Source organism: Dermacentor albipictus, unplaced genomic scaffold (genome assembly GCF_038994185.2).
Source record: "Dermacentor albipictus isolate Rhodes 1998 colony unplaced genomic scaffold, USDA_Dalb.pri_finalv2 scaffold_52, whole genome shotgun sequence".
Classification (NCBI taxonomy): Eukaryota; Metazoa; Arthropoda; class Arachnida; order Ixodida; family Ixodidae; genus Dermacentor; species Dermacentor albipictus.
Genome location: NW_027225606.1, coordinates 623404 through 767582, shown reverse-complemented (window position 1 = coordinate 767582; position 144179 = coordinate 623404). Strand labels below are relative to the sequence as shown.

The 144179-nt window shown below is 47.9% G+C and overlaps 1 non-coding gene across 1 annotated transcript; it reads right to left on the bottom strand.

The window, feature by feature from the left end:
* Positions 1-914: 914 nt before the first annotated feature.
* Positions 915-986, bottom strand: TRNAE-CUC (transfer RNA glutamic acid (anticodon CUC)). The gene has a single exon. It is a non-coding gene; the product is annotated as a tRNA-Glu (tRNA).
* Between the last annotated feature and the right edge of the window lie 143193 nt (positions 987-144179).

Sequence of the window (144179 nt, the reverse complement as noted above, 5' to 3'; positions counted from 1 at the left end):
CACGTGGTAGAAATTGATGCCGAAGATTGTACGAATTCGTGGGTACTCCGTTACAGCAGAAACGTCCGATGGAAGGGGATTTTCGGGTTTATTTGCTCCACCTTGTTATTCCCTCTCTGGTGAACAGTCATTTGTTGGTGTTGCTACGGTTTTCGATTTCAAGTGCAATAAGCGTTTATCGCCAGCGGATGAAAGAAATCAGCACATGTTTAGGAAGCTAGAGCCATGCGAACGAACTGCGTGAACTTTGTGTTTGAAACAAATTTATTGGCGTCAGCCAAATCGTGGCAAAAACGAGTATTTATCTGCTGGGATCGAAACTCATTCTAGTATTGCTTTACTGCAAGCGTTCAACCAAAATTAGAATTTTTCACACCGTCAGTAAGCGCAGATCCTAATTTCCCGCTGTCCCCCGTGGTCATGGCGCGCCTTTACGCGTTCCGAATGAAATATCGCGACGCAACTAGACGTGTCACTACCCTCTCCGCAAGCGTCGCATCGAGGCGGGAGAGGTTTTCTCCACCTTATCTGGCCTAACGGCCATCCCATCACCTCGGGTTTCCTGATCGGCCACTACTTCGCTTCCATCTCTACGACCCTTTGCCTTTCTCCTTCCTACCCTCTCTCTCTTTTAACCCCATCCCCACCACACTGCTGGCGCTGAGCCGTGCTCCCGCATGGGTTGCAGAAAATAGCGCTAGCCTTTTCTCTTTCCCCACAAGAACCACTTCTCTCTCTCACCCTCCCCCAACTGCTATCTGCGCATGCGCCGCGTTGTTATAGCGACAGAGGCGCGAGGTTACTGGCGGAAGGGAGAACGGCGAGAGCGACAGGTTCGCTCACTGTCCTAGCACACCGTCGATGCGTACTAAAGAAAGTAATAAAAAGCAATAGAAACAAGCGCAAAAAATACATTCCGACACCGGGAATCGAACCCGGGCCTCCTGGGTGAGAGCCAGGTATCCTAACCACTAGACCATGCCGGAGATTGACTGCGCTGTTTTATAGACCCTTCAGATAGGGTAATGGCGCCGCAAGGGCGAGATCAGGTACGAAAAAACTCCTTCGTTATGCAAAAAAGGAGCGAGGCATGCAGACAGGACACAAGAGTAGAGAAGTGGACAACACGAACGTCGACTATCAGATAGTCGCGACACGAACGCCGGATAGTCGGCGTTTGTGTTGTCCACTTCTCTACTCTTGCGTCCTGTCTGCACGCCTCACTTCTTTTTTGTATTACGAATCCTTACCAACTCAGCTTTCTGTCGTTCTAAACTTCTTCGTTCTGTTCCCATAGAATAAAGACCCGTGTTCCTGTTAGAGGGTCGTAGACAATCGTCGAGTGGACCGAACGGCGCTCTCCCGCTTGGTGCCACGTGTGGAAAAATTGTGCGAGGGCGCTGCGAGCGAACTGGATTTGGGCGGATACGCGCTTCGCGGCACATTCAACGTAATTTCGCAGCGGGCGCATGCAGAGACCGATTGCGCGCACGCTATTGTAATGGTGCTTTATTTCAACTGCAAATTTAAAATTACACATTTCCGCTACCTATACATATATGAGACATGGGTTATACAACATGGCGCCTTCAATTTTGCTGCCCTCAAATGCGTCGTCTGCTAGCGAGCGCACGTTCGTTGCGCGGACGTCCAGTTTTTCTCGCAGAAAGTCTGTGCAGTAGCTTTTTTATGGTTTATTTGCTTTGGTAAGCCTCGAACTCTAGTCGGCTGGTAGCAAATAGTTAACTACTATTTTTTGTACTGTTTTCTAAAAGTAACACTGAACTTTTGGCACAGAAGGCAAGCTACTAAAGAAAATTTCATTGATATCGTGTCACTTTACGCCCTCTTGTCAGTGGAATATCTATAAGGGACGATGATCGAAGAGATCATTACAGTGAAATAAACGAGGTTTACCAACTGCGTGGCGCGCAGAGATGCAGATGACCAATGCACTTCTAGGTAAATGTAAGGGTACATATATATCCACGACATATATGCAAGAGAAAAATTATCAAATATTCTAAATCCACTGATTGAAAAGGTGAAAACTACCGACCGGAATAAGCATTTCCTTTAAAAGCTGCACCAGCCTCAAGTGAACCAGTCGACCTTCCGAAAAAAGGAGTCAAGGCAATTATTGAACGTTAATATCAACAGTTAGGGAAAAGATATTGCGTATGTACTCGAACTGAATCGTGGAGACCAGGAAGTTTTTACCGATCTCCTTCAAAGTTCCAGCAGGCGAAATTAAGTATAGAAACAGTCTAATCGAATGGTATTTGTTAATCAGAGTGTATTCGACTTCAGAATTCATTATCCGAAATTCTTGAATAGCCGTTTCCATTCGAATGTAACGCATAACAGCACTTTTGAAGTCTCGAAGGTTAAGGGCCAATGCAAGTGAGGACTCTTACTCCGTTTGAATGTGCTTCTGGGCGGTCGTGGCTGTTGGACACCAGTTGCCGAGAGAAAAACCGCATGGGTGCTAATCGGTTCTGTTGAATAAGCTCCTGCAGCTTACTTGATTCAGACAAGGAAAACATTTTTCTTTTAGTTTCGCCATGTCTGCAGCCCATTAAAGCTGGGTGCAAAATGTGGTACCACCCTTAATTTATTGAACGAACACAGCTAGGAGAGCTACAATGTATGTGAGGCGTGCCGTTCCTTTAAATGCTTCATTATTGTCGTTATGGTAGTGCACTGGATAATTGAAGGCAGCCGTTTATAATACAGAAGCTGCTTAGTTGACGTACAGCTGGGAACAGCATTACATTTAGCTAATATAAGACAAGCGTAACATCTTTAATAATTTTTTTACAGAGGAGCTGTTAAGGGCTACTTCACCCGCAGGATCATGTCCTTGTGCAGACACAAAACTCGAGCCTCCTCCTCCATCGTCCGCGACAGACGCCTCTGCGTTTTCGTATCCAGTTTATCGTGAATGCTCTACAGCTCTCAATGTAATCTAGGTATCTCGAAAAAAAACATACTGAAATTGGCCGCGAAGACGACTATCATTATGCCGGGTTTCATTCACTTGTCACAATTAGGCGTTCACAGTGAAGTTGTGAACATTACAGAATTCCTGTATTCTGTCGATGCATGGCCGTCTGCGGAGGAAGTAAGTCTACAAAAAACGGCTAGCTGTAACTCTTCTTTTATCGAAACTATCCCAAAACAAATTAAATGACCAGTAGCCGTTGTTAGGAATGGCCGTGCGGGGTGACAACGTGCCAGCTATTTCAGCCCGCTGCACGTGTTCCAATCCAACCGGACGGGGCGCACTTCAGAGAACTGCGAATAACCGGCAGCCGCGTGGCGCGGGGTCAGCTCAGGAATGCGCTACCCGGCGTGCCACCCGGGACGGAGCGGAGTTCTACGAAGCCCCTCTGACGTCGCCTCCGGACCTTTACACCTGTGTGTGTGTGTGCGGCGCTGTAAACTGTGCAACACGTGTATGCGAGCCCGCCTCCTCCAAAAGGGCGGGTCATCTTCAATGACGTCGAACTATGACTTCGAGCGGAGAGGACATAAGCAGCAATTGTCGGCTGCTAGTATGTGCTCGTTGTCGTGCTCGAGATGTACTAGTGAGCTGAGTGCTCGTTGTCATGCTCTAAATGTACTAGTGAGCTGTGTGCTCGTAATCTGTTTGCTGCATGTTAGTCTTGCGGGCTCCATATGGGAGTCACGCTAGACTGTCGATGTATGTCTTGTCTAAGATGTAAATAATGTAAATAAATCCTGTCCATTGAGTTCATCTCTACGACCTTCAACTCCTAACAAATGGTGGCAGCGGCGAGATCGTCCGACGACCCCTACACCTGCTTGACAGCGGCGGTGGGATCGTCCGACGAATCTAATACCGCCAAGATGACTCTCACATTACGCCAAGTTTCATACATATGCTTTTCATAATTACGTAGTTCACAGCTGAACTTGTAAATATTGTCTAATACTTGTCTGCCATGCGGCGGTACTTGCGCACGTAACTATTTCATAAAAGAATAAATCACTCTACAGTCAAAATAGGCATGTGTTGTCCGTCCTTCAATAATAATAACGCATAGATTGAGCTAAAACACACCACAGCTTTGTTGCTCCTCCTTCACAGGGTGTACGTAAGGGCTTTTTTCACCAGATCCGAAAATAATTTCTTTCGTTTGCACCCCTCAGAAAAAGAAAAACCGAAGGACGCCGCTACCTTTTTTCCTTCTTTTATTTCAAGAAATCCGGGCGTTTCAAATGTGGCGGTACGATTATGAAGCAAACTGTTCAGTTCTCACTAACTGGGGTTCTTTAACGTGCACCAAAACAGAAGTGCACGCATATCTTTGCCATTTCGTTCCCATCGAATTACGCGACCGGTTGGTTTGAACCCGTGAGCTCGAGTTTATCAGTGCAATGCCATATCCACTATGCATGCCACTAATTACGCTACCGCACCGTTTTCTTTAAAGGTTGGACTGGACAAAAATTTTACGTCTTACGGGCGAAAAATTAATTAGCACATATATAGAGGCTAGCTAAAACTGTTTTCGCCGCCCGAGGTCCGACCGCAGTAAAACAACCCGCACCAACGTTCTGTTACGGGAGGAAGACGGAAACAATGTATTGTTGCACTGCATGCAGTTTTTTTTCCTATAAGAATAAGTCCCATAAATCTGAGTAAAGGGCGCCGGATGGGGCAGATATGTTTTATTTGAAGCGGCCAGCAGGATTTTGCGTGTGCGTTTCACAAGACCTGCTGATGCTGATATGCGCAAAAATGCGATACATACATGATGCTTGTATTCTTCATAGGTAACCGGAAATAACAGGACAGCCGGCTCTGCGGCAGTAATGCACGCGTAGTCACCGAGCGTCATTAAAAAAATGAAATGCAGAAAAGAAAGCATCTATACCTAAGACATACATATACGCATTTATAAATTTTATTTTGTTATAGCGCAAGCTTGACACGGACAAAAGGAAGGCACATCAGACACACACAGCGCTACTTTCAACAACAGGTTTATTTCTCGTTCTCTTCGCTATATATACACCCTCGACCCGTCATACACCGGTCTTCGCGTATATATAGCGAAGAGAACGAGAAATAAACCTGTTGTTGAAAGTAGCGCTGTGTGTGTCTGATGTGCCTTCCTTTTGTCCGTGTCAAGCTTGCGCTATAACAAAATAAGATATGCCGTACCAACAAGCCCCTATTGCTATCCTCATCGACTGCATTTATAAACACATTCTCAGGGGTCTGAACGCATATACCAGCGCGCGAAGTAGTACGAATGACCCTCGGAGAAGTATCGCAAGCAGTTTCCAACGGCGCGACCCCCATGCGACCCAATGCACTTCGATCGTAGCACCGCCACAGTATTTTTCGTTGTCGCACGTCTCAGAGCCAAGCATACGCCACCCACGCACCTGCTACTTTGCTATTGTGCACCCACTCGCCCCACCAACCGTATCAGTTGCGCATCGCCTCTGCGGTGTCGCTCGCACCGCTATTCGCCGTGAGCTATCACGTGGCACAGAATGACGTCAAATATCCAACTGCGCCGCTGCGAAGACAGCTTCACAGGGGCTCCAGCCGCCCGATTCAAATGGACCAGCCCAGGCACGTACCCAGGATTTTTTTTCGGGGGGGGGGGCCCACCACCTCCATCATCATCATAATCATCATCATCATCATCATCATCATGTTTTATGTTCACTGCAGGACGAAGGCCTCTCCCTGCAATGCGATCTCCAATTACCCCTGTCCTGCGCCAACCGATTTCAACTAGCGCCCGCGAATTTCCTAACTTCATCGCTCCGTCTATAGTCTTTTGTCGTCCTCGATTGCCTTTTCCTTCTCTTGGTAACCATTCTGTAACCCTAATGGTGCAATGGTTATCTAACCGGCGCATTACATGACCTGCCTAGCTACATTTTTTCCTCTTGATGTCAATTAGAATATCGTCTATATCCGTTCGCTCTCTGATCCAAAGCGCTCTTTCTCTCTCTTAACGTTATGCCTAGCAATCTTCGTTCGATCGCTCTTTGCGCGGTCCTTAACTTGCTCTCAAGTCTCTGCCCCATATGTCAGCACTGGCAAAATGCACTGATTGCACACCTTACTTTTCAATAATAATGGTAAGCTTCCAGTCAGGAGATGGCAATGTCTGCCGTATGCGATCCAACCTATTTTTATTCTTCTGTGAATTTCCTTCTGATGAACAGGGTTGCCTGTAATTAATTGACCTAGGTAAACGTGCTCCTTCACAGTCTCTAGTGGCCGACTGGCGATCCTGATCTCTTGTTCCTTTGTTGTTGTTCTAGCCTGTGGCACGTGTGGCTCCTACCCACGATGGGTGATTCGCCAAGAAATGGGTGGATTATTCCAAAATAATATAGAGCATAAATTTCCTAATATCTATTCGAATAGGATTGAATATATTCAATCCTAGCCGGTAATTCAACCCTATAGGGTTGAATTACCGGTTAAAACAAAATCAGGAAGGTGCTGTTGAATGAGGAATAATTAATTTAAAAGTAATAAAAAATAGAATTTAGCAGGGCATTCGTTTAGATTCTGTAAGGAATGTTTGGACGGCGAAGCATGTATCCCTGTGGCTGAATCGGAAAGTGGACGCCCCGAACGAAAGAATTGCAGGTTCTGTCAAGTCCAGGCCAATTCTTCGAAAAGGTATCTCCAACAATCTTTTTCTTAACGCAGCAAAGCGGCGGCAAGATAGAAGAAAGTGCTGTATCGTCTCCTCCTCCTCACAAAAAGAACAAAGGGAAGAGGGAACCAAACCCGACCTGTATACATAGAAATTTAGGGAGGGAATGCGGCAGCGTAATTTGGTGAGGCAGACCTCAAGCATCTTTGTGTAACAAGATTCGCTATGCCAGGGAAATGCCAGGTGTTTATATTCTGGAGAAGCTGTCAAATGTGGGTTTCTGGGTTTCTGTGGGTTTCAAATGTGGTTTCTGTCAAATAGGACTTTCTGCATCCTGTTCATTACTGTTTCTGAGTGAGGTAGCGTGACTCCTCTTGGTACTGTATACAGGTCAGCTTAGAATTTTTCCGCTGCTTTTACTATATCCTCGAGATTGCTGATGATATTCCCCTTTTTATCTTTTAGTGCATACATCATGATTTGTCATATGCCAGGTTTATTTTATACTGATTTCAGGCTGCGTTCATTTTTTACGGCTTCTTCAGTGTTTCTCATGTTATAGTTTCGAATATCAGTTATTTTCGCCTTGTTGATCAGTTTTGACAGTTCCGCGAATTGCGTAACGCTGTACGGCCGCCAGTCCCATACAACCGCGTAGAGCGCAGGACTCTGCGATTCTAGACGTACTGCGCTCACCGCGAAAGGTTAGAAAAACACCCACATAAGCACTGCAGAGAAGTGGCTACGTGAGGCGGTTCGACCGATAACTGTAGAAGCGTCATTCAAAACAAGTAATTATTCTCCACTTCCGGCGGCGTTTTCTCTACTTCCTTTTTCAGTAAAAAGATGTTGATCCATAAATAGTCTCATAAACAACGCTTAACTTTCTTATTATTCGCTTTTGCTTGCAGTTTCGTTGTTGCCTTGGCTCTCTCCCTTAGTATATCGCTTAATTTCTCAACTCCTTGCGATTTTTGATTCCAGTTGCCAATTTTGCACGAAAAGTGCTATACAGTTACGGAAAAACAGACGAGGTAACGGGCGACAGTCATCTTGCTTATGAGTTAAAGGCTTGTGGCAGGGTTTCATGATGGACGCTCTTTCACATTATTTTATTTCCCACCTTATCTACACAATATCACGTGTATATGGTTCCGGGCATCTGCCAGCGTCGCGGCGAGCCGTAACTCAAGAAAATAATGAAGCAAAGGGAAAAGTTAAACGCAATTGGCGTTTTCTCCGGCCGCAACTCGTTCCATGAGAGTACAGACCAGCTGAGTAACAGCCGCATCCCTCTCCTGGTCCCAGGATCAGCCTAAACAAAGAAGGTTCAACTAACAAAAGCAACAGCTATGAGCGTGACGGTTGAATAGATGGTGACAACTGAACGCATCTCGAGTTAATCGCACGGGTGCGGAATCTATCCTTCACATTACAAGAGGTGCCGATAACTACCGCCGTCTAAAAGGAGTGAAAAAGGCAGCATAATGCTGACCGATGAACAGCTGTCAAGTCTCAACGTTGATCTTGTAGCACTTTAGGAATGTGTGAGAAGTGGTGGCGTGGGTAGGGAGGGGGGGGGGGGGGGGGTATGCCACTTGATTTCGGGGGGGGGGGGGGGGCCCGGGCCCCTCCGGGCCCCCCCCTGGGTACGTGCCTGGACCAGCCGCATGCCATCACCACGGCAGCAAGATTAGACTTTCGCTACTTTAAGAAGATCCCAGGCAAATTTAGGCACTTTAGGGCTTTAGGTAACTGACGTTGAGCCGTACTCCCTCTAAAGCTGCAGAAGACAGTGCAGAACATTCCCTTCTTCATACAGAACCACGTTTCTCAGTAAAGTTTTGCATTCGGAGCGGCTCATTCGCTGGTGCTTCGCGACTTCTGACCGATTTATATTTTAGCACCGCTCGTGGTTGCTCGCTCACGTTCAAGACTTGACCAGCGCCAGCAGATACAGTGCAGTTCCTCACGGTACGTATACTCGTTTACCTGCTTTCTAGGCAGCCACCATCCATTGTTAGTGTCAGTCACAACACCAATGTAGGAGTCCATTTGTCAGAACTATTCTAGGTCACTCTAGTCAGAACTAACCTCAACAGCTGCACAGTGCGCAGACTCATTTGTACATTTTGCTAATGTCAGATGCGCTGAACAGTCTTGTATTGAACTCGTAAGGTGTGTGTACAATGTTCAGGATTGATGGGTATTGCAGCTTTTGTGCTGGCATACTTGAAAAATTAGCGCAGTAAAATAAAATGAGTGTTAGTAAAAATTACGCATGATCACCGCAGAAACTACCGTATTTACTCGCGTAATGAACGCACCCCCAACTTCGCTACCATGCATTCTCACGACCGAACGGTCTTGCCGTAGTCTTTCGGAAAGACTATGATCTTTGACTTTCGTGCATCTGCAAGCGCACTTAATGCTGCGCATTCTTTCCTCCAGTGCCGACACAAAGGCATGTCGTACATTAGAGGGAGAAAAAACGCAACTCGCTCTCTGCAACATACGAACCTTACACGGTCTACTTTACGCTGGAGTAATAAGAGTGCGCGCATGAGATATGCGCGGCAGAGTTGGTCGGATGCGGTGCATGGGAAGTCCTCACTTGATCAGCGTAGTGACCGCAGGCGAGCGTAGTGTCGAATTCGCGCGTCTGTAAAGCTCGCGTTTCTGCATGCCTTGGGTTTCGATGTGTGTGATAGGCCTTAAGTCGAGTTGTGTACACCTGCTGCCTGACAGAGTTTATCTGCTCACAAAACGGAAACGCGCTGATCAGACACCGATAAACTTTGACACGCCGACGAGCTGGACGTTCGAAGAGGTACGCCGTAATGATGCGATAACGGTGGGAGCTCGGGCACGATCGGAGATCGCTGTTGGGAGCGCGCGTTTAGTTTTGCCGTGACGCGTCGCTTCTTTATTCTATGGTGCAGCCACGATGCGGATGAAGCGGCCAGCGACCAGAGCGGCAAGTCTGGTGGTTGCGATGCGGAGCGAGTTTACGGTTTGCATGCAAATGGCCCACGTGTATTTTTTGCTGCAAGGATAAGTTATCGTACGCATGTTCCAAATTATTACCGTCGTATCGTGGTACTTTTCGACTTTTTTTTGCTGTTTCGAAAATGTCTCCATAAAATTTACCCGGCGTAATGATCGTGAACGCCAACGTTGCTTCGGCATGTTGTGAAAAAAGTACGTGCATTATGCGGGCATATACGGTATATAGTCTGTAGACAAAAGTGGCTGTGCGGGGTATTTTTAATGCATCAGCAGAGTTAGGAATGTAGGGCTAATCTATAGGCTTGAAAGAAATTTCTTTAATTATTTCACAATCAGTCTATTATACATGATTTGATGTAGGAAGCAAGCAGTGAAAGATGGAAAAGACCTATCCTTGTTCTTTTGACTTTTTTCTTGTTTGATGTGTTTTACCTCAAACAAATCATACATTTAATTGGGGAGTATTACATGGAGATAAGCTGGTGTTCAAGAGGCTTCAGAACTTTCTCAAAATGAAATTCTGATTCTAATAATGCCTGCAGATGTTTTTACAGCTGCAGTTTCCAGGCAATTATTCACAAAGTTTAAGAAAATGTGTACAATGTTTTCTGTTACAGGTGAAATACCAAGCCATTCTCAGAGTTATTTCTAAATTGAAGGCATTGCAGAAGAGTTAGAACGTAGCCACAAAACTTTTTAAGATAATATAAAACCGTCTGCTGTGTAAATTTTGCAAGCACACCTTAAAATCTTGTACATTTGTGTCCAATTTGCAGAATAAACTGGTGAAGGTATCCTCACTTCAACCGGGAAGATTGCACATCTTGGTACATTTTATTTTAGTTTGCTTATCAATAATGGTAACACAGGTAATGCACTTAAGGAACTGTTATAACCAACTTGGTAAATGAGAAATTTGGTATTTTCCACCTTTTTACAAACTAATAATTGCATCACTGCTTAAGTGTTAAAAACAATTGTGCATGCCACAGTCCTTGCAATGCATGTGTTCAAAAATAATAGTTTTTTCTAGTTAAGTAATTTATTTTCATTTATTAAGATGTTGCCAAAATTTAATCGCATCCATCAAAAACCTTTGTGGCAGTGGAAAAGCTTTTTTTTTAATGATCAAGAAATTGAAAATCATTATATAGAACTTTGATGTGCACATATCAGTGGCCACACACAGTTTTGAAAGACAATGCTCTTAAAATTGCAAAATGAGGCTATCTTGAACCTCTTGGGTAGTAACCCCGGTAACCATACTTGGGTAGTAACTGCGAGTGCAAAATACAGGAGCTGCCTGTATAGACGTACCCGCTCTCGAAGACAGTTGAAGTTGACCAATTGGAAGGTAATATGAAAAGCTCAAGCAGCACCCACAGGCAATTGATAAACATTCAACTTACTTTCATAAGTAAAATTAATTTGCTGTTCTTCAACAGTGCAAAGCCCTAGGTCACACTGGTGGCAACACAGAACGCACAGCCCCAAATGTTCTGAAATATTTGCTGTATATTACTCCATTGCTGTTATGTAGCTTTCAGACTAAAAGGAGGAAGAGCCTTGGCTGACATGGAGTTGTGCCACATAATTCTGAGCAAGCAGTGAAACTACCTGTAATAAGTCACAGCATTAGCGTGCTTTAAGTACACATTTAGTCATCATGTGTAATTTTGCAATCTGTTGAGTGTAACAAAACAATTGCATTACTGAGGGCTTTTTACAGTCTGTACAAAAAATGCAGTAACAGCATCTGCTTCAGGTGCAGAAGTATCATGCACCAGCTTGTCTTGATTCATTAAGCCGTAATCTGACTCCTTATTCAAAAAAAAATTCACATGCCTGACTTCCTCAGTGTAGGCTTGTCCACGTCAAATTGTTTCTATATGTTAGCCCACGGTCACTCCTGCTTCCAATTTCATATTGAGCATTCACGAAATGTAGGCTGGCATACACACGTGAAAAATAAACGAAACAGTCTACAGTGTAGTTTCTAAATCCCTGAATGTGTATTATTGTGCAGTCATGAATCGAAAGAGCATTTCCGTTCTGAAATTTATGCAATAAATTACATGCTTCGTAATCCATCTATTGTGTGTCCAGAGCAGATATATGCTCCATAGCGTCACAATTTTGTGCAGTTAAAAATTGTACTGCCTCTTTTACACGTCAAATAAACATGAGGCTGCAACTTTAGACTGCTCAGCATTTCTTAAAGTGTGAAGTCATGAAATGCAATATTCTTACATTCTTGTTACCTATACATACTTGTCAAGGTCTATATGCTGCTATACATTTGTTTTTTATCTTCTTGTAGGGCACATGCGACAGAAGAGTGAATCAATGAACAGGGGCAAAGCAGCCACACATTTTGCTTTCATGGAAATGCAACGCCATCTGGCTGCCATTTTTTCTAGTTGAGGTAAGCCGCATGGTTCCAAGCCATTGCTTGACCATTCTGTTGCCTTTTTCCTATTACATCAAATGCGTGGGTACAGTGAACCCTCACTGCGCGTGGTCACTGGGATGCAGCACAGTCGCTCAAACGAGCTGCTTATGTGATAGGTCGGCAATCGCCGACGGCCAATTATGTGAAGTACGTTCTTATAATGGGCTGTGCGTCGAGCAAAATGGAACCTAACAGAAGGAAGCCTCAATGGAGCGATCACACTGGTTGATGGTGACCAACTGCGCATCTGAAGGCATGTCTGAGCACAATGTTTTGCTTTCGCTGTGAGCGCTTCTTTGCACTGTGACGTGAGCATTAGGCTGCAGAACATGAGCATTTGACAGTGCACAAGCAACCATTGTTGCGTGGACGCTATCAGTGATGTTCAAAAATAATTTCGTGGTAACTAGGAACCCTGACACCTATGGCGACTTCAGCTGTTGCGACAATTCGGTCTTCTAAATTTGTGGAAATTTCAATATTTCTCAAATTGTATCGCACCGTATGTTTATCGGTCTTCTCAACGAGACATTTTCCCCCGCTTCTTTTTTATTTTCTTTGGTGCTAACAAATATGAGCAAATGCCATGATCATTTTAATGTGCTTCTTACCATTCCTTTTCCATCCCAGTGAACTTGCCAATGTCTAGCATCAACAAGTTCATAGACCAAATCTTCATGACATCGGCCAGGCAGCGCGCGCAGGCGAGCGTCTCAGTGCATGCTTTCTACTACTCACCGCGAACATCGCAGCCCCAATGCCGTAGCAGAAATCTTCCTCGTGGAAGTGCTTGCTGTACACCAGAGTTGGAGCCGATAGCTGCTTGCGTGTTTTAAGTTTGGTGCTCCAAGCTTCACGCAGCTTGTCATGTTATTGGTGAGGCTGACACCTGGCACCATTCCTTACATCCAGCAGTGCTGAACACTTTCAAAGGCAACCACTACCTATTATAGCGCTTGCAAGTGTTGCCAAGTAGACACCGGAAGTGGGAAAAAACCTCCCCAGTTGATTACAGCTGCACCGCTGCTCCGACTTGGAACTTTGGTTTTCAACTCGGTTTGATCGGTGCTTCTGAAGCAGCCGATGCAGCCCTCGTGCCACGTCTTGCCGACAGCAGTGCCAGCATTTCCAGTGGCGGAGCTCGCCCCCAATGTCTATTATTCTGCATTTTTAAAATGAGTATTACATAATAATGCTGCACACTCATTTTAAAGAAACGGGCACTGCACTTTTCGCCATTAAATGTGCCGTTAAACAAGCAATTCCGTTAAGAGGAAGTGTTACTCCTCTATTGAATAATAGAACTTGCTCGTGCACCAGCGTGATCATTTAAGACTGCATATCAATTATCCAAACTACTACATGAGACGCTCTTTTTGTGGCCGTATGCAATGTACTGAGATAAAAGGGATGCTCTTCTGCAGAATGTGAACATAGTGGGGAACATTGCAGATCTATTGTAGAAGCTGCAGCGAACATGTGACCCAAACGTTGCAGCACGGCATGCAGCAGTGAACTTACAATTCTGTGTCAAGCGGAATGAAAAATTGCTTCTCCAATGTCACGATTGAAAGCAGATGGCCTACCCATGCTATTTCTTGATTACATACCTAATTTTGAGTTAATATGAAAAATGTCCCCCCCCCCCATCTCAGACAGAACAATTTAATCCTTGCTGTGGATGTAGTTGCATCAGCTATGTGTGGCCTCCAAGATGGCAGCATGGTGCTGCATAGTGCAGTCTGTTGCGGGCCACCACAACGAACCACGACACGTATTTCCTCGGGGGCTTTGCTGTGTAGCTTCCAGTGCGCTTATATTGCAAGAACTAGTTGCAGGATTTGAAATATTTTTTTTGGTATGTGACGACACCGTTTCATAGTGAAGGCCATTGTGTTAGAAAAGCATTAGAAATGGTTTTATGAAGATCTGGTACAATACAGCAGTAATATTTTCTTTTATTATAGGTTTCTTCAGAAACTATCACCACTGCTAACAATCTACTGTGCCTCTGTTGTGGATTAAACCACTTTCCAGTTTAATCACCCTACACTAGCTTTGTCGTATCTGCAAAATACTTCGGATCATATAGCATAGTATTTATAGAGAAATGAGTGCTTAAATTTATAAAATGTGACCAAAGCAAGGCAATGGCACATATTTTTTATTTGAAATATCGAATTCCACATCTTCATCATAAATAAATTGTGGCTTACTTGCTCTTCTCTTTACTGCTGTATTACAGGGAAAACCTTCACGTGAGGCCTCCAGCAGTCCAAACATATGTGGGCAGCCAGTGCTACCCTATAGGGAAGACCTGGATTACTGTGGCTACCACAGCTTCATCTTCATTTCATGCGGTCACCTTTTCTATCGTATTTTCAGTCTGTAATGTACATTATAAGTCGGTAAAGCTATTTTTGCGCAAGGTCGGACAGTAACTTTTTGCTGCACATTATGGACATTTCCTTTCGGCGAGCCATTGCACAAAAAGCCAATTTATTACAAAAAAAATTATGCAGGGTATTGCCGGGTAATACATCCAACGCTTCAATTTATTTTTGAGTTCTATATGTTAACGTGCCGTGTACAATGAAGCTTACATTAATTTGGTTGCTGAAGTGGCCAGAAATATTGCTTCTTGTCATACCACTGCAGGATGACATGACAGGATGACAGCTATAAAAACTTGCATCTTCTTTCCGAAGCCATTCTAACAGAATTCTGGGAACTTTTAGTGAAATTCTAATTATTTTCTTGTCAAAACGTTTATAAAAGCCAGAATGTTTTTCCTAAGCGTTACTAAACAATTCTGGGAACGTGCAATATTCATTGGCCAACTTTTAACATATCAGCAAGGCCTACTAAAGTACCTGTAGATTTCCACAGCCAGAAAGGGTCTTGAGCAGGACAGACTTTAGAATTAGCCGTTCAAGACATCTTTTAGACATCAAATCACTGCTTCCATATTTTGTGGGATGGAGCTTCATTTTTTGTCCATTATGATTGCTCACATGAGCATTCTTGAATGTGGCAGATCAGCTCACAAATAGAATGGAGTCCTTGCATTGCAGAATCATTGTTACTAGAAGCTGGAAATCTTGTAAGGATCACTGATTAAGTTACAGCTCTTTCTGTGTACGGGTACAGATGGACCCATTTTTGACAAAAGTAGGGCCCTGAGTAGTAAAACAATTCTATCTGAATGCCAATATCTTTAGAACTTCGCAAGTTCAGGCTGCATTCCACCCGCCCTATCACCGGTATTGGCGTTTGGAAGGGTGTAGAGATGAAAATAACGAAATCAACAGAAAAAAAACTTCACCTATGAATGAGTGCAGCTGTAAACACGTTTTCATTTCAAGTGAAATGAAAACAATTCGATTGCACAGAGAATCTGCCTTGTGCTGTACATTGCGAAGGTCGTGAATTGTGGCACGACCGACTCATTAATCGGGAGATTGCGAGAGGCGGTGTGTGGATGATGTGCAGGCGCAATTCGCAGCAGCCGCTACAGACAGACTTTGCTCATGCAGTGCTTTGTTTCCACAAATGTTATCGGTGGACGAGCTCACTGCATGCTATCCGTCAACAAAGAACTGGCACACTCTTGTAGCACTCGTAACCGCAGAGTTCATCTCACGCGGCAGAAGACGTTGCTCACGCTGTTGCAACATCCTCCTCCTCCACTTACCTCATCGCACTCTCCGCTATCGCCCTTTCATCCCCAGCGAGGTCCACATTTGCTCTTTAAACTTCGCTGTGCTCATTCGCTTGGTCACGTCGAGGGACACCAAACGCAAGTACAGGCGATCAACCGGGCTCTCAAAAATCGTTCCATCATAGCTGCATTCATCCTCCATGGCCCAAATTGTAGTCGTAATTAGATAGTTTCACTCAACCTAGGGCTACATATTTGCTACATATGGCCTTAAATTCCAAAGCTGTCCTCAATATGTGGCATATGCATTTTTATCTTCATTAACTACAAGTTCTGGACCAGATCATTGTTCTAACTTCAGGGCTGTTTGCTGAGGTAAATATTTTTTTGCTGCTGGTTTCTATCAAATCTACGTGACCTACCAGTTTACACCTCAACAATCATAAGTAGATTTTTGCAGTCACCACTTTTTTACTCACATCAACTTGCAACATAAGATAGTAAAATTCAAATTCAGTGTTGCATCAGGTGAATACTTGTATCTTGTTGGCTTCCGTACTTGCTTGTATCTAGAGTTTGTGCTACAAGAGAAAGAAAGGAGGCTAACCAAAAGGCATGTATAAGAATTAGACGGCTGTAAGTCTTGTTCACAACACAAACAGCTCGAAATGGTAGCATCCTGCATGCGCAGGTGGAAGAATCCGATCGTTGCCATCCAGCGCCGAGTCCGATACTGCCTTTAAACCTTGGTAACGATGGAAGCGTTGTCTTGGTGAATGGCACATTCAGGCTGCCACATGCTCTGCAAGTGCATTTGGAATGACAAATATTTTCTTTACTCTCACTTCTTTTTCATATCCCAACTTCTCCATCTTCATATCTACCAGTTCATGGAGCAACTATTGGGATGAAACATGGGCTACATAGACATCATAGGTTTTCAGGTTATGTGCCAAGACCTCACTCACTCAAGGAATACAGAGAAGGGGGGCATTAGCTCGAGGGTGCATGGCTTGCGATAAGGCAGGACTCTATATTCCACTGAACAAACGAAAATTTCAGGATATTCTTACTAGGATGTAATCTGTGCAGGTCACTGTCGGAGATCTAGTCAGGCAGGCCAGTGACCTCGCCTGGCCGTGTCTCTGGGTTAGTGCTGCCATTCAACATGTCCCAACAATGATGCCTTGGCACGTTCTGAAGACCTATGAAGTAACACAGCACTGGCCACAAGTTGCAGCATGAACTGGTGCTATTGAAGGACACATTGTAGAAGGGTTTTTGGTGTGGCAAAGGCATACCCTGGAATAACTACGACTATGTTTACATCAACAGAATGTTCAATTTAGGAAATTGCTTGCCTTGGCACGTGTATCATGCGAAAACAAAAAATGATGCAACATTCTTGCGAATGTGGCAGCTTCCAAACTTCCAGCCTTCTTGGACACAGCTGTCATAATGAAAAATCGATTTCGCAGCAGTGCGTCGGGTGCTTGCTATCCAGACTACAGAAAAGGCTGAATCGCCGCAATGACATCATTCCATCTGCGCACGAAAAATCACTGAGTAGCAGTTCCAACACTTACAGTTGGGAAACAAGGCTTCTGTACAAATGAGTGGGAGCTGTTACCAGTCATTTGCAATAAAGCCTATAACAAAGTTGCAGCTGAAATCAAATTTCATTACTTCCCTACACTGCAATATATGTGCAATGTTGCACACAAATTTGAACTGTCATAGAAAAAGAGAACCTTGGAGCCTGCACAACTGCTACATGGCCACAAGCTCGCCGTTGGCCGTGAAATTGTACTTTAAGCAACATTTATTAGTCCGTTTGAATCAATAATTAACGAGTGTGCACATCAAACTAAACATGGAATGTGTTTATACCTGCATCATTAACACGCATTCACTCTGTTGTTGCAGTGTCAAGCCATTCACGTTGCAGCCCTATGCTCTGCAGAGCTCCGAGGTCGCCCCAGCGGTGCCGGCGCGGGTGTTGAACTGCAGCCTGCCCCACACTGTGGCATGAGGCCTTCACGGGAGGGCCTGCTTCATCGCCATGCACAAGTTGTGCCTCATCGAGTTCTCCGGCTTCATACATACGGTAACCACACATACGGTAGCCACTGTGCCCTTATGTCCTTAGCTTAACTGCAAGGAACATGCCACAGCACCGTAAATCGCCTTGTTCATCCCACTGCAATGCAGCAAAGAGCTCCAATTGAACACACAGTAAATGGAAAAACACGTTTATAAAGGAAACTAGCAGTGCTTATACATCTGAGACTCATCTGAAAAACGTCTGAAACAATGACTTACCCTCTCTAGAGTGGAGCCCTCTTAATGGCTTGAGCAATGCTCACAAACTATTTCCCTGCTTTTTCATATCGAAGCCAACATCACTGTTATCTCATGACGTTCCGGCTCAATCCTATTGTCACACTTCATTATAGTGTGGCGCATTTCCAAACATAGCCACGCCTGCTGCATGTCATGTGATAGTTAACGCACTTTGTGCTGCTGTATTCTATTCTTAGACTGTTGGCTCCAGTTGCACGTGATGGCACATTAGTGGGAAAAGTTTACTCTGAAAAAAAGGCTCACGGGGTTTTGTTTGCATATTCTGTGGTTATGGTGTAATAATACTTGGGAGACACGATTATCTTGGCTACCTACACACTGAACAGTGAGAGGGCCCTTTAACATAGCCCGAACTTCAAGCATACCTTTTGGGCACAGTGTCATCTCACCCATGCATGCGCATTGATGGAATATTAATAGCGTCATGGATTATGAATGGTGGAAAAAGCCCTGCAGGGATCACAATCCATTTACTGGGGTGTGCAGATGTCTACAAGCTGGTCAAGTGGCACTTGAGTGCACGTAACGTGATAGCGATTGCATGATCACGTCTCAGGATAACCATCTTTGTGGGCACTTTTTGGCTTCCCCGTTTACCAGACACATTAGAAACCACAGACCCAGACATTAGCATCTCCTTGCGTTGAAAGGCTAGCTGCAATTAAAAGGATAACATACTCTCTTGGTACGGCAGTTGCATCTATATTTTTAAAGCAAAGCTTGGTTAGTGAACCCTCCTTTCGTTTCCTAAGCATGGCTGTTGTTGTCTTGCCCATAACATGTTATGTTTTCAACCTGCTGAACCTAGAGTGATCCAGCAAGGCGCAATCTCGCAAAGCAGTTGCGGCACAAGATGGCTTTTGTCATGCACAAACAATAAGCACACACTTCGACGGATGTCATTGCTGCGAATCAGCCTGTTCTGCAGTCTGGATGGCAAGGACCCGTACTACTGCCATGAAATCCAGATTCCTCCTTGGCAATAATGAAACCTTGCTCAAGGCCAGTAAGAAGCAGCCACTTCCTCAGCAAGCGCTTTACAAGTATTTATTGTCACATCATACAAATGCTGCTACAAGCACTTTTTGAAATTACACTTTGTTTACACAGTTGTGGAGTTACAGCACTCATTGATCCAAAACTTCCCATTAATGAGGACACAATATTACAAATGCCACAGAGTGGACGCACTTAGAATCTTATAGGTTAAGGGGCAGCAGGAACAATGGGACATTATACATGTGTATTGTTCTGAAGGCCAACGTCTTGTACTGGCTGTATTGAGGCCACAATGATGTATTTACCACCTGTCAATCTTCGTCTCAATAGTAAGCTCAATCTACTTAGCCATAGGTTCACGTTGCCGGTAACAACAAAGTCGATTAACTTGGGACTAAACGTGGACAAGCGCAATCAGCCGCTCATCACTGCTTCTAATGATTATGTTATTGAAGTTCCTTCTGTGTCCACTGGTGGAAACGGTGAAGAGCTTTGGAGCAGATTTTGTTGCAGTCAACATAAATGTGAATTGCAACACACTATTCCTACGCATAAGAAATCGTTGCAAAGTACCGGTGCACGTTGCTATTATTCTGGAGGAACATGTTCCACATGTGGGACCACTCGAACAAATTAGGACCATCACGCAACCACACCGAGTCAACCAGCGCACTTGAAGAAGCACTGCCAATGCATCCCAAACAGATGGAAAGCCAGCAAAGCTGAAAAATGCGGCCTTGATCTTTATCGCTGGGTTAATTCCGATGATTTATTGAACTATTTAGCAAATATTGCTTAAGTCTGTTTCTTAATGAGATTACGCACATGTTTGGCGTGGGTTTATCAGTGTTTACTTGAAATGTTGTACATTGGACTTTGCATAATCACAATGTAGAGGTGTAATTTGCAGTTCATTGTGTTAATACAGAGGGTTCGTCAAAGCCTTTCTGAATCACAAGTCCATTAATTGCACCTTTCGTAGACTAATGCCTGCTAGCCGAGGTGCTAGCCACAAAACATGGGGATGGGCGCACGACAAATCGCGGAACTCCGACTCACTGCGCCCGGGTAACGAGCGAATATGTTCGCCCCATGCTGGACACCAACAACTGGTCGTTCACGCGTGCAGCCACGATGATGGTGGTGCGTTCAAACGATCGTGTTCGTCCATTCCGGGGTAGGCCTCGCGAGACGGTCTCGCAGAAGCATGGATTGGCGCATGCGCAGAACGTCCGTACCACTTGCCAGTCCCGAGCCAAAGAGAAAGAGCCTTCACCTTTTGGCGCCTAAGTAACCGCGCCGTTAGGTGGCGTTAGCAGAGCAACACTCGTGCCATCTCTCGTACTACCCTGCAAGCATACAGACTGTTGCATAAAGCCACACGGTCAAGCCGGATCACAGGAGCAATGCGAGAAAACAACATATCAGGGGACGCGTGAGTCGTGCATCCCCACATCCCCCAAACTTTAAATCACTACATACTACGGCAAAACATGTCACACGGTCTAACAGCAACGTCTGCTTCACAAACAAGGTAGTAAATGCAACAGTGGCTGTGTTGAGGAAATGTCCACAAGCTGTCCATAACATGTGAGCTGACATTGTCCTTGGGTACACCGCTAGCATCTGCTGGTCACAGCCACAGCTCTGCAGACTTGACGGCAGAGTTACAATCTAGGACTCCGGAAACGGTGACGCAGTAGTCGGTAAGAGCAGGCGTTGCTCGCGCTGTCGTGTAGCTGGCGAGGGCCGCAGTAGCTGTTGGTGACCAGCCGCTCTTTTCTCTGCCGCCGAGGGTTGTGAGCCGGATACAGGCAGCCGCCAAAGTCGCGACGCCGAACTGGCCACAGCATCACCATTGCCTGGGGTGGCTCGATCGTAGTCCGGGGCAGCAGGGCAGACAATGTGCAGGTGACAGCAAACCAGGGGCGACTCCACTCATGCTGCAAGACACTCAAGTCAGAAAACCCAGAATATGGTCTGGTTTCATCGAGTACGTGGCCAAACACACAATAAATATCTTACCCCACAAGATGCAACAATACTCCACAGACTTGTAAGGTCCGTTTGAACCATGTGAATTTACAACTATAAGAAAAAGCAGCAGACTCAGTAAGGAGTCTTTAAGTCGATTACATTTGGAGCATAAAGCTAAAGGCTGCACAGCTTCGCGTTTCATAACGGCAGTGGTTAACACGGTACGCTTTAAAGGAAACGCCACGATACGTGCATATAATTATCACTTACCACAAAACTTTCATCCAGGCAGGCGCGAAAATCTGCGCGAGCAGAGTTCCCGACATCGTTGCAGCGAGAGGTCAAGAAATCTCGCGAAATATTCATGAAAAGGTGCGCTGCGGTACGTCAGCGGTTAGAAAGTGGCACTATATTCCTAATAAATGTGCAGATCTGGATAACGTGCCGATGCAGTTCCACTGTCAAAACATTGTGCCAGAAGCCACCTTTTCAATCTTGCAGCGCTCCCTTTTCTTCGGCGGTCATTTTAGTAGGAGCGAGCCAGCAGCCAAGCTGATCCGAGATTTCTGAAATTGAACAAAACACAGGTTAGTGACAGGAGGGTGCAGGTGTTTCAGTCACCTCAGCCAACCATGTCAATACTTAGCAAGAACCGAGCACAATCATGGCTGCCGTTGATTTGATGCAGTGTTGCATGCAAGGGAAAGTTTTATTTTACGTGCGGACGACTAGTAAATGAGCACGTTCGCAAACATGAGAGCTAGGACACAGCTCTTGCGCGGAGGTAGGACACAGACAAGACGTCTGCCGTAATCCAAACGACTAACTATGTGACAACTGCGGAGAACACAACGCTGATCCAAACCACCAATGCGAGCAGAAATGAAAGCTCTGCGGAATGCCCCATGAAACGGCGAGTGGAGACTGTCGAAGGAAGCCGAAACCGGTCCCGCCACCGTTGATAGTCGGGGAGCGGTCAAGATCGAGACAGAGAAGATTCTGGTACCAGGCCAGCGTAGTAACTACCAACGACAACGAGCACATGATGACCCTGTCACCATCGCCACAGTCAACGAATGAGACGGAACAGATAAAAAGATTCAGATCCAAGTCGGGATCGAGATCGAGGGAAAGAGAACAGAGCAACCCCCGGATACCAGCAACAGGCGTGGAACACGACAACACCCAGCGCAAGGTAAGCTGGGCCAACGCCGTCACAGGGCGCAATCAAACGTCGAGGGAAAATAATGGCGTTCAAACCACAATACGCTCGAGGTACGAGGACACGATAATGATTCTGCGAAGACAGAACGATGAATTGAAGCGAGAGCTATACCAGCAAAAGAAGAAGACACAAGAGAAGGAAGCTAGCACTGAAAAACAGCTCGAATACCTCGGTCAAGATCGAGACAGAGAAGATTCTGGTACCAGGCCAACGTAGTAACTACCAACGACAACGAGCACATGATGACCATGTCACCATCCCCAGTCACCGAATGAGACGGAACAAATAAAAAGATTCAGATCCAAGTCGGGATCGAGATCGAGGGAAAGAGAACAGAGCATCCCCTGGATACCGGCAACGGGCATGGAACACGACAACACCCAGCGCGAGGTAAGCTGGGCCAACATCATCGCAGGGCACAATCAATCGTCGAGGGAAAAAAATGGCGTTCAAACCACAATACGCTCGAGTTACGAGGACACGATAATGATTCTGCAAAGGCAGAACGATGAATTGAAGCGAGAGCTATACCAGCAAAAGAAGAAGACACAAGAGAAGGAAGCTAGCACTGAAAAACAGATCGAATACCTCGGTCAAGATCGAGACAAGATCGTGATGGAGAAGATTCTGGTACCAGGCCAACGTAGTAACTACCAACGACAACGAGCACATGATGACCATGTCACCATCGCCACAGTCACCGAATGAGACGGAACAAATCAAAAGATTCAGATCCAAGTCGGGATCGAGATCGAGGGAAAGAGAACAGAGTATCCCCAGGATACCGGCAACGGGTGTGGAAGACGACAACACCCAGCGCAATTTAAGGTGGGCCAACGCCATCGGAGGGCACAATCAAACGTCGAGGGAAAATAATGGCGTTCAAACCACAATACGCTGGAGGTACGAGGTCACGATAATGATTCTGCGAAGAGAGAACGATGAATTGAAGCGAGAGCTATGCCAGCAAAAGAAGAAGACACAAGAGAAGGAAGCTAGCACTGAAAAACAGCTCGAATACCTCGGTCAAGATCGAGACAAGATCGAGACAGAGAAGATTCTGGTACCAGGCCAACGTAGTAACTACCAACGACAACGACCACATGATGACCATGTCACCATCGCCACAGTCACCGAATGAGACGGAACAAATAAAAAGATTCAGATCCAAGTCGGGATCGAGATCGAGGGAAAGAGAACAAAGTATCCCATGGATACCGGCAACGGGCGTGGAACACAACACGCAGCGCAAGGTAAGCTGGGCCAACGCCATCACAGGGCACAATCAAACGTCGAGGGAAAATAATGGCGTTCATACCACAATACGCTCGAGGTACGAGGACACGATAATGATTCTACAAAGACAGAACGATGGATTGAAGCGAGAGCTATACCAGCAAAAGAAGAAGACACAAGAGAAGGAAGCTAGCACTGAAGAACAGCTCAAATACCTCGGTCAAGATTGAGACAAGATCGAGACAGGGAAGATTCTGGCACCAGGCCAACCTAGTAACTACCAACGACAACGAGCACATGATGAACATGTCACCGTCGCCACAGTCACCGAACGAGACTGAACAAATAAAAAGATTCAGATCCAAGTCGGGTTCGAGATGGAGGGAAAGAGAACAGAGCAACCCCCGGATACCAGCAACAGGCGTGGAACACGACAACACCCAGCGCAAGGTAAGCTGAGCCAACGCCATCACAGGGCACAATCAAACGTCGAGGGAAAATAATGGCGTTCAAACCACAATACGCTCGAGGTACGCGGACACGATAATGATTCTACAAAGACAGAACGATGAATTGAAGCGAGAGCTATACCAGCAAAAGAAGAAGACACAAGAGAAGGAAGCTAGCACTGAAAAACAGCTCGAATACCTCGGTCAAGATCGAGACAGAGAAGATTCTGGTACCAGGCCAACGTAGTAACTACCAACGACAACGAGCACATCATGACCATGTCACCATCGCCACAGTCACCGAATGAGACGGAACAGACAAAAAGATCCAGATCCAAGCCGGGATCGAGATCGAGGGAAAGAGAACAGAGCAACCCCCGGATACCAGCAACAGGCGTGGAACACGACAACACCCATCGCAAGGTAAGGTGGGCCAACGCCATCACAGGGCACAATCAAACGTCGAGGGAAAATAATGGCGTTCAAACCACAATACGCTCGAGGTACGAGGTCACAATAATGATTCTACAAAGACAGAACGATGAATTGAAGCGAGAGCTATACCAGCAAAAAAAGAAGGCCCAAGAGAAGGAAGCTAGCACTGAAAAATAGCTCGAATACCTCGGTCAAGATCGAGACAAGATCGAGACAGAGAAGATTCTGGTACCAGGCCAACCTAGTAACTACCAACGACAACGAGCACATGATGACCATGTCACCGTCGCCACAGTCACCGAATGAGACGGAACAAATGAAAAGATTCAGATCCAAGTCGGGTTGGAGATCGAGGGAAAGAGAACAGAGCAACCCCCGGATACCAGCAACAGGCGTGGAACACGACAACACCCAGCGCAAGATAAGCTGAGCCAACGCCATCACAGGGCACAATCAAACGTCGAGGGAAAATAATGGCGTTCAAACCACAATACGCTCGAGGTACGAGGACACGATAATGATTCTACAAAGACAGAACGATGAATTGAAGCGAGAGCTATACAAGCAAAAGAAGAAGACAAGAGAAGGAAGCTAGCACTGAAAAACAGCTCGAATACCTCGGTCAAGATTGAGACAGAGAAGAGTCTGGTACCAGGCCAACGTAGTAACTACCAACGACAACGAGCACATGATGACCATGGCACCATCGCCACAGTCACCGAATGAGACGGAACAGACAAAAAGATCCAGATCCAAGCCGGGATCGAGATCGAGGGAAAGAGAACAGAGCATCCCCCGGATACCGGCAACGGGCGTGGAACACGACAACACCCAGCGCAAGGTAAGGTGGGCCAACGCCATCGCAGGGCACAATCAAACGTCGAGGGAAAATAATGGCATTCAAACCACAATACGGTCGAGGTACGAGGACACGATAATGATTCTACAAAGACAGAACGATGAATTGAAGCGAGAGCTATACCAGCAAAAGAAGAAGACACAAGAGAAGGAACCTAGCACTGAAAAACAGCTCGAATACCTCGGTCAAGATCGAGACAGAGAAGATTCTGGTACCAAGCCAACGTAGTAACTACCAACGACAACGAGCACATGATGACCATGTCACCATCGCCACAGTCACCGAATGAGACGGAACAGACAAAAAGATCCAGATCCAAGCTGGGATCGAGATCGAGGGAAAGAGAACAGAGCATCCCCGGATACCGGCAACGGGCGTGGAACACGACAACACCCATCGCAAGGTAAGCTGAGCCAACGCCATCACAGGGCACAATCAAACGTCGAGGGAAAATAATGGCGTTCAAACCACAATACGCTCGAGGTACGAGGACACGATAATGATTCTACAAAGACAGATCGATGAATTGAAGCGAGAGCTATACCAGCAAAAGAAGAAGACACAAGAGAAGGAACCTAGCACTGAAAAACAGCTCGAATACCTCGGTCAAGATCGAGACAAGATCGAGACAAGATCGAGACAGAGAAGATTCTGGTAGCAGGCCAACGTAGTAACTACCAACGACAACGAGCACATGATGACCATGACACCATCGCCAGTCACCGAATGAGACGGAACAAATAAAAAGATTCAGATCCAAGTCGGGATCGAGATCGAGGGAAAGAGAACGGAGCATCCCCCGGATACCGGCAACGGGCATGGAACACGACAACACCCAGCGCGTGGTAAGCTGGGCCAACATCATCGCAGGGCACAATCAAACGTCGAGGGAAAATAATGGCGTTCAAACCACAATACGCTCGAGTTACGAGGACACGATAATGATTCTGCAAAGGCAGAACGATGAATTGAAGCGAGAGCTATACCAGCAAAAGAAGAAGACACAAGAGAAGGAAGCTAGCACTGAAAAACAGATCGAATACCTCGGTCAAGATCGAGACAAGATCGTGATGGAGAAGATTCTGGTACCAGGCCAACGTAGTAACTACCAACGACAACGAGCACATGATGAGCATGTCACCATCGCCACAGTCACCGAATGAGACGGAACAAATCAAAAGATTCAGATCCAAGTCGGGATCGAGATCGAGGGAAAGAGAACAGAGTATCCCCCGGATACCGGCAACGGGTGTGGAACACAACAACACCCAGCGCAATTTAAGGTGGGCCAACGCCATCGCAGGGCACAATCAAACGTCGAGGGAAAATAATGGCGTTCAAACCACAATACGCTGGAGGTACGAGGTCACGATAATGATTGTGCGAAGAGAGAACGATGAATTGAAGCGAGAGCTATGCCAGCAAAAGAAGAAGACACAAGAGAAGGAAGCTAGCACTGAAAAACAGCTCGAATACCTCGGTCAAGACCGAGACAAGATCGAGACAGAGAAGATTCTGGTACCAGGCCAACGTAGCAACTACCAACGACAACGAGCACATGATGACCATGTCACCACCGCCACAGTCACCGAATGAGACGGAACAAATAAAAAGATTCAGATCCAAGTCGGGATCGAGATCGAGGGAAAGAGAACAAAGTATCCCATGGATACCGGCAACGGGCGTGGAACACGACAACACCCAGCGCAAGGTAAGCTGGGCCAACGCCATCACAGGGCACAATCAAACGTCGAGGGAAAATAATGGCGTTCATACCACAATACGCTCGAGGTACGAGGACACAATAATGATTCTACAAAGACAGAACGATGAATTGAAGCGAGAGCTATACCAGCAAAAGAAGAAGACACAAGAGAAGGAAGCTAGCACTGAAGAACAGCTCGAATACCTCGGTCAAGATTGAGACAGAGAAGAGTCTGGTACCAGGCCAACGTAGTAACTACCAACGACAACGAGCACATGATGACCATGGCACCATCGCCACAGTCACCGAATGAGACGGAACAGACAAAAAGATCCAGATCCAAGCCGGGATCGAGATCGAGGGAAAGAGAACAGAGCATCCCCCGGATACCGGCAACGGGCGTGGAACACGACAACACCCAGCGCAAGGTAAGGTGGGCCAACGCCATCGCAGGGCACAATCAAACGTCGAGGGAAAATAATGGCATTCAAACCACAATACGGTCGAGGTACGAGGACACGATAATGATTCTACAAAGACAGAACGATGAATTGAAGCGAGAGCTATACCAGCAAAAAAAGAAGACACAAGAGAAGGAAGCTAGCACTGAAAAACAGCTGGAATACCTCGGTCAAGATCGAGACAAGATGAGACAGAGAAGATTCTGGTACCAGGCCAACCTAGTAACTACCAACGACAACGAGCACATGATGACCATGTCACCGTCGCCACAGTCACCGAACGAGACGGAACAAATAAAAAGATTCAGATCCAAGTCGGGTTCGAGATCGAGGGAAAGAGAACAGAGCAACCCCCGGATACCAGCAACAGGCGTGGAACACGACAACACCCAGCGCAAGGTAAGCTGAGCCAACGCCATCACAGGGCACAATCAAACGTCGAGGGAAAATAATGGCGTTCAAACCACAATACGCTCGAGGTACGAGGACACGATAATGATTCTACAAAGACAGAACGATGAATTGAAGCGAGAGCTATACCAGCAAAAGAAGAAGACACAAGAGAAGGAACCTAGCACTGAAAAACAGCTCGAATACCTCGGTCAAGATCGAGACAGAGAAGATTCTGGTACCAAGCCAACGTAGTAACTACCAACGACAACGAGCACATGATGACCATGTCACCATCGCCACAGTCACCGAATGAGACGGAACAGACAAAAAGATCCAGATCCAAGCTGGGATCGAGATCGAGGGAAAGAGAACAGAGCATCCCCGGATACCGGCAACGGGCGTGGAACACGACAACACCCATCGCAAGGTAAGCTGAGCCAACGCCATCACAGGGCACAATCAAACGTCGAGGGAAAATAATGGCGTTCAAACCACAATACGCTCGAGGTACGAGGACACGATAATGATTCTACAAAGACAGAACGATGAATTGAAGCGAGAGCTATACCAGCAAAAGAAGAAGACACAAGAGAAGGAACCTAGCACTGAAAAACAGCTCGAATACCTCGGTCAAGATCGAGACAAGATCGAGACAGAGAAGATTCTGGTAGCAGGCCAACGTAGTAACTACCAACGACAACGAGCACATGATGACCATGACACCATCGCCAGTCACCGAATGAGACGGAACAAATAAAAAGATTCAGATCCAAGTCGGGATCGAGATCGAGGGAAAGAGAACAGAGCATCCCCCGGATACCGGCAACGGGCATGGAACACGACAACACCCAGCGCGAGGTAAGCTGGGCCAACATCATCGCAGGGCACAATCAAACGTCGAGGGAAAATAATGGCGTTCAAACCACAATACGCTCGAGTTACGAGGACACGATAATGATTCTGCAAAGGCAGAACGATGAATTGAAGCGAGAGCTATACCAGCAAAAGAAGAAGACACAAGAGAAGGAAGCTAGCACTGAAAAACAGATCGAATACCTCGGTCAAGATCGAGACAAGATCGTGATGGAGAAGATTCTGGTACCAGGCCAACGTAGTAACTACCAACGACAACGAGCACATGATGAGCATGTCACCATCGCCACAGTCACCGAATGAGACGGAACAAATCAAAAGATTCAGATCCAAGTCGGGATTGAGATCGAGGGAAAGAGAACAGAGTATCCCCCGGATACCGGCAACGGGTGTGGAACACAACAACACCCAGCGCAATTTAAGGTGGGCCAACGCCATCGCAGGGCACAATCAAACGTCGAGGGAAAATAATGGCGTTCAAACCACAATACGCTGGAGGTACGAGGTCACGATAATGATTCTGCGAAGAGAGAACGATGAATTGAAGCGAGAGCTATGCCAGCAAAAGAAGAAGACACAAGAGAAGGAAGCTAGCACTGAAAAACAGCTCGAATACCTCGGTCAAGATCGAGACAAGATCGAGACAGAGAAGATTCTGGTACCAGGCCAACGTAGTAACTACCAACGACAACGAGCACATGATGACCATGTCACCACCGCCATAGTCACCGAATGAGACGGAACAAATAAAAAGATTCAGATCCAAGTCGGGATCGAGATCGAGGGAAAGAGAACAAAGTATCCCATGGATACCGGCAACGGGCGTGGAACACGACAACACCCAGCGCAAGGTAAGCTGGGCCAACGCCATCACAGGGCACAATCAAACGTCGAGGGAAAATAATGGCGTTCATACCACAATACGCTCGAGGTACGAGGACACAATAATGATTCTACAAGGACAGAACGATGAATTGAAGCGAGAGCTATACCAGCAAAAGAAGAAGACACAAGAGAAGGAAGCTAGCACTGAAGAACAGCTCGAATACCTCGGTAAAATCGAGACAAGATCGAGACAGAGAAGATTCTGGCACCAGGCCAACCTAGTAACTACCAACGACAACGAGCACATGATGAACATGTCACCGTCGCCACAGTCACCGAACGAGACGGAACAAATAAAAAGATTCAGATCCAAGTCGGGTTCGAGATGGAGGGAAAGAGAACAGGGCAACCCCTGGATACCAGCAACAGGCGTGGAACACGACAACACCCAGCGCAAGGTAAGCTGAGCCAACGCCATCACAGGGCACAATCAAACGTCGAGGGAAAATAATGGCGTTCAAACCACAATACGCTCGAGGTACGAGGACACGATAATGATTCTACAAAGACAGAACGATGAATTGAAGCGAGAGCTATACCAGCAAAAGAAGAAGACACAAGAAAAGGAAGCTAGCACTGAAGAACAGCTCGAATACCTCGGTCAAGATCGAGACAGAGAAGATTCTGGTACCAGGCCAACGTAGTAACTACCAACGACAACGAGCACATGATGACCATGTCACCATCGCCACAGTCACCGAATGAGACGGAACAGACAAAAAGATCCAGATCCAAGCCGGGATCGAGATCGAGGGAAAGAGAACAGAGCATCCCCGGATACCGGCAACGGGCGTGGAACACGACAACACCCATCGCAAGGTAAGGTGGGCCAACGCCATCACAGGGCACAATCAAACGTCGAGGGAAAATAATGGCGTTCAAACCACAATACGCTCGAGGTACGAGGTCACAATAATGATTCTACAAAGACAGAACGATGAATTGAAGCGAGAGCTATACCAGCAAAAAAAGAAGACCCAAGAGAAGGAAGCTAGCACTGAAAAATAGCTCGAATACCTCGGTCAAGATCGAGACAAGATCGAGACAGAGAAGATTCTGGTACCAGGCCAACCTAGTAACTACCAACGACAACGAGCACATGATGACCATGTCACCGTCGCCACAGTCACCGAACGAGACGGAACAAATAAAAAGATTCAGATCCAAGTCGGGTTCGAGATGGAGGGAAAGAGAACAGGGCAACCCCTGGATACCAGCAACAGGCGTGGAACACGACAACACCCAGCACAAGATAAGCTGAGCCAACGCCATCACAGGGCACAATCAAACGTCGAGGGAAAATAATGGCGTTCAAACCACAATACGCTCGAGGTACGAGGTCACAATAATGATTCTACAAAGACAGAACGATGAATTGAAGCGAGAGCTATACCAGCAAAAAAAGAAGACCCAAGAGAAGGAAGCTAGCACTGAAAAATAGCTCGAATACCTCGGTCAAGATCGAGACAAGATCGAGACAGAGAAGATTCTGGTACCAGGCCAACCTAGTAACTACCAACGACAACGAGCACATGATGAACATGTCACCGTCGCCACAGTCACCGAACGAGACGGAACAAATAAAAAGATTCAGATCCAAGTCGGGTTCGAGATGGAGGGAAAGAGAACAGGGCAACCCCTGGATACCAGCAACAGGCGTGGAACTCGACAACACCCAGCACAAGATAAGCTGAGCCAACGCCATCACAGGGCACAATCAAACGTCGAGGGAAAATAATGGCGTTCAAACCACAATACGCTCGAGGTACGAGGACACGATAATGATTCTACAAAGACAGAACGATGAATTGAAGCGAGAGCTATACCAGCAAAAGAAGAAGACACAAGAGAAGGAAGCTAGCACTGAAAAACAGCTCGAATACCTCGGTAAAGATCGAGACAGAGAAGATTCTGGTACCAGGCCAACGTAGTAACTACCAACGACAACGAGCACATGATGACCATGTCACCATCGCCACAGTCACCGAATGAGACGGAACAGACAAAAAGATCCAGATCCAAGCCGGGATCGAGATCGAGGGAAAGAGAACAGAGCATCCCCCGGATACCGGCAACGGGCGTGGAACACGACAACACCCAGCGCAAGGTAAGGTGGGCCAACGCCATCGCAGGGCACAATCAAACGTCGAGGGAAAATAATGGCATTCAAACCACAATACGGTCGAGGTACGAGGACACGATAATGATTCTACAAAGACAGAACGATGAATTGAAGCGAGAGCTATACCAGCAAAAAAAGAAGACACAAGAGAAGGAAGCTAGCACTGGAAAACAGCTGGAATACCTCGGTCAAGATCGAGACAAGATCGAGACAGAGAAGATTCTGGTACCAGGCCAACCTAGTAACTACCAACGACAACGAGCACATGATGACCATGTCACCGTCGCCACAGTCACCGAACGAGACGGAACAAATAAAAAGATTCAGATCCAAGTCGGGTTCGAGATCGAGGGAAAGAGAACAGAGCAACCCCCGGATACCAGCAACAGGCGTGGAACACGACAACACCCAGCGCAAGGTAAGCTGAGCCAACGCCATCACAGGGCACAATCAAACGTCGAGGGAAAATAATGGCGTTCAAACCACAATACGCTCGAGGTACGAGGACACGATAATGATTCTACAAAGACAGAACGATGAATTGAAGCGAGAGCTATACCAGCAAAAGAAGAAGACACAAGAGAAGGAACCTAGCACTGAAAAACAGCTCGAATACCTCGGTCAAGATCGAGACAAGATCGAGACAGAGAAGATTCTGGTACCAGGCCAACCTAGTAACTACCAACGACAACACGCACATGATGACCATGTCACCGTCGCCACAGTCACCGAACGAGACGGAACAAATAAAAAGATTCAGATCCAAGTCGGGTTCGAGATCGAGGGAAAGAGAACAGAGCAACCCCCGGATACCGGCAACGGGCGTGGAACACGACAACACCCAGCGCAAGGTAAGCTGAGCCAACGCCATCACAGGGCACAATCAAACGTCGAGGGAAAATAATGGCGTTCAAACCACAATACGCTCGAGGTACGAGGACACGATAATGATTCTACAAAGACAGAACGATGAATTGAAGCGAGAGCTATACCAGCAAAAGAAGAAGACACAAGAGAAGGAAGCTAGCACTAAAGAACAGCTCGAATACCTCGGTCAAGATCGAGACAGAGAAGATTCTGGTACCAGGCCAACGTAGTAACTACCAACGACAACGAGCACATGATGACCATGTCACCATCGCCACAGTCACCGAATAAGACGGAACAGACAAAAAGATCCAGATCCAAGCCGGGATCGAGATCGAGGGAAAGAGAACAGAGCATCCCCGGATACCGGCAACGGGCGTGGAACACGACAACACCCATCGCAAGGTAAGGTGGGCCAACGCCATCACAGGGCACAATCAAACGTCGAGGGAAAATAATGGCGTTCAAACCACAATACGCTCGAGGTACGAGGTCACAATAATGATTCTACAAAGACAGAACGATGAATTGAAGCGAGAGCTATACCAGCAAAAAAAGAAGACCCAAGAGAAGGAAGCTAGCACTGAAAAATAGCTCGAATACCTCGGTCAAGATCGAGACAAGATCGAGACAGAGAAGATTCTGGTACCAGGCCAACCTAGTAACTACCAACGACAACGAGCACATGATGACCATGTCACCGTCGCCACAGTCACCGAATGAGACGGAACAAATAAAAAGATTCAGATCCAAGTCGGGTTCGAGATCGAGGGAAAGAGAACAGGGCAACCCCCGGATACCAGCAACAGGCGTGGAACACGACAACACCCAGCGCAAGATAAGCTGAGCCAACGCCATCACAGGGCGCAATCAAACGTCGAGGGAAAATAATGGCGTTCAAACTACAATACGCTCGAGGTACGAGGACACGATAATGATTCTACAAAGACAGAACGATGAATTGAAGCGAGAGCTATACCAGCAAAAGAAGAAGACACAAGAGAAGGAAGCTAGCACTGAAAAACAGCTCGAATACCTCGGTCAAGATCGAGACAGAGAAGATTCTGGTACCAGGCCAACGTAGTAACTACCAACGACAACGAGCACATGATGACCATGTCACCATCGCCACAGTCACCGAATGAGACGGAACAGACAAAAAGATCCAGATCCAAGCCGGGATCGAGATCGAGGGAAAGAGAACAGAGCATCCCCCGGATACCGGCAACGGGCGTGGAACACGACAACACCCATCGCAAGGTAAGGTGGGCCAACGCCATCACAGGGCACAATCAAACGTCGAGGGAAAATAATGGCGTTCAAACCACAATACGCTCGAGGTACGAGGTCACGATAATGATTCTACAAAGACAGAACGATGAATTGAAGCGAGAGCTATACCAGCAAAAGAAGAAGACACAAGAGAAGGAAGCTAGCACTGAAGAACAGCTCGAATACCTCGGTCAAGATCGAGACAAGATCGAGACAGAGAAGATTCTGGTACCAGGCCAACCTAGTAACTACCAACGACAACAAGCACATGATGACCATGTCACCGTCGCCACAGTCACCGAATGAGACGGAACAAATAAAAAGATTCAGATCCAAGTCGGGTTCGAGATCGAGGGAAAGAGAACAGAGCAACCCCCGGATACCAGCAACAGGCGTGGAACACGACAACACCCAGCGCAAGGTAAGCTGAGCCAACGCCATCACAGGGCACAAACAAACGTCGAGGGAAAATAATGGCGTTCAAACCATAATACGCTCGAGGTACGAGGACACGATAATGATTCTACAAAGACAGAACGATGAATTGAAGCGAGAGCTATACCAGCAAAAGAAGAAGACACAAAAGAAGGAAGCTAGCACTGAAAAACAGCTCGAATACCTCGGTCAAGATCGAGACAAGATCGAGACAGAGAAGATTCTGGTACCAGGCCAACCTAGTAACTACCAACGACAACGAGCACATGATGACCATGTCACCGTCGCCACAGTCACCGAATGAGACGGAACAAATAAAAAGATTCAGATCCAAGTCGGGTTCGAGATCGAGGGAAAGAGAACAGGGCAACCCCCGGATACCAGCAACAGGCGTGGAACACGACAACACCCAGCGCAACGTAAGCTGAGCCAACGCCATCACAGGGCACAATCAAACGTCGAGGGAAAATAATGGCGTTCAAACCACAATACGCTCGAGGTACGAGGACACGATAATGATTCTACAAAGACAGAACGATGAATTGAAGCGAGAGCTATACCAGCAAAAGAAGAAGACACAAGAGAAGGAAGCTAGCACTGAAAAACAGCTCGAATACCTCGGTCAAGATCGAGACAAGATCGAGACAAGATCGAGACAGAGAAGATTCTGGTACCAGGCCAACGTAGTAACTACCAACGACAACGAGCACATGATGACCATGTCACCATCGCCAGTCACCGAATGAGACGGAACAAATAAAAAGATTCAGATCCAAGTCGGGATCGAGATCGAGGGAAAGAGAACAGAGCATCCCCCGGGTACCGGCAACGGGTGTGGAACACGACAACACCCAGCGCAATTTAAGGTGGGCCAACGCCATCGCAGGGCACAATCAAACGTCGAGGGAAAATAATGGCGTTCAAACCACAATACGCTCGAGGTACGAGGTCACGATAATGATTCTGCGAAGAGAGAACGATGAATTGAAGCGAGAGCTATGCCAGCAAAAGAAGAAGACACAAGAGAAGGAAGCTAGCACTGAAAAACAGCTCGAATACCTCGGTCAAGATCGAGACAAGATCGAGACAGAGAAGATTCTGGTACCAGGCCAACGTAGTAACTACCAACGACAACGAGCACATGATGACCATGTCACCATCGCCACAGTCACCGAATGAGACGGAACAAATAAAAAGATTCAGATCCAAGTCGGGATCGAGATCGAGGGAAAGAGAACAAAGTATCCCATGGATACCGGCAACGGGCGTGGAACACGACAACACCCAGCGCAACGTAAGCTGGGCCAACGCCATCACAGGGCACAATCAAACGTCGAGGGAAAATAATGGCGTTCATACCACAATACGCTCGAGGTACGAGGTCACGATAATGATTCTGCGAAGAGAGAACGATGAATTGAAGCGAGAGCTATGCCAGCAAAAGAAGAAGACACAAGAGAAGGAAGCTAGCACTGAAAAACAGCTCGAACACCCCGTGCGAGACATAGAACAACTACCGAGAGAAAAGGGCCAGCAATCGCAAGCACCACTACCGCAACCTTCATCCCCACCACCACCATCCTTAGCAACACAACCAAAGCCAGCAACACTGTCGAACCAAGCAGTGATAACCCAGAACGACATGAAGACACTTGAAGACCGCATCACCGCCAGCGTGACCGCCATTATGGAAACCACAATGTCCACGGTAACACAGAATATGCAAAACACGGTAACCCAGATGATACAGACTGGGTTTCAATCTCAAGAGCGAAATGGACAACCAGATTCAGGCCCTGCAGAACAATATGACTCAATCGGGAGAAAGATTCAGTCATTGCATCCACATGCTAGAAGAAAGAGATAATACTCGCAAGAAGCCTAAGTACCCTGCGAGAGAAGGCAAGATCACGCAGACCCCAGGCGAACAACTTGGCGAAGCTAAGTAAAGAGAAAAATGGCTACAAGCAACACCCACGGCGCAATGGAACTGTCATTGTATCCGAATTAAGAGAAGCAACCTCTGTGCCGAAACACACAAGAAATATTTTACCCCACAAGATGCAACAATACTCTACAGACTTGTAAGGTCCGTTTTAAGAATGTGAATGTACAACTATAAGAAAAAGCAGCAGACTCAGTAAGGAGTATTTAAGTCGATTACATTTGCAGCATAAAGCTAAAGGCTGCAGAGCTTCGCCTTTCATAACACTAGCTGTTAACACGGTACGCTTTAAAGGAAACGCCAAGATATGTGCATATAATTCTCACTTACCACAAAACTTTCATCCAGGCAGGCGCGAAAATCTGCGCGAGCAGAGTTCCCGACATCGTTGCAGCGGGAGGTCAAGAAATGCCAAATTATGCCGATCTCGCGAAATATTCATAAAAAGGTGCGCTGCGGTACTTCAGCGGTTACAAACTGCCACTATATTCCTAAATAATGTGCAGATCTGGATAACGTGCCGATGCAGTTCCACTGTCAAACCGTTGTGCCAGAAGCCACCTTTTCAGTCTCGCAGCGCTCCCTTTTCTTTGGCGGTCATTTTAGTAGGATAGAGCCAGCAGCCAAGCTGATCCGAAAGATTTCTGAAATTGAACAAAACACAGGTTAGTGAAAACAGGGTGCAGGTGTTTCAGCCACCTCAGCTAGCCATGTCAATATTTAGCAAGAGCAACCGAGCACAATTATGCCTGCCGTTGATTTGATGCAATGTTGCATGCAAGGGAAATTTTTAATTTTACGTGAGAACCACTACAAACGAGCACGTTCGCAAACATGAGTGCTATCTCACGACTCTGCGGCTGATTATCGTTTGAAAGTTCTGGCACGAGAAATCCCAGAATCTGCTCTGGTTTCATAGAGTACGTGCCAAACAGTCACGCCTACTGCACTATGCGATGCTTCGTTATCGAATGGCAGTTTCGGCACGAGAAAACCCAGAATATGGTCTGGTTTCATCGAGTACGTGCCAAAACACACAAGAAATATTTTACTCCTCAAGATGCAACAATACTCTAAACACTTGTAAGGTCCATTTGAACAATGTATATTTACAACTATAAGAAAAAGCAGCAAACACAGTAATCAGTATTTAAGTCGATTAAATTTGCAGCATAAATCTAAAGGCTGCACAGCTTCGCCTTTCATAACACTAGCTGTTAACACGGTACGCTTTAAAGGAAACCCCAACATATGTGCATATAATTCTCACTTACCACAAAACTTTCATCCAGGCAGGCGCGAAAATCTGCGCGAGCAGAGTTCCCGACATCGTTGCAGCGAGAGGTCAAGAAATGCCAAATTATGCCGATCTCGCGAAATATTCATAAAAAGGTGCGCTGCGGTACGTCAGCGGTTAGAAAGTGCCACTATATTCCTAATAAATGTGCAGATCTGGATAACGTGCCGATGCAGTTCCACTGTCAAATCGTTGTGCCAGAAGCCACCTTTTCAATCTTGCAGCGCTCCCTTTTCTTTGGCAGTCATTTTAGTAGGATAGAGCCAGCAGCCAAGCTGAGCCGAGAGATTTCTGAAATTGAACAAAACACAGGTTAGTGACAGGAGGGTGCAGGTGTTTCAGTCACCTCAGCCAACCATGTCAATACTTAGCAAGAACCGAGCACAATCATGGCTGCCGTTGATTTCATGCAGTGTTGCATGCAAGGGGAAGATTTATTTTACGTGCGGACGACTAGTAAACGAGCACGTTCGCAAACATGAGAGCTGGGACACAGCTCTTGCGGGGAGGTAGGACACAGACAAGACGTCTGCCCTAATCCAAACGACTAACTATGTGACAACTGCGGAGAACACGACGCTGACCCAAACAACCACCAAGGCGAGCCGAAATGTAAGCTCTGCGGAATGCCTCATGAAACGGCGAGTGGAGACTGTCGAAGGAAGCCGAAACCGGTCCCGCCACCGTTGAGAGTCGGGGAGCGGTCGAGATCGAGACAGAGAAGATTCCGGTACCAGGCCAGCGTAGTAACTACCAAAGACAACGAGCACATGATGACCATGTCACCATCACCGAACGAGACGGAACAAATAAAAAGATTCAGATCCAAGTCGGGTTCGAGATCGAGGGAAAGAGAACAGAGCAACCCCCGGATACCAGCAACAGGCGTGGAACACGACAACACCCAGCGCAAGGTAAGCTGAGCCAACGCCATCACAGGGCACAATCAAACGTCGAGGGAAAATAATGGCGTTCAAACCACAATACGCTCGAGGTACGAGGACACGATAATGATTCTACAAAGACAGAACGATGAATTGAAGCGAGAGCTATACCAGCAAAAGAAGAAGACACAAGAGAAGGAAGCTAGCACTGAAAAACAGCTCGAATACCTCGGTCAAGATCGAGACAAGATCGAGACAGAGAAGATTCTGGTACCAGGCCAACCTAGTAACTACCAACGACAACGAGCACATGATGAACATGTCACCGTCGCCACAGTCACCGAACGAGACGGAACAAATAAAAAGATTCAGATCCAAGTCGGGTTCGAGATGGAGGGAAAGAGAACAGGGCAACCCCTGGATACCAGCAACAGGCGTGGAACTCGACAACACCCAGCACAAGATAAGCTGAGCCAACGCCATCACAGGGCACAATCAAACGTCGAGGGAAAATAATGGCGTTCAAACCACAATACGCTCGAGGTACGAGGACACGATAATGATTCTACAAAGACAGAACGATGAATTGAAGCGAGAGCTATACCAGCAAAAGAAGAAGACACAAGAGAAGGAAGCTAGCACTGAAAAACAGCTCGAATACCTCGGTAAAGATCGAGACAGAGAAGATTCTGGTACCAGGCCAACGTAGTAACTACCAACGACAACGAGCACATGATGACCATGTCACCATCGCCACAGTCACCGAATGAGACGGAACAGACAAAAAGATCCAGATCCAAGCCGGGATCGAGATCGAGGGAAAGAGAACAGAGCATCCCCCGGATACCGGCAACGGGCGTGGAACACGACAACACCCAGCGCAAGGTAAGGTGGGCCAACGCCATCGCAGGGCACAATCAAACGTCGAGGGAAAATAATGGCATTCAAACCACAATACGGTCGAGGTACGAGGACACGATAATGATTCTACAAAGACAGAACGATGAATTGAAGCGAGAGCTATACCAGCAAAAAAAGAAGACACAAGAGAAGGAAGCTAGCACTGGAAAACAGCTGGAATACCTCGGTCAAGATCGAGACAAGATCGAGACAGAGAAGATTCTGGTACCAGGCCAACCTAGTAACTACCAACGACAACGAGCACATGATGACCATGTCACCGTCGCCACAGTCACCGAACGAGACGGAACAAATAAAAAGATTCAGATCCAAGTCGGGTTCGAGATCGAGGGAAAGAGAACAGAGCAACCCCCGGATACCAGCAACAGGCGTGGAACACGACAACACCCAGCGCAAGGTAAGCTGAGCCAACGCCATCACAGGGCACAATCAAACGTCGAGGGAAAATAATGGCGTTCAAACCACAATACGCTCGAGGTACGAGGACACGATAATGATTCTACAAAGACAGAACGATGAATTGAAGCGAGAGCTATACCAGCAAAAGAAGAAGACACAAGAGAAGGAACCTAGCACTGAAAAACAGCTCGAATACCTCGGTCAAGATCGAGACAAGATCGAGACAGAGAAGATTCTGGTACCAGGCCAACCTAGTAACTACCAACGACAACACGCACATGATGACCATGTCACCGTCGCCACAGTCACCGAACGAGACGGAACAAATAAAAAGATTCAGATCCAAGTCGGGTTCGAGATCGAGGGAAAGAGAACAGAGCAACCCCCGGATACCGGCAACGGGCGTGGAACACGACAACACCCAGCGCAAGGTAAGCTGAGCCAACGCCATCACAGGGCACAATCAAACGTCGAGGGAAAATAATGGCGTTCAAACCACAATACGCTCGAGGTACGAGGACACGATAATGATTCTACAAAGACAGAACGATGAATTGAAGCGAGAGCTATACCAGCAAAAGAAGAAGACACAAGAGAAGGAAGCTAGCACTAAAGAACAGCTCGAATACCTCGGTCAAGATCGAGACAGAGAAGATTCTGGTACCAGGCCAACGTAGTAACTACCAACGACAACGAGCACATGATGACCATGTCACCATCGCCACAGTCACCGAATAAGACGGAACAGACAAAAAGATCCAGATCCAAGCCGGGATCGAGATCGAGGGAAAGAGAACAGAGCATCCCCGGATACCGGCAACGGGCGTGGAACACGACAACACCCATCGCAAGGTAAGGTGGGCCAACGCCATCACAGGGCACAATCAAACGTCGAGGGAAAATAATGGCGTTCAAACCACAATACGCTCGAGGTACGAGGTCACAATAATGATTCTACAAAGACAGAACGATGAATTGAAGCGAGAGCTATACCAGCAAAAAAAGAAGACCCAAGAGAAGGAAGCTAGCACTGAAAAATAGCTCGAATACCTCGGTCAAGATCGAGACAAGATCGAGACAGAGAAGATTCTGGTACCAGGCCAACCTAGTAACTACCAACGACAACGAGCACATGATGACCATGTCACCGTCGCCACAGTCACCGAATGAGACGGAACAAATAAAAAGATTCAGATCCAAGTCGGGTTCGAGATCGAGGGAAAGAGAACAGGGCAACCCCCGGATACCAGCAACAGGCGTGGAACACGACAACACCCAGCGCAAGATAAGCTGAGCCAACGCCATCACAGGGCGCAATCAAACGTCGAGGGAAAATAATGGCGTTCAAACTACAATACGCTCGAGGTACGAGGACACGATAATGATTCTACAAAGACAGAACGATGAATTGAAGCGAGAGCTATACCAGCAAAAGAAGAAGACACAAGAGAAGGAAGCTAGCACTGAAAAACAGCTCGAATACCTCGGTCAAGATCGAGACAGAGAAGATTCTGGTACCAGGCCAACGTAGTAACTACCAACGACAACGAGCACATGATGACCATGTCACCATCGCCACAGTCACCGAATGAGACGGAACAGACAAAAAGATCCAGATCCAAGCCGGGATCGAGATCGAGGGAAAGAGAACAGAGCATCCCCCGGATACCGGCAACGGGCGTGGAACACGACAACACCCATCGCAAGGTAAGGTGGGCCAACGCCATCACAGGGCACAATCAAACGTCGAGGGAAAATAATGGCGTTCAAACCACAATACGCTCGAGGTACGAGGTCACGATAATGATTCTACAAAGACAGAACGATGAATTGAAGCGAGAGCTATACCAGCAAAAGAAGAAGACACAAGAGAAGGAAGCTAGCACTGAAGAACAGCTCGAATACCTCGGTCAAGATCGAGACAAGATCGAGACAGAGAAGATTCTGGTACCAGGCCAACCTAGTAACTACCAACGACAACAAGCACATGATGACCATGTCACCGTCGCCACAGTCACCGAATGAGACGGAACAAATAAAAAGATTCAGATCCAAGTCGGGTTCGAGATCGAGGGAAAGAGAACAGAGCAACCCCCGGATACCAGCAACAGGCGTGGAACACGACAACACCCAGCGCAAGGTAAGCTGAGCCAACGCCATCACAGGGCACAAACAAACGTCGAGGGAAAATAATGGCGTTCAAACCATAATACGCTCGAGGTACGAGGACACGATAATGATTCTACAAAGACAGAACGATGAATTGAAGCGAGAGCTATACCAGCAAAAGAAGAAGACACAAAAGAAGGAAGCTAGCACTGAAAAACAGCTCGAATACCTCGGTCAAGATCGAGACAAGATCGAGACAGAGAAGATTCTGGTACCAGGCCAACCTAGTAACTACCAACGACAACGAGCACATGATGACCATGTCACCGTCGCCACAGTCACCGAATGAGACGGAACAAATAAAAAGATTCAGATCCAAGTCGGGTTCGAGATCGAGGGAAAGAGAACAGGGCAACCCCCGGATACCAGCAACAGGCGTGGAACACGACAACACCCAGCGCAACGTAAGCTGAGCCAACGCCATCACAGGGCACAATCAAACGTCGAGGGAAAATAATGGCGTTCAAACCACAATACGCTCGAGGTACGAGGACACGATAATGATTCTACAAAGACAGAACGATGAATTGAAGCGAGAGCTATACCAGCAAAAGAAGAAGACACAAGAGAAGGAAGCTAGCACTGAAAAACAGCTCGAATACCTCGGTCAAGATCGAGACAAGATCGAGACAAGATCGAGACAGAGAAGATTCTGGTACCAGGCCAACGTAGTAACTACCAACGACAACGAGCACATGATGACCATGTCACCATCGCCAGTCACCGAATGAGACGGAACAAATAAAAAGATTCAGATCCAAGTCGGGATCGAGATCGAGGGAAAGAGAACAGAGCATCCCCCGGGTACCGGCAACGGGTGTGGAACACGACAACACCCAGCGCAATTTAAGGTGGGCCAACGCCATCGCAGGGCACAATCAAACGTCGAGGGAAAATAATGGCGTTCAAACCACAATACGCTCGAGGTACGAGGTCACGATAATGATTCTGCGAAGAGAGAACGATGAATTGAAGCGAGAGCTATGCCAGCAAAAGAAGAAGACACAAGAGAAGGAAGCTAGCACTGAAAAACAGCTCGAATACCTCGGTCAAGATCGAGACAAGATCGAGACAGAGAAGATTCTGGTACCAGGCCAACGTAGTAACTACCAACGACAACGAGCACATGATGACCATGTCACCATCGCCACAGTCACCGAATGAGACGGAACAAATAAAAAGATTCAGATCCAAGTCGGGATCGAGATCGAGGGAAAGAGAACAAAGTATCCCATGGATACCGGCAACGGGCGTGGAACACGACAACACCCAGCGCAACGTAAGCTGGGCCAACGCCATCACAGGGCACAATCAAACGTCGAGGGAAAATAATGGCGTTCATACCACAATACGCTCGAGGTACGAGGTCACGATAATGATTCTGCGAAGAGAGAACGATGAATTGAAGCGAGAGCTATGCCAGCAAAAGAAGAAGACACAAGAGAAGGAAGCTAGCACTGAAAAACAGCTCGAACACCCCGTGCGAGACATAGAACAACTACCGAGAGAAAAGGGCCAGCAATCGCAAGCACCACTACCGCAACCTTCATCCCCACCACCACCATCCTTAGCAACACAACCAAAGCCAGCAACACTGTCGAACCAAGCAGTGATAACCCAGAACGACATGAAGACACTTGAAGACCGCATCACCGCCAGCGTGACCGCCATTATGGAAACCACAATGTCCACGGTAACACAGAATATGCAAAACACGGTAACCCAGATGATACAGACTGGGTTTCAATCTCAAGAGCGAAATGGACAACCAGATTCAGGCCCTGCAGAACAATATGACTCAATCGGGAGAAAGATTCAGTCATTGCATCCACATGCTAGAAGAAAGAGATAATACTCGCAAGAAGCCTAAGTACCCTGCGAGAGAAGGCAAGATCACGCAGACCCCAGGCGAACAACTTGGCGAAGCTAAGTAAAGAGAAAAATGGCTACAAGCAACACCCACGGCGCAATGGAACTGTCATTGTATCCGAATTAAGAGAAGCAACCTCTGTGCCGAAACACACAAGAAATATTTTACCCCACAAGATGCAACAATACTCTACAGACTTGTAAGGTCCGTTTTAAGAATGTGAATGTACAACTATAAGAAAAAGCAGCAGACTCAGTAAGGAGTATTTAAGTCGATTACATTTGCAGCATAAAGCTAAAGGCTGCAGAGCTTCGCCTTTCATAACACTAGCTGTTAACACGGTACGCTTTAAAGGAAACGCCAAGATATGTGCATATAATTCTCACTTACCACAAAACTTTCATCCAGGCAGGCGCGAAAATCTGCGCGAGCAGAGTTCCCGACATCGTTGCAGCGGGAGGTCAAGAAATGCCAAATTATGCCGATCTCGCGAAATATTCATAAAAAGGTGCGCTGCGGTACTTCAGCGGTTACAAACTGCCACTATATTCCTAAATAATGTGCAGATCTGGATAACGTGCCGATGCAGTTCCACTGTCAAACCGTTGTGCCAGAAGCCACCTTTTCAGTCTCGCAGCGCTCCCTTTTCTTTGGCGGTCATTTTAGTAGGATAGAGCCAGCAGCCAAGCTGATCCGAAAGATTTCTGAAATTGAACAAAACACAGGTTAGTGAAAACAGGGTGCAGGTGTTTCAGCCACCTCAGCTAGCCATGTCAATATTTAGCAAGAGCAACCGAGCACAATTATGCCTGCCGTTGATTTGATGCAATGTTGCATGCAAGGGAAATTTTTAATTTTACGTGAGAACCACTACAAACGAGCACGTTCGCAAACATGAGTGCTATCTCACGACTCTGCGGCTGATTATCGTTTGAAAGTTCTGGCACGAGAAATCCCAGAATCTGCTCTGGTTTCATAGAGTACGTGCCAAACAGTCACGCCTACTGCACTATGCGATGCTTCGTTATCGAATGGCAGTTTCGGCACGAGAAAACCCAGAATATGGTCTGGTTTCATCGAGTACGTGCCAAAACACACAAGAAATATTTTACTCCTCAAGATGCAACAATACTCTAAACACTTGTAAGGTCCATTTGAACAATGTATATTTACAACTATAAGAAAAAGCAGCAAACACAGTAATCAGTATTTAAGTCGATTAAATTTGCAGCATAAATCTAAAGGCTGCACAGCTTCGCCTTTCATAACACTAGCTGTTAACACGGTACGCTTTAAAGGAAACCCCAACATATGTGCATATAATTCTCACTTACCACAAAACTTTCATCCAGGCAGGCGCGAAAATCTGCGCGAGCAGAGTTCCCGACATCGTTGCAGCGAGAGGTCAAGAAATGCCAAATTATGCCGATCTCGCGAAATATTCATAAAAAGGTGCGCTGCGGTACGTCAGCGGTTAGAAAGTGCCACTATATTCCTAATAAATGTGCAGATCTGGATAACGTGCCGATGCAGTTCCACTGTCAAATCGTTGTGCCAGAAGCCACCTTTTCAATCTTGCAGCGCTCCCTTTTCTTTGGCAGTCATTTTAGTAGGATAGAGCCAGCAGCCAAGCTGAGCCGAGAGATTTCTGAAATTGAACAAAACACAGGTTAGTGACAGGAGGGTGCAGGTGTTTCAGTCACCTCAGCCAACCATGTCAATACTTAGCAAGAACCGAGCACAATCATGGCTGCCGTTGATTTCATGCAGTGTTGCATGCAAGGGGAAGATTTATTTTACGTGCGGACGACTAGTAAACGAGCACGTTCGCAAACATGAGAGCTGGGACACAGCTCTTGCGGGGAGGTAGGACACAGACAAGACGTCTGCCCTAATCCAAACGACTAACTATGTGACAACTGCGGAGAACACGACGCTGACCCAAACAACCACCAAGGCGAGCCGAAATGTAAGCTCTGCGGAATGCCTCATGAAACGGCGAGTGGAGACTGTCGAAGGAAGCCGAAACCGGTCCCGCCACCGTTGAGAGTCGGGGAGCGGTCGAGATCGAGACAGAGAAGATTCCGGTACCAGGCCAGCGTAGTAACTACCAAAGACAACGAGCACATGATGACCATGTCACCATCACCGAACGAGACGGAACAAATAAAAAGATTCAGATCCAAGTCGGGTTCGAGATCGAGGGAAAGAGAACAGAGCAACCCCCGGATACCAGCAACAGGCGTGGAACACGACAACACCCAGCGCAAGGTAAGCTGAGCCAACGCCATCACAGGGCACAATCAAACGTCGAGGGAAAATAATGGCGTTCAAACCACAATACGCTCGAGGTACGAGGACACGATAATGATTCTACAAAGACAGAACGATGAATTGAAGCGAGAGCTATACCAGCAAAAGAAGAAGACACAAGAGAAGGAAGCTAGCACTGAAAAACAGCTCGAATACCTCGGTCAAGATCGAGACAAGATCGAGACAAGATCGAGACAGAGAAGATTCTGGTAGCAGGCCAACGTAGTAACTACCAACGACAACGAGCACATGATGACCATGACACCATCGCCAGTCACCGAATGAGACGGAACAAATAAAAAGATTCAGATCCAAGTCGGGATCGAGATCGAGGGAAAGAGAACAGAGCATCCCCCGGATACCGGCAACAGGCATGGAACACGACAACACCCAGCGCGAGGTAAGCTGGGCCAACATCATCGCAGGGCACAATCAAACGTCGAGGGAAAATAATGGCGTTCAAACCACAATACGCTCGAGTTACGAGGACACGATAATGATTCTGCAAAGGCAGAACGATGAATTGAAGCGAGAGCTATACCAGCAAAAGAAGAAGACACAAGATAAGGAAGCTAGCACTGAAAAACAGATCGAATACCTCGGTCAAGATCGAGACAAGATCGTGATGGAGAAGATTCTGGTACCAGGCCAACGTAGTAACTACCAACGACAACGAGCACATGATGACCATGTCACCATCGCCACAGTCACCGAATGAGACGGAACAAATCAAAAGATTCAGATCCAAGTCGGGATCGAGGGAAAGAGAACAGAGTATCCCCCGGATACCGGCAACGGGTGTGGAACACAACAACACCCAGCGCAATTTAAGGTGGGCCAACCCCATCGCAGGGCACATTCAAACGTCGAGGGAAAATAATGGCGTTCAAACCACAATACTCTGGAGGTACGAGGTCACGATAATGATTCTGCGAAGAGAGAACGATGAATTGAAGCGAGAGCTATGCCAGCAAAAGAAGAAGACACAAGAGAAGGAAGTTAGCACTGAAAAACAGCTCGAATACCTCGGTCAAGATCGAGACAAGATCGAGACAGAGAAGATTCTGGTACCAGGCCAACGTAGTAACTACCAACGACAACGAGCACATGATGACCATGTCACCATCGCCACAGTCACCGAATGAGACGGAACAAATAAAAAGATTCAGATCCAAGTCGGGATCGAGATCGAGGGAAAGAGAACAAAGTATCCCATGGATACCGGCAACGGGCGTGGAACACGACAACACCCAGCGCAAGGTAAGCTGGGCCAACGCAATCACAGGGCACAATCAAACGTCGAGGGAAAATAATGGCGTTCATACCACAATACGCTCGAGGTACGAGGACACAATAATGATTCTACAAAGACAGAACGATGAATTGAAGCGAGAGCTATACCAGCAAAAGAAGAAGACACAAGAGAAGGAAGCTAGCACTGAAGAACAGCTCGAATACCTCGGTCAAGATCGAGACAAGATCGAGACAGAGAAGATTCTGGTACCAGGCCAACCTAGTAACTACCAACAACAACAAGCACATGATGACCATGTCACCGTCGCCACAGTCACCGAATGAGACGGAACAAATAAAAAGATTCAGATCCAAGCCGGGATCGAGATCGAGGGGGAAAGAGAACAGAGCATCCCCCGGATACCGACAACGGGCGTGGAACACGACAACACCCAGCGCAAGATAAGCTGAGCCAACGCCATCACAGGGCACAATCAAACGTCGAGGGAAAATAATGGCGTTCAAACCACAATACGGTCGAGGTACGAGGACACGATAATGATTCTACAAAGACAGAACGATGAATTGAAGCGAGAGCTATACCAGCAAAAAAAGAAGACACAAGAGAAGGAAGCTAGCACTGAAAAACAGCTGGAATACCTCGGTCAAGATCGAGACAAGATCGAGACAGAGAAGATTCTGGTACCAGGCCAACCTAGTAACTACCAACGACAACGAGAAATGATGACCATGTCACCGTCGCCACAGTCACCGAACGAGACGGAACAAATAAAAAGATTCAGATCCAAGTCGGGTTCGAGATCGAGGGAAAGAGAACAGAGCAACCCCCGGATACCAGCAACAGGCGTGGAACACGACAACACCCAGCGCGAGGTAAGCTGGGCCAACATCATCGCAGGGCACAATCAAACGTCGAGGGAAAATAATGGCGTTCAAACCACAATATGCTCGAGGTACGAGGACACGATAATGATTCTACAAAGACAGAACGATGAATTGAAGCGAGAGCTATACCAGCAAAAGAAGAAGACACAAGAGAAGGAAGCTAGCACTGAAAAACAGCTCGAATACCTCGGTCAAGATCGAGACAAGATCGAGACAGAGAAGATTCTGGTACCAGGCCAACGTAGTAACTACCAACGACAACGAGCACATGATGACCATGTCACCATCGCCAGTCACCGAATGAGACGGAACAAATAAAAAGATTCAGATCCAAGTCGGGATCGAGATCGAGGGAAAGAGAACAGAGCATCCCCCGTATACCGGCAACGGGCATGGAACACGACAACACCCAGCGCGAGGTAAGCTGGGCCAACATCATCGCAGGGCACAATCAAACGTCGAGGGAAAATAATGGCGTTCAAACCACAATACGCTCGAGTTACGAGGACACGATAATGATTCTGCAAAAGCAGAACGATGAATTGAAGCGAGAGCTATACCAGCAAAAGAAGAAGAAACAAGAGAAGGAAGCTAGCACTGAAAAACAGATCGAATACCTCGGTCAAGATCGAGACAAGATCGTGATGGAGAAGATTCTGGTACCAGGCCAACGTAGTAACTACCAACGACAACGAGCACATGATGACCATGTCACCATCGCCACAGTCACCGAATGAGACGGAACAAATCAAAAGATTCAGATCCAAGTCGGGATCGAGATCGAGGGAAAGAGAACAGAGTATCCCCCGGATACCGGCAACGGGTGTGGAACACGACAACACCCAGCGCAATTTAAGGTGGGCCAACGCCATCGCAGGGCACAATCAAACGTCGAGGGTAAATAATGGCGTTCAAACCACAATACGCTCGAGGTACGAGGTCACGATAATGATTCTGCGAAGAGAGAACGATGAATTGAAGCGAGAGCTATGCCAGCAAAAGAAGAAGACACAAGAGAAGGAAGCTAGCACTGAAAAACAGCTCGAATACCTCGGTCAAGATCGAGACAAGATCGAGACAGAGAAGATTCTGGTACCAGCCAACGTAGTAACTACCAACGACAACGAGCACATGATGACCATGTCACCATCGCCACAGTCACCGAATGAGACGGAACAAATAAAAAGATTCAGATCCAAGTCGGGATCGAGATCGAGGGAAAGAGAACAAAGTATCCCATGGATACCGGCAACGGGCGCGGAACACGACAACACCCAGCGCAAGGTAAGCTGGGCCAACGCCATCACAGGGCACAATCAAACGTCGAGGGAAAATAATGGCGTTCATACCACAATACGCTCGAGGTACGAGGTCACGATAATGATTCTGCGAAGAGAGAACGATGAATTGAAGCGAGAGCTATGCCAGCAAAAGAAGAAGACACAAGAGAAGGAAGCTAGCACTGAAAAACAGCTCGAACACCCCGTGCGAGAAATAGAACAACTACCGAGAGAAAAGGGCCAGCAATCGCAAGCACCACTACCGCAACCTTCATCCCCACCACCACCATCCTTAGCAACACAACCAAAGCCAGCAACACTGTCGAACCAAGCAGTGATAACCCAGAACGACATGAAGACACTTGAAGACCGCATCACCGCCAGCGTGACCGCCATTATGGAAACCACAATGTCCACGGTTACACAGAATATGCAAAACACGGTAACCCAGATGATACAGACTGGGTTTCAATCTCAAGAGCGAAATGGACAACCAGATTCAGGCCCTACACAACAATATGACTCAATCAGGAGAAAGATTCAGTCATCGCATCCACACGGTAGAAGAAAGAGATAATACTCGCAAGAAGCCTAAGTACCCTGCGAGAGAAGGCAAGATCACGCAGACCCCAGGCGAACAACTTGGCGAAGCTAAGTAAAGAGAAAAATGGCTACAAGCAACACCCACGGCGCAATGGAACTGTCATTGTATCCGAATTAAGAGAAGCAACCTCTGTGCCGAAACACACAAGAAATATTTTACCCCACAAGATGCAACAATACTCTACAGACTTGTAAGGTCCGTTTTAAGAATGTGAATGTACAACTATAAGAAAAAGCAGGAGACTCAGTAAGGAGTATTTAAGTCGATTACATTTGCAGCATAAAGCTAAAGGCTGCAGAGCTTCGCCTTTCATAACACTAGCTGTTAACACGGTACGCTTTAAAGGAAACGCCAAGATATGTGCATATAATTCTCACTTACCACAAAACTTTCATCCAGGCAGGCGCGAAAATCTGCGCGAGCAGAGTTCCCGACATCGTTGCAGCGGGAGGTCAAGAAATGCCAAATTATGCCGATCTCGCGAAATATTCATAAAAAGGTGCGCTGCGGTACTTCAGCGGTTAGAAACTGCCACTATATTCCTAAATAATGTGCAGATCTGGATAACGTGCCGATGCAGTTCCACTGTCAAATCGTTGTGCCAGAAGCCACCTTTTCAATCTTGCAGCGCTCCCTTTTCTTTGGCAGTCATTTTAGTAGGATAGAGCCAGCAGCCAAGCTGAGCCGAGAGATTTCTGAAATTGAACAAAACACAGGTTAGTGACAGGAGGGTGCAGGTGTTTCAGTCACCTCAGCCAACCATGTCAATACTTAGCAAGAACCGAGCACAATCATGGCTGCCGTTGATTTCATGCAGTGTTGCATGCAAGGGGAAGTTTTATTTTACGTGCGGACGACTAGTAAACGAGCACGTTAGCAAACATGAGAGCTGGGACACAGCTCTTGCGGGGAGGTAGGACACAGACAAGACGTCTGCCCTAATTCAAACGACTAACTATGTGACAACTGCGGAGAACACGACGCTGACCCAAACAACCACCAAGGCGAGCCGAAATGTAAGCTCTGCGGAATGCCTCATGAAACGGCGAGTGGAGACTGTCGAAGGAAGCCGAAACCGGTCCCGCCACCGTTGAGAGTCGGGGAGCGGTCGAGATCGAGACAGAGAAGATTCCGGTACCAGGCCAGCGTAGTAACTACCAAAGACAACGAGCACATGATGACCATGTCACCATCACCGAACGAGACGGAACAAATAAAAAGATTCAGATCCAAGTCGGGTTCGAGATCGAGGGAAAGAGAACAGAGCAACCCCCGGATACCAGCAACAGGCGTGGAACACGACAACACCCAGCGCAAGGTAAGCTGAGCCAACGCCATCACAGGGCACAATCAAACGTCGAGGGAAAATAATGGCGTTCAAACCACAATACGCTCGAGGTACGAGGACACGATAATGATTCTACAAAGACAGAACGATGAATTGAAGCGAGAGCTATACCAGCAAAAGAAGAAGACAAGAGAAGGAAGCTAGCAGTGAAAAACAGCTCGAATACCTCGGTCAAGATCGAGACAAGATCGAGACAGAGAAGATTCTGGTACCAGGCCAACCTAGTAACTACCAACGACAACGAGCACATGATGACCATGTCACCGTCGACACAGTCACCGAATGAGACGGAACAAATAAAAAGATTCAGATCCAAGTCGGGTTCGAGATCGAGCGAAAGAAAACAGAGCAACCCCCGGATACCAGCAACAGGCGTGGAACACGACAACACCCAGCGCAAGATAAGCTGAGCCAACGCCATCACAGGGCACAATCAAACGTCCAGGGAAAATAATGGCGTTCAAACCACAATACGCTCGAGGTACGAGGACACGATAGTGATTCTACAAAGACAGAACGATGAATTGAAGCGAGAGCTATACCAGCAAAAGAAGAAGACACAAGAGAAGGAACCTAGCACTGAAAAACAGCTCGAATACCTCGGTCAAGATCGAGACAGAGAAGATTCTGGTACCAAGCCAACGTAGTAACTACCAACGACAACGAGCACATGATGACCATGTCACCATCGCCACAGTCGCCGAATGAGACGGAACAGACAAAAAGATCCAGATCCAAGCTGGGATCGAGATCGAGGGAAAGAGAACAGAGCATCCCCGGATACCGGCAACGGGCGTGGAACACGACAACACCCATCGCAAGGTAAGCTGAGCCAACGCCATCACAGGGCACAATCAAACGTCGAGGGAAAATAATGGCGTTCAAACCACAATACGCTCGAGGTACGAGGACACGATAATGATTCTACAAAGACAGAACGATGAATTGAAGCGAGAGCTATACCAGCAAAAGAAGAAGACACAAGAGAAGGAACCTAGCACTGAAAAACAGCTCGAATACCTCGGTCAAGATCGAGACAAGATCGAGACAAGATCGAGACAGAGAAGATTCTGGTAGCAGGCCAACGTAGTAACTACCAACGACAACGAGGACATGATGACCATGACACCATCGCCAGTCACCGAATGAGACGGAACAAATAAAAAGATTCAGATCCAAGTCGGGATCGAGATCGAGGGAAAGAGAACAGAGCATCCCCCGGATACCGGCAACGGGCATGGAACACGACAACACCCAGCGCGAGGTAAGCTGGGCCAACATCATCGCAGGGCACAATCAAACGTCGAGGGAAAATAATGGCGTTCAAACCACAATACGCTCGAGTTACGAGGACACGATAATGATTCTGCAAAGGCAGAACGATGAATTGAAGCGAGAGCTATACCAGCAAAAGAAGAAGACACAAGAGAAGGAAGCTAGCACTGAAAAACAGATCGAATACCTCGGTCAAGATCGAGACAAGATCGTGATGGAGAAGATTCTGGTACCAGGCCAACGTAGTAACTACCAACGACAACGAGCACATGATGACCATGTCACCATCGCCACAGTCACCGAATGAGACGGAACAAATCAAAAGATTCAGATCCAAGTCGGGATCGAGATCGAGGGAAAGAGAACAGAGTATCCCCCGGATACCGGCAACGGGTGTGGAACACAACAACACCCAGCGCAATTTAAGGTGGGCCAACGCCATCGCAGGGCACATTCAAACGTCGAGGGAAAATAATGGCGTTCAAACCACAATACGCTGGAGGTACGAGGTCACGATAATCATTCTGCGAAGAGAGAACGATGAATTGAAGCGAGAGCTATGCCAGCAAAAGAAGAAGACACAAGAGAAGGAAGCTAGCACTGAAAAACAGCTCGAATACCTCGGTCAAGATCGAGACAAGATCGAGACAGAGAAGATTCTGGTACCAGGCCAACGTAGTAACTACCAACGACAACGAGCACATGATGACCATGTCACCATCGCCACAGTCACCGAATGAGACGGAACAAATAAAAAGATTCAGATCCAAGTCGGGATCGAGATCGAGGGAAAGAGAACAAAGTATCCCATGGATACCGGCAACGGGCGTGGAACACGACAACACCCAGCGCAAGGTAAGCTGGGCCAACGCCATCACAGGGCACAATCAAACGTCGAGGGAAAATAATGGCGTTCATACCACAATACGCTCGAGGTACGAGGACACAATAATGATTCTACAAAGACAGAACGATGAATTGAAGCGAGAGCTATACCAGCAAAAGAAGAAGACACAAGAGAAGGAAGCTAGCACTGAAAAACAGCTGGAATACCTCGGTCAAGATCGAGACAAGATCGAGACAGAGAAGATTCTGGTACCAGGCCAACCTAGTAACTACCAACGACAACGAGCACATGATCATGTCACCGTCGCCACAGTCACCGAATGAGACGGAACAAATAAAAAGATTCAGATCCAAGCCGGGATCGAGATCGAGGGAAAGAGAACAGAGCATCCCCCGGATACCGGCAACGGGCGTGGAACACGACAACACCCATCGCAAGGTAAGGTGGGCCAACGCCATTGCAGGGCACAATCAAACGTCGAGGGAAAATAATGGCATTCAAACCACAATACGGTCGAGGTACGAGGACACGATAATGATTCTACAAAGACAGAACGATGAATTGAAGCGAGAGCTATACCAGCAAAAAAAGAAGACACAAGAGCAGGAAGCTAGCACTGAAAAACAGCTGGAATACCTCGGTCAAGATCGAGACAAGATCGAGACAGAGAAGATTCTGGTACCAGGCCAACGTAGTAACTACCAACGACAACGAGCACATGATGAGCATGTCACCATCGCCACAGTCACCGAATGAGACGGAACAAATCAAAAGATTCAGATCCAAGTCGGGATTGAGATCGAGGGAAAGAGAACAGAGTATCCCCCGGATACCGGCAACGGGTGTGGAACACAACAACACCCAGCGCAATTTAAGGTGGAACAACGCCATCGCAGGGCACAATCAAACGTCGAGGGAAAATAATGGCGTTCAAACCACAATACGCTGGAGGTACGAGGTCACGATAATGATTCTGCGAAGAGAGAAGGATGAATTGAAGCGAGAGCTATGCCAGCAAAAGAAGAAGACACAAGAGAAGGAAGCTAGCACTGAAAAACAGCTCGAATACCTCGGTCAAGATCGAGACAAGATCGAGACAGAGAAGATTCTGGTACCAGGCCAACGTAGTAACTACCAACGACAACGAGCACATGATGACCATGTCACCACCGCCATAGTCACCGAATGAGACGGAACAAATAAAAAGATTCAGATCCAAGTCGGGATCGAGATCGAGGGAAAGAGAACAAAGTATCCCATGGATACCGGCAACGGGCGTGGAACACGACAACACCCAGCGCAAGGTAAGCTGGGCCAACGCCATCACAGGGCACAATCAAACGTCGAGGGAAAATAATGGCGTTCATACCACAATACGCTCGAGGTACGAGGACACAATAATGATTCTACAAGGACAGAACGATGAATTGAAGCGAGAGCTATACCAGCAAAAGAAGAAGACACAAGAGAAGGAAGCTAGCACTGAAGAACAGCTCGAATACCTCGGTCAAAATCGAGACAAGATCGAGACAGAGAAGATTCTGGCACCAGGCCAACCTAGTAACTACCAACGACAACGAGCACATGATGAACATGTCACCGTCGCCACAGTCACCGAACGAGACGGAACAAATAAAAAGATTCAGATCCAAGTCGGGTTCGAGATGGAGGGAAAGAGAACAGGGCAACCCCTGGATACCAGCAACAGGCGTGGAACACGACAACACCCAGCGCAAGGTAAGCTGAGCCAACGCCATCACAGGGCACAATCAAACGTCGAGGGAAAATAATGGCGTTCAAACCACAATACGCTCGAGGTACGAGGACACGATAATGATTCTACAAAGACAGAACGATGAATTGAAGCGAGAGCTATACCAGCAAAAGAAGAAGACACAAGAAAAGGAAGCTAGCACTGAAGAACAGCTCGAATACCTCGGTCAAGATCGAGACAGAGAAGATTCTGGTACCAGGCCAACGTAGTAACTACCAACGACAACGAGCACATGATGACCATGTCACCATCGCCACAGTCACCGAATGAGACGGAACAGACAAAAAGATCCAGATCCAAGCCGGGATCGAGGGAAAGAGAACAGAGCATCCCCGGATACCGGCAACGGGCGTGGAACACGACAACACCCATCGCAAGGTAAGGTGGGCCAACGCCATCACAGGGCACAATCAAACGTCGAGGGAAAATAATGGCGTTCAAACCACAATACGCTCGAGGTACGAGGTCACAATAATGATTCTACAAAGACAGAACGATGAATTGAAGCGAGAGCTATACCAGCAAAAAAAGAAGACCCAAGAGAAGGAAGCTAGCACTGAAAAATAGCTCGAATACCTCGGTCAAGATCGAGACAAGATCGAGACAGAGAAGATTCTGGTACCAGGCCAACCTAGTAACTACCAACGACAACGAGCACATGATGACCATGTCACCGTCGCCACAGTCACCGAACGAGACGGAACAAATAAAAAGATTCAGATCCAAGTCGGGTTCGAGATGGAGGGAAAGAGAACAGGGCAACCCCTGGATACCAGCAACAGGCGTGGAACACGACAACACCCAGCACAAGATAAGCTGAGCCAACGCCATCACAGGGCACAATCAAACGTCGAGGGAAAATAATGGCGTTCAAACCACAATACGCTCGAGGTACGAGGTCACAATAATGATTCTACAAAGACAGAACGATGAATTGAAGCGAGAGCTATACCAGCAAAAAAAGAAGACCCAAGAGAAGGAAGCTAGCACTGAAAAATAGCTCGAATACCTCGGTCGAGATCGAGACAAGATCGAGACAGAGAAGATTCTGGTACCAGGCCAACCTAGTAACTACCAACGACAACGAGCACATGATGAACATGTCACCGTCGCCACAGTCACCGAACGAGACGGAACAAATAAAAAGATTCAGATCCAAGTCGGGTTCGAGATGGAGGGAAAGAGAACAGGGCAACCCCTGGATACCAGCAACAGGCGTGGAACACGACAACACCCAGCACAAGATAAGCTGAGCCAACGCCATCACAGGGCACAATCAAACGTCGAGGGAAAATAATGGCGTTCAAACCACAATACGCTCGAGGTACGAGGACACGATAATGATTCTACAAAGACAGAACGATGAATTGAAGCGAGAGCTATACCAGCAAAAGAAGAAGACACAAGAGAAGGAAGCTAGCACTGAAAAACAGCTCGAATACCTCGGTAAAGATCGAGACAGAGAAGATTCTGGTACCAGGCCAACGTAGTAACTACCAACGACAACGAGCACATGATGACCATGTCACCATCGCCACAGTCACCGAATGAGACGGAACAGACAAAAAGATCCAGATCCAAGCCGGGATCGAGATCGAGGGAAAGAGAACAGAGCATCCCCCGGATACCGGCAACGGGCGTGGAACACGACAACACCCAGCGCAAGGTAAGGTGGGCCAACGCCATCGCAGGGCACAATCAAACGTCGAGGGAAAATAATGGCATTCAAACCACAATACGGTCGAGGTACGAGGACACGATAATGATTCTACAAAGACAGAACGATGAATTGAAGCGAGAGCTATACCAGCAAAAAAAGAAGACACAAGAGAAGGAAGCTAGCACTGGAAAACAGCTCGAATACCTCGGTCAAGATCGAGACAAGATCGAGACAGAGAAGATTCTGGTACCAGGCCAACCTAGTAACTACCAACGACAACGAGCACATGATGACCATGTCACCGTCGCCACAGTCACCGAACGAGACGGAACAAATAAAAAGATTCAGATCCAAGTCGGGTTCGAGATCGAGGGAAAGAGAACAGAGCAACCCCCGGATACCAGCAACAGCCGTGGAACACGACAACACCCAGCGCAAGGTAAGCTGAGCCAACGCCATCACAGGGCACAATCAAACGTCGAGGGAAAATAATGGCGTTCAAACCACAATACGCTCGAGGTACGAGGACACGATAATGATTCTACAAAGACAGAACGATCAATTGAAGCGAGAGCTATACCAGCAAAAGAAGAAGACACAAGAGAAGGAACCTAGCACTGAAAAACAGCTCGAATACCTCGGTCAAGATCGCGACAAGATCGAGACAGAGAAGATTCTGGTACCAGGCCAACCTAGTAACTACCAACGACAACACGCACATGATGACCATGTCACCGTCGCCACAGTCACCGAACGAGACGGAACAAATAAAAAGATTCAGATCCAAGTCGGGTTCGAGATCGAGGGAAAGAGAACAGAGCAACCCCCGGATACCGGCAACGGGCGTGGAACACGACAACACCCAGCGCAAGGTAAGCTGAGCCAACGCCATCACAGGGCACAATCAAACGTCGAGGGAAAATAATGGCGTTCAAACCACAATACGCTCGAGGTACGAGGACACGATAATGATTCTACAAAGACAGAACGATGAATTGAAGCGAGAGCTATACCAGCAAAAGAAGAAGACACAAGAGAAGGAAGCTAGCACTAAAGAACAGCTCGAATACCTCGGTCAAGATCGAGACAGAGAAGATTCTGGTACCAGGCCAACGTAGTAACTACCAACGACAACGAGCACATGATGACCATGTCACCATCGCCACAGTCACCGAATGAGACGGAACAGACAAAAAGATCCAGATCCAAGCTGGGATCGAGATCGAGGGAAAGAGAACAGAGCATCCCCGGATACCGGCAACGGGCGTGGAACACGACAACACCCATCGCAAGGTAAGCTGAGCCAACGCCATCACAGGGCACAATCAAACGTCGAGGGAAAATAATGGCGTTCAAACCACAATACGCTCGAGGTACGAGGACACGATAATGATTCTACAAAGACAGATCGATGAATTGAAGCGAGAGCTATACCAGCAAAAGAAGAAGACACAAGAGAAGGAACCTAGCACTGAAAAACAGCTCGAATACCTCGGTCAAGATCGAGACAAGATCGAGACAAGATCGAGACAGAGAAGATTCTGGTAGCAGGCCAACGTAGTAACTACCAACGACAACGAGCACATGATGACCATGACACCATCGCCAGTCACCGAATGAGACGGAACAAATAATAAGATTCAGATCCAAGTCGGGATCGAGATCGAGGGAAAGAGAACAGAGCATCCCCCGGATACCGGCAACGGGCATGGAACACGACAACACCCAGCGCGTGGTAAGCTGGGCCAACATCATCGCAGGGCACAATCAAACGTCGAGGGAAAATAATGGCGTTCAAACCACAATACGCTCGAGTTACGAGGACACGATAATGATTCTGCAAAGGCAGAACGATGAATTGAAGCGAGAGCTATACCAGCAAAAGAAGAAGACACAAGAGAAGGAAGCTAGCACTGAAAAACAGATCGAATACCTCGGTCAAGATCGAGACAAGATCGTGATGGAGAAGATTCTGGTACCAGGCCAACGTAGTAACTACCAACGACAACGAGCACATGATGAGCATGTCACCATCGCCACAGTCACCGAATGAGACGGAACAAATCAAAAGATTCAGATCCAAGTCGGGATCGAGATCGAGGGAAAGAGAACAGAGTATCCCCCGGATACCGGCAACGGGTGTGGAACACAACAACACCCAGCGCAATTTAAGGTGGGCCAACCCCATCGCAGGGCACATTCAAACGTCGAGGGAAAATAATGGCGTTCAAACCACAATACTCTGGAGGTACGAGGTCACGATAATGATTCTGCGAAGAGAGAACGATGAATTGAAGCGAGAGCTATGCCAGCAAAAGAAGAAGACACAAGAGAAGGAAGTTAGCACTGAAAAACAGCTCGAATACCTCGGTCAAGACCGAGACAAGATCGAGACAGAGAAGATTCTGGTACCAGGCCAACGTAGTAACTACCAACGACAACGAGCACATGATGACCATGTCACCATCGCCACAGTCACCGAATGAGACGGAACAAATAAAAAGATTCAGATCCAAGTCGGGATCGAGATCGAGGGAAAGAGAACAAAGTATCCCATGGATACCGGCAACGGGCGTGGAACACGACAACACCCAGCGCAAGGTAAGCTGGGCCAACGCAATCACAGGGCACAATCAAACGTCGAGGGAAAATAATGGCGTTCATACCACAATACGCTCGAGGTACGAGGACACAATAATGATTCTACAAAGACAGAACGATGAATTGAAGCGAGAGCTATACCAGCAAAAGAAGAAGACACAAGAGAAGGAAGCTAGCACTGAAGAACAGCTCGAATACCTCGGTCAAGATCGAGACAAGATCGAGACAGAGAAGATTCTGGTACCAGGCCAACCTAGTAACTACCAACAACAACAAGCACATGATGACCATGTCACCGTCGCCACAGTCACCGAATGAGACGGAACAAATAAAAAGATTCAGATCCAAGCCGGGATCGAGATCGAGGGAAAGAGAACAGAGCATCCCCCGGATACCGACAACGGGCGTGGAACACGACAACACCCAGCGCAAGATAAGCTGAGCCAACGCCATCACAGGGCACAATCAAACGTCGAGGGAAAATAATGGCGTTCAAACCACAATACGCTCGAGGTACGAGGACACGATAATGATTCTACAAAGACAGAACGATGAATTGAAGCGAGAGCTATACCAGCAAAAGAAGAAGACACAAGAGAAGGAACCTAGCACTGAAAAACAGCTCGAATACCTCGGTCAAGATCGAGACAAGATCGAGACAGAGAAGATTCTGGTACCAGGCCAACCTAGTAACTACCAACAACAACAAGCACATGATGACCATGTCACCGTCGCCACAGTCACCGAATGAGACGGAACAAATAAAAAGATTCAGATCCAAGCCGGGATCGAGATCGAGGGAAAGAGAACAGAGCATCCCCCGGATACCGGCAACGGGCGTGGAACACGACAACACCCATCGCAAGGTAAGGTGGGCCAACGCCATTGCAGGGCACAATCAAACGTCGAGGGAAAATAATGGCATTCAAACCACAATACGGTCGAGGTACGAGGACACGATAATGATTCTACAAAGACAGAACGATGAATTGAAGCGAGAGCTATACCAGCAAAAAAAGAAGACACAAGAGAAGGAAGCTAGCACTGAAAAACAGCTGGAATACCTCGGTCAAGATCGAGACAAGATCGAGACAGAGAAGATTCTGGTACCAGGCCAACCTAGTAACTACCAACGACAACGAGAAATGATGACCATGTCACCGTCGCCACAGTCACCGAACGAGACGGAACAAATAAAAAGATTCAGATCCAAGTCGGGTTCGAGATCGAGGGAAAGAGAACAGAGCAACCCCCGGATACCAGCAACAGGCGTGGAACACGACAACACCCAGCGCGAGGTAAGCTGGGCCAACATCATCGCAGGGCACAATCAAACGTCGAGGGAAAATAATGGCGTTCAAACCACAATATGCTCGAGGTACGAGGACACGATAATGATTCTACAAAGACAGAACGATGAATTGAAGCGAGAGCTATACCAGCAAAAGAAGAAGACACAAGAGAAGGAAGCTAGCACTGAAAAACAGCTCGAATACCTCGGTCAAGATCGAGACAAGATCGAGACAGAGAAGATTCTGGTACCAGGCCAACGTAGTAACTACCAACGACAACGAGCACATGATGACCATGTCACCATCGCCAGTCACCGAATGAGACGGAACAAATAAAAAGATTCAGATCCAAGTCGGGATCGAGATCGAGGGAAAGAGAACAGAGCATCCCCCGTATACCGGCAACGGGCATGGAACACGACAACACCCAGCGCGAGGTAAGCTGGGCCAACATCATCGCAGGGCACAATCAAACGTCGAGGGAAAATAATGGCGTTCAAACCACAATACGCTCGAGTTACGAGGACACGATAATGATTCTGCAAAAGCAGAACGATGAATTGAAGCGAGAGCTATACCAGCAAAAGAAGAAGACACAAGAGAAGGAAGCTAGCACTGAAAAACAGATCGAATACCTCGGTCAAGATCGAGACAAGATCGTGATGGAGAAGATTCTGGTACCAGGCCAACGTAGTAACTACCAACGACAACGAGCACATGATGACCATGTCACCATCGCCACAGTCACCGAATGAGACGGAACAAATCAAAAGATTCAGATCCAAGTCGGGATCGAGATCGAGGGAAAGAGAACAGAGTATCCCCCGGATACCGGCAACGGGTGTGGAACACGACAACACCCAGCGCAATTTAAGGTGGGCCAACGCCATCGCAGGGCACAATCAAACGTCGAGGGTAAATAATGGCGTTCAAACCACAATACGCTCGAGGTACGAGGTCACGATAATGATTCTGCGAAGAGAGAACGATGAATTGAAGCGAGAGCTATGCCAGCAAAAGAAGAAGACACAAGAGAAGGAAGCTAGCACTGAAAAACAGCTCGAATACCTCGGTCAAGATCGAGACAAGATCGAGACAGAGAAGATTCTGGTACCAGGCCAACGTAGTAACTACCAACGACAACGAGCACATGATGACCATGTCACCATCGCCACAGTCACCGAATGAGACGGAACAAATAAAAAGATTCAGATCCAAGTCGGGATCGAGATCGAGGGAAAGAGAACAAAGTATCCCATGGATACCGGCAACGGGCGCGGAACACGACAACACCCAGCGCAAGGTAAGCTGGGCAAACGCCATCACAGGGCACAATCAAACGTCGAGGGAAAATAATGGCGTTCATACCACAATACGCTCGAGGTACGAGGTCACGATAATGATTCTGCGAAGAGAGAACGATGAATTGAAGCGAGAGCTATGCCAGCAAAAGAAGAAGACACAAGAGAAGGAAGCTAGCACTGAAAAACAGCTCGAACACCCCGTGCGAGAAATAGAACAACTACCGAGAGAAAAGGGCCAGCAATCGCAAGCACCACTACCGCAACCTTCATCCCCACCACCACCATCCTTAGCAACACAACCAAAGCCAGCAACACTGTCGAACCAAGCAGTGATAACCCAGAACGACATGAAGACACTTGAAGACCGCATCACCGCCAGCGTGACCGCCATTATGGAAACCACAATGTCCACGGTTACACAGAATATGCAAAACACGGTAACCCAGATGATACAGACTGGGTTTCAATCTCAAGAGCGAAATGGACAACCAGATTCAGGCCCTACACAACAATATGACTCAATCAGGAGAAAGATTCAGTCATCGCATCCACACGGTAGAAGAAAGAGATAATACTCGCAAGAAGCCTAAGTACCCTGCGAGAGAAGGCAAGATCACGCAGACCCCAGGCGAACAACTTGGCGAAGCTAAGTAAAGAGAAAAATGGCTACAAGCAACACCCACGGCGCAATGGAACTGTCATTGTATCCGAATTAAGAGAAGCAACCTCTGTGCCGAAACACACAAGAAATATTTTACCCCACAAGATGCAACAATACTCTACAGACTTGTAAGGTCCGTTTTAAGAATGTGAATGTACAACTATAAGAAAAAGCAGGAGACTCAGTAAGGAGTATTTAAGTCGATTACATTTGCAGCATAAAGCTAAAGGCTGCAGAGCTTCGCCTTTCATAACACTAGCTGTTAACACGGTACGCTTTAAAGGAAACGCCAAGATATGTGCATATAATTCTCACTTACCACAAAACTTTCATCCAGGCAGGCGCGAAAATCTGCGCGAGCAGAGTTCCCGACATCGTTGCAGCGGGAGGTCAAGAAATGCCAAATTATGCCGATCTCGCGAAATATTCATAAAAAGGTGCGCTGCGGTACTTCAGCGGTTAGAAACTGCCACTATATTCCTAAATAATGTGCAGATCTGGATAACGTGCCGATGCAGTTCCACTGTCAAATCGTTGTGCCAGAAGCCACCTTTTCAATCTTGCAGCGCTCCCTTTTCTTTGGCAGTCATTTTAGTAGGATAGAGCCAGCAGCCAAGCTGAGCCGAGAGATTTCTGAAATTGAACAAAACACAGGTTAGTGACAGGAGGGTGCAGGTGTTTCAGTCACCTCAGCCAACCATGTCAATACTTAGCAAGAACCGAGCACAATCATGGCTGCCGTTGATTTCATGCAGTGTTGCATGCAAGGGGAAGTTTTATTTTACGTGCGGACGACTAGTAAACGAGCACGTTAGCAAACATGAGAGCTGGGACACAGCTCTTGCGGGGAGGTAGGACACAGACAAGACGTCTGCCCTAATTCAAACGACTAACTATGTGACAACTGCGGAGAACACGACGCTGACCCAAACAACCACCAAGGCGAGCCGAAATGTAAGCTCTGCGGAATGCCTCATGAAACGGCGAGTGGAGACTGTCGAAGGAAGCCGAAACCGGTCCCGCCACCGTTGAGAGTCGGGGAGCGGTCGAGATCGAGACAGAGAAGATTCCGGTACCAGGCCAGCGTAGTAACTACCAAAGACAACGAGCACATGATGACCATGTCACCATCACCGAACGAGACGGAACAAATAAAAAGATTCAGATCCAAGTCGGGTTCGAGATCGAGGGAAAGAGAACAGAGCAACCCCCGGATACCAGCAACAGGCGTGGAACACGACAACACCCAGCGCAAGGTAAGCTGAGCCAACGCCATCACAGGGCACAATCAAACGTCGAGGGAAAATAATGGCGTTCAAACCACAATACGCTCGAGGTACGAGGACACGATAATGATTCTACAAAGACAGAACGATGAATTGAAGCGAGAGCTATACCAGCAAAAGAAGAAGACAAGAGAAGGAAGCTAGCACTGAAAAACAGCTCGAATACCTCGGTCAAGATCGAGACAAGATCGAGACAGAGAAGATTCTGGTACCAGGCCAACCTAGTAACTACCAACGACAACGAGCACATGATGACCATGTCACCGTCGACACAGTCACCGAATGAGACGGAACAAATAAAAAGATTCAGATCCAAGTCGGGTTCGAGATCGAGCGAAAGAAAACAGAGCAACCCCCGGATACCAGCAACAGGCGTGGAACACGACAACACCCAGCGCAAGATAAGCTGAGCCAACGCCATCACAGGGCACAATCAAACGTCCAGGGAAAATAATGGCGTTCAAACCACAATACGCTCGAGGTACGAGGACACGATAGTGATTCTACAAAGACAGAACGATGAATTGAAGCGAGAGCTATACCAGCAAAAGAAGAAGACACAAGAGAAGGAACCTAGCACTGAAAAACAGCTCGAATACCTCGGTCAAGATCGAGACAGAGAAGATTCTGGTACCAAGCCAACGTAGTAACTACCAACGACAACGAGCACATGATGACCATGTCACCATCGCCACAGTCGCCGAATGAGACGGAACAGACAAAAAGATCCAGATCCAAGCTGGGATCGAGATCGAGGGAAAGAGAACAGAGCATCCCCGGATACCGGCAACGGGCGTGGAACACGACAACACCCATCGCAAGGTAAGCTGAGCCAACGCCATCACAGGGCACAATCAAACGTCGAGGGAAAATAATGGCGTTCAAACCACAATACGCTCGAGGTACGAGGACACGATAATGATTCTACAAAGACAGAACGATGAATTGAAGCGAGAGCTATACCAGCAAAAGAAGAAGACACAAGAGAAGGAACCTAGCACTGAAAAACAGCTCGAATACCTCGGTCAAGATCGAGACAAGATCGAGACAAGATCGAGACAGAGAAGATTCTGGTAGCAGGCCAACGTAGTAACTACCAACGACAACGAGGACATGATGACCATGACACCATCGCCAGTCACCGAATGAGACGGAACAAATAAAAAGATTCAGATCCAAGTCGGGATCGAGATCGAGGGAAAGAGAACAGAGCATCCCCCGGATACCGGCAACGGGCATGGAACACGACAACACCCAGCGCGAGGTAAGCTGGGCCAACATCATCGCAGGGCACAATCAAACGTCGAGGGAAAATAATGGCGTTCAAACCACAATACGCTCGAGTTACGAGGACACGATAATGATTCTGCAAAGGCAGAACGATGAATTGAAGCGAGAGCTATACCAGCAAAAGAAGAAGACACAAGAGAAGGAAGCTAGCACTGAAAAACAGATCGAATACCTCGGTCAAGATCGAGACAAGATCGTGATGGAGAAGATTCTGGTACCAGGCCAACGTAGTAACTACCAACGACAACGAGCACATGATGACCATGTCACCATCGCCACAGTCACCGAATGAGACGGAACAAATCAAAAGATTCAGATCCAAGTCGGGATCGAGATCGAGGGAAAGAGAACAGAGTATCCCCCGGATACCGGCAACGGGTGTGGAACACAACAACACCCAGCGCAATTTAAGGTGGGCCAACGCCATCGCAGGGCACATTCAAACGTCGAGGGAAAATAATGGCGTTCAAACCACAATACGCTGGAGGTACGAGGTCACGATAATCATTCTGCGAAGAGAGAACGATGAATTGAAGCGAGAGCTATGCCAGCAAAAGAAGAAGACACAAGAGAAGGAAGCTAGCACTGAAAAACAGCTCGAATACCTCGGTCAAGATCGAGACAAGATCGAGACAGAGAAGATTCTGGTACCAGGCCAACGTAGTAACTACCAACGACAACGAGCACATGATGACCATGTCACCATCGCCACAGTCACCGAATGAGACGGAACAAATAAAAAGATTCAGATCCAAGTCGGGATCGAGATCGAGGGAAAGAGAACAAAGTATCCCATGGATACCGGCAACGGGCGTGGAACACGACAACACCCAGCGCAAGGTAAGCTGGGCCAACGCCATCACAGGGCACAATCAAACGTCGAGGGAAAATAATGGCGTTCATACCACAATACGCTCGAGGTACGAGGACACAATAATGATTCTACAAAGACAGAACGATGAATTGAAGCGAGAGCTATACCAGCAAAAGAAGAAGACACAAGAGAAGGAAGCTAGCACTGAAAAAGAGCTGGAATACCTCGGTCAAGATCGAGACAAGATCGAGACAGAGAAGATTCTGGTACCAGGCCAACCTAGTAACTACCAACGACAACGAGCACATGATCATGTCACCGTCGCCACAGTCACCGAATGAGACGGAACAAATAAACAGATTCAGATCCAAGCCGGGATCGAGATCGAGGGAAAGAGAACAGAGCATCCCCCGGATACCGGCAACGGGCGTGGAACACGACAACACCCATCGCAAGGTAAGGTGGGCCAACGCCATTGCAGGGCACAATCAAACGTCGAGGGAAAATAATGGCATTCAAACCACAATACGGTCGAGGTACGAGGACACGATAATGATTCTACAAAGACAGAACGATGAATTGAAGCGAGAGCTATACCAGCAAAAAAAGAAGACACAAGAGAAGGAAGCTAGCACTGAAAAACAGCTGGAATACCTCGGTCAAGATCGAGACAAGATCGAGACAGAGAAGATTCTGGTACCAGGCCAACGTAGTAACTACCAACGACAACGAGCACATGATGAGCATGTCACCATCGCCACAGTCACCGAATGAGACGGAACAAATCAAAAGATTCAGATCCAAGTCGGGATTGAGATCGAGGGAAAGAGAACAGAGTATCCCCCGGATACCGGCAACGGGTGTGGAACACAACAACACCCAGCGCAATTTAAGGTGGAACAACGCCATCGCAGGGCACAATCAAACGTCGAGGGAAAATAATGGCGTTCAAACCACAATACGCTGGAGGTACGAGGTCACGATAATGATTCTGCGAAGAGAGAAGGATGAATTGAAGCGAGAGCTATGCCAGCAAAAGAAGAAGACACAAGAGAAGGAAGCTAGCACTGAAAAACAGCTCGAATACCTCGGTCAAGATCGAGACAAGATCGAGACAGAGAAGATTCTGGTACCAGGCCAACGTAGTAACTACCAACGACAACGAGCACATGATGACCATGTCACCACCGCCATAGTCACCGAATGAGACGGAACAAATAAAAAGATTCAGATCCAAGTCGGGATCGAGATCGAGGGAAAGAGAACAAAGTATCCCATGGATACCGGCAACGGGCGTGGAACACGACAACACCCAGCGCAAGGTAAGCTGGGCCAACGCCATCACAGGGCACAATCAAACGTCGAGGGAAAATAATGGCGTTCATACCACAATACGCTCGAGGTACGAGGACACAATAATGATTCTACAAGGACAGAACGATGAATTGAAGCGAGAGCTATACCAGCAAAAGAAGAAGACACAAGAGAAGGAAGCTAGCACTGAAGAACAGCTCGAATACCTCGGTCAAAATCGAGACAAGATCGAGACAGAGAAGATTCTGGCACCAGGCCAACCTAGTAACTACCAACGACAACGAGCACATGATGAACATGTCACCGTCGCCACAGTCACCGAACGAGACGGAACAAATAAAAAGATTCAGATCCAAGTCGGGTTCGAGATGGAGGGAAAGAGAACAGGGCAACCCCTGGATACCAGCAACAGGCGTGGAACACGACAACACCCAGCGCAAGGTAAGCTGAGCCAACGCCATCACAGGGCACAATCAAACGTCGAGGGAAAATAATGGCGTTCAAACCACAATACGCTCGAGGTACGAGGACACGATAATGATTCTACAAAGACAGAACGATGAATTGAAGCGAGAGCTATACCAGCAAAAGAAGAAGACACAAGAAAAGGAAGCTAGCACTGAAGAACAGCTCGAATACCTCGGTCAAGATCGAGACAGAGAAGATTCTGGTACCAGGCCAACGTAGTAACTACCAACGACAACGAGCACATGATGACCATGTCACCATCGCCACAGTCACCGAATGAGACGGAACAGACAAAAAGATCCAGATCCAAGCCGGGATCGAGATCGAGGGAAAGAGAACAGAGCATCCCCGGATACCGGCAACGGGCGTGGAACACGACAACACCCATCGCAAGGTAAGGTGGGCCAACGCCATCACAGGGCACAATCAAACGTCGAGGGAAAATAATGGCGTTCAAACCACAATACGCTCGAGGTACGAGGTCACAATAATGATTCTACAAAGACAGAACGATGAATTGAAGCGAGAGCTATACCAGCAAAAAAAAGAAGACCCAAGAGAAGGAAGCTAGCACTGAAAAATAGCTCGAATACCTCGGTCAAGATCGAGACAAGATCGAGACAGAGAAGATTCTGGTACCAGGCCAACCTAGTAACTACCAACGACAACGAGCACATGATGACCATGTCACCGTCGCCACAGTCACCGAACGAGACGGAACAAATAAAAAGATTCAGATCCAAGTCGGGTTCGAGATGGAGGGAAAGAGAACAGGGCAACCCCTGGATACCAGCAACAGGCGTGGAACACGACAACACCCAGCACAAGATAAGCTGAGCCAACGCCATCACAGGGCACAATCAAACGTCGAGGGAAAATAATGGCGTTCAAACCACAATACGCTCGAGGTACGAGGTCACAATAATGATTCTACAAAGACAGAACGATGAATTGAAGCGAGAGCTATACCAGCAAAAAAAGAAGACCCAAGAGAAGGAAGCTAGCACTGAAAAATAGCTCGAATACCTCGGTCGAGATCGAGACAAGATCGAGACAGAGAAGATTCTGGTACCAGGCCAACCTAGTAACTACCAACGACAACGAGCACATGATGAACATGTCACCGTCGCCACAGTCACCGAACGAGACGGAACAAATAAAAAGATTCAGATCCAAGTCGGGTTCGAGATGGAGGGAAAGAGAACAGGGCAACCCCTGGATACCAGCAACAGGCGTGGAACACGACAACACCCAGCACAAGATAAGCTGAGCCAACGCCATCACAGGGCACAATCAAACGTCGAGGGAAAATAATGGCGTTCAAACCACAATACGCTCGAGGTACGAGGACACGATAATGATTCTACAAAGACAGAACGATGAATTGAAGCGAGAGCTATACCAGCAAAAGAAGAAGACACAAGAGAAGGAAGCTAGCACTGAAAAACAGCTCGAATACCTCGGTAAAGATCGAGACAGAGAAGATTCTGGTACCAGGCCAACGTAGTAACTACCAACGACAACGAGCACATGATGACCATGTCACCATCGCCACAGTCACCGAATGAGACGGAACAGACAAAAAGATCCAGATCCAAGCCGGGATCGAGATCGAGGGAAAGAGAACAGAGCATCCCCCGGATACCGGCAACGGGCGTGGAACACGACAACACCCAGCGCAAGGTAAGGTGGGCCAACGCCATCGCAGGGCACAATCAAACGTCGAGGGAAAATAATGGCATTCAAACCACAATACGGTCGAGGTACGAGGACACGATAATGATTCTACAAAGACAGAACGATGAATTGAAGCGAGAGCTATACCAGCAAAAAAAGAAGACACAAGAGAAGGAAGCTAGCACTGGAAAACAGCTGGAATACCTCGGTCAAGATCGAGACAAGATCGAGACAGAGAAGATTTTGGTACCAGGCCAACCTAGTAACTACCAACGACAACGAGCACATGATGACCATGTCACCGTCGCCACAGTCACCGAACGAGACGGAACAAATAAAAAGATTCAGATCCAAGTCGGGTTCGAGATCGAGGGAAAGAGAACAGAGCAACCCCCGGATACCAGCAACAGGCGTGGAACACGACAACACCCAGCGCAAGGTAAGCTGAGCCAACGCCATCACAGGGCACAATCAAACGTCGAGGGAAAATAATGGCGTTCAAACCACAATACGCTCGAGGTACGAGGACACGATAATGATTCTACAAAGACAGAACGATCAATTGAAGCGAGAGCTATACCAGCAAAAGAAGAAGACACAAGAGAAGGAACCTAGCACTGAAAAACAGCTCGAATACCTCGGTCAAGATCGCGACAAGATCGAGACAGAGAAGATTCTGGTACCAGGCCAACCTAGTAACTACCAACGACAACACGCACATGATGACCATGTCACCGTCGCCACAGTCACCGAACGAGACGGAACAAATAAAAAGATTCAGATCCAAGTCGGGTTCGAGATCGAGGGAAAGAGAACAGAGCAACCCCCGGATACCGGCAACAGGCGTGGAACACGACAACACCCAGCGCAAGGTAAGCTGAGCCAACGCCATCACAGGGCACAATCAAACGTCGAGGGAAAATAATGGCGTTCAAACCACAATACGCTCGAGGTACGAGGACACGATAATGATTCTACAAAGACAGAACGATGAATTGAAGCGAGAGCTATACCAGCAAAAGAAGAAGACACAAGAGAAGGAAGCTAGCACTAAAGAACAGCTCGAATACCTCGGTCAAGATCGAGACAGAGAAGATTCTGGTACCAGGCCAACGTAGTAACTACCAAAGACAACGAGCACATGATGACTATGTCACCATCGCCACAGTCACCGAATGAGACGGAACAGACAAAAAGATCCAGATCCAAGCTGGGATCGAGATCGAGGGAAAGAGAACAGAGCATCCCCGGATACCGGCAACGGGCGTGGAACACGACAACACCCATCGCAAGGTAAGCTGAGCCAACGCCATCACAGGGCACAATCAAACGTCGAGGGAAAATAATGGCGTTCAAACCACAATACGCTCGAGGTACGAGGACACGATAATGATTCTACAAAGACAGATCGATGAATTGAAGCGAGAGCTATACCAGCAAAAGAAGAAGACACAAGAGAAGGAACCTAGCACTGAAAAACAGCTCGAATACCTCGGTCAAGATCGAGACAAGATCGAGACAAGATCGAGACAGAGAAGATTCTGGTAGCAGGCCAACGTAGTAACTACCAACGACAACGAGCACATGATGACCATGACACCATCGCCAGTCACCGAATGAGACGGAACAAATAATAAGATTCAGATCCAAGTCGGGATCGAGATCGAGGGAAAGAGAACAGAGCATCCCCCGGATACCGGCAACGGGCATGGAACACGACAACACCCAGCGCGTGGTAAGCTGGGCCAACATCATCGCAGGGCACAATCAAACGTCGAGGGAAAATAATGGCGTTCAAACCACAATACGCTCGAGTTACGAGGACACGATAATGATTCTGCAAAGGCAGAACGATGAATTGAAGCGAGAGCTATACCAGCAAAAGAAGAAGACACAAGAGAAGGAAGCTAGCACTGAAAAACAGATCGAATACCTCGGTCAAGATCGAGACAAGATCGTGATGGAGAAGATTCTGGTACCAGGCCAACGTAGTAACTACCAACGACAACGAGCACATGATGAGCATGTCACCATCGCCACAGTCACCGAATGAGACGGAACAAATCAAAAGATTCAGATCCAAGTCGGGATCGAGATCGAGGGAAAGAGAACAGAGTATCCCCCGGATACCGGCAACGGGTGTGGAACACAACAACACCCAGCGCAATTTAAGGTGGGCCAACGCCATCGCAGGGCACAATCAAACGTCGAGGGAAAATAATGGCGTTCAAACCACAATACGCTGGAGGTACGAGGTCACGATAATGATTGTGCGAAGAGAGAACGATGAATTGAAGCGAGAGCTATGCCAGCAAAAGAAGAAGACACAAGAGAAGGAAGCTAGCACTGAAAAACAGCTCGAATACCTCGGTCAAGACCGAGACAAGATCGAGACAGAGAAGATTCTGGTACCAGGCCAACGTAGCAACTACCAACGACAACGAGCACATGATGACCATGTCACCACCGCCACAGTCACCGAATGAGACGGAACAAATAAAAAGATTCAGATCCAAGTCGGGATCGAGATCGAGGGAAAGAGAACAAAGTATCCCATGGATACCGGCAACGGGCGTGGAACACGACAACACCCAGCGCAAGGTAAGCTGGGCCAACGCCATCACAGGGCACAATCAAACGTCGAGGGAAAATAATGGCGTTCATACCACAATACGCTCGAGGTACGAGGACACAATAATGATTCTACAAAGACAGAACGATGAATTGAAGCGAGAGCTATACCAGCAAAAGAAGAAGACACAAGAGAAGGAAGCTAGCACTGAAGAACAGCTCGAATACCTCGGTCAAGATTGAGACAGAGAAGAGTCTGGTACCAGGCCAACGTAGTAACTACCAACGACAACGAGCACATGATGACCATGGCACCATCGCCACAGTCACCGAATGAGACGGAACAGACAAAAAGATCCAGATCCAAGCCGGGATCGAGATCGAGGGAAAGAGAACAGAGCATCCCCCGGATACCGGCAACGGGCGTGGAACACGACAACACCCAGCGCAAGGTAAGGTGGGCCAACGCCATCGCAGGGCACAATCAAACGTCGAGGGAAAATAATGGCATTCAAACCACAATACGGTCGAGGTACGAGGACACGATAATGATTCTACAAAGACAGAACGATGAATTGAAGCGAGAGCTATACCAGCAAAAAAAGAAGACACAAGAGAAGGAAGCTAGCACTGAAAAACAGCTGGAATACCTCGGTCAAGATCGAGACAAGATGAGACAGAGAAGATTCTGGTACCAGGCCAACCTAGTAACTACCAACGACAACGAGCACATGATGACCATGTCACCGTCGCCACAGTCACCGAACGAGACGGAACAAATAAAAAGATTCAGATCCAAGTCGGGTTCGAGATCGAGGGAAAGAGAACAGAGCAACCCCCGGATACCAGCAACAGGCGTGGAACACGACAACACCCAGCGCAAGGTAAGCTGAGCCAACGCCATCACAGGGCACAATCAAACGTCGAGGGAAAATAATGGCGTTCAAACCACAATACGCTCGAGGTACGAGGACACGATAATGATTCTACAAAGACAGAACGATGAATTGAAGCGAGAGCTATACCAGCAAAAGAAGAAGACACAAGAGAAGGAACCTAGCACTGAAAAACAGCTCGAATACCTCGGTCAAGATCGAGACAGAGAAGATTCTGGTACCAAGCCAACGTAGTAACTACCAACGACAACGAGCACATGATGACCATGTCACCATCGCCACAGTCACCGAATGAGACGGAACAGACAAAAAGATCCAGATCCAAGCTGGGATCGAGATCGAGGGAAAGAGAACAGAGCATCCCCGGATACCGGCAACGGGCGTGGAACACGACAACACCCATCGCAAGGTAAGCTGAGCCAACGCCATCACAGGGCACAATCAAACGTCGAGGGAAAATAATGGCGTTCAAACCACAATACGCTCGAGGTACGAGGACACGATAATGATTCTACAAAGACAGAACGATGAATTGAAGCGAGAGCTATACCAGCAAAAGAAGAAGACACAAGAGAAGGAACCTAGCACTGAAAAACAGCTCGAATACCTCGGTCAAGATCGAGACAAGATCGAGACAGAGAAGATTCTGGTAGCAGGCCAACGTAGTAACTACCAACGACAACGAGCACATGATGACCATGACACCATCGCCAGTCACCGAATGAGACGGAACAAATAAAAAGATTCAGATCCAAGTCGGGATCGAGATCGAGGGAAAGAGAACAGAGCATCCCCCGGATACCGGCAACGGGCATGGAACACGACAACACCCAGCGCGAGGTAAGCTGGGCCAACATCATCGCAGGGCACAATCAAACGTCGAGGGAAAATAATGGCGTTCAAACCACAATACGCTCGAGTTACGAGGACACGATAATGATTCTGCAAAGGCAGAACGATGAATTGAAGCGAGAGCTATACCAGCAAAAGAAGAAGACACAAGAGAAGGAAGCTAGCACTGAAAAACAGATCGAATACCTCGGTCAAGATCGAGACAAGATCGTGATGGAGAAGATTCTGGTACCAGGCCAACGTAGTAACTACCAACGACAACGAGCACATGATGAGCATGTCACCATCGCCACAGTCACCGAATGAGACGGAACAAATCAAAAGATTCAGATCCAAGTCGGGATTGAGATCGAGGGAAAGAGAACAGAGTATCCCCCGGATACCGGCAATGGGTGTGGAACACAACAACACCCAGCGCAATTTAAGGTGGGCCAACGCCATCGCAGGGCACAATCAAACGTCGAGGGAAAATAATGGCGTTCAAACCACAATACGCTGGAGGTACGAGGTCACGATAATGATTCTGCGAAGAGAGAACGATGAATTGAAGCGAGAGCTATGCCAGCAAAAGAAGAAGACACAAGAGAAGGAAGCTAGCACTGAAAAACAGCTCGAATACCTCGGTCAAGATCGAGACAAGATCGAGACAGAGAAGATTCTGGTACCAGGCCAACGTAGTAACTACCAACGACAACGAGCACATGATGACCATGTCACCACCGCCATAGTCACCGAATGAGACGGAACAAATAAAAAGATTCAGATCCAAGTCGGGATCGAGATCGAGGGAAAGAGAACAAAGTATCCCATGGATACCGGCAACGGGCGTGGAACACGACAACACCCAGCGCAAGGTAAGCTGGGCCAACGCCATCACAGGGCACAATCAAACGTCGAGGGAAAATAATGGCGTTCATACCACAATACGCTCGAGGTACGAGGACACAATAATGATTCTACAAGGACAGAACGATGAATTGAAGCGAGAGCTATACCAGCAAAAGAAGAAGACACAAGAGAAGGAAGCTAGCACTGAAGAACAGCTCGAATACCTCGGTCAAAATCGAGACAAGATCGAGACAGAGAAGATTCTGGCACCAGGCCAACCTAGTAACTACCAACGACAACGAGCACATGATGAACATGTCACCGTCGCCACAGTCACCGAACGAGACGGAACAAATAAAAAGATTCAGATCCAAGTCGGGTTCGAGATGGAGGGAAAGAGAACAGGGCAACCCCTGGATACCAGCAACAGGCGTGGAACACGACAACACCCAGCGCAAGGTAAGCTGAGCCAACGCCATCACAGGGCACAATCAAACGTCGAGGGAAAATAATGGCGTTCAAACCACAATACGCTCGAGGTACGAGGACACGATAATGATTCTACAAAGACAGAACGATGAATTGAAGCGAGAGCTATACCAGCAAAAGAAGAAGACACAAGAAAAGGAAGCTAGCACTGAAGAACAGCTCGAATACCTCGGTCAAGATCGAGACAGAGAAGATTCTGGTACCAGGCCAACGTAGTAACTACCAACGACAACGAGCACATGATGACCATGTCACCATCGCCACAGTCACCGAATGAGACGGAACAGACAAAAAGATCCAGATCCAAGCCGGGATCGAGATCGAGGGAAAGAGAACAGAGCATCCCCGGATACCGGCAACGGGCGTGGAACACGACAACACCCATCGCAAGGTAAGGTGGGCCAACGCCATCACAGGGCACAATCAAACGTCGAGGGAAAATAATGGCGTTCAAACCACAATACGCTCGAGGTACGAGGTCACAATAATGATTCTACAAAGACAGAACGATGAATTGAAGCGAGAGCTATACCAGCAAAAAAAGAAGACCCAAGAGAAGGAAGCTAGCACTGAAAAATAGCTCGAATACCTCGGTCAAGATCGAGACAAGATCGAGACAGAGAAGATTCTGGTACCAGGCCAACCTAGTAACTACCAACGACAACGAGCACATGATGACCATGTCACCGTCGCCACAGTCACCGAACGAGACGGAACAAATAAAAAGATTCAGATCCAAGTCGGGTTCGAGATGGAGGGAAAGAGAACAGGGCAACCCCTGGATACCAGCAACAGGCGTGGAACACGACAACACCCAGCACAAGATAAGCTGAGCCAACGCCATCACAGGGCACAATCAAACGTCGAGGGAAAATAATGGCGTTCAAACCACAATACGCTCGAGGTACGAGGTCACAATAATGATTCTACAAAGACAGAACGATGAATTGAAGCGAGAGCTATACCAGCAAAAAAAGAAGACCCAAGAGAAGGAAGCTAGCACTGAAAAATAGCTCGAATACCTAGGTCAAGATCGAGACAAGATCGAGACAGAGAAGATTCTGGTACCAGGCCAACCTAGTAACTACCAACGACAACGAGCACATGATGAACATGTCACCGTCGCCACAGTCACCGAACGAGACGGAACAAATAAAAAGATTCAGATCCAAGTCGGGTTCGAGATGGAGGGAAAGAGAACAGGGCAACCCCTGGATACCAGCAACAGGCGTGGAACACGACAACACCCAGCACAAGATAAGCTGAGCCAACGCCATCACAGGGCACAATCAAACGTCGAGGGAAAATAATGGCGTTCAAACCACAATACGCTCGAGGTACGAGGACACGATAATGATTCTACAAAGACAGAACGATGAATTGAAGCGAGAGCTATACCAGCAAAAGAAGAAGACACAAGAGAAGGAAGCTAGCACTGAAAAACAGCTCGAATACCTCGGTAAAGATCGAGACAGAGAAGATTCTGGTACCAGGCCAACGTAGTAACTACCAACGACAACGAGCACATGATGACCATGTCACCATCGCCACAGTCACCGAATGAGACGGAACAGACAAAAAGATCCAGATCCAAGCCGGGATCGAGATCGAGGGAAAGAGAACAGAGCATCCCCCGGATACCGGCAACGGGCGTGGAACACGACAACACCCAGCGCAAGGTAAGGTGGGCCAACGCCATCGCAGGGCACAATCAAACGTCGAGGGAAAATAATGGCATTCAAACCACAATACGGTCGAGGTACGAGGACACGATAATGATTCTACAAAGACAGAACGATGAATTGAAGCGAGAGCTATACCAGCAAAAAAAGAAGACACAAGAGAAGGAAGCTAGCACTGGAAAACAGCTGGAATACCTCGGTCAAGATCGAGACAAGATCGAGACAGAGAAGATTCTGGTACCAGGCCAACCTAGTAACTACCAACGACAACGAGCACATGATGACCATGTCACCGTCGCCACAGTCACCGAACGAGACGGAACAAATAAAAAGATTCAGATCCAAGTCTGGTTCGAGATCGAGGGAAAGAGAACAGAGCAACCCCCGGATACCAGCAACAGGCGTGGAACACGACAACACCCAGCGCAAGGTAAGCTGAGCCAACGCCATCACAGGGCACAATCAAACGTCGAGGGAAAATAATGGCGTTCAAACCACAATACGCTCGAGGTACGAGGACACGATAATGATTCTACAAAGACAGAACGATGAATTGAAGCGAGAGCTATACCAGCAAAAGAAGAAGACACAAGAGAAGGAACCTAGCACTGAAAAACAGCTCGAATACCTCGGTCAAGATCGAGACAAGATCGAGACAGAGAAGATTCTGGTACCAGGCCAACCTAGTAACTACCAACGACAACACGCACATGATGACCATGTCACCGTCGCCACAGTCACCGAACGAGACGGAACAAATAAAAAGATTCAGATCCAAGTCGGGTTCGAGATCGAGGGAAAGAGAACAGAGCAACCCCCGGATACCGGCAACGGGCGTGGAACACGACAACACCCAGCGCAAGGTAAGCTGAGCCAACGCCATCACAGGGCACAATCAAACGTCGAGGGAAAATAATGGCGTTCAAACCACAATACGCTCGAGGTACGAGGACACGATAATGATTCTACAAAGACAGAACGATGAATTGAAGCGAGAGCTATACCAGCAAAAGAAGAAGACACAAGAGAAGGAAGCTAGCACTAAAGAACAGCTCGAATACCTCGGTCAAGATCGAGACAGAGAAGATTCTGGTACCAGGCCAACGTAGTAACTACCAACGACAACGAGCACATGATGACCATGTCACCATCGCCACAGTCACCGAATAAGACGGAACAGACAAAAAGATCCAGATCCAAGCCGGGATCGAGATCGAGGGAAAGAGAACAGAGCATCCCCCGGATACCGGCAACGGGCGTGGAACACGACAACACCCATCGCAAGGTAAGTTGGGCCAACGCCATCACAGGGCACAATCAAACGTCGAGGGAAAATAATGGCGTTCAAACCACAATACGCTCGAGGTACGAGGTCACGATAATGATTCTACAAAGACAGAACGATGAATTGAAGCGAGAGCTATACCAGCAAAAGAAGAAGACACAAGAGAAGGAAGCTAGCACTGAAGAACAGCTCGAATACCTCGGTCAAGATCGAGACAAGATCGAGACAGAGAAGATTCTGGTACCAGGCCAACCTAGTAACTACCAACGACAACAAGCACATGATGACCATGTCACCGTCGCCACAGTCACCGAATGAGACGGAACAAATAAAAAGATTCAGATCCAAGTCGGGTTCGAGATCGAGGGAAAGAGAACAGAGCAACCCCCGGATACCAGCAACAGGCGTGGAACACGACAACACCCAGCGCAAGGTAAGCTGAGCCAACGCCATCACAGGGCACAATCAAACGTCGAGGGAAAATAATGGCGTTCAAACCACAATACGCTCGAGGTACGAGGACACGATAATGATTCTACAAAGACAGAACGATGAATTGAAGCGAGAGCTATACCAGCAAAAGAAGAAGACACAAGAAAAGGAAGCTAGCACTGAAAAACAGCTCGAATACCTCGGTCAAGATCGAGACAGAGAAGATTCTGGTACCAGGCCAACGTAGTAACTACCAACGACAACGAGCACATGATGACCATGTCACCATCGCCACAGTCACCGAATGAGACGGAACAGACAAAAAGATCCAGATCCAAGCCGGGATCGAGATCGAGGGAAAGAGAACAGAGCATCCCCCGGATACCGGCAACGGGCGTGGAACACGACAACACCCATCGCAAGGTAAGTTGGGCCAACGCCATCACAGGGCACAATCAAACGTCGAGGGAAAATAATGGCGTTCAAACCACAATACGCTCGAGGTACGAGGTCACGATAATGATTCTACAAAGACAGAACGATGAATTGAAGCGAGAGCTATACCAGCAAAAGAAGAAGACACAAGAGAAGGAAGCTAGCACTGAAGAACAGCTCGAATACCTCGGTCAAGATCGAGACAAGATCGAGACAGAGAAGATTCTGGTACCAGGCCAACCTAGTAACTACCAACGACAACAAGCACATGATGACCATGTCACCGTCGCCACAGTCACCGAATGAGACGGAACAAATAAAAAGATTCAGATCCAAGTCGGGTTCGAGATCGAGGGAAAGAGAACAGAGCAACCCCCGGATACCAGCAACAGGCGTGGAACACGACAACACCCAGCGCAAGGTAAGCTGAGCCAACGCCATCACAGGGCACAAACAAACGTCGAGGGAAAATAATGGCGTTCAAACCATAATACGCTCGAGGTACGAGGACACGATAATGATTCTACAAAGACAGAACGATGAATTGAAGCGAGAGCTATACCAGCAAAAGAAGAAGACACAAAAGAAGGAAGCTAGCACTGAAAAACAGCTCGAATACCTCGGTCAAGATCGAGACAAGATCGAGACAGAGAAGATTCTGGTACCAGGCCAACCTAGTAACTACCAACGACAACGAGCACATGATGACCATGTCACCGTCGCCACAGTCACCGAATGAGACGGAACAAATAAAAAGATTCAGATCCAAGTCGGGTTCGAGATCGAGGGAAAGAGAACAGGGCAACCCCCGGATACCAGCAACAGGAGTGGAACACGACAACACCCAGCGCAACGTAAGCTGAGCCAACGCCATCACAGGGCACAATCAAACGTCGAGGGAAAATAATGGCGTTCAAACCACAATACGCTCGAGGTACGAGGACACGATAATGATTCTACAAAGACAGAACGATGAATTGAAGCGAGAGCTATACCAGCAAAAGAAGAAGACACAAGAGAAGGAAGCTAGCACTGAAAAACAGCTCGAATACCTCGGTCAAGATCGAGACAAGATCGAGACAAGATCGAGACAGAGAAGATTCTGGTACCAGGCCAACGTAGTAACTACCAACGACAACGAGCACATGATGACCATGTCACCATCGCCAGTCACCGAATGAGACGGAACAAATAAAAAGATTCAGATCCAAGTCGGGATCGAGATCGAGGGAAAGAGAACAGAGCATCCCCCGGGTACCGGCAACGGGTGTGGAACACGACAACACCCAGCGCAATTTAAGGTGGGCCAACGCCATCGCAGGGCACAATCAAACGTCGAGGGAAAATAATGGCGTTCAAACCACAATACGCTCGAGGTACGAGGTCACGATAATGATTCTGCGAAGAGAGAACGATGAATTGAAGCGAGAGCTATGCCAGCAAAAGAAGAAGACACAAGAGAAGGAAGCTAGCACTGAAAAACAGCTCGAATACCTCGGTCAAGATCGAGACAAGATCGAGACAGAGAAGATTCTGGTACCAGGCCAACGTAGTAACTACCAACGACAACGAGCACATGATGACCATGTCACCATCGCCACAGTCACCGAATGAGACGGAACAAATAAAAAGATTCAGATCCAAGTCGGGATCGAGATCGAGGGAAAGAGAACAAAGTATCCCATGGATACCGGCAACGGGCGTGGAACACGACAACACCCAGCGCAACGTAAGCTGGGCCAACGCCATCACAGGGCACAATCAAACGTCGAGGGAAAATAATGGCGTTCATACCACAATACGCTCGAGGTACGAGGTCACGATAATGATTCTGCGAAGAGAGAACGATGAATTGAAGCGAGAGCTATGCCAGCAAAAGAAGAAGACACAAGAGAAGGAAGCTAGCACTGAAAAACAGCTCGAACACCCCGTGCGAGACATAGAACAACTACCGAGAGAAAAGGGCCAGCAATCGCAAGCACCACTACCGCAACCTTCATCCCCACCACCACCATCCTTAGCAACACAACCAAAGCCAGCAACACTGTCGAACCAAGCAGTGATAACCCAGAACGACATGAAGACACTTGAAGACCGCATCACCGCTAGCGTGACCGCCATTATGGAAACCACAATGTCCACGGTAACACAGAATATGCAAAACACGGTAACCCAGATGATACAGACTGGGTTTCAATCTCAAGAGCGAAATGGACAACCAGATTCAGGCCCTGCAGAACAATATGACTCAATCGGGAGAAAGATTCAGTCATTGCATCCACATGCTAGAAGAAAGAGATAATACTCGCAAGAAGCCTAAGTACCCTGCGAGAGAAGGCAAGATCACGCAGACCCCAGGCGAACAACTTGGCGAAGCTAAGTAAAGAGAAAAATGGCTACAAGCAACACCCACGGCGCAATGGAACTGTCATTGTATCCGAATTAAGAGAAGCAACCTCTGTGCCGAAACACACAAGAAATATTTTACCCCACAAGATGCAACAATACTCTACAGACTTGTAAGGTCCGTTTTAAGAATGTGAATGTACAACTATAAGAAAAAGCAGCAGACTCAGTAAGGAGTATTTAAGTCGATTACATTTGCAGCATAAAGCTAAAGGCTGCAGAGCTTCGCCTTTCATAACACTAGCTGTTAACACGGTACGCTTTAAAGGAAACGCCAAGATATGTGCATATAATTCTCACTTACCACAAAACTTTCATCCAGGCAGGCGCGAAAATCTGCGCGAGCAGAGTTCCCGACATCGTTGCAGCGGGAGGTCAAGAAATGCCAAATTATGCCGATCTCGCGAAATATTCATAAAAAGGTGCGCTGCGGTACTTCAGCGGTTACAAACTGCCACTATATTCCTAAATAATGTGCAGATCTGGATAACGTGCCGATGCAGTTCCACTGTCAAACCGTTGTGCCAGAAGCCACCTTTTCAGTCTCGCAGCGCTCCCTTTTCTTTGGCGGTCATTTTCGTAGGATAGAGCCAGCAGCCAAGCTGATCCGAAAGATTTCTGAAATTGAACAAAACACAGGTTAGTGAAAACAGGGTGCAGGTGTTTCAGCCACCTCAGCTAGCCATGTCAATATTTAGCAAGAGCAACCGAGCACAATTATGCCTGCCGTTGATTTGATGCAATGTTGCATGCAAGGGAAATTTTTAATTTTACGTGAGAACCACTACAAACGAGCACGTTCGCAAACATGAGTGCTATCTCACGACTCTGCGGCTGATTATCGTTTGAAAGTTCTGGCACGAGAAATCCCAGAATCTGCTCTGGTTTCATAGAGTACGTGCCAAACAGTCACGCCTACTGCACTATGCGATGCTTCGTTATCGAATGGCAGTTTCGGCACGAGAAAACCCAGAATATGGTCTGGTTTCATCGAGTACGTGCCAAAACACACAAGAAATATTTTACTCCTCAAGATGCAACAATACTCTAAACACTTGTAAGGTCCATTTGAACAATGTATATTTACAACTATAAGAAAAAGCAGCAAACACAGTAATCAGTATTTAAGTCGATTAAATTTGCAGCATAAAGCTAAAGGCTGCACAGCTTCGCCTTTCATAACACTAGCTGTTAACACGGTACGCTTTAAAGGAAACCCCAACATATGTGCATATAATTCTCACTTACCACAAAACTTTCATCCAGGCAGGCGCGAAAATCTGCGCGAGCAGAGTTCCCGACATCGTTGCAGCGAGAGGTCAAGAAATGCCAAATTATGCCGATCTCGCGAAATATTCATAAAAAGGTGCGCTGCGGTACGTCAGCGGTTAGAAAGTGCCACTATATTCCTAATAAATGTGCAGATCTGGATAACGTGCCGATGCAGTTCCACTGTCAAATCGTTGTGCCAGAAGCCACCTTTTCAATCTTGCAGCGCTCCCTTTTCTTTGGCAGTCATTTTAGTAGGATAGAGCCAGCAGCCAAGCTGAGCCGAGAGATTTCTGAAATTGAACAAAACACAGGTTAGTGACAGGAGGGTGCAGGTGTTTCAGTCACCTCAGCCAACCATGTCAATACTTAGCAAGAACCGAGCACAATCATGGCTGCCGTTGATTTCATGCAGTGTTGCATGCAAGGGGAAGATTTATTTTACGTGCGGACGACTAGTAAACGAGCACGTTCGCAAACATGAGAGCTGGGACACAGCTCTTGCGGGGAGGTAGGACACAGACAAGACGTCTGCCCTAATCCAAACGACTAACTATGTGACAACTGCGGAGAACATGACGCTGACCCAAACAACCACCAAGGCGAGCCGAAATGTAAGCTCTGCGGAATGCCTCATGAAACGGCGAGTGGAGACTGTCGAAGGAAGCCGAAACCGGTCCCGCCACCGTTGAGAGTCGGGGAGCGGTCGAGATCGAGACAGAGAAGATTCCGGTACCAGGCCAGCGTAGTAACTACCAAAGACAACGAGCACATGATGACCATGTCACCATCACCGAACGAGACGGAACAAATAAAAAGATTCAGATCCAAGTCGGGTTCGAGATCGAGGGAAAGAGAACAGAGCAACCCCCGGATACCAGCAACAGGCGTGGAACACGACAACACCCAGCGCAAGGTAAGCTGAGCCAACGCCATCACAGGGCACAATCAAACGTCGAGGGAAAATAATGGCGTTCAAACCACAATACGCTCGAGGTACGAGGACACGATAATGATTCTACAAAGACAGAACGATGAATTGAAGCGAGAGCTATACCAGCAAAAGAAGAAGACACAAGAGAAGGAAGCTAGCACTGAAAAACAGCTCGAATACCTCGGTCAAGATCGAGACAAGATCGAGACAAGATCGAGACAGAGAAGATTCTGGTAGCAGGCCAACGTAGTAACTACCAACGACAACGAGCACATGATGACCATGACACCATCGCCAGTCACCGAATGAGACGGAACAAATAAAAAGATTCAGATCCAAGTCGGGATCGAGATCGAGGGAAAGAGAACAGAGCATCCCCCGGATACCGGCAACAGGCATGGAACACGACAACACCCAGCGCGAGGTAAGCTGGGCCAACATCATCGCAGGGCACAATCAAACGTCGAGGGAAAATAATGGCGTTCAAACCACAATACGCTCGAGTTACGAGGACACGATAATGATTCTGCAAAGGCAGAACGATGAATTGAAGCGAGAGCTATACCAGCAAAAGAAGAAGACACAAGATAAGGAAGCTAGCACTGAAAAACAGATCGAATACCTCGGTCAAGATCGAGACAAGATCGTGATGGAGAAGATTCTGGTACCAGGCCAACGTAGTAACTACCAACGACAACGAGCACATGATGACCATGTCACCATCGCCACAGTCACCGAATGAGACGGAACAAATCAAAAGATTCAGATCCAAGTCGGGTTCGAGATCGAGGGAAAGAGAACAGAGCAACCCCCGGATACCGGCAACGGGCGTGGAACACGACAACACCCAGCGCAAGGTAAGCTGAGCCAACGCCATCACAGGGCACAATCAAACGTCCAGGGAAAATAATGGCGTTCAAACCACAATACTCTGGAGGTACGAGGTCACGATAATGATTCTGCGAAGAGAGAACGATGAATTGAAGCGAGAGCTATGCCAGCAAAAGAAGAAGACACAAGAGAAGGAAGTTAGCACTGAAAAACAGCTCGAATACCTCGGTCAAGATCGAGACAAGATCGAGACAGAGAAGATTCTGGTACCAGGCCAACGTAGTAACTACCAACGACAACGAGCACATGATGACCATGTCACCATCGCCACAGTCACCGAATGAGACGGAACAAATAAAAAGATTCAGATCCAAGTCGGGATCGAGATCGAGGGAAAGAGAACAGAGCATCCCCCGGATACCGACAACGGGCGTGGAACACGACAACACCCAGCGCAAGATAAGCTGAGCCAACGCCATCACAGGGCACAATCAAACGTCGAGGGAAAATAATGGCGTTCAAACCACAATACGCTCGAGGTACGAGGACACGATAATGATTCTACAAAGACAGAACGATGAATTGAAGCGAGAGCTATACCAGCAAAAGAAGAAGACACAAGAGAAGGAACCTAGCACTGAAAAACAGCTCGAATACCTCGGTCAAGATCGAGACAAGATCGAGACAGAGAAGATTCTGGTACCAGGCCAACCTAGTAACTACCAACAACAACAAGCACATGATGACCATGTCACCGTCGCCACAGTCACCGAATGAGACGGAACAAATAAAAAGATTCAGATCCAAGCCGGGATCGAGATCGAGGGAAAGAGAACAGAGCATCCCCCGGATACCGGCAACGGGCGTGGAACACGACAACACCCATCGCAAGGTAAGGTGGGCCAACGCCATTGCAGGGCACAATCAAACGTCGAGGGAAAATAATGGCATTCAAACCACAATACGGTCGAGGTACGAGGACACGATAATGATTCTACAAAGACAGAACGATGAATTGAAGCGAGAGCTATACCAGCAAAAAAAGAAGACACAAGAGAAGGAAGCTAGCACTGAAAAACAGCTGGAATACCTCGGTCAAGATCGAGACAAGATCGAGACAGAGAAGATTCTGGTACCAGGCCAACCTAGTAACTACCAACGACAACGAGAAATGATGACCATGTCACCGTCGCCACAGTCACCGAACGAGACGGAACAAATAAAAAGATTCAGATCCAAGTCGGGTTCGAGATCGAGGGAAAGAGAACAGAGCAACCCCCGGATACCAGCAACAGGCGTGGAACACGACAACACCCAGCGCGAGGTAAGCTGGGCCAACATCATCGCAGGGCACAATCAAACGTCGAGGGAAAATAATGGCGTTCAAACCACAATATGCTCGAGGTACGAGGACACGATAATGATTCTACAAAGACAGAACGATGAATTGAAGCGAGAGCTATACCAGCAAAAGAAGAAGACACAAGAGAAGGAAGCTAGCACTGAAAAACAGCTCGAATACCTCGGTCAAGATCGAGACAAGATCGAGACAGAGAAGATTCTGGTACCAGGCCAACGTAGTAACTACCAACGACAACGAGCACATGATGACCATGTCACCATCGCCAGTCACCGAATGAGACGGAACAAATAAAAAGATTCAGATCCAAGTCGGGATCGAGATCGAGGGAAAGAGAACAGAGCATCCCCCGTATACCGGCAACGGGCATGGAACACGACAACACCCAGCGCGAGGTAAGCTGGGCCAACATCATCGCAGGGCACAATCAAACGTCGAGGGAAAATAATGGCGTTCAAACCACAATACGCTCGAGTTACGAGGACACGATAATGATTCTGCAAAAGCAGAACGATGAATTGAAGCGAGAGCTATACCAGCAAAAGAAGAAGAAACAAGAGAAGGAAGCTAGCACTGAAAAACAGATCGAATACCTCGGTCAAGATCGAGACAAGATCGTGATGGAGAAGATTCTGGTACCAGGCCAACGTAGTAACTACCAACGACAACGAGCACATGATGACCATGTCACCATCGCCACAGTCACCGAATGAGACGGAACAAATCAAAAGATTCAGATCCAAGTCGGGATCGAGATCGAGGGAAAGAGAACAGAGTATCCCCCGGATACCGGCAACGGGTGTGGAACACGACAACACCCAGCGCAATTTAAGGTGGGCCAACGCCATCGCAGGGCACAATCAAACGTCGAGGGTAAATAATGGCGTTCAAACCACAATACGCTCGAGGTACGAGGTCACGATAATGATTCTGCGAAGAGAGAACGATGAATTGAAGCGAGAGCTATGCCAGCAAAAGAAGAAGACACAAGAGAAGGAAGCTAGCACTGAAAAACAGCTCGAATACCTCGGTCAAGATCGAGACAAGATCGAGACAGAGAAGATTCTGGTACCAGGCCAACGTAGTAACTACCAACGACAACGAGCACATGATGACCATGTCACCATCGCCACAGTCACCGAATGAGACGGAACAAATAAAAAGATTCAGATCCAAGTCGGGATCGAGATCGAGGGAAAGAGAACAAAGTATCCCATGGATACCGGCAACGGGCGCGGAACACGACAACACCCAGCGCAAGGTAAGCTGGGCCAACGCCATCACAGGGCACAATCAAACGTCGAGGGAAAATAATGGCGTTCATACCACAATACGCTCGAGGTACGAGGTCACGATAATGATTCTGCGAAGAGAGAACGATGAATTGAAGCGAGAGCTATGCCAGCAAAAGAAGAAGACACAAGAGAAGGAAGCTAGCACTGAAAAACAGTTCGAACACCCCGTGCGAGAAATAGAACAACTACCGAGAGAAAAGGGCCAGCAATCGCAAGCACCACTACCGCAACCTTCATCCCCACCACCACCATCCTTAGCAACAGAACCAAAGCCAGCAACACTGTCGAACCAAGCAGTGATAACCCAGAACGACATGAAGACACTTGAAGACCGCATCACCGCCAGCGTGACCGCCATTATGGAAACCACAATGTCCACGGTTACACAGAATATGCAAAACACGGTAACCCAGATGATACAGACTGGGTTTCAATCTCAAGAGCGAAATGGACAACCAGATTCAGGCCCTACACAACAATATGACTCAATCAGGAGAAAGATTCAGTCATCGCATCCACACGGTAGAAGAAAGAGATAATACTCGCAAGAAGCCTAAGTACCCTGCGAGAGAAGGCAAGATCACGCAGACCCCAGGCGAACAACTTGGCGAAGCTAAGTAAAGAGAAAAATGGCTACAAGCAACACCCACGGCGCAATGGAACTGTCATTGTATCCGAATTAAGAGAAGCAACCTCTGTGCCGAAACACACAAGAAATATTTTACCCCACAAGATGCAACAATACTCTACAGACTTGTAAGGTCCGTTTTAAGAATGTGAATGTACAACTATAAGAAAAAGCAGGAGACTCAGTAAGGAGTATTTAAGTCGATTACATTTGCAGCATAAAGCTAAAGGCTGCAGAGCTTCGCCTTTCATAACACTAGCTGTTAACACGGTACGCTTTAAAGGAAACGCCAAGATATGTGCATATAATTCTCACTTACCACAAAACTTTCATCCAGGCAGGCGCGAAAATCTGCGCGAGCAGAGTTCCCGACATCGTTGCAGCGGGAGGTCAAGAAATGCCAAATTATGCCGATCTCGCGAAATATTCATAAAAAGGTGCGCTGCGGTACTTCAGCGGTTAGAAACTGCCACTATATTCCTAAATAATGTGCAGATCTGGATAACGTGCCGATGCAGTTCCACTGTCAAATCGTTGTGCCAGAAGCCACCTTTTCAATCTTGCAGCGCTCCCTTTTCTTTGGCAGTCATTTTAGTAGGATAGAGCCAGCAGCCAAGCTGAGCCGAGAGATTTCTGAAATTGAACAAAACACAGGTTAGTGACAGGAGGGTGCAGGTGTTTCAGTCACCTCAGCCAACCATGTCAATACTTAGCAAGAACCGAGCACAATCATGGCTGCCGTTGATTTCATGCAGTGTTGCATGCAAGGGGAAGTTTTATTTTACGTGCGGACGACTAGTAAACGAGCACGTTAGCAAACATGAGAGCTGGGACACAGCTCTTGCGGGGAGGTAGGACACAGACAAGACGTCTGCCCTAATTCAAACGACTAACTATGTGACAACTGCGGAGAACACGACGCTGACCCAAACAACCACCAAGGCGAGCCGAAATGTAAGCTCTGCGGAATGCCTCATGAAACGGCGAGTGGAGACTGTCGAAGGAAGCCGAAACCGGTCCCGCCACCGTTGAGAGTCGGGGAGCGGTCGAGATCGAGACAGAGAAGATTCCGGTACCAGGCCAGCGTAGTAACTACCAAAGACAACGAGCACATGATGACCATGTCACCATCACCGAACGAGACGGAACAAATAAAAAGATTCAGATCCAAGTCGGGTTCGAGATCGAGGGAAAGAGAACAGAGCAACCCCCGGATACCAGCAACAGGCGTGGAACACGACAACACCCAGCGCAAGGTAAGCTGAGCCAACGCCATCACAGGGCACAATCAAACGTCGAGGGAAAATAATGGCGTTCAAACCACAATACGCTCGAGGTACGAGGACACGATAATGATTCTACAAAGACAGAACGATGAATTGAAGCGAGAGCTATACCAGCAAAAGAAGAAGACAAGAGAAGGAAGCTAGCACTGAAAAACAGCTCGAATACCTCGGTCAAGATCGAGACAAGATCGAGACAGAGAAGATTCTGGTACCAGGCCAACCTAGTAACTACCAACGACAACGAGCACATGATGACCATGTCACCGTCGACACAGTCACCGAATGAGACGGAACAAATAAAAAGATTCAGATCCAAGTCGGGTTCGAGATCGAGCGAAAGAAAACAGAGCAACCCCCGGATACCAGCAACAGGCGTGGAACACGACAACACCCAGCGCAAGATAAGCTGAGCCAACGCCATCACAGGGCACAATCAAACGTCCAGGGAAAATAATGGCGTTCAAACCACAATACGCTCGAGGTACGAGGACACGATAGTGATTCTACAAAGACAGAACGATGAATTGAAGCGAGAGCTATAACAGCAAAAGAAGAAGACACAAGAGAAGGAACCTAGCACTGAAAAACAGCTCGAATACCTCGGTCAAGATCGAGACAGAGAAGATTCTGGTACCAAGCCAACGTAGTAACTACCAACGACAACGAGCACATGATGACCATGTCACCATCGCCACAGTCGCCGAATGAGACGGAACAGACAAAAAGATCCAGATCCAAGCTGGGATCGAGATCGAGGGAAAGAGAACAGAGCATCCCCGGATACCGGCAACGGGCGTGGAACACGACAACACCCATCGCAAGGTAAGCTGAGCCAACGCCATCACAGGGCACAATCAAACGTCGAGGGAAAATAATGGCGTTCAAACCACAATACGCTCGAGGTACGAGGACACGATAATGATTCTACAAAGACAGAACGATGAATTGAAGCGAGAGCTATACCAGCAAAAGAAGAAGACACAAGAGAAGGAAGCTAGCACTGAAAAACAGCTCGAATACCTCGGTCAAGATCGAGACAAGATCGAGACAGAGAAGATTCTGGTACCAGGCCAACCTAGTAACTACGAACGACAACGAGCACATGATCATGTCACCGTCGCCACAGTCACCGAATGAGACGGAACAAATAAAAAGATTCAGATCCAAGCCGGGATCGAGATCGAGGGAAAGAGAACAGAGCATCCCCCGGATACCGGCAACGGGCGTGGAACACGACAACACCCATCGCAAGGTAAGGTGGGCCAACGCCATTGCAGGGCACAATCAAACGTCGAGGGAAAATAATGGCATTCAAACCACAATACGGTCGAGGTACGAGGACACGATAATGATTCTACAAAGACAGAACGATGAATTGAAGCGAGAGCTATACCAGCAAAAAAAGAAGACACAAGAGAAGGAAGCTAGCACTGAAAAACAGCTGGAATACCTCGGTCAAGATCGAGACAAGATCGAGACAGAGAAGATTCTGGTACCAGGCCAACGTAGTAACTACCAACGACAACGAGCACATGATGAGCATGTCACCATCGCCACAGTCACCGAATGAGACGGAACAAATCAAAAGATTCAGATCCAAGTCGGGATTGAGATCGAGGGAAAGAGAACAGAGTATCCCCCGGATACCGGCAACGGGTGTGGAACACAACAACACCCAGCGCAATTTAAGGTGGGCCAACGCCATCGCAGGGCACAATCAAACGTCGAGGGAAAATAATGGCGTTCAAACCACAATACGCTGGAGGTACGAGGTCACGATAATGATTCTGCGAAGAGAGAACGATGAATTGAAGCGAGAGCTATGCCAGCAAAAGAAGAAGACACAAGAGAAGGAAGCTAGCACTGAAAAACAGCTCGAATACCTCGGTCAAGATCGAGACAAGATCGAGACAGAGAAGATTCTGGTACCAGGCCAACGTAGTAACTACCAACGACAACGAGCACATGATGACCATGTCACCACCGCCATAGTCACCGAATGAGACGGAACAAATAAAAAGCTTCAGATCCAAGTCGGGATCGAGATCGAGGGAAAGAGAACAAAGTATCCCATGGATACCGGCAACGGGCGTGGAACACGACAACACCCAGCGCAAGGTAAGCTGGGCCAACGCCATCACAGGGCACAATCAAACGTCGAGGGAAAATAATGGCGTTCATACCACAATACGCTCGAGGTACGAGGACACAATAATGATTCTACAAGGACAGAACGATGAATTGAAGCGAGAGCTATACCAGCAAAAGAAGAAGACACAAGAGAAGGAAGCTAGCACTGAAGAACAGCTCGAATACCTCGGTCAAAATCGAGACAAGATCGAGACAGAGAAGATTCTGGCACCAGGCCAACCTAGTAACTACCAACGACAACGAGCACATGATGAACATGTCACCGTCGCCACAGTCACCGAACGAGACGGAACAAATAAAAAGATTCAGATCCAAGTCGGGTTCGAGATGGAGGGAAAGAGAACAGGGCAACCCCTGGATACCAGCAACAGGCGTGGAACACGACAACACCCAGCGCAAGGTAAGCTGAGCCAACGCCATCACAGGGCACAACCAAACGTCGAGGGAAAATAATGGCGTTCAAACCACAATACGCTCGAGGTACGAGGACACGATAATGATTCTACAAAGACAGAACGATGAATTGAAGCGAGAGCTATACCAGCAAAAGAAGAAGACACAAGAAAAGGAAGCTAGCACTGAAGAACAGCTCGAATACCTCGGTCAAGATCGAGACAGAGAAGATTCTGGTACCAGGCCAACGTAGTAACTACCAACGACAACGAGCACATGATGACCATGTCACCATCGCCACAGTCACCGAATGAGACGGAACAGACAAAAAGATCCAGATCCAAGCCGGGATCGAGATCGAGGGAAAGAGAACAGAGCATCCCCGGATACCGGCAACGGGCGTGGAACACGACAACACCCATCGCAAGGTAAGGTGGGCCAACGCCATCACAGGGCACAATCAAACGTCGAGGGAAAATAATGGCGTTCAAACCACAATACGCTCGAGGTACGAGGTCACAATAATGATTCTACAAAGACAGAACGATGAATTGAAGCGAGAGCTATACCAGCAAAAAAAGAAGACCCAAGAGAAGGAAGCTAGCACTGAAAAACAGCTGGAATACCTCGGTCAAGATCGAGACAAGATCGAGACAGAGAAGATTCTGGTACCAGGCCAACGTAGTAACTACCAACGACAACGAGCACATGATGAGCATGTCACCATCGCCACAGTCACCGAATGAGACGGAACAAATCAAAAGATTCAGATCCAAGTCGGGATTGAGATCGAGGGAAAGAGAACAGAGTATCCCCCGGATACCGGCAACGGGTGTGGAACACAACAACACCCAGCGCAATTTAAGGTGGGCCAACGCCATCGCAGGGCACAATCAAACGTCGAGGGAAAATAATGGCGTTCAAACCACAATACGCTGGAGGTACGAGGTCACGATAATGATTCTGCGAAGAGAGAACGATGAATTGAAGCGAGAGCTATGCCAGCAAAAGAAGAAGACACAAGAGAAGGAAGCTAGCACTGAAAAACAGCTCGAATACCTCGGTCAAGATCGAGACAAGATCGAGACAGAGAAGATTCTGGTACCAGGCCAACGTAGTAACTACCAACGACAACGAGCACATGATGACCATGTCACCACCGCCATAGTCACCGAATGAGACGGAACAAATAAAAAGATTCAGATCCAAGTCGGGATCGAGATCGAGGGAAAGAGAACAAAGTATCCCATGGATACCGGCAACGGGCGTGGAACACGACAACACCCAGCGCAAGGTAAGCTGGGCCAACGCCATCACAGGGCACAATCAAACGTCGAGGGAAAATAATGGCGTTCATACCACAATACGCTCGAGGTACGAGGACACAATAATGATTCTACAAGGACAGAACGATGAATTGAAGCGAGAGCTATACCAGCAAAAGAAGAAGACACAAGAGAAGGAAGCTAGCACTGAAGAACAGCTCGAATACCTCGGTCAAAATCGAGACAAGATCGAGACAGAGAAGATTCTGGCACCAGGCCAACCTAGTAACTACCAACGACAACGAGCACATGATGAACATGTCACCGTCGCCACAGTCACCGAACGAGACGGAACAAATAAAAAGATTCAGATCCAAGTCGGGTTCGAGATGGAGGGAAAGAGAACAGGGCAACCCCTGGATACCAGCAACAGGCGTGGAACACGACAACACCCAGCGCAAGGTAAGCTGAGCCAACGCCATCACAGGGCACAATCAAACGTCGAGGGAAAATAATGGCGTTCAAACCACAATACGCTCGAGGTACGAGGACACGATAATGATTCTACAAAGACAGAACGATGAATTGAAGCGAGAGCTATACCAGCAAAAGAAGAAGACACAAGAAAAGGAAGCTAGCACTGAAGAACAGCTCGAATACCTCGGTCAAGATCGAGACAGAGAAGATTCTGGTACCAGGCCAACGTAGTAACTACCAACGACAACGAGCACATGATGACCATGTCACCATCGCCACAGTCACCGAATGAGACGGAACAGACAAAAAGATCCAGATCCAAGCCGGGATCGAGATCGAGGGAAAGAGAACAGAGCATCCCCGGATACCGGCAACGGGCGTGGAACACGACAACACCCATCGCAAGGTAAGGTGGGCCAACGCCATCACAGGGCACAATCAAACGTCGAGGGAAAATAATGGCGTTCAAACCACAATACGCTCGAGGTACGAGGTCACAATAATGATTCTACAAAGACAGAACGATGAATTGAAGCGAGAGCTATACCAGCAAAAAAAGAAGACCCAAGAGAAGGAAGCTAGCACTGAAAAATAGCTCGAATACCTCGGTCAAGATCGAGACAAGATCGAGACAGAGAAGGTTCTGGTACCAGGCCAACCTAGTAACTACCAACGACAACGAGCACATGATGACCATGTCACCGTCGCCACAGTCACCGAACGAGACGGAACAAATAAAAAGATTCAGATCCAAGTCGGGTTCGAGATGGAGGGAAAGAGAACAGGGCAACCCCTGGATACCAGCAACAGGCGTGGAACACGACAACACCCAGCACAAGATAAGCTGAGCCAACGCCATCACAGGGCACAATCAAACGTCGAGGGAAAATAATGGCGTTCAAACCACAATACGCTCGAGGTACGAGGTCACAATAATGATTCTACAAAGACAGAACGATGAATTGAAGCGAGAGCTATACCAGCAAAAAAAGAAGACCCAAGAGAAGGAAGCTAGCACTGAAAAATAGCTCGAATACCTCGGTCGAGATCGAGACAAGATCGAGACAGAGAAGATTCTGGTACCAGGCCAACCTAGTAACTACCAACGACAACGAGCACATGATGAACATGTCACCGTCGCCACAGTCACCGAACGAGACGGAACAAATAAAAAGATTCAGATCCAAGTCGGGTTCGAGATGGAGGGAAAGAGAACAGGGCAACCCCTGGATACCAGCAACAGGCGTGGAACACGACAACACCCAGCACAAGATAAGCTGAGCCAACGCCATCACAGGGCACAATCAAACGTCGAGGGAAAATAATGGCGTTCAAACCACAATACGCTCGAGGTACGAGGACACGATAATGATTCTACAAAGACAGAACGATGAATTGAAGCGAGAGCTATACCAGCAAAAGAAGAAGACACAAGAGAAGGAAGCTAGCACTGAAAAACAGCTCGAATACCTCGGTAAAGATCGAGACAGAGAAGATTCTGGTACCAGGCCAACGTAGTAACTACCAACGACAACGAGCACATGATGACCATGTCACCATCGCCACAGTCACCGAATGAGACGGAACAGACAAAAAGATCCAGATCCAAGCCGGGATCGAGATCGAGGGAAAGAGAACAGAGCATCCCCCGGATACCGGCAACGGGCGTGGAACACGACAACACCCAGCGCAAGGTAAGGTGGGCCAACGCCATCGCAGGGCACAATCAAACGTCGAGGGAAAATAATGGCATTCAAACCACAATACGGTCGAGGTACGAGGACACGATAATGATTCTACAAAGACAGAACGATGAATTGAAGCGAGAGCTATACCAGCAAAAAAAGAAGACACAAGAGAAGGAAGCTAGCACTGGAAAACAGCTGGAATACCTCGGTCAAGATCGAGACAAGATCGAGACAGAGAAGATTCTGGTACCAGGCCAACCTAGTAACTACCAACGACAACGAGCACATGATGACCATGTCACCGTCGCCACAGTCACCGAACGAGACGGAACAAATAAAAAGATTCAGATCCAAGTCGGGTTCGAGATCGAGGGAAAGAGAACAGAGCAACCCCCGGATACCAGCAACAGGCGTGGAACACGACAACACCCAGCGCAAGGTAAGCTGAGCCAACGCCATCACAGGGCACAATCAAACGTCGAGGGAAAATAATGGCGTTCAAACCACAATACGCTCGAGGTACGAGGACACGATAATGATTCTACAAAGACAGAACGATGAATTGAAGCGAGAGCTATGCCAGCAAAAGAAGAAGACACAAGAGAAGGAACCTAGCACTGAAAAACAGCTCGAATACCTCGGTCAAGATCGCGACAAGATCGAGACAGAGAAGATTCTGGTACCAGGCCAACCTAGTAACTACCAACGACAACACGCACATGATGACCATGTCACCGTCGCCACAGTCACCGAACGAGACGGAACAAATAAAAAGATTCAGATCCAAGTCGGGTTCGAGATCGAGGGAAAGAGAACAGAGCAACCCCCGGATACCGGCAACGGGCGTGGAACACGACAACACCCAGCGCAAGGTAAGCTGAGCCAACGCCATCACAGGGCACAATCAAACGTCGAGGGAAAATAATGGCGTTCAAACCACAATACGCTCGAGGTACGAGGACACGATAATGATTCTACAAAGACAGAACGATGAATTGAAGCGAGAGCTATACCAGCAAAAGAAGAAGACACAAGAGAAGGAAGCTAGCACTAAAGAACAGCTCGAATACCTCGGTCAAGATCGAGACAGAGAAGATTCTGGTACCAGGCCAACGTAGTAACTACCAACGACAACGAGCACATGATGACCATGTCACCATCGCCACAGTCACCGAATAAGACGGAACAGACAAAAAGATCCAGATCCAAGCCGGGATCGAGATCGAGGGAAAGAGAACAGAGCATCCCCGGATACTGGCAACGGGCGTGGAACACGACAACACCCATCGCAAGGTAAGGTGGGCCAACGCCATCACAGGGCACAATCAAACGTCGAGGGAAAATAATGGCGTTCAAACCACAATACGCTCGAGGTACGAGGTCACAATAATGATTCTACAAAGACAGAACGATGAATTGAAGCGAGAGCTATACCAGCAAAAAAAGAAGACCCAAGAGAAGGAAGCTAGCACTGAAAAATAGCTCGAATACCTCGGTCAAGATCGAGACAAGATCGAGACAGAGAAGATTCTGGTACCAGGCCAACCTAGTAACTACCAACGACAACGAGCACATGATGAACATGTCACCGTCGCCACAGTCACCGAATGAGACGGAACAAATAAAAAGATTCAGATCCAAGTCGGGTTCGAGATCGAGGGAAAGAGAACAGGGCAACCCCCGGATACCAGCAACAGGCGTGGAACACGACAACACCCAGCGCAAGATAAGCTGAGCCAACGCCATCACAGGGCGCAATCAAACGTCGAGGGAAAATAATGGCGTTCAAACCACAATACGCTCGAGGTACGAGGACACGATAATGATTCTACAAAGACAGAACGATGAATTGAAGCGAGAGCTATACCAGCAAAAGAAGAAGACACAAGAGAAGGAAGCTAGCACTGAAAAACAGCTCGAATACCTCGGTCAAGATCGAGACAGAGAAGATTCTGGTACCAGGCCAACGTAGTAACTACCAACGACAACGAGCACATGATGACCATGTCACCATCGCCACAGTCACCGAATGAGACGGAACAGACAAAAAGATCCAGATCCAAGCCGGGATCGAGATCGAGGGAAAGAGAACAGAGCATCCCCCGGATACCGGCAACGGGCGTGGAACACGACAACACCCATCGCAAGGTAAGGTGGGCCAACGCCATCACAGGGCACAATCAAACGTCGAGGGAAAATAATGGCGTTCAAACCACAATACGCTCGAGGTACGAGGTCACGATAATGATTCTACAAAGACAGAACGATGAATTGAAGCGAGAGCTATACCAGCAAAAGAAGAAGACACAAGAGAAGGAAGCTAGCACTGAAGAACAGCTCGAATACCTCGGTCAAGATCGAGACAAGATCGAGACAGAGAAGATTCTGGTACCAGGCCAACCTAGTAACTACCAACGACAACAAGCACATGATGACCATGTCACCGTCGCCACAGTCACCGAATGAGACGGAACAAATAAAAAGATTCAGATCCAAGTCGGGTTCGAGATCGAGGGAAAGAGAACAGAGCAACCCCCGGATACCAGCAACAGGCGTGGAACACGACAACACCCAGCGCAAGGTAAGCTGAGCCAACGCCATCACAGGGCACAAACAAACGTCGAGGGAAAATAATGGCGTTCAAACCATAATACGCTCGAGGTACGAGGACACGATAATGATTCTACAAAGACAGAACGATGAATTGAAGCGAGAGCTATACCAGCAAAAGAAGAAGACACAAAAGAAGGAAGCTAGCACTGAAAAACAGCTCGAATACCTCGGTCAAGATCGAGACAAGATCGAGACAGAGAAGTTTCTGGTACCAGGCCAACCTAGTAACTACCAACGACAACGAGCACATGATGACCATGTCACCGTCGCCACAGTCACCGAATGAGACGGAACAAATAAAAAGATTCAGATCCAAGTCGGGTTCGAGATCGAGGGAAAGAGAACAGGGCAACCCCCGGATACCAGCAACAGGCGTGGAACACGACAACACCCAGCGCAACGTAAGCTGAGCCAACGCCATCACAGGGCACAATCAAACGTCGAGGGAAAATAATGGCGTTCAAACCACAATACGCTCGAGGTACGAGGACACGATAATGATTCTACAAAGACAGAACGATGAATTGAAGCGAGAGCTATACCAGCAAAAGAAGAAGACACAAGAGAAGGAAGCTAGCACTGAAAAACAGCTCGAATACCTCGGTCAAGATCGAGACAAGATCGAGACAAGATCGAGACAGAGAAGATTCTGGTACCAGGCCAACGTAGTAACTACCAACGACAACGAGCACATGATGACCATGTCACCATCGCCAGTCACCGAATGAGACGGAACAAATAAAAAGATTCAGATCCAAGTCGGGATCGAGATCGAGGGAAAGAGAACAGAGCAACCCCCGGATACCAGCAACAGGCGTGGAACACGACAACACCCAGCGCGAGGTAAGCTGGGCCAACATCATCGCAGGGCACAATCAAACGTCGAGGGAAAATAATGGCGTTCAAACCACAATACGCTCGAGTTACGAGGACACGATAATGATTCTGCAAAGGCAGAACGATGAATTGAAGCGAGAGCTATACCAGCAAAAGAAGAAGACACAAGAGAAGGAAGCTAGCACTGAAAAACAGATCGAATACCTCGGTCAAGATCGAGACAAGATCGTGATGGAGAAGATTCTGGTACCAGGCCAACGTGGTAACTACCAACGACAACGAGCACATGATGACCATGTCACCATCGCCACAGTCACCGAATGAGACGGAACAAATCAAAAGATTCAGATCCAAGTCGGGATCGAGATCGAGGGAAAGAGAACAGAGTATCCCCCGGATACCGGTAACGGGTGTGGAACACGACAACACCCAGCGCAATTTAAGGTGGGCCAACGCCATCGCAGGGCACAATCAAACGTCGAGGGAAAATAATGGCGTTCAAACCACAATACGCTCGAGGTACGAGGTCACGATAATGATTCTGCGAAGTGAGAACGATGAATTGAAGCGAGAGCTATGCCAGCAAAAGAAGAAGACACAAGAGAAGGAAGCTAGCACTGAAAAACAGCTCGAATACCTCGGTCAAGATCGAGACAAGATCGAGACAGAGAAGATTCTGGTACCAGGCCAACGTAGTAACTACCAACGACAACGAGCACATGATGACCATGTCACCATCGCCACAGTCACCGAATGAGACGGAACAAATAAAAAGATTCAGATCCAAGTCGGGATCGAGATCGAGGGAAAGAGAACAAAGTATCCCATGGATACCGGCAACGGGCGCGGAACACGACAACACCCAGCGCAAGGTAAGCTGGGCCAACGCCATCACAGGGCACAATCAAACGTCGAGGGAAAATAATGGCGTTCATACCACAATACGCTCGAGGTACGAGGTCACGATAATGATTCTGCGAAGAGAGAACGATGAATTGAAGCGAGAGCTATGCCAGCAAAAGAAGAAGACACAAGAGAAGGAAGCTAGCACTGAAAAACAGCTCGAACACCCCGTGCGAGAAATAGAACAACTACCGAGAGAAAAGGGCCAGCAATCGCAAGCACCACTACCGCAACCTTCATCCCCACCACCACCATCCTTAGCAACACAACCAAAGCCAGCAACACTGTCGAACCAAGCAGTGATAACCCAGATCGACATGAAGACACTTGAAGACCGCATCACCGCCAGCGTGACCGCCATTATGGAAACCACAATGTCCACGGTAACACAGAATATGCAAAACACGGTAACCCAGATGATACAGACTGGGTTTCAATCTCAAGAGCGAAATGGACAACCAGATTCAGGCCCTGCAGAACAATATGACTCAATCAGGAGAAAGATTCAGTCATCGCATCCACATGCTAGAAGAAAGAGATAATACTCGCAAGAAGCCTAAGTACCCTGCGAGAGAAGGCAAGATCACGCAGACCCCAGGCGAACAACTTGGCGAAGCTAAGTAAAGAGAAAAATGGCTACAAGCAACACCCACGGCGCAATGGAACTGTCATTGTATCCGAATAAGGAGAAGCAACCTCTGTGCCGAAACACACAAGAAATATTTTACCCCACAAGATGCAACAATACTCTACAGACTTGTAAGGTCCGTTTTAAGAATGTGAATGTACAACTATAAGAAAAAGCAGCAGACTCAGTAAGGAGTATTTAAGTCGATTACATTTGCAGCATAAAGCTAAAGGCTGCAGAGCTTCGCCTTTCATAACACTAGCTGTTAACACGGTACGCTTTAAAGGAAACGCCAAGATATGTGCATATAATTCTCACTTACCACAAAACTTTCATCCAGGCAGGCGCGAAAATCTGCGCGAGCAGAGTTCCCGACATCGTTGCAGCGGGAGGTCAAGAAATGCCAAATTATGCCGATCTCGCGAAATATTCATAAAAAGGTGCGCTGCGGTACGTCAGCGGTTAGAAAGTGCCACTATATTCCTAATAAATGTGCAGATCTGGATAACGTGCCGATGCAGTTCCACTGTCAAATCGTTGTGCCAGAAGCCACCTTTTCAATCTTGCAGCGCTCCCTTTTCTTTGGCAGTCATTTTAGTAGGATAGAGCCAGCAGCCAAGCTGAGCCGAGAGATTTCTGAAATTGAACAAAACACAGGTTAGTGACAGGAGGGTGCAGGTGTTTCAGTCACCTCAGCCAACCATGTCAATACTTAGCAAGAACCGAGCACAATCATGGCTGCCGTTGATTTCATGCAGTGTTGCATGCAAGGGGAAGTTTTATTTTACGTGCGGACGACTAGTAAACGAGCACGTTCGCAAACATGAGAGCTGGGACACAGCTCTTGCGGGGAGGTAGGACACAGACAAGACGTCTGCCCTAATCCAAACGACTAACTATGTGACAACTGCGGAGAACACGACGCTGACCCAAACAACCACCAAGGCGAGCCGAAATGTAAGCTCTGCGGAATGCCTCATGAAACGGCGAGTGGAGACTGTCGAAGGAAGCCGAAACCGGTTCCGCCACCGTTGAGAGTCGGGGAGCGGTCGAGATCGAGACAGAGAAGATTCCGGTACCAGGCCAGCGTAGTAACTACCAAAGACAACGAGCACATGATGACCATGTCACCATCACCGAACGAGACGGAACAAATAAAAAGATTCAGATCCAAGTCGGGTTCGAGATCGAGGGAAAGAGAACAGAGCAACCCCCGGATACCAGCAACAGGCGTGGAACACGACAACACCCAGCGCAAGGTAAGCTGAGCCAACGCCATCACAGGGCACAATCAAACGTCGAGGGAAAATAATGGCGTTCAAACCACAATACGCTCGAGGTACGAGGACACGATAATGATTCTACAAAGACAGAACGATGAATTGAAGCGAGAGCTATACCAGCAAAAGAAGAAGACACAAGAGAAGGAAGCTAGCACTGAAAAACAGCTCGAATACCTCGGTCAAGATCGAGACAAGATCGAGACAGAGAAGATTCTGGTACCAGGCCAACCTAGTAACTACCAACGACAACGAGCACATGATGACCATGTCACAGTCGCCACAGTCACCGAATGAGACGGAACAAATAAAAAGATTCAGATCCAAGTCGGGTTCGAGATCGAGGGAAAGAGAACAGAGCAACCCCCGGATACCAGCAACAGGCGTGGAACACGATAACACCCAGCGCAAGATAAGCTGAGCCAACGCCATCACAGGGCACAATCAAACGTCGAGGGAAAATAATGGCGTTCAAACCACAATACCCTCGAGGTACGAGGACACGATAATGATTCTACAAAGACAGAACGATGAATTGAAGCGAGAGCTATACCAGCAAAAGAAGAAGACACAAGAGAAGGAAGCTAGCACTGAAGAACAGCTAGAATACCTCGGTCAAGATCGATACAAGATCGAGACAGAGAATATTCTGGTAGCAGGCCAACCTAGTAACTACCAACGACAACGAGCACATGATGAACATGTCACCGTCGCCACAGTCACCGAATGAGACGGAACAAATAAAAAGATTCAGATCCAAGTCGGGTTCGAGATCGAGCGAAAGAGAACAGAGCATCCCCCGGATACCGGCAACGGGCGTGAAACACGACAACACCCAGCGCAAGGTAAGGTGAGCCAACGCCATCACAGGGCACAATCAAACGTCGAGGGAAAATAATGGCGTTCAAACCACAATACGCTCGAGGTACGAGGACACGATAATGATTCTACAAAGACAGAACGATGAATTGAAGCGAGAGCTATACCAGCAAAAGAAGAAGACACAAAAGAAGGAAGCTAGCACTGAAAAACAGCTCGAATACCTCGGTCAAGATCGAGACAAGATCGAGACAGAGAAGATTCTGGTACCAGGCCAACCTAGTAACTACCAACGACAACGAGCACATGATGACCATGTCACCATCGCCAGTCACCGAATGAGACGGAACAAATAAAAAGATTCAGATCCAAGTCGGGATCGAGATCGAGGGAAAGAGAACAGAGCATCCCCCGTATACCGGCAACGGGCATGGAACACGACAACACCCAGCGCGAGGTAAGCTGGGCCAACATCATCGCAGGGCACAATCAAACGTCGAGGGAAAATAATGGCGTTCAAACCACAATACGCTCGAGTTACGAGGACACGATAATGATTCTGCAAAAGCAGAACGATGAATTGAAGCGAGAGCTATACCAGCAAAAGAAGAAGAAACAAGAGAAGGAAGCTAGCACTGAAAAACAGATCGAATACCTCGGTCAAGATCGAGACAAGATCGTGATGGAGAAGATTCTGGTACCAGGCCAACGTAGTAACTACCAACGACAACGAGCACATGATGACCATGTCACCATCGCCACAGTCACCGAACGAGACGGAACAAATAAAAAGATTCAGATCCAAGTCGGGTTCGAGATCGAGGGAAAGAGAACAGAGCAACCCCCGGATACCGGCAACGGGCGTGGAACACGACAACACCCAGCGCAAGGTAAGCTGAGCCAACGCCATCACAGGGCACAATCAAACGTCCAGGGAAAATATTGGCGTTCAAACCACAATACGCTCGAGGTACGAGGACACGATAATGATTCTACAAAGACAGAACGATGAATTGAAGCGAGAGCTATACCAGCAAAAGAAGAAGACACAAGAGAAGGAACCTAGCACTGAAAAACAGCTCGAATACCTCGGTCAAGATCGAGACAGAGAAGATTCTGGTACCAAGCCAACGTAGTAACTACCAACGACAACGAGCACATGATGACCATGTCACCATCGCCACAGTCACCGAATGAGACGGAACAGACAAAAAGATCCAGATCCAAGCTGGGATCGAGATCGAGGGAAAGAGAACAGAGCATCCCCGGATACCGGCAACGGGCGTGGAACACGACAACACCCATCGCAAGGTAAGCTGAGCCAACGCCATCACAGGGCACAATCAAACGTCGAGGGAAAATAATGGCGTTCAAACCACAATACGCTCGAGGTACGAGGACACGATAATGAATCTACAAAGACAGAACGATGAATTGAAGCGAGAGCTATACCAGCAAAAGAAGAAGACACAAGAGAAGGAACCTAGCACTGAAAAACAGCTCGAATACCTCGGTCAAGATCGAGACAAGATCGAGACAAGATCGAGACAGAGAAGATTCTGGTAGCAGGCCAACGTAGTAACTACCAACGACAACGAGGACATGATGACCATGACACCATCGCCAGTCACCGAATGAGACGGAACAAATAAAAAGATTCAGATCCAAGTCGGGATCGAGATCGAGGGAAAGAGAACAGAGCATCCCCCGGATACCGGCAACGGGCATGGAACACGACAACACCCAGCGCGAGGTAAGCTGGGCCAACATCATCGCAGGGCACAATCAAACGTCGAGGGAAAATAATGGCGTTCAAACCACAATACGCTCGAGTTACGAGGACACGATAATGATTCTGCAAAGGCAGAACGACGAATTGAAGCGAGAGCTATACCAGCAAAAGAAGAAGACACAAGAGAAGGAAGCTAGCACTGAAAAACAGATCGAATACCTCGGTCAAGATCGAGACAAGATCGTGATGGAGAAGATTCTGGTACCAGGCCAACGTAGTAACTACCAACGACAACGAGCACATGATGACCATGTCACCATCGCCACAGTCACCGAATGAGACGGAACAAATCAAAAGATTCAGATCCAAGTCGGGATCGAGATCGAGGGAAAGAGAACAGAGTATCCCCCGGATACCGGCAACGGGTGTGGAACACAACAACACCCAGCGCAATTTAAGGTGGGCCAACGCCATCGCAGGGCACATTCAAACGTCGAGGGAAAATAATGGCGTTCAAACCACAATACGCTGGAGGTACGAGGTCACGATAATGATTCTGCGAAGAGAGAACGATGAATTGAAGCGAGAGCTATGCCAGCAAAAGAAGAAGACACAAGAGAAGGAAGCTAGCACTGAAAAACAGCTCGAATACCTCGGTCAAGATCGAGACAAGATCGAGACAGAGAAGATTCTGGTACCAGGCCAACGTAGTAACTACCAACGACAACGAGCACATGATGACCATGTCACCATCGCCACAGTCACCGAATGAGACGGAACAAATAAAAAGATTCAGATCCAAGTCGGGATCGAGATCGAGGGAAAGAGAACAAAGTATCCCATGGATACCGGCAACGGGCGTGGAACACGACAACACCCAGCGCAAGGTAAGCTGCGCCAACGCCATCACAGGGCACAATCAAACGTCGAGGGAAAATAATGGCGTTCATACCACAATACGCTCGAGGTACGAGGACACAATAATGATTCTACAAAGACAGAACGATGAATTGAAGCGAGAGCTATACCAGCAAAAGAAGAAGACACAAGAGAAGGAAGCTAGCACTGAAGAACAGCTCGAATACCTCGGTGAAGATCGAGACAAGATCGAGACAGAGAAGATTCTGGCACCAGGCCAACCTAGTAACTACCAACGACGAGCACATGATGAACATGTCACCGTCGCCACAGTCACCGAACGAGACGGAACAAATAAAAAGATTCAGATCCAAGTCGGGTTCGAGATGGAGGGAAAGAGAACAGGGCAACCCCCGGATACCAGCAACAGGCGTGGAACACGACAACACCCAGCGCAAGGTAAGCTGAGCCAACGCCATCACAGGGCACAATCAAACGTCGAGGGAAAATAATGGCGTTCAAACCACAATACGCTCGAGGTACGAGGACACGATAATGATTCTACAAAGACAGAACGATGAATTGAAGCGAGAGCTATACCAGCAAAAGAAGAAGACACAAGAGAAGGTAGCTAGCACTGAAAAACAGCTCGAATACCTCGGTCAAGATCGAGACAGAGAAGATTCTGGTACCAGGCCAACGTAGTAACTACCAACGACAACGAGCACATGATGACCATGTCACCATCGCCACAGTCACCGAACGAGACGGAACAAATAAAAAGATTCAGATCCAAGTCGGGTTCGAGATCGAGGGAAAGAGAACAGAGCAACCCCCGGATACCAGCAACGGGCGTGGAACACGACAACACCCAGCGCAAGGTAAGCTGAGCCAACGCCATCACAGGGCACAATCAAACGTCGAGGGAAAATAATGGCGTTCAAACCACAATACGCTCGAGGAACGAGGACACGATAATGATTCTACAAAGACTGAACGATGAATTGAAGCGAGAGCTATACCAGCAAAAGAAGAAGACACAAGAGAAGGAAGCTAGCACTGAAGAACAGCTCGAATACCTCGGTGAGGATCGAGACAAGATCGAGACAGAGAAGATTCTGGTACCAGGCCAACCTAGTAACTACCAACGACAACGAGCACATGATGAACATGTCACCGTCGCCACAGTCACCGAACGAGACGGAACAAATAAAAAGATTCAGATCCAAGTCGGGTTCGAGATCGAGGGAAAGAGAACAGAGCAACCCCCGGATACCAGCAACAGGCGTGGAACACGACAACACCCAGCGCAAGGTAAGCTGAGCCAACGCCATCACAGGGCACAATCAAACGTCGAAGAAAAATAATGGCGTTCAAACCACAATACGCTCGAGGTACGAGGACACGATAATGATTCTACAAAGACAGAACGATGAATTGAAGCGAGAGCTATACCAGCAAAAGAAGAAGACACAAGAAAAGGAAGCTAGCACTGAAGAACAGCTCGAATACCTCGGTCAAGATCGAGACAAGATCGAGACAGAGAAGATTCTGGTACCAGGCCAACCTAGTAACTACCAACGACAACAAGCACATGATGACCATGTCACCGTCGCCACAGTCACCGAATGAGACGGAACAAATAAAAAGATTCAGATCCAAGTCGGGATCGAGATCGAGGGAAAGAGAACAGAGCAACCCCCGGATACCAGCAACAGGCGTGGAACACGACAACACCCAGCGCGAGGTAAGCTGGGCCAACATCATCGCAGGGCACAATCAAACGTCGAGGGAAAATAATGGCGTTCAAACCACAATACGCTCGAGTTACGAGGACACGATAATGATTCTGCAAAGGCAGAACGATGAATTGAAGCGAGAGCTATACCAGCAAAAGAAGAAGACACAAGAGAAGGAAGCTAGCACTGAAAAACAGATCGAATACCTCGGTCAAGATCGAGACAAGATCGTGATGGAGAAGATTCTGGTACCAGGCCAACGTGGTAACTACCAACGACAACGAGCACATGATGACCATGTCACCATCGCCACAGTCACCGAATGAGACGGAACAAATCAAAAGATTCAGATCCAAGTCGGGATCGAGATCGAGGGAAAGAGAACAGAGTATCCCCCGGATACCGGTAACGGGTGTGGAACACGACAACACCCAGCGCAATTTAAGGTGGGCCAACGCCATCGCAGGGCACAATCAAACGTCGAGGGAAAATAATGGCGTTCAAACCACAATACGCTCGAGGTACGAGGTCACGATAATGATTCTGCGAAGTGAGAACGATGAATTGAAGCGAGAGCTATGCCAGCAAAAGAAGAAGACACAAGAGAAGGAAGCTAGCACTGAAAAACAGCTCGAATACCTCGGTCAAGATCGAGACAAGATCGAGACAGAGAAGATTCTGGTACCAGGCCAACGTAGTAACTACCAACGACAACGAGCACATGATGACCATGTCACCATCGCCACAGTCACCGAATGAGACGGAACAAATAAAAAGATTCAGATCCAAGTCGGGATCGAGATCGAGGGAAAGAGAACAAAGTATCCCATGGATACCGGCAACGGGCGCGGAACACGACAACACCCAGCGCAAGGTAAGCTGGGCCAACGCCATCACAGGGCACAATCAAACGTCGAGGGAAAATAATGGCGTTCATACCACAATACGCTCGAGGTACGAGGTCACGATAATGATTCTGCGAAGAGAGAACGATGAATTGAAGCGAGAGCTATGCCAGCAAAAGAAGAAGACACAAGAGAAGGAAGCTAGCACTGAAAAACAGCTCGAACACCCCGTGCGAGAAATAGAACAACTACCGAGAGAAAAGGGCCAGCAATCGCAAGCACCACTACCGCAACCTTCATCCCCACCACCACCATCCTTAGCAACACAACCAAAGCCAGCAACACTGTCGAACCAAGCAGTGATAACCCAGATCGACATGAAGACACTTGAAGACCGCATCACCGCCAGCGTGACCGCCATTATGGAAACCACAATGTCCACGGTAACACAGAATATGCAAAACACGGTAACCCAGATGATACAGACTGGGTTTCAATCTCAAGAGCGAAATGGACAACCAGATTCAGGCCCTGCAGAACAATATGACTCAATCAGGAGAAAGATTCAGTCATCGCATCCACATGCTAGAAGAAAGAGATAATACTCGCAAGAAGCCTAAGTACCCTGCGAGAGAAGGCAAGATCACGCAGACCCCAGGCGAACAACTTGGCGAAGCTAAGTAAAGAGAAAAATGGCTACAAGCAACACCCACGGCGCAATGGAACTGTCATTGTATCCGAATAAGGAGAAGCAACCTCTGTGCCGAAACACACAAGAAATATTTTACCCCACAAGATGCAACAATACTCTACAGACTTGTAAGGTCCGTTTTAAGAATGTGAATGTACAACTATAAGAAAAAGCAGCAGACTCAGTAAGGAGTATTTAAGTCGATTACATTTGCAGCATAAAGCTAAAGGCTGCAGAGCTTCGCCTTTCATAACACTAGCTGTTAACACGGTACGCTTTAAAGGAAACGCCAAGATATGTGCATATAATTCTCACTTACCACAAAACTTTCATCCAGGCAGGCGCGAAAATCTGCGCGAGCAGAGTTCCCGACATCGTTGCAGCGGGAGGTCAAGAAATGCCAAATTATGCCGATCTCGCGAAATATTCATAAAAAGGTGCGCTGCGGTACGTCAGCGGTTAGAAAGTGCCACTATATTCCTAATAAATGTGCAGATCTGGATAACGTGCCGATGCAGTTCCACTGTCAAATCGTTGTGCCAGAAGCCACCTTTTCAATCTTGCAGCGCTCCCTTTTCTTTGGCAGTCATTTTAGTAGGATAGAGCCAGCAGCCAAGCTGAGCCGAGAGATTTCTGAAATTGAACAAAACACAGGTTAGTGACAGGAGGGTGCAGGTGTTTCAGTCACCTCAGCCAACCATGTCAATACTTAGCAAGAACCGAGCACAATCATGGCTGCCGTTGATTTCATGCAGTGTTGCATGCAAGGGGAAGTTTTATTTTACGTGCGGACGACTAGTAAACGAGCACGTTCGCAAACATGAGAGCTGGGACACAGCTCTTGCGGGGAGGTAGGACACAGACAAGACGTCTGCCCTAATCCAAACGACTAACTATGTGACAACTGCGGAGAACACGACGCTGACCCAAACAACCACCAAGGCGAGCCGAAATGTAAGCTCTGCGGAATGCCTCATGAAACGGCGAGTGGAGACTGTCGAAGGAAGCCGAAACCGGTTCCGCCACCGTTGAGAGTCGGGGAGCGGTCGAGATCGAGACAGAGAAGATTCCGGTACCAGGCCAGCGTAGTAACTACCAAAGACAACGAGCACATGATGACCATGTCACCATCACCGAACGAGACGGAACAAATAAAAAGATTCAGATCCAAGTCGGGTTCGAGATCGAGGGAAAGAGAACAGAGCAACCCCCGGATACCAGCAACAGGCGTGGAACACGACAACACCCAGCGCAAGGTAAGCTGAGCCAACGCCATCACAGGGCACAATCAAACGTCGAGGGAAAATAATGGCGTTCAAACCACAATACGCTCGAGGTACGAGGACACGATAATGATTCTACAAAGACAGAACGATGAATTGAAGCGAGAGCTATACCAGCAAAAGAAGAAGACACAAGAGAAGGAAGCTAGCACTGAAAAACAGCTCGAATACCTCGGTCAAGATCGAGACAAGATCGAGACAGAGAAGATTCTGGTACCAGGCCAACCTAGTAACTACCAACGACAACGAGCACATGATGACCATGTCACAGTCGCCACAGTCACCGAATGAGACGGAACAAATAAAAAGATTCAGATCCAAGTCGGGTTCGAGATCGAGGGAAAGAGAACAGAGCAACCCCCGGATACCAGCAACAGGCGTGGAACACGATAACACCCAGCGCAAGATAAGCTGAGCCAACGCCATCACAGGGCACAATCAAACGTCGAGGGAAAATAATGGCGTTCAAACCACAATACCCTCGAGGTACGAGGACACGATAATGATTCTACAAAGACAGAACGATGAATTGAAGCGAGAGCTATACCAGCAAAAGAAGAAGACACAAGAGAAGGAAGCTAGCACTGAAGAACAGCTAGAATACCTCGGTCAAGATCGATACAAGATCGAGACAGAGAATATTCTGGTAGCAGGCCAACCTAGTAACTACCAACGACAACGAGCACATGATGAACATGTCACCGTCGCCACAGTCACCGAATGAGACGGAACAAATAAAAAGATTCAGATCCAAGTCGGGTTCGAGATCGAGCGAAAGAGAACAGAGCATCCCCCGGATACCGGCAACGGGCGTGAAACACGACAACACCCAGCGCAAGGTAAGGTGAGCCAACGCCATCACAGGGCACAATCAAACGTCGAGGGAAAATAATGGCGTTCAAACCACAATACGCTCGAGGTACGAGGACACGATAATGATTCTACAAAGACAGAACGATGAATTGAAGCGAGAGCTATACCAGCAAAAGAAGAAGACACAAAAGAAGGAAGCTAGCACTGAAAAACAGCTCGAATACCTCGGTCAAGATCGAGACAAGATCGAGACAGAGAAGATTCTGGTACCAGGCCAACCTAGTAACTACCAACGACAACGAGCACATGATGACCATGTCACCATCGCCAGTCACCGAATGAGACGGAACAAATAAAAAGATTCAGATCCAAGTCGGGATCGAGATCGAGGGAAAGAGAACAGAGCATCCCCCGTATACCGGCAACGGGCATGGAACACGACAACACCCAGCGCGAGGTAAGCTGGGCCAACATCATCGCAGGGCACAATCAAACGTCGAGGGAAAATAATGGCGTTCAAACCACAATACGCTCGAGTTACGAGGACACGATAATGATTCTGCAAAAGCAGAACGATGAATTGAAGCGAGAGCTATACCAGCAAAAGAAGAAGAAACAAGAGAAGGAAGCTAGCACTGAAAAACAGATCGAATACCTCGGTCAAGATCGAGACAAGATCGTGATGGAGAAGATTCTGGTACCAGGCCAACGTAGTAACTACCAACGACAACGAGCACATGATGACCATGTCACCATCGCCACAGTCACCGAACGAGACGGAACAAATAAAAAGATTCAGATCCAAGTCGGGTTCGAGATCGAGGGAAAGAGAACAGAGCAACCCCCGGATACCGGCAACGGGCGTGGAACACGACAACACCCAGCGCAAGGTAAGCTGAGCCAACGCCATCACAGGGCACAATCAAACGTCCAGGGAAAATATTGGCGTTCAAACCACAATACGCTCGAGGTACGAGGACACGATAATGATTCTACAAAGACAGAACGATGAATTGAAGCGAGAGCTATACCAGCAAAAGAAGAAGACACAAGAGAAGGAACCTAGCACTGAAAAACAGCTCGAATACCTCGGTCAAGATCGAGACAGAGAAGATTCTGGTACCAAGCCAACGTAGTAACTACCAACGACAACGAGCACATGATGACCATGTCACCATCGCCACAGTCACCGAATGAGACGGAACAGACAAAAAGATCCAGATCCAAGCTGGGATCGAGATCGAGGGAAAGAGAACAGAGCATCCCCGGATACCGGCAACGGGCGTGGAACACGACAACACCCATCGCAAGGTAAGCTGAGCCAACGCCATCACAGGGCACAATCAAACGTCGAGGGAAAATAATGGCGTTCAAACCACAATACGCTCGAGGTACGAGGACACGATAATGAATCTACAAAGACAGAACGATGAATTGAAGCGAGAGCTATACCAGCAAAAGAAGAAGACACAAGAGAAGGAACCTAGCACTGAAAAACAGCTCGAATACCTCGGTCAAGATCGAGACAAGATCGAGACAAGATCGAGACAGAGAAGATTCTGGTAGCAGGCCAACGTAGTAACTACCAACGACAACGAGGACATGATGACCATGACACCATCGCCAGTCACCGAATGAGACGGAACAAATAAAAAGATTCAGATCCAAGTCGGGATCGAGATCGAGGGAAAGAGAACAGAGCATCCCCCGGATACCGGCAACGGGCATGGAACACGACAACACCCAGCGCGAGGTAAGCTGGGCCAACATCATCGCAGGGCACAATCAAACGTCGAGGGAAAATAATGGCGTTCAAACCACAATACGCTCGAGTTACGAGGACACGATAATGATTCTGCAAAGGCAGAACGACGAATTGAAGCGAGAGCTATACCAGCAAAAGAAGAAGACACAAGAGAAGGAAGCTAGCACTGAAAAACAGATCGAATACCTCGGTCAAGATCGAGACAAGATCGTGATGGAGAAGATTCTGGTACCAGGCCAACGTAGTAACTACCAACGACAACGAGCACATGATGACCATGTCACCATCGCCACAGTCACCGAATGAGACGGAACAAATCAAAAGATTCAGATCCAAGTCGGGATCGAGATCGAGGGAAAGAGAACAGAGTATCCCCCGGATACCGGCAACGGGTGTGGAACACAACAACACCCAGCGCAATTTAAGGTGGGCCAACGCCATCGCAGGGCACATTCAAACGTCGAGGGAAAATAATGGCGTTCAAACCACAATACGCTGGAGGTACGAGGTCACGATAATGATTCTGCGAAGAGAGAACGATGAATTGAAGCGAGAGCTATGCCAGCAAAAGAAGAAGACACAAGAGAAGGAAGCTAGCACTGAAAAACAGCTCGAATACCTCGGTCAAGATCGAGACAAGATCGAGACAGAGAAGATTCTGGTACCAGGCCAACGTAGTAACTACCAACGACAACGAGCACATGATGACCATGTCACCATCGCCACAGTCACCGAATGAGACGGAACAAATAAAAAGATTCAGATCCAAGTCGGGATCGAGATCGAGGGAAAGAGAACAAAGTATCCCATGGATACCGGCAACGGGCGTGGAACACGACAACACCCAGCGCAAGGTAAGCTGCGCCAACGCCATCACAGGGCACAATCAAACGTCGAGGGAAAATAATGGCGTTCATACCACAATACGCTCGAGGTACGAGGACACAATAATGATTCTACAAAGACAGAACGATGAATTGAAGCGAGAGCTATACCAGCAAAAGAAGAAGACACAAGAGAAGGAAGCTAGCACTGAAGAACAGCTCGAATACCTCGGTGAAGATCGAGACAAGATCGAGACAGAGAAGATTCTGGCACCAGGCCAACCTAGTAACTACCAACGACGAGCACATGATGAACATGTCACCGTCGCCACAGTCACCGAACGAGACGGAACAAATAAAAAGATTCAGATCCAAGTCGGGTTCGAGATGGAGGGAAAGAGAACAGGGCAACCCCCGGATACCAGCAACAGGCGTGGAACACGACAACACCCAGCGCAAGGTAAGCTGAGCCAACGCCATCACAGGGCACAATCAAACGTCGAGGGAAAATAATGGCGTTCAAACCACAATACGCTCGAGGTACGAGGACACGATAATGATTCTACAAAGACAGAACGATGAATTGAAGCGAGAGCTATACCAGCAAAAGAAGAAGACACAAGAGAAGGTAGCTAGCACTGAAAAACAGCTCGAATACCTCGGTCAAGATCGAGACAGAGAAGATTCTGGTACCAGGCCAACGTAGTAACTACCAACGACAACGAGCACATGATGACCATGTCACCATCGCCACAGTCACCGAACGAGACGGAACAAATAAAAAGATTCAGATCCAAGTCGGGTTCGAGATCGAGGGAAAGAGAACAGAGCAACCCCCGGATACCAGCAACGGGCGTGGAACACGACAACACCCAGCGCAAGGTAAGCTGAGCCAACGCCATCACAGGGCACAATCAAACGTCGAGGGAAAATAATGGCGTTCAAACCACAATACGCTCGAGGAACGAGGACACGATAATGATTCTACAAAGACTGAACGATGAATTGAAGCGAGAGCTATACCAGCAAAAGAAGAAGACACAAGAGAAGGAAGCTAGCACTGAAGAACAGCTCGAATACCTCGGTGAGGATCGAGACAAGATCGAGACAGAGAAGATTCTGGTACCAGGCCAACCTAGTAACTACCAACGACAACGAGCACATGATGAACATGTCACCGTCGCCACAGTCACCGAACGAGACGGAACAAATAAAAAGATTCAGATCCAAGTCGGGTTCGAGATCGAGGGAAAGAGAACAGAGCAACCCCCGGATACCAGCAACAGGCGTGGAACACGACAACACCCAGCGCAAGGTAAGCTGAGCCAACGCCATCACAGGGCACAATCAAACGTCGAAGAAAAATAATGGCGTTCAAACCACAATACGCTCGAGGTACGAGGACACGATAATGATTCTACAAAGACAGAACGATGAATTGAAGCGAGAGCTATACCAGCAAAAAAAGAAGACCCAAGAGAAGGAAGCTAGCACTGACAAATAGCTCGAATACCTCGGTCAAGATCGAGACAAGATCGAGACAGAGAAGATTCTGGTACCAGGCCAACCTAGTAACTACCAACGACAACGAGCACATGATGACCATGTCACCGTCGCCACAGTCACCGAACGAGACGGAACAAATAAAAAGATTCAGATCCAAGTCGGGTTCGAGATCGAGGGAAAGAGAACAGAGCAACCCCCGGATACCAGCAACGGGCGTGGAACACGACAACACCCAGCGCAAGGTAAGCTGAGCCAACGCCATCACAGGGCACAATCAAACGTCGAGGGAAAATAATGGCGTTCAAACCACAATACGCTCGAGGTACGAGGACACGATAATGATTCTACAAAGACAGAACGATGAATTGAAGCGAGAGCTATACCAGCAAAAGAAGAAGACACAAGAAAAGGAAGCTAGCACTGAAGAACAGCTCGAATACCTCGGTCAAGATCGAGACAAGATCGAGACAGAGAAGATTCTGGTACCAGGCCAACCTAGTAACTACCAACGACAACAAGCACATGATGACCATGTCACCGTCGCCACAGTCACCGAATGAGACGGAACAAATAAAAAGATTCAGATCCAAGTCGGGTTCGAGATCGAGGGAAAGAGAACAGAGCAACCCCCGGATACCGGCAACGGGCGTGGAACAGGACAACACCCAGCGCAAGGTAAGCTGAGCCAACGCCATCACAGGGCACAATCAAACGTCGAGGGAAAATAATGGCGTTCAAACCACAATACGCTCGAGGTACGAGGACACGATAATGATTCTACAAAGACAGAACGATGAATTGAAGCGAGAGCTATACCAGCAAAAGAAGAAGACACAAGAGAAGGAAGCTAGCACTGAAGAACAGCTAGAATACCTCGGTCAAGATCGATACAAGATCGAGACAGAGAAGATTCTGGTACCAGGCCAACCTAGTAACTACCAACGACAACGAGCACATGATGAACATGTCACCGTCGCCACAGTCACCGAATGAGACGGAACAAATAAAAAGATTCAGATCCAAGTCGGGTTCGAGATCGAGCGAAAGAGAACAGAGCAACCCCCGGATATCAGCAACAGGCGTGGAACACGACAACGCCCAGCGCAAGATAAGCTGAGCCAACGCCATCACAGGGCACAATCAAACGTCGAGGGAAAATAATGGCGCTCAAACCACAATACGCTCGAGGTACGAGGACACGATAATGATTCTACAAAGACAGAACGATGAATTGAAGCGAGAGCTATACCAGCAAAAGAAGAAGACACAAGAAAAGGAAGCTAGCACTGAAGAACAGCTCGAATACCTCGGTCAAGATCGAGACAAGATCGAGACAGAGAAGATTCTGGTACCAGGCCAACCTAGTAACTACCAACGACAACAAGCACATGATGACCATGTCACCGTCGCCAGTCACCGAATGAGACGGAACAAATAAAAAGATTCAGATCCAAGTCGGCTTCGAGATCGAGGGAAATAGAACAGAGCAACCCCCGGATACCGGCAACGGGCGTGGAACACGACAACACCCAGCGCAAGGCAAGCTGAGCCAACGCCATCACAGGGCACAATCAAACGTCGAGGGAAAATAATGGCGTTCAAACCACAATACGCTCGAGGTACGAGGACACGATAATGATTCTACAAAGACAGAACGATGAATTGAAGCGAGAGCTATACCAGCAAAAGAAGAAGACACAAGAGAAGGAAGCTAGCACTGAAGAACAGCTCGAATACCTCGGTGAGGATCGAGACAAGATCGAGACAGAGAAGATTCTGGTACCAGGCCAACCTAGTAACTACCAACGACAACGAGCACATGATGAACATGTCACCGTCGCCACAGTCACCGAACGAGACGGAACAAATAAAAAGATTCAGATCCAAGTCGGGTTCGAGATCGAGGGAAAGAGAACAGAGCAACCCCCGGATACCAGCAACAGGCGTGGAACACGACAACACCCAGCGCAAGGCAAGCTGAGCCAACGCCATCACAGGGCACAATCAAACGTCCAGGGAAAATAATGGCGTTCAAACCACAATACGCTCGAGGTACGAGGACACGATAATGATTCTACAAAGACAGAACGATGAATTGAAGCGAGAGCTATACCAGCAAAAGAAGAAGACACAAGAGAAGGAAGCTAGCACTGAAGAACAGCTCGAATACCTCGGTGAGGATCGAGACAAGATCGAGACAGAGAAGATTCTGGTACCAGGCCAACCTAGTAACTACCAACGACAACGAGCACATGATGACCATGTCACAGTCGCCACAGTCACCGAATGAGACGGAACAAATAAAAAGATTCAGATCCAAGTCGGGTTCGAGATCGAGGGAAAGAGAACAGAGCAACCCCCGGATACCAGCAACAGGCGTGGAACACGACAACACCCAGCGCAAGATAAGCTGAGCCAACGCCATCACAGGGCACAATCAAACGTCGAGGGAAAATAATGGCGTTCAAACCACAATACGCTCGAGGTACGAGGACACGATAATGATTCTACAAAGACAGAACGATGAATTGAAGCGAGAGCTATACCAGCAAAAGAAGAAGACACAAGAGAAGGAAGCTAGCACTGAAGAACAGCTCGAATACCTCGGTGAGGATCGAGACAAGATCGAGACAGAGAAGATTCTGGTACCAGGCCAACCTAGTAACTACCAACGACAACGAGCACACGATGAACATGTCACCGTCGCCACAGTCACCGAACGAGACGGAACAAATAAAAAGATTCAGATCCAAGTCGGGTTCGAGATCGAGGGAAAGAGAACAGAGCAACCCCCGGATACCAGCAACAGGCGTGGAACACGACAACACCCAGCGCAAGGCAAGCTGAGCCAACGCCATCACAGGGCACAATCAAACGTCGAGGGAAAATAATGGCGTTCAAACCACAATACGCTCGAGGTACGAGGACACGATAATGATTCTACAAAGACAGAACGATGAATTGAAGCGAGAGCTATACCAGCAAAAGAAGAAGACACAAGAGAAGGAACCTAGCACTGAAAAACAGCTCGAATACCTCGGTCAAGATCGAGACAGAGAAGATTCTGGTACCAGGCCAACGTAGTAACTACCAACGACAACGAGCACATGATGACCATGTCACCATCGCCACAGTCACCGAATGAGACGGAACAGACAAAAAGATCCAGATCCAAGCCGGGATCGAGATCGAGGGAAAGAGAACAGAGCATCCCCGGATACCGGCAACGGGCGTGGAACACGACAACACCCATCGCAAGGTAAGGTGGGCCAACGCCATCACAGGGCACAATCAAACGTCGAGGGAAAATAATGGCGTTCAAACCACAATACGCTCGAGGTACGAGGTCACAATAATGATTCTACAAAGACAGAACGATGAATTGAAGCGAGAGCTATACCAGCAAAAAAAGAAGACACAAGAGAAGGAAGCTAGCACTGAAAAACAGCTCGAATACCTCGGTCAAGATCGAGAAAAGATGAAACAGAGAAGATTCTGGTACCAGGCCAACCTAGTAATACCAACGACAACGAGCACATGATGACCATGTCACCGTCGCCACAGTCACCGAACGAGACGGAACAAATAAAAAGATTCAGATCCAAGTCGGGTTCGAGATCGAGGGAAAGAGAACAGAGCAACCCCCGGATACCAGCAACAGGCGTGGAACACGACAACACCCAGCGCAAGGTAAGCTGAGCCAACGCCATTACAGGGCACAATCAAACGTCCAGGGAAAATATTGGCGTTCAAACCACAATACGCTCGAGGTACGAGGACACGATAATGATTCTACAAAGACAGAACGATGAATTGAAGCGAGAGCTATACCAGCAAAAGAAGAAGACACAAGAAAAGGAAGCTAGCACTGAAGAACAGCTCGAATACCTCGGTCAAGATCGAGACAAGATCGAGACAGAGAAGATTCTGGTACCAGGCCAACCTAGTAACTACCAACGACAACAAGCACATGATGACCATGTCACCGTCGCGACAGTCACCGAACGAGACGGAACAAATAAAAAGATTCAGATCCAAGTCGGGTTCGAGATCGAGGGAAAGAGAACAGAGCAACCCCCGGATACCAGCAACAGGCGTGGAACACGACAACACCCAGCGCAACGTAAGCTGAGCCAACGCCATCACAGGGCACAATCAAACGTCGAGGGAAAATAATGGCGTTCAAACCACAATACGCTCGAGGTACGAGGACACGATAATGATTCTACAAAGACAGAACGATGAATTGAAGCGAGAGCTATACCAGCAAAAGAAGAAGACACAAGAAAAGGAAGCTAGCACTGAAGAACAGCTCGAATACCTCGGTCAAGATCGAGACAAGATCGAGACAGAGAAGATTCTGGTACCAGGCCAACCTAGTAACTACCAACGACAACAAGCACATGATGACCATGTCACCGTCGCGACAGTCACCGAACGAGACGGAACAAATAAAAAGATTCAGATCCAAGTCGGGTTCGAGATCGAGGGAAAGAGAACAGAGCAACCCCCGGATACCAGCAACAGGCGTGGAACACGACAACACCCAGCGCAAGGTAAGCTGAGCCAACGCCATCACAGGGCACAATCAAACGTCGAGGGAAAATAATGGCGTTCAAACCACAATACGCTCGAGGTACGAGGACACGATAATGATTCTACAAAGACAGAACGATGAATTGAAGCGAGAGCTATACTAGCAAAAGAAGAAGACAAAAGAGAAGGAAGCTAGCACTGAAGAACAGCTCGAATACCTCGGTCAAGATCGAGACAGAGAAGATTCTGGTACCAGGCCAACGTAGTAACTACCAACGACAACGAGCACATGATGAGCATGTCACCATCGCCACAGTCACCGAATGAGACGGAACAGACAAAAAATTACCGACGATTACGTTACTTCCTAATGCGAAATTTGAGCGCAGCAAATAAGCTGTTTCACCTTTTCGATAGATTGAGGCAAAGAAATCGAGCAACACATGTATGCGCTATCACAGAATTTTTTTTTTATTTTTCACACGTATTCCTTTAACAAAGACTCCATTAACAGTTCTTGACAGTCATGAAGGAAGCTTTGTGGTCGGAGAAATAGACTGATATATGTTCGACTTGGTACACCAATGCTTGATTCTCAAAGACGAGATCTATACAAGTGCCTCGCGAGGTTGTCACAGCCGTGGGACGCGTTACGAGCGAGAGGAACGGGATGTTCTCCCGCATAAGTGTTAGGAAATTGCTGTTTGTCTTTATGTCAACATTAAAGTCCCCCACTACTAACATCGGTGTGGATCGATGGACGGTTAATGCGAGTTGCAGGAAGTGCACGACGTCTTTCGTGAGTGCGGTAGCGGACTCACGAAAGCGGTATCAGTCGGTCGCTGCTAGCGCTGGGGGGATGAAAGGGGGGCGGAGCTGGTTATGAGGCCGACGACAACGCGAAACCCAGGAACGGACGCCAAAGAGCCATTTGTGTAGCCAGCCCTCCTCCACAGTCTCTCCTCCTCCCTTCTATCATCCTCCCTCGCCCGGAGAGCCGACAGCGCGCATGCGCGGCGGCGGAGCAGCGGCGCATGCGCGGCGGCGGAGCGCGGCGGCGGAGGCGAGCTGGTTACGAGGCCGACGACAACGCCGACAACGCCGACGCCGACGACGACGACGACGCCGACGCGAAACCCAGGAACGGACGCCAAAGAGCTGCGCTCTAAAAGATCCAGATCCAAGCCGGGATCGAGATCGAGGGAAAGAGAACAGAGCATCCCCGGATACCGGCAACGGGCGTGGAACACGACAACACCCATCGCAAGGTAAGGTGGGCCAACGCCATCACAGGGCACAATCAAACGTCGAGGGAAAATAATGGCGTTCAAAACACAATACGCTCGAGGTACGAGGTCACAATAATGATTCTACAAAGACAGAACGATGAATTGAAGCGAGAGCTATACCAGCAAAAAAAGAAGACCCAAGAGAAGGAAGCTAGCACTGACAAATAGCTCGAATACCTCGGTCAAGATCGAGACAAGATCGAGACAGAGAAGATTCTGGTACCAGGCCAACCTAGTAACTACCAACGACAACAAGCACATGATGACCATGTCACCGTCGCCACAGTCACCGAATGAGACGGAACAAATAAAAAGATTCAGATCCAAGTCGGGTTCGAGATCGAGGGAAAGAGAACAGAGCATCCCCGGATACCGGCAACGGGCGTGGAACACGACAACACCCATCGCAAGGTAAGGTGGGCCAACGCCATCACAGGGCACAATCAAACGTCGAGGGAAAATAATGGCGTTCAAACCACAATACGCTCGAGGTACGAGGACACGATAATGATTCTACAAAGACACAACGATGAATTGAAGCGAGAGCTATACCAGCAAAAGAAGAAGACACAAGAGAAGGAACCTAGCACTGAAAAACAGCTCGAATACCTCGGTCAAGATCGAGACAGAGAAGATTCTGGTACCAGGCCAACCTAGTAACTACCAACGACAACGAGCACATGATGAACATGTCACCGTCGCCACAGTCACCGAATGAGACGGAACAAATAAAAAGATTCAGATCCAAGTCGGGTTCGAGATCGAGCGAAAGAGAACAGAGCAACCCCCGGATACCAGCAACAGGCGTGGAACACGACAACGCCCAGCGCAAGATAAGCTGAGCCAACGCCATCACAGGGCACAATCAAACGTCGAGGGAAAATAATGGCGTTCAAACCACAATACGCTCGAGGTACGAGGACACGATAATGATTCTACAAAGACAGAACGATGAATTGAAGCGAGAGCTATACCAGCAAAAGAAGAAGACACAAGAAAAGGAAGCTAGCACTGAAGAACAGCTCGAATACCTCGGTCAAGATCGAGACAAGATCGAGACAGAGAAGATTCTGGTACCAGGCCAACCTAGTAACTACCAACGACAACAAGCACATGATGACCATGTCACCGTCGCCACAGTCACCGAATGAGACGGAACAAATAAAAAGATTCAGATCCAAGTCGGGTTCGAGATCGAGGGAAAGAGAACAGAGCAACCCCCGGATACCGGCAACGGGCGTGGAACACGACAACACCCAGCGCAAGGTAAGCTGAGCCAACGCCATCACAGGGCACAATCAAACGTCGAGGGAAAATAATGGCGTTCAAACCACAATACGCTCGAGGTACGAGGACACGATAATGATTCTACAAAGACAGAACGATAAATTGAAGCCAGAGCTATACCAGCAAAAGAAGAAGACACAAGAGAAGGAAGCTAGCACTGAAGAACAGCTAGAATACCTCGGTCAAGATCGATACAAGATCGAGACAGAGAAGATTCTGGTACCAGGCCAACCTAGTAACTACCAACGACAACGAGCACATGATGAACATGTCACCGTCGCCACAGTCACCGAATGAGACGGAACAAATAAAAAGATTCAGATCCAAGTCGGGTTCGAGATCGAGCGAAAGAGAACAGAGCAACCCCCGGATACCAGCAACAGGCGTGGAACACGACAACGCTGAGCGCAAGATAAGCTGAGCCAACGCCATCACAGGGCACAATCAAACGTCGAGGGAAAATAATGGCGTTCAAACCACAATACGCTCGAGGTACGAGGACACGATAATGATTCTACAAAGACAGAACGATGAATTGAAGCGAGAGCTATACCAGCAAAAGAAGAAGACACAAGAAAAGGAAGCTAGCACTGAAGAACAGCTCGAATACCTCGGTCAAGATCGAGACAAGATCGAGACAGAGAAGATTCTGGTACCAGGCCAACCTAGTAACTACCAACGACAACAAGCACATGATGACCATGTCACCGTCGCCAGTCACCGAATGAGACGGAACAAATAAAAAGATTCAGATCCAAGTCGGGTTCGAGATCGAGGGAAAGAGAACAGAGCAACCCCCGGATACCGGCAACGGGCGTGGAACACGACAACACCCAGCGCAAGGTAAGCTGAGCCAACGCCATCACAGGGCACAATCAAACGTCCAGGGAAAATAATGGCGTTCAAACCACAATACGCTCGAGGTACGAGGACACGATAATGATTCTACAAAGATAGAACGATGAATTGAAGCGAGAGCTATACCAGCAAAAGAAGAAGACACAAGAGAAGGAAGCTAGCACTGAAGAACAGCTCGAATACCTCGGTGAGGATCGAGACAAGATCGAGACAGAGAAGATTCTGGTACCAGGCCAACCTAGTAACTACCAACGACAACGAGCACATGATGAACATGTCACCGTCGCCACAGTCACCGAACGAGACGGAACAAATAAAAAGATTCAGATCCAAGTCGGGTTCGAGATCGAGGGAAAGAGAACAGAGCAACCCCCGGATACCAGCAACAGGCGTGGAACACGACAACACCCAGCGCAAGGCAAGCTGAGCCAACGCCATCACAGGGCACAATCAAACGTCGAGGGAAAATAATGGCGTTCAAACCACAATACGAGCGAGGTACGAGGACACGATAATGATTCTACAAAGACAGAACGATGAATTGAAGCGAGAGCTATACAAGCAAAAGAAGAAGACACAAGAGAAGGAAGCTAGCACTGAAAAACAGCTCGAATACCTCGGTCAAGATCGAGACAGAGAAGATTCTGGTACCAGGCCAACGTAGTAACTACCAACGACAACGAGCACATGATGACCATGTCACCATCGCCACAGTCACCGAATGAGACGGAACAAATCAAAAGATTCAGATCCAAGTCGGGATCGAGATCGAGGGAAAGAGAACAGAGTATCCCCCGGATACCGGCAACGGGTGTGGAACACGACAACACCCAGCGCAATTTAAGGTGGGCCAACGCCATCGCAGGGCACAATCAAACGTCGAGGGAAAATAATGGTGTTCAAACCACAATACGCTCGAGGTACGAGGTCACGATATTGATTCTGCGAAGAGAGAACGATGAATTGAAGCGAGAGCTATGCCAGCAAAAGAAGAAGACACAAGAGAAGGAAGCTGGCACTGAAAAACAGCTCTAATACCTCGGTCAAGATCGAGACAAGATCGAGACAGAGAAGATTCTGGTACCAGGCCAACGTAGTAACTACCAACGGCAACGAGCACATGATGACCATGTCACCATCGCCACAGTCACCGAATGAGACGGAACAAATAAAAAGATTCAGATCCAAGTCGGGATCGAGATCGAGGGAAAGAGAACAAAGTATCCCATGGATACCGGCAACGGGCGTGGAACACGACAACACCCAGCGCAAGGTAAGCTGGGCCAACGCCATCACAGGGCACAATCAAACGTCGAGGGAAAATAATGGCGTTCATACCACAATACGCTCGAGGTACGAGGTCACGATAATGATTCTGCGAAGAGAGAACGATGAATTGAAGCGAGAGCTATGCCAGCAAAAGAAGAAGACACAAGAGAAGGAAGCTAGCACTGAAAAACAGCTCGAACACCCCGTGCGAGAAATAGAACAACTACCGAGAGAAAAGGGCCAGCAATCGCAAGCACCACTACCGCAACCTTCATCCCCACCACCACCATCCTTAGCAACACAACCAAAGCCAGCAACACTGTCGAACCAAGCAGTGATAACCCAGAACGACATGAAGACACTTGAAGACCGCATCACCGCCAGCGTGACCGCCATTATGGAAACCACAATGTCCACGGTAACACAGAATATGCAAAACACGGTAACCCAGATGATACAGACTGGGTTTCAATCTCAAGAGCGAAATGGACAACCAGATTCAGGCCCTGCAGAACAATATGACTCAATCAGGAGAAAGATTCAGTCATCGCATCCACATGCTAGAAGAAAGAGATAATACTCGCAAGAAGCCTAAGTACCCTGCGAGAGAAGGCAAGATCACGCAGACCCCAGGCGAACAACTTGGCGAAGCTAAGTAAAGAGAAAAATGGCTACAAGCAACACCCACGGCGCAATGGAACTGTCATTGTATCCGAATTAAGAGAAGCAACCTCTGTGCCGAAACACACAAGAAATATTTTACCCCACAAGATGCAACAATACTCTACAGACTTGTAAGGTCCGTTTTAAGAATGTGAATGTACAACTATAAGAAAAAGCAGCAGACTCAGTAAGGAGTATTTAAGTCGATTACATTTGCAGCATAAAGCTAAAGGCTGCAGAGCTTCGCCTTTCATAACACTAGCTGTTAACACGGTACGCTTTAAAGGAAACGCCAAGATATGTGCATATAATTCTCACTTACCACAAAACTTTCATCCAGGCAGGCGCGAAAATCTGCGCGAGCAGAGTTCCCGACATCGTTGCAGCGGGAGGTCAAGAAATGCCAAATTATGCCGATCTCGCGAAATATTCATAAAAAGGTGCGCTGCGGTACTTCAGCGGTTAGAAGCTGCCACTATATTCCTAAATAATGTGCAGATCTGGATAACGTGCCGATGCAGTTCCACTGTCAAATCGTTGTGCCAGAAGCCACCTTTTCAATCTTGCAGCGCTCCCTTTTCTTTGGCAGTCATTTTAGTAGGATAGAGCCAGCAGCCAAGCTGAGCCGAGAGATTTCTGAAATTGAACAAAACACAGGTTAGTGACAGGAGGGTGCAGGTGTTTCAGTCACCTCAGCCAACCATGTCAATACTTAGCAAGAACCGAGCACAATCATGGTTGCCGTTGATTTCATGCAGTGTTGCATGCAAGGGGAAGTTTTATTTTACGTGCGGACGACTAGTAAACGAGCACGTTCGCAAACATGAGAGCTGGGACACAGCTCTTGCGGGGAGGTAGGACACAGACAAGACGTCTGCCCTAATCCAAACGACTAACTATGTGACAACTGCGGAGAACACGACGCTGACCCAAACAACCACCAAGGCGAGCCGAAATGTAAGCTCTGCGGAATGCCTCATGAAACGGCGAGTGGAGACTGTCGAAGGAAGCCGAAACCGGTCCCGCCACCGTTGAGAGTCGGGGAGCGGTCGAGATCGAGACAGAGAAGATTGCGGTACCAGGCCAGCGTAGTAACTACCAAAGACAACGAGCACATGATGACCATGTCACCATCACCGAACGAGACGGAACAAATAAAAAGATTCAGATCCAAGTCGGGTTCGAGATCGAGGGAAAGAGAACAGAGCAACCCCCGGATACCAGCAACAGGCGTGGAACACGACAACACCCAGCGCAAGGTAAGCTGAGCCAACGCCATCACAGGGCACAATCAAACGTCGAGGGAAAATAATGGCGTTCAAACCACAATACGCTCGAGGTACGAGGACACGATAATGATTCTACAAAGACAGAACGATGAATTGAAGCGAGAGCTATACCAGCAAAAGAAGAAGACAAGAGAAGGAAGCTAGCACTGAAAAACAGCTCGAATACCTCGGTCAAGATCGAGACAAGATCGAGACAGAGAAGATTCTGGTACCAGGCCAACCTAGTAACTACCAACGACAACGAGCACATGATGACCATGTCACCGTCGCCACAGTCACCGAATGAGACGGAACAAATAAAAAGATTCAGATCCAAGTCGGGTTCGAGATCGAGCGAAAACAGAGCAACCCCAGGATACCAGCAACAGGCGTGGAACACGACAACACCCAGCGCAAGATAAGCTGAGCCAACGCCATCACAGGGCACAATCAAACGTCGAGGGAAAATAATGGCGTTCAAACCACAATACGCTCGAGGTACGAGGACACGATAATGATTCTACAAAGACAGAACGATGAATTGAAGCGAGAGCTATACCAGCAAAAGAAGAAGACACAAGAGAAGGAAGCTAGCACTGAAGAACAGCTAGAATACCTCGGTCAAGATCGATACAAGATCGAGACAGAGAATATTCTGGTACCAGGCCAACCTAGTAACTACCAACGACAACGAGCACATGATGAACATGTCACCGTCGCCACAGTCACCGAATGAGACGGAACAAATAAAAAGATTCACATCGAAGTCGGGTTCGAGATCTAATGAAAGAGAACAGAGCATCCCCCGGATACCGGCAACGGGCGTGGAACACGACAACACCCAGCGCAAGGTAAGGTGGGCCAACGCCATCGCAGGGCACAATCAAACGTCGAGGGAAAATAATGGCGTTCAAACCACAATACGCTCGAGGTACGAGGACACGATAATGATTCTACAAAGACAGAACGATGAATTGAAGCGAGAGCTATACCAGCAAAAGAAGAAGACACAAAAGAAGGAAGCTAGCACTGAAAAACAGCTCGAATACCTCGGTCAAGATCGAGACAAGATCGAGACAGAGAAGATTCTGGTACCAGGCCAACCTAGTAACTACCAACGACAACGAGCACATGATGACCATGTCACCGTCGCCACAGTCACCGAACGAGACGGAACAAATAAAAAGATTCAGATCCAAGTCGGGTTCGAGATCGAGGGAAAGAGAACAGAGCATCCCCCGGATACCGGCAACGGGCGTGGAACACGACAACACCCAGCGCAAGGTAAGCTGAGCCAACGCCATCACAGGGCACAATCAAACGTCCAGGGAAAATAATGGCGTTCAAACCACAATACGCTCGAGGTACGAGGACACGATAGTGATTCTACAAAGACAGAACGATGAATTGAAGCGAGAGCTATACCAGCAAAAGAAGAAGACACAAAAGAAGGAAGCTAGCACTGAAAAACAGCTCGAATACCTCGGTCAAGATCGAGACAAGATCGAGACAGAGAAGATTCTGGTACCAGGCCAACCTAGTAACTACCAACGACAACGAGCACATGATGACCATGTCACCGTCGCCACAGTCACCGAACGAGACGGAACAAATAAAAAGATTCAGATCCAAGTCGGGTTCGAGATCGAGGGAAAGAGAACAGAGCATCCCCCGGATACCGGCAACGGGCGTGGAACACGACAACACCCAGCGCAAGGTAAGCTGAGCCAACGCCATCACAGGGCACAATCAAACGTCCAGGGAAAATAATGGCGTTCAAACCACAATACGCTCGAGGTACGAGGACACGATAGTGATTCTACAAAGACAGAACGATGAATTGAAGCGAGAGCTATACCAGCAAAAGAAGAAGACACAAAAGAAGGAACCTAGCACTGAAAAACAGCTCGAATACCTCGGTCAAGATCGAGACAGAGAAGATTCTGGTACCAAGCCAACGTAGTAACTACCAACGACAACGAGCACATGATGACCATGTCACCATCGCCACAGTCGCCGAATGAGACGGAACAGACAAAAAGATCCAGATCCAAGCTGGGATCGAGATCGAGGGAAAGAGAACAGAGCATCCCCGGATACCGGCAACGGGCGTGGAACACGACAACACCCATCGCAAGGTAAGCTGAGCCAACGCCATCACAGGGCACAATCAAACGTCGAGGGAAAATAATGGCGTTCAAACCACAATACGCTCGAGGTACGAGGACACGATAATGATTCTACAAAGACAGAACGATGAATTGAAGCGAGAGCTATACCAGCAAAAGAAGAAGAAGCAAGAGAAGGAACCTAGCACTGAAAAACAGCTCGAATACCTCGGTCAAGATCGAGACAAGATCGAGACAGAGAAGATTCTGGTAGCAGGCCAACGTAGTAACTAGCAACGACAACGAGGACATGATGACCATGACACCATCGCCAGTCACCGAATGAGACGGAACAAATAAAAAGATTCAGATCCAAGTCGGGATCGAGATCGAGGGAAAGAGAACAGAGTATCCCCCGGATACCGGCAACGGGCATGGAACACGACAACACCCAGCGCGAGGTAAGCTGGGCCAACATCATCGCAGGGCACAATCAAACGTCGAGGGAAAATAATGGCGTTCAAACCACAATACGCTCGAGTTACGAGGACACGATAATGATTCTGCAAAGGCAGAACGATGAATTGAAGCGAGAGCTATACCAGCAAAAGAAGAAGACACAAGAGAAGGAAGCTAGCACTGAAAAACAGATCGAATACCTCGGTCAAGATCGAGACAAGATCGTGATGGAGAAGATTCTGGTACCAGGCCAACGTAGTAACTACCAACGACAACGAGCACATGATGACCATGTCACCATCGCCACAGTCACCGAATGAGACGGAACAAATCAAAAGATTCAGATCCAAGTCGGGATCGAGATCGAGGGAAAGAGAACAGAGTATCCCCCGGATACCGGCAACGGGTGTGGAACACAACAACACCCAGCGCAATTTAAGGTGGGCCAACGCCATCGCAGGGCACATTCAAACGTCGAGGGAAAATAATGGCGTTCAAACCACAATACGCTGGAGGTACGAGGTCACGATAATCATTCTGCGAAGAGAGAACGATGAATTGAAGCGAGAGCTATGCCAGCAAAAGAAGAAGACACAAGAGAAGGAAGCTAGCACTGAAAAACAGCTCGAATACCTCGGTCAAGATCGAGACAAGATCGAGACAGAGAAGATTCTGGTACCAGGCCAACGTAGTAACTACCAACGACAACGAGCACATGATGACCATGTCACCATCGCCACAGTCACCGAATGAGACGGAACAAATAAAAAGATTCAGATCCAAGTCGGGATCGAGATCGAGGGAAAGAGAACGAAGTATCCCATGGATACCGGCAACGGGCGTGGAACACGACAACACCCAGCGCAAGGTAAGCTGGGCCAACGCCATCACAGGGCACAATCAAACGTCGAGGGAAAATAATGGCGTTCATACCACAATACGCTCGAGGTACGAGGACACAATAATGATTCTACAAAGACAGAACGATGAATTGAAGCGAGAGCTATACCAGCAAAAGAAGAAGACACAAGAGAAGGAAGCTAGCACTGAAAAACAGCTGGAATACCTCGGTCAAGATCGAGACAAGATCGAGACAGAGAAGATTCTGGTACCAGGCCAACCTAGTAACTACCAACGACAACGAGCACATGATCATGTCACCGTCGCCACAGTCACCGAATGAGACGGAACAAATAAAAAGATTCAGATCCAAGCCGGGATCGAGATCGAGGGAAAGAGAACAGAGCATCCCCCGGATACCGGCAACGGGCGTGGAACACGACAACACCCATCGCAAGGTAAGGTGGGCCAACGCCATTGCAGGGCACAATCAAACGTCGAGGGAAAATAATGGCATTCAAACCACAATACGGTCGAGGTACGAGGACACGATAATGATTCTACAAAGACAGAACGATGAATTGAAGCGAGAGCTATACCAGCAAAAAAAGAAGACACAAGAGAAGGAAGCTAGCACTGAAAAACAGCTGGAATACCTCGGTCAAGATCGAGACAAGATCGAGACAGAGAAGATTCTGGTACCAGGCCAACGTAGTAACTACCAACGACAACGAGCACATGATGACCATGTCACCATCGCCAGTCACCGAATGAGACGGAACAAATAAAAAGATTCAGATCCAAGTCGGGATCGAGATCGAGGGAAAGAGAACAGAGCATCCCCCGGATACCGGCAACGGGCATGGAACACGACAACACCCAGCGCGAGGTAAGCTGGGCCAACATCATCGCAGGGCACAATCAAACGTCGAGGGAAAATAATGGCGTTCAAACCACAATACGCTCGAGTTACGAGGACACGATAATGATTCTGCAAAGGCAGAACGATGAATTGAAGCGAGAGCTATACCAGCAAAAGAAGAAGACACAAGAGAAGGAAGCTAGCACTGAAAAACAGCTCGAATACCTCGGTCAAGATCGAGACAAGATCGAGACAGAAAAGATTCTGGTACCAGGCCAACCTATAACTACCAACGACAACGAGCACATGATGACCATGTCACCGTCGCCACAGTCACCGAATGAGACGGAACAGACAAAAAGATCCAGATCCAAGCCGGGATCGAGATGGAGGGAAAGAGAACAGAGCATCCCCCGGATACCGGCAACGGGCGTGGAACACGACAACACCCAGCGCAAGGTAAGGTGGGCCAACGCCATCGCAGGGCACAATCAAACGTCGAGGGAAAATAATGGCGTTCAAACCACAATACGCTCGAGGTACGAGGTCACGATAATGATTCTGCGAAGAGAGAACGATGAATTGAAGCGAGAGCTATGGCAGCAAAAGAAGAAGACACAAGAGAAGGAAGCTAGCACTGAAAAACAGCTCGAATACCTCGGTCAAGATCGAGACAAGATCGAGACAGAGAAGATTCTGGTACCAGGCCAACGTAGTAACTACCAACGACAACGAGCACATGATGACCATGTCACCATCGCCACAGTCACCGAATGAGACGGAACAAATAAAAAGATTCAGATCCAAGTCGGGATCGAGATCGAGGGAAAGAGAACAAAGTATCCCATGGATACCGGCAACGGGCGCGGAACACGACAACACCCAGCGCAAGGTAAGCTGGGCCAACGCCATCACAGGGCACAATCAAACGTCGAGGGAAAATAATGGCGTTCATACCACAATACGCTCGAGGTACGAGGTCACGATAATGATTCTGCGAAGAGAGAACGATGAATTGAAGCGAGAGCTATGCCAGCAAAAGAAGAAGACACAAGAGAAGGAAGCTAGCACTGAAAAACAGCTCGAACACCCCGTGCGAGAAATAGAACAACTACCGAGAGAAAAGGGCCAGCAATCGCAAGCACCACTACCGCAACCTTCATCCCCACCACCACCATCCTTAGCAACACAACCAAAGCCAGCAACACTGTCGAACCAAGCAGTGATAACCCAGAACGACATGAAGACACTTGAAGACCGCATCACCGCCAGCGTGACCGCCATTATGGAAACCACAATGTCCACGGTAACACAGAATATGCAAAACACGGTAACCCAGATGATACAGACTGGGTTTCAATCTCAAGAGCGAAATGGACAACCAGATTCAGGCCCTGCAGAACAATATGACTCAATCAGGAGAAAGATTCAGTCATCGCATCCACATGCTAGAAGAAAGAGATAATACTCGCAAGAAGCCTAAGTACCCTGCGAGAGAAGGCAAGATCACGCAGACCCCAGGCGAACAAGTTGGCGAAGCTAAGTAAAGAGAAAAATGGCTACAAGCAACACCCACGGCGCAATGGAACTGTCATTGTATCCGAATTAAGAGAAGCAACCTCTGTGCCGAAACACACAAGAAATATTTTACCCCACAAGATGCAACAATACTCTACAGACTTGTAAGGTCCGTTTTAAGAATGTGAATGTACAACTATAAGAAAAAGCAGCAGACTCAGTAAGGAGTATTTAAGTCGATTACATTTGCAGCATAAAGCTAAAGGCTGCAGAGCTTCGCCTTTCATAACACTAGCTGTTAACACGGTACGCTTTAAAGGAAACGCCAAGATATGTGCATATAATTCTCACTTACCACAAAACTTTCATCCAGGCAGGCGCGAAAATCTGCGCGAGCAGAGTTCCCGACATCGTTGCAGCGGGAGGTCAAGAAATGCCAAATTATGCCGATCTCGCGAAATATTCATAAAAAGGTGCGCTGCGGTACTTCAGCGGTTACAAACTGCCACTATATTCCTAAATAATGTGCAGATCTGAATAACGTGCCGATGCAGTTCCACTGTCAAACCGTTGTGCCAGAAGCCACCTTTTCAGTCTCGCAGCACTCCCTTTTCTTTGGCGGTCATTTTAGTAGGATAGAGCCAGCAGCCAAGCTGATCCGAAAGATTTCTGAAATTGAACAAAACACAGGTTAGTGAAAACAGGGTGCAGGTGTTTCAGTCACCTCAGCTAGCCATGTCAATACTTAGCAAGAGCAACCGAGCACAATTATGCCTGCCGTTGATTTGATGCAATGTTGCATGCAAGGGAAATTTTTAATTTTACGTGAGAACCACTACAAACGAGCACGTTCGCAAACATGAGTGCTATCTCACGACTCTGCGGCTGATTATCGTTTGAAAGTTCTGGCACGAGAAATCCCAGAATCTGCTCTGGTTTCATAGAGTACGTGCCAAACAGTCACGCCTACTGCACTATGCGATGCTTCGTTATCGAATGGCAGTTTCGGCACGAGAAAACCCAGAATATAGTCTGGTTTCATCGAGTACGTGCCAAAACACACAAGAAATATTTTACTCCTCAAGATGCAACAATACTCTAAACACTTGTAAGGTCCATTTGAACAATGTATATTTACAACTATAAGAAAAAGCAGCAAACACAGTAATCAGTATTTAAGTCGATTAAATTTGCAGCATAAAGCTAAAGGCTGCACAGCTTCGCCTTTCATAACACTAGCTGTTAACACGGTACGCTTTAAAGGAAACCCCAACATATGTGCATATAATTCTCACTTACCACAAAACTTTCATCCAGGCAGGTGCGAAAATCTGCGCGAGCAGAGTTCCCGACATCGTTGCAGCGGGAGGTCAAGAAATGCCAAATTATGCCGATCTCGCGAAATATTCATAAAAAGGTGCGCTGCGGTACGTCAGCGGTTAGAAAGTGCCACTATATTCCTAATAAATGTGCAGATCTGGATAACGTGCCGATGCAGTTCCACTGTCAAATCGTTGTGCCAGAAGCCACCTTTTCAATCTTGCAGCGCTCCCTTTTCTTTGGCAGTCATTTTAGTAGGATAGAGCCAGCAGCCAAGCTGAGCCGAGAGATTTCTGAAATTGAACAAAACTCAGGTTAGTGACAGGAGGGTGCAGGTGTTTCAGTCACCTCAGCCAACCATGTCAATACTTAGCAAGAACCGAGCACAATCATGGCTGCCGTTGATTTCATGCAGTGTTGCATGCAAGGGGAAGTTTTATTTTACGTGCGGACGACTAGTAAACGAGCACGTTCGCAAACATGAGAGCTGGGACACAGCTCTTGCGGGGAGGTAGGACACAGACAAGACGTCTGCCCTAATCCAAACGACTAACTATGTGACAACTGCGGAGAACACGACGCTGACCCAAACAACCACCAAGGCGAGCCGAAATGTAAGCTCTGCGGAATGCCTCATGAAACGGCGAGTGGAGACTGTCGAAGGAAGCCGAAACCGGTCCCGCCACCGTTGAGAGTCGGGGAGCGGTCGAGATCGAGACAGAGAAGATTCCGGTACCAGGCCAGCGTAGTAACTACCAAAGACAACGAGCACATGATGACCATGTCACCATCACCGAACGAGACGGAACAAATAAAAAGATTCAGATCCAAGTCGGGTTCGAGATCGAGGGAAAGAGAACAGAGCAACCCCCGGATACCGGAAACGGGCGTGGAACACGACAACACCCAGCGCAAGGTAAGCTGAGCCAACGCCATCACAGGGCACAATCAAACGTCGAGGGAAAATAATGGCGTTCAAACCACAATACGCTCGAGGTACGAGGACACGATAATGATTCTACAAAGACAGAAGGATGAATTGAAGCGAGAGCTATACCAGCAAAAGAAGAAGACACAAGAGAAGGAAGCTAGCACTGAAAAACAGCTCGAATACCTCGGTCAAGATCGAGACAAGATCGAGACAGAGAAGATTCTGGTACCAGGCCAACCTAGTAACTACCAACGACAACGAGCACATGATGACCATGTCACCGTCGCCACAGTCACCGAATGAGACGGAACAAATAAAAAGATTCAGATCCAAGTCGGGTTCGAGATCGAGCGAAAGAAAACAGAGCAACCCCCGGATACCAGCAACAGGCGTGGAACACGACAACACCCAGCGCAAGATAAGCTGAGCCAACGCCATCACAGGGCACAATCAAACGTCGACGGAAAATAATGGCGTTCAAACCACAATACCCTCGAGGTACGAGGACACGATAATGATTCTACAAAGACAGAACGATGAATTGAAGCGAGAGCTATACCAGCAAAAGAAGAAGACACAAGAGAAGGAAGCTAGCACAGAAGAACAGCTAGAATACCTCGGTCAAGATCGATACAAGATCGAGACAGAGAATATTCTGGTAGCAGGCCAACCCAGTAACTACCAACGACAACGAGCACATGATGAACATGTCACCGTCGCCACAGTCACCGAACGAGACGGAACAAATAAAAAGATTCAGATCCAAGTCGGGTTCGAGATCGAGCGAAAGAGAACAGAGCATCCCCCGGATACCGGCAACGGGCGTGGAACACGACAACACCCAGCGCAAGGTAAGCTGAGCCAACGCCATCACAGGGCACAATCAAACGTCCAGGGAAAATAATGGCGTTCAAACCACAATACGCTCGAGGTACGAGGACACGATAGTGATTCTACAAAGACAGAACGATGAATTGAAGCGAGAGCTATACCAGCAAAAGAAGACACAAGAGAAGGAACCTAGCACTGAAAAACAGCTCGAATACCTCGGTCAAGATCGAGACAGAGAAGATTCTGGTACCAAGCCAACGTAGTAACTACCAACGACAACGAGCACATGATGACCATGTCACCATCGCCACAGTCACCGAATGAGACGGAACAGACAAAAAGATCCAGATCCAAGCTGGGATCGAGATCGAGGGAAAGAGAACAGAGCATCCCCGGATACCGGCAACGGGCGTGGAACACGACAACACCCATCGCAAGGTAAGCTGAGCCAACGCCATCACAGGGCACAATCAAACGTCGAGGGAAAATAATGGCGTTCAAACCACAATACGCTCGAGGTACGAGGACACGATAATGATTCTACAAAGACAGAACAATGAATTGAAGCGAGAGCTATACCAGCAAAAGAAGAAGACACAAGAGAAGGAACCTAGCACTGAAAAACAGCTCGAATACCTCGGTCAAGATCGAGACAAGATCGAGACAAGATCGAGACAGAGAAGATTCTGGTAGCAGGCCAACGTAGTAACTACCAACGACAACGAGGACATGATGACCATGACACCATCGCCAGTCACCGAATGAGACGGAACAAATAAAAAGATTCAGATCCAAGTCGGGATCGAGATCGAGGGAAAGAGAACAGAGCATCCCCCGGATACCGGCAACGGGCATGGAACGCGACAACACCCAGCGCGAGGTAAGCTGGGCCAACATCATCGCAGGGCACAATCAAACGTCGAGGGAAAATAATGGCGTTCAAACCACAATACGCTCGAGTTACGAGGACACGATAATGATTCTGCAAAGGCAGAACGATGAATTGAAGCGAGAGCTATACCAGCAAAAGAAGAAGACACAAGAGAAGGAAGCTAGCACTGAAAAACAGATCGAATACCTCGGTCAAGATCGAGACAAGATCGAGACAGAGAAGATTCTGGTACCAGGCCAACCTAGTAACTACCAACGACAACGAGCACATGATGACCATGTCACCGTCGCCACAGTCACCGAACGAGACGGAACAAATAAAAAGATTCAGATCCAAGTCGGGTTCGAGATCGAGGGAAAGAGAACAGAGCAACCCCCGGATACCAGCAACAGGCGTGGAACACGACAACACCCAGCGCAAGGTAAGCTGAGCCAACGCCATCACAGGGCACAATCAAACGTCGAGGGAAAATAATGGCGTTCAAACCACAATACGCTCGAGGTACGAGGACACGATAATGATTCTACAAAGACAGAACGATGAATTGAAGCGAGAGCTATACCAGCAAAAGAAGAAGACACAAGAGAAGGTAGCTAGCACTGAAAAACAGCTCGAATACCTCGGTCAAGATCGAGACAAGATCGAGACAAGATCGAGACAGAGAAGATTCTGGTACCAGGCCAACGTAGTAACTACCAACGACAACGAGCACATGATGACCATGTCACCATCGCCAGTCACCGAATGAGACGGAACAAATAAAAAGATTCAGATCCAAGTCGGGATCGAGATCGAGGGAAAGAGAACAGAGCATCCCCCGGGTACCGGCAACGGGTGTGGAACACGACAACACCCAGCGCAATTTAAGGTGGGCCAACGCCATCGCAGGGCACAATCAAACGTCGAGGGAAAATAATGGCGTTCAAACCACAATACGCTCGAGGTACGAGGTCACGATAATGATTCTGCGAAGAGAGAACGATGAATTGAAGCGAGAGCTATGCCAGCAAAAGAAGAAGACACAAGAGAAGGAAGCTAGCACTGAAAAACAGCTCGAATACCTCGGTCAAGATCGAGACAAGATCGAGACAGAGAAGATTCTGGTACCAGGCCAACGTAGTAACTACCAACGACAACGAGCACATGATGACCATGTCACCATCGCCACAGTCACCGAATGAGACGGAACAAATAAAAAGATTCAGATCCAAGTCGGGATCGAGATCGAGGGAAAGAGAACAAAGTATCCCATGGATACCGGCAACGGGCGTGGAACACGACAACACCCAGCGCAACGTAAGCTGGGCCAACGCCATCACAGGGCACAATCAAACGTCGAGGGAAAATAATGGCGTTCATACCACAATACGCTCGAGGTACGAGGTCACGATAATGATTCTGCGAAGAGAGAACGATGAATTGAAGCGAGAGCTATGCCAGCAAAAGAAGAAGACACAAGAGAAGGAAGCTAGCACTGAAAAACAGCTCGAACACCCCGTGCGAGACATAGAACAACTACCGAGAGAAAAGGGCCAGCAATCGCAAGCACCACTACCGCAACCTTCATCCCCACCACCACCATCCTTAGCAACACAACCAAAGCCAGCAACACTGTCGAACCAAGCAGTGATAACCCAGAACGACATGAAGACACTTGAAGACCGCATCACCGCCAGCGTGACCGCCATTATGGAAACCACAATGTCCACGGTAACACAGAATATGCAAAACACGGTAACCCAGATGATACAGACTGGGTTTCAATCTCAAGAGCGAAATGGACAACCAGATTCAGGCCCTGCAGAACAATATGACTCAATCGGGAGAAAGATTCAGTCATTGCATCCACATGCTAGAAGAAAGAGATAATACTCGCAAGAAGCCTAAGTACCCTGCGAGAGAAGGCAAGATCACGCAGACCCCAGGCGAACAACTTGGCGAAGCTAAGTAAAGAGAAAAATGGCTACAAGCAACACCCACGGCGCAATGGAACTGTCATTGTATCCGAATTAAGAGAAGCAACCTCTGTGCCGAAACACACAAGAAATATTTTACCCCACAAGATGCAACAATACTCTACAGACTTGTAAGGTCCGTTTTAAGAATGTGAATGTACAACTATAAGAAAAAGCAGCAGACTCAGTAAGGAGTATTTAAGTCGATTACATTTGCAGCATAAAGCTAAAGGCTGCAGAGCTTCGCCTTTCATAACACTAGCTGTTAACACGGTACGCTTTAAAGGAAACGCCAAGATATGTGCATATAATTCTCACTTACCACAAAACTTTCATCCAGGCAGGCGCGAAAATCTGCGCGAGCAGAGTTCCCGACATCGTTGCAGCGGGAGGTCAAGAAATGCCAAATTATGCCGATCTCGCGAAATATTCATAAAAAGGTGCGCTGCGGTACTTCAGCGGTTACAAACTGCCACTATATTCCTAAATAATGTGCAGATCTGGATAACGTGCCGATGCAGTTCCACTGTCAAACCGTTGTGCCAGAAGCCACCTTTTCAGTCTCGCAGCGCTCCCTTTTCTTTGGCGGTCATTTTCGTAGGATAGAGCCAGCAGCCAAGCTGATCCGAAAGATTTCTGAAATTGAACAAAACACAGGTTAGTGAAAACAGGGTGCAGGTGTTTCAGCCACCTCAGCTAGCCATGTCAATATTTAGCAAGAGCAACCGAGCACAATTATGCCTGCCGTTGATTTGATGCAATGTTGCATGCAAGGGAAATTTTTAATTTTACGTGAGAACCACTACAAACGAGCACGTTCGCAAACATGAGTGCTATCTCACGACTCTGCGGCTGATTATCGTTTGAAAGTTCTGGCACGAGAAATCCCAGAATCTGCTCTGGTTTCATAGAGTACGTGCCAAACAGTCACGCCTACTGCACTATGCGATGCTTCGTTATCGAATGGCAGTTTCGGCACGAGAAAACCCAGAATATGGTCTGGTTTCATCGAGTACGTGCCAAAACACACAAGAAATATTTTACTCCTCAAGATGCAACAATACTCTAAACACTTGTAAGGTCCATTTGAACAATGTATATTTACAACTATAAGAAAAAGCAGCAAACACAGTAATCAGTATTTAAGTCGATTAAATTTGCAGCATAAAGCTAAAGGCTGCACAGCTTCGCCTTTCATAACACTAGCTGTTAACACGGTACGCTTTAAAGGAAACCCCAACATATGTGCATATAATTCTCACTTACCACAAAACTTTCATCCAGGCAGGCGCGAAAATCTGCGCGAGCAGAGTTCCCGACATCGTTGCAGCGAGAGGTCAAGAAATGCCAAATTATGCCGATCTCGCGAAATATTCATAAAAAGGTGCGCTGCGGTACGTCAGCGGTTAGAAAGTGCCACTATATTCCTAATAAATGTGCAGATCTGGATAACGTGCCGATGCAGTTCCACTGTCAAATCGTTGTGCCAGAAGCCACCTTTTCAATCTTGCAGCGCTCCCTTTTCTTTGGCAGTCATTTTAGTAGGATAGAGCCAGCAGCCAAGCTGAGCCGAGAGATTTCTGAAATTGAACAAAACACAGGTTAGTGACAGGAGGGTGCAGGTGTTTCAGTCACCTCAGCCAACCATGTCAATACTTAGCAAGAACCGAGCACAATCATGGCTGCCGTTGATTTCATGCAGTGTTGCATGCAAGGGGAAGATTTATTTTACGTGCGGACGACTAGTAAACGAGCACGTTCGCAAAAATGAGAGCTGGGACACAGCTCTTGCGGGGAGGTAGGACACAGACAAGACGTCTGCCCTAATCCAAACGACTAACTATGTGACAACTGCGGAGAACACGACGCTGACCCAAACAACCACCAAGGCGAGCCGAAATGTAAGCTCTGCGGAATGCCTCATGAAACGGCGAGTGGAGACTGTCGAAGGAAGCCGAAACCGGTCCCGCCACCGTTGAGAGTCGGGGAGCGGTCGAGATCGAGACAGAGAAGATTCCGGTACCAGGCCAGCGTAGTAACTACCAAAGACAACGAGCACATGATGACCATGTCACCATCACCGAACGAGACGGAACAAATAAAAAGATTCAGATCCAAGTCGGGTTCGAGATCGAGGGAAAGAGAACAGAGCAACCCCCGGATACCAGCAACAGGCGTGGAACACGACAACACCCAGCGCAAGGTAAGCTGAGCCAACGCCATCACAGGGCACAATCAAACGTCGAGGGAAAATAATGGCGTTCAAACCACAATACGCTCGAGGTACGAGGACACGATAATGATTCTACAAAGACAGAACGATGAATTGAAGCGAGAGCTATACCAGCAAAAGAAGAAGACACAAGAGAAGGAAGCTAGCACTGAAAAACAGCTCGAATACCTCGGTCAAGATCGAGACAAGATCGAGACAAGATCGAGACAGAGAAGATTCTGGTAGCAGGCCAACGTAGTAACTACCAACGACAACGAGCACATGATGACCATGACACCATCGCCAGTCACCGAATGAGACGGAACAAATAAAAAGATTCAGATCCAAGTCGGGATCGAGATCGAGGGAAAGAGAACAGAGCATCCCCCGGATACCGGCAACAGGCATGGAACACGACAACACCCAGCGCGAGGTAAGCTGGGCCAACATCATCGCAGGGCACAATCAAACGTCGAGGGAAAATAATGGCGTTCAAACCACAATACGCTCGAGTTACGAGGACACGATAATGATTCTGCAAAGGCAGAACGATGAATTGAAGCGAGAGCTATACCAGCAAAAGAAGAAGACACAAGATAAGGAAGCTAGCACTGAAAAACAGATCGAATACCTCGGTCAAGATCGAGACAAGATCGTGATGGAGAAGATTCTGGTACCAGGCCAACGTAGTAACTACCAACGACAACGAGCACATGATGACCATGTCACCATCGCCACAGTCACCGAATGAGACGGAACAAATCAAAAGATTCAGATCCAAGTCGGGTTCGAGATCGAGGGAAAGAGAACAGAGCAACCCCCGGATACCGGCAACGGGCGTGGAACACGACAACACCCAGCGCAAGGTAAGCTGAGCCAACGCCATCACAGGGCACAATCAAACGTCCAGGGAAAATAATGGCGTTCAAACCACAATACTCTGGAGGTACGAGGTCACGATAATGATTCTGCGAAGAGAGAACGATGAATTGAAGCGAGAGCTATGCCAGCAAAAGAAGAAGACACAAGAGAAGGAAGTTAGCACTGAAAAACAGCTCGAATACCTCGGTCAAGATCGAGACAAGATCGAGACAGAGAAGATTCTGGTACCAGGCCAACGTAGTAACTACCAACGACAACGAGCACATGATGACCATGTCACCATCGCCACAGTCACCGAATGAGACGGAACAAATAAAAAGATTCAGATCCAAGTCGGGATCGAGATCGAGGGAAAGAGAACAGAGCATCCCCCGGATACCGACAACGGGCGTGGAACACGACAACACCCAGCGCAAGATAAGCTGAGCCAACGCCATCACAGGGCACAATCAAACGTCGAGGGAAAATAATGGCGTTCAAACCACAATACGCTCGAGGTACGAGGACACGATAATGATTCTACAAAGACAGAACGATGAATTGAAGCGAGAGCTATACCAGCAAAAGAAGAAGACACAAGAGAAGGAACCTAGCACTGAAAAACAGCTCGAATACCTCGGTCAAGATCGAGACAAGATCGAGACAGAGAAGATTCTGGTACCAGGCCAACCTAGTAACTACCAACAACAACAAGCACATGATGACCATGTCACCGTCGCCACAGTCACCGAATGAGACGGAACAAATAAAAAGATTCAGATCCAAGCCGGGATCGAGATCGAGGGAAAGAGAACAGAGCATCCCCCGGATACCGGCAACGGGCGTGGAACACGACAACACCCATCGCAAGGTAAGGTGGGCCAACGCCATTGCAGGGCACAATCAAACGTCGAGGGAAAATAATGGCATTCAAACCACAATACGGTCGAGGTACGAGGACACGATAATGATTCTACAAAGACAGAACGATGAATTGAAGCGAGAGCTATACCAGCAAAAAAAGAAGACACAAGAGAAGGAAGCTAGCACTGAAAAACAGCTGGAATACCTCGGTCAAGATCGAGACAAGATCGAGACAGAGAAGATTCTGGTACCAGGCCAACCTAGTAACTACCAACGACAACGAGAAATGATGACCATGTCACCGTCGCCACAGTCACCGAACGAGACGGAACAAATAAAAAGATTCAGATCCAAGTCGGGTTCGAGATCGAGGGAAAGAGAACAGAGCAACCCCCGGATACCAGCAACAGGCGTGGAACACGACAACACCCAGCGCGAGGTAAGCTGGGCCAACATCATCGCAGGGCACAATCAAACGTCGAGGGAAAATAATGGCGTTCAAACCACAATATGCTCGAGGTACGAGGACACGATAATGATTCTACAAAGACAGAACGATGAATTGAAGCGAGAGCTATACCAGCAAAAGAAGAAGACACAAGAGAAGGAAGCTAGCACTGAAAAACAGCTCGAATACCTCGGTCAAGATCGAGACAAGATCGAGACAGAGAAGATTCTGGTACCAGGCCAACGTAGTAACTACCAACGACAACGAGCACATGATGACCATGTCACCATCGCCAGTCACCGAATGAGACGGAACAAATAAAAAGATTCAGATCCAAGTCGGGATCGAGATCGAGGGAAAGAGAACAGAGCATCCCCCGTATACCGGCAACGGGCATGGAACACGACAACACCCAGCGCGAGGTAAGCTGGGCCAACATCATCGCAGGGCACAATCAAACGTCGAGGGAAAATAATGGCGTTCAAACCACAATACGCTCGAGTTACGAGGACACGATAATGATTCTGCAAAAGCAGAACGATGAATTGAAGCGAGAGCTATACCAGCAAAAGAAGAAGAAACAAGAGAAGGAAGCTAGCACTGAAAAACAGATCGAATACCTCGGTCAAGATCGAGACAAGATCGTGATGGAGAAGATTCTGGTACCAGGCCAACGTAGTAACTACCAACGACAACGAGCACATGATGACCATGTCACCATCGCCACAGTCACCGAATGAGACGGAACAAATCAAAAGATTCAGATCCAAGTCGGGATCGAGATCGAGGGAAAGAGAACAGAGTATCCCCCGGATACCGGCAACGGGTGTGGAACACGACAACACCCAGCGCAATTTAAGGTGGGCCAACGCCATCGCAGGGCACAATCAAACGTCGAGGGTAAATAATGGCGTTCAAACCACAATACGCTCGAGGTACGAGGTCACGATAATGATTCTGCGAAGAGAGAACGATGAATTGAAGCGAGAGCTATGCCAGCAAAAGAAGAAGACACAAGAGAAGGAAGCTAGCACTGAAAAACAGCTCGAATACCTCGGTCAAGATCGAGACAAGATCGAGACAGAGAAGATTCTGGTACCAGGCCAACGTAGTAACTACCAACGACAACGAGCACATGATGACCATGTCACCATCGCCACAGTCACCGAATGAGACGGAACAAATAAAAAGATTCAGATCCAAGTCGGGATCGAGATCGAGGGAAAGAGAACAAAGTATCCCATGGATACCGGCAACGGGCGCGGAACACGACAACACCCAGCGCAAGGTAAGCTGGGCCAACGCCATCACAGGGCACAATCAAACGTCGAGGGAAAATAATGGCGTTCATACCACAATACGCTCGAGGTACGAGGTCACGATAATGATTCTGCGAAGAGAGAACGATGAATTGAAGCGAGAGCTATGCCAGCAAAAGAAGAAGACACAAGAGAAGGAAGCTAGCACTGAAAAACAGCTCGAACACCCCGTGCGAGAAATAGAACAACTACCGAGAGAAAAGGGCCAGCAATCGCAAGCACCACTACCGCAACCTTCATCCCCACCACCACCATCCTTAGCAACAGAACCAAAGCCAGCAACACTGTCGAACCAAGCAGTGATAACCCAGAACGACATGAAGACACTTGAAGACCGCATCACCGCCAGCGTGACCGCCATTATGGAAACCACAATGTCCACGGTTACACAGAATATGCAAAACACGGTAACCCAGATGATACAGACTGGGTTTCAATCTCAAGAGCGAAATGGACAACCAGATTCAGGCCCTACACAACAATATGACTCAATCAGGAGAAAGATTCAGTCATCGCATCCACACGGTAGAAGAAAGAGATAATACTCGCAAGAAGCCTAAGTACCCTGCGAGAGAAGGCAAGATCACGCAGACCCCAGGCGAACAACTTGGCGAAGCTAAGTAAAGAGAAAAATGGCTACAAGCAACACCCACGGCGCAATGGAACTGTCATTGTATCCGAATTAAGAGAAGCAACCTCTGTGCCGAAACACACAAGAAATATTTTACCCCACAAGATGCAACAATACTCTACAGACTTGTAAGGTCCGTTTTAAGAATGTGAATGTACAACTATAAGAAAAAGCAGGAGACTCAGTAAGGAGTATTTAAGTCGATTACATTTGCAGCATAAAGCTAAAGGCTGCAGAGCTTCGCCTTTCATAACACTAGCTGTTAACACGGTACGCTTTAAAGGAAACGCCAAGATATGTGCATATAATTCTCACTTACCACAAAACTTTCATCCAGGCAGGCGCGAAAATCTGCGCGAGCAGAGTTCCCGACATCGTTGCAGCGGGAGGTCAAGAAATGCCAAATTATGCCGATCTCGCGAAATATTCATAAAAAGGTGCGCTGCGGTACTTCAGCGGTTAGAAACTGCCACTATATTCCTAAATAATGTGCAGATCTGGATAACGTGCCGATGCAGTTCCACTGTCAAATCGTTGTGCCAGAAGCCACCTTTTCAATCTTGCAGCGCTCCCTTTTCTTTGGCAGTCATTTTAGT